This window comes from Sitophilus oryzae, unplaced genomic scaffold, assembly GCF_002938485.1.
Source record: "Sitophilus oryzae breed Bouriz unplaced genomic scaffold, Soryzae_2.0 scaffold_690_pilon_pilon, whole genome shotgun sequence".
NCBI classification, from domain to species: Eukaryota; Metazoa; Arthropoda; class Insecta; order Coleoptera; family Curculionidae; genus Sitophilus; species Sitophilus oryzae.
Window position 1 is genome coordinate 2681858 of NW_022147296.1, and position 106410 is coordinate 2788267.

At 31.1% G+C, this 106410-nt stretch overlaps 1 protein-coding gene across 14 annotated transcripts; it reads left to right on the top strand.

Moving 5' to 3' along the window:
• The first annotated feature begins 8623 nt into the window (after nucleotides 1–8623).
• On the top strand, nucleotides 8624–102329 carry LOC115888226 (proton channel OtopLc). 14 transcript variants are annotated; one of them, XM_030907866.1, is made up of 16 exons: nucleotides 8624–8830; nucleotides 22061–22188; nucleotides 43227–43403; nucleotides 43863–43993; nucleotides 56970–57192; nucleotides 59018–59188; nucleotides 59661–59732; nucleotides 69545–69860; nucleotides 72909–73069; nucleotides 73129–73300; nucleotides 76518–76766; nucleotides 83419–83718; nucleotides 88671–88941; nucleotides 90079–90360; nucleotides 101499–101718; nucleotides 101772–102329. In XM_030907866.1, the coding sequence occupies exons 2-16, from the start codon at nucleotides 22108–22110 to the stop codon at nucleotides 102078–102080; spliced, it is 3135 nt and encodes a 1044-aa protein (XP_030763726.1). In that variant the 5' UTR covers nucleotides 8624–8830; nucleotides 22061–22107; the 3' UTR covers nucleotides 102081–102329. The 14 variants fall into 14 exon arrangements, with proteins under 14 accessions (XP_030763726.1, XP_030763728.1, XP_030763732.1 ...); XM_030907868.1 differs by having other exon boundaries at nucleotides 101535–101718; XM_030907872.1 differs by having other exon boundaries at nucleotides 69662–69860.
• Nucleotides 102330–106410: the final 4081 nt, after the last annotated feature.

Consider the following 106410-nt stretch of genomic DNA (forward strand, 5'->3'; position numbering starts at 1 on the left):
ATCAATAAATCAATAAATCAATAAATCAATAAATCAATAAATCAATAAATCAATAAATCAATAAATCAATAAATCAAACCAAATCAATAAATCAATAAATCAATAAATCAATAAATCAATAAATCAATAAATCAATAAATCAATAAATCAATAAATCAATAAATCAATAAATCAATAAATCAATAAATCAATAAATCAATAAGTCAATAAATCAATAAATTAATAAATCAATAAATCAATAAATCAATAAATCAATAAATCAATAAATCAATAAATCAATAAATCAATAAATCAATAAATCAATAAATCAATAAATCAATAAATCAATAAATCAATAAATCAATAAATCAATAAATCAATAAATCAATAAATCAATAAATCAATAAATCAATAAATCAATAAATCAATAAATCAATAATAAATCAATAAATCAATCAATCGACAATCAATAAATCAATAAATCAATAAATCAATAAATCAATAAATCAATAAATCAATAAATCAATAAATCAATAAATCGATAAATCGATAAATCAATAAATCAATAAATCAATAAATCAATAAATCAATAAATCAATAAATCAATAAATCAATAAATCAATAAATCAATAAATCAATAAATCAATAAATCAATAAATCAATAAATCAATAAATCAATAAATCAATAAATCAATAAATCATTATTATTAATTCAATCGATAAATCGATAAATCGATAAATCGATAAATCGATAAATCGATAAATCGATAAATCGGTAAATCGGTAAATCGGTAAATCGGTAAATCGGTAAATCGGTAAATCGGTAAATCGGTAAATCGGTAAATCGGTAAATCAATAAATCTATAAATCAATAAATCAATAAATCAATAAATCAAACCAAATCAATAAATCAATAAATCAAACCAAATCAATAAATCAATAAATCAATAAATCAATAAATCAAACCAAATCAATAAATCAATAAATCAATAAATCAATAAATCAATAAATCAATAAATCAATAAATCAATAAATCAATAAATCAATAAATCAATAAATCAATAAATCAATAAATCAATAAATCAATAAATCAATAAATCAATAAATCAATAAATCAATAAATCAATAAATCAATAAATCAATAAATCAATAAATCAATAAATCAATAAATCAATAAATCAATAAATCAATAAATCAATAAATCAATAAATCAATAAATCAATAAATCAATAAATCAATAAATCAATAAATCAATAAATCAATAAATCAATAAATCAATAAATCAATAAATCAATAAATCAATAAATCAATAAATCAATAAATCAATAAATCAATAAATCAATAAATCAATAAATCAATAAATCAATAAATCAATAAATCAATAAATCAATAAATCAATAAATCAATAAATCAATAAATCAATAAATCAATAAATCAATAAATCAATAAATCAATAAATCAAATCAATAAATCAATAAATCAATAAATCAATAAATCAATAAATCAATAAATCAATAAATCAATAAATTAATAAATCATCCCAAAACTAAAAATAACCGCCAAAAGTTAATGATACGAACACAAAGCCACTTTCAAAAACATCAGAGCCTCTCTTGAAACAGAGAAAAAAAACCCTCATTGCTTATTTTATATGATAAATCTGCATCGAGCGCTTAAATTATAATTTGAAAACCGACTTAGAGACGCCTCATTTTTCATCGTCAATAAATCGATAAATCGATAAATCGATAAATCGATAAATCGATAAATCGATAAATCGATAAATCGATAAATCGATAAATCGATAAATCGATAAATCGATAAATCGATAAATCGATGCAAACGATAAATCGATAAATCGATAAATCGATAAATCGATAAACTCTGATAAAATCGATAAATCAATAACCATAACCATAACCATAAATCCATAAAATCCACAACTACAAACTATAAATCGATAAATCGATAAATCGATAAATCCATAAATCGATAACCATAAATCGATAAATCCATAAATCGATAACCATAAATCGATAAATCGATAAATCGATAAATCGATAAATCGATAAATCGATAAATCGATAAATCGATAAATCGATAAATCGATAATCGATAATCGATAATCGATAAATCGATAAATCAATAAATCAATAAATCAATAAATCAATAAATCAATAATCAATAAATCAATAAATCAATAAATCAATAAATCAATAAATCAATAAATCAATAAATCAATAAATCAATAAATCAATAAATCAATAAATCAATAAATCAATAAATCAATAAATCAATAAATCAATAAATCAATAAATTAATAAATCGATTTATGGATTTACTTACCGACTTATCGACTTATCGATTTATCGATTTTTCGACTTAAATTTAATTTGTTTTTCCTTAATTTTTAAAAAAGCAAAAAAACAAAATGCTCACAAAAGGTATAATCTGACTGACACACCACTGACAATGACAAATAATTTATTTCTGGAGGTATTGTGTGTAGGTGTTTTCAGGTATGTTTTAGTATTTAGTCGTTTTACACAAAGAAATAGACATTGAACAATATAAAAATACTTCATAACAAATCTAGACATATATACATTTCATTTAAAAAAAGAATCATCAAGTTTGGTGAAGCAGTTTCGGCGGGATGGATATAACAAAAAGACCCTTTAAGCTTTTATATATGTATGTATGGAATGGAATGGATAATAAACCAGTTACGTCAAAAAATAATATAATATTTACTTTTGAAACTGAAATTGCATTGTTATTAATACCTATTTTTGATTAATCATTATTTCCATTTAACTTTTCAATTATTATTATTTTATTTTTATTAAAGGGAAACAAATTGCCGATTTTCGATGCCCTTTCAAGTATCTTACTAACGATCATTATTCTCTCTTCTACGTCTATGTCTTATGCATTTCCGACTCTCTTTCCCCCTATTCGTTTCAATTTTATTTTTGTTCTGCAGGAATGGAATTGCTGTAGGTTCTTCTGTCCCTTGATAAATCGTAAGCTACTTAGTTCACGGGAACACTTAATAGGCAATAGGGGAATGAAGAAAGAACAGTGAAAGAAGAGGGGGAGAATATCTGATTCGCAGTCTAACTTTGGTCTAGCGGCCTAGCAGGATCTTATGTAGGGATGTTCGATTTCGATATATTAACAGATATATGTAGCAATATCGATATTTTCAACAGAACGCCGATTTTCAATTTAATAAGTTAAGTTTACTAGCTTTTTCCCGCGACTACGTTCGTGTTACACTTCGAATCGTTCATACATTGATTTAAATTATTGTTTACCTCTTTATGGATTGGTGAGCCTTTCAAAATATACCCTTTCTTTTTCTGGGTATTATACAGGGCGAGTCTCGAATAAGTGCAAATATTTCCAGGGCTGATAGGTTTCGATAAAAAGCATATTTTCCTTTTACCGTTTTTCAAATAACTCCAAAGTAACCGAGTTATTTTACTTTTAAATTTCCAAGAAAATATTTTTTGCTTAAATTTTAAGAACCACTGAATCTGTTTGGGTTTTTCTGTCGGATAAATTTTATCTACTACCTATGTTCTATGTTGCCGTATTATCAAGAAATTATGGTTTTTAACTAAAAACTAAAAAAAATCCAAAATTTTTTTCAGAAAATACCAATTTTTCAAAAAAAATTCGCGAAAAAAATCGTGTTACGGGGGATGATAATTGTGTTTCTGGGGTCAAAATATAACTACCGCTAAAAATATTTGCATTTATTTAAGACTCGCCATTATTTTCGACTTTTTGACACATTTTTTAGTTAAAATTTATAAAGAGCCATCAATAGGCCAATTTCAAGAGCATTTTTATTCTCTTTAAATATTATTATGTAGGATGGTTTGAAAAAGAAATATTTCTTTCATATTATTGATGTCACTAAATAAACCCTTGTATAAAATTTTATATTTCTAGATGTTATAGTAATGCATTTTCGTACAGCAAACTTTCATCCTATGCTACTCCCTAAGGGTATGAATTTCATAAATTCTCTGTGTCCAAATATTTAACTCATGTCTTTTAAATTATCCTTTGTGCAAATTTTTATGTGTATAATCCAGAGATCACGAAGGTTTATATAAATTTTTATTAACTTTACCCATTTGGTTGATGAATTTCAAAAATCTTTTTTAATTCTTTCTGTAGAATTTCATTCTTCTAGACCAGAAAGTAAGGAATTTTCTCAAGTAAGGAATGATTTATTGATTTATTGATTTATTGATTTATTGATTTATTGATTTATTGATTTATTGATTTATTGATTTATTGATTTATTGATTTATTGATTTATTGATTTATTGATTTATTGATTTATTGATTTATTGATTTATTGATTTATTGATTTATTGATTTATTGATTTTATTGATTTATTGATTTATTGATTTATTGATTTATTGATTTATTGATTTATTGATTTATTGATTTATTGATTTATTGATTTATTGATTTATTGATTTATTGATTTATTGATTTATTGATTTATTGATTTATTGATTTATTGATTTATTGATTTATTGATTTATTGATTTATTGATTTATTGATTTATTGATTTATTGATTTATTGATTTATTGATTTATTGATTTATTGATTTATTGATTTATTGATTTATTGATTTATTGATTTATTGATTTATTGATTTATTGATTTATTGATTTATTGATTTATTGATTTATTGATTTATTGATTTATTGATTTATTGATTTATTGATTTATTGATTTATTGATTTATTGATTTATTGATTTATTGATTTATTGATTTATTGATTTATTGATTTATTGATTTATTGATTTATTGATTTATTGATTTATTGATTTATTGATTTATTGATTTATTGATTTATTGATTTATTGATTTATTGATTTATTGATTTATTGATTTATTGATTTCTGTAGAATGTCATTCTTCTAGACCAGAAAATAAGGAATTTTCATACAACAAATTGTTCGACATAATTTTACACTCTAAGAGGATGAATTTCCAAAAATCGCTTTGAGTAGATAATCCAATAATCACTAATGTTTAAACGAACCTTTGTTTTGTCAAGACGATGCTATTAGTAAGACCATTGCGAGTAATTATTTAAACTATCTTTTTTGATATTCGTAGTTACTATTATTTTATGTAAAAGTAGAAAAATAGTTGAGTATTTAACTATTACTATTATTTAACAGTAGTAGGTATATAGTAGATATATTTATAATACATTTTTGATCTATTATATCAAAAAAAAGTAAACATATTTCTATCATTCTACGGGCTACCATTGAATGTTAAGTTTCAAACATTGTATCCCAATAAATATTTTCTAATATTTCTATATATTTAATAAAATGTATTTTTTCAAACCTATCTAGGTAAACGGTAAATATAATAATTGAGGCGTTTTTTGCAAAAACCCCATTTGTAAATTTTTTTCCAAAATGTACTTACGTCATCTATAAATTGATGGAGTATTTAACTACATCCCTTGCGTGAAATAATTCCGCAAAAATGATAGTAGTCCAAGATATAAGCGACAAAAATATCGCTGGTTCTGCATAAATCCCATATATCAAGGTACGTTTTCACGAAAAACCACAGATGTCATTGACTTACGTTGTTTTTACGGGAAACTATGAGCTCTTATTATCGAAATTATTGGAATTTTTTCTTAAGTCTGCTCATCCACCAGTTAACCTGTGGTTGTTTTGGTACGACAGACTTATACAGATAACTGGGAAAAATGCCTTATAAAAGATAAACGTGGTATACCCAAAGAATTTGAATTTAAATCCTTCAATAACAAACGTTTAGATATTCCACAGTGAAAAGATGAAAACCCATAAGATTTAACTGAATATTTTAATCAAACCGAGGTCAAAAACTATTATAACAGACTATTCACGGAATCATCTTGTCCGTCCAAGCGGATTACGGATTTAGATGAGCATGATATCAGTAGGTGTTATGAGCGATGAAGATTAATTATTAATTTTATTGTACCTACATACATGTTTTGAATAAAAATGATCTTTTGAAAAAATCATTTAACAAAAATGTTTAAGTTTCATATTTAAAAATATCTTTTTTCTATAAAACTATAAAAATTGTCTGCAAAAATCCCATATATCAAATTAAAAATGACCCCTATAATACAACCGATAGAAAAAAAAAATATTATTTATATTGCGAAATGGTGCCTAATTATCAAACTGATCAACTACGAATATTAAAATTGTTGTAATCAAACTTACATCCAATTAAAAAACTTATTTTTACTTTTCTCGAAAGTTGCAATTAATGACAAATGGGATTTTTGCAAAAAACGCCTCAATTGTTTAGAATTAAAAATGTCGTTAATCATTTTCATTAATACTAAAAATGTATAAATTATTCTGAAACTAAATAAATTAGTAGGTAATAAATGTAAAACCACCTACATTAAATATCCTGTTATACTTTATTCAATATTCTAGTACACATGACATTGACATAGGCGTATGTTTCGCAAAAGTAAGCGAAAAAGAATATTTCATAGCAAAGTATATACTTAGGCGTTTTACTTACATTATAGGCATTTTGTGTAAAAGTATAACACATAATTATTATTATTAATAGAGTTGATATTAAGGTCTCCAGAGAACTGGATCTGGATATTTAAAAATTATCGATGTTTTTTATAAGGAGACATACCTAACTTGTTGTGACGGGAGGTCACATGATGTAAACAGCGTGTTGCATTAGATATGCGATGATGCCAACTGAGGCAGATACTCTTTGTTTTAAAGAAGCGTATATGGCATTACATATTGGCAAAGTTTACAGAATAAATATATAGGTTTATGAAAATAACGTAACATTGCTTTCTCATTTAAGTGTATAATTTTTTTATATATTAATATTAATAATTTGCTATAACCGAATATTGCAATATTTTTTAATTTGTTTATTACAAAATTTAAAATCCAAGATGTACGTCGTTACAAAATGGCGTATTAGGTGAGGGCATGAGTAGTCGTGTCCAGAACAGTTGTGTCCAAGATTGTGCGACGTTAGAAGGACAGATAAAAAAAAGGTTATTAGATGTACCTACGTAGTTAGCGGTAGCTTTACAATTAAAAAATTAATTAACCCCATTAACTATTGCTGTAATACTTTCTTCTATACTAAGTGTGGATTGCATCGACTTACTATAATCGTAACTGGAGATTTTGACAATCAATAACCAGCCGTGGCGGCTTCACCAGCGAACGCCGAGCTCATGATCTACCAAAGTATAAAGATATGCTTTGCCATAGGTAGGATTTCAGAGGGGCCCCACGTTTTTATTTTAGTCTAATATGCCTAAAAGCTATTCTGCCTAGTACTAAAATATTTCTGAACTAGAAGTTCAAAATACCTAATTGTTATTATTATTTTCTAGTTTTCAGGGCACATAAGATAAAACCGTTTAACATAAAAGTTTTTTTACCGATTTTTTATTTACTTTATTCGATAGAAAATGACACTCTGAATAAAATGACATATCATATGTCAACTTTTGAGATATTCGCTGATAAACAAATTGTATTTTAAATTTCAATCTAGAGTGCCATGGCTATGTTAAAAACACTAATTTTTAATGAAAGAGCCTTGGAAAGATGTAATCTAATGTTTTTAGTGTCTTGTCCTGGCCATTTAATAGATGCCCAAATCGTATTTTTAATCATATCTCAATGGCTCATTGGCATATTTGAAAAAAACATTTTTTTGCGAATAATTTGATATCACACACTTGGTATTTCGAGTCAAATTGTCGTTATGAATCGCAGGTTACAATTTTAAATAAACCATATGCCATACAGTTTTTTTACAAAGCCGGTTTATTTAAAGTTTTTAGTATTTTATTTATACCTATAAAATATGAATTTTACAAGTTAAAGGTATTTCCAAATGTAACTTTTTATAACATTTTCCACTTTCCGTCACTTCCGGTTTTGGACCACCGGAATCAATTTGTTTATTTTAATAACACCCTCTGTATATTTTTAGTTTCATTATTATACAGGAAATTCTAAGTACATTTTGCTATACACTGATATATTGTATGCTTAAGCTCCGTCGTTTATAAAATAATTAAAAATTATATTTGCAGGATGAAAGATAATTAAATATATTATGTTACTTATACTTATTTTAGAATATGTTTTATTATGTTTAAATTTTACACAGGGTGCTAAAGTTGTTAAAAATATTAAGTTAATAAAACTATAAAAAGTCGGATTTTTTACATGGAAACACTCATTTTTAATGCTTCTAGTTTATTTGTCATGTCAAAAATAAAGGTATCGGACTTTGTATAAAAGTGTTTGTAGTTATACTCGTATACAATAATTTTTTCTATTAGTCAAATACTATAAATATTAATTATAATAATAGAACTAACTGTTTTTAATGAAATAATGAAAAATAGGTATGTAGAAAAAATAATCTTAAGAATAAGAATATGCCAATGTATTAAGAATTGAAATATGCATTTTTAGTATAGGAATTTATAAAAATGAATCTGGCAACGTAGCAAGAAACGCATAAACACACCAGTCTACAAGAAGTGATTCCTGCTAGATACCGCTATATACCGCGGAAACCAGCATTTTGGTATGTTGGAAAAAACTCTCTTCTAGCTTAGCTAGCGACTTTAACTTAATGTTGATTTAACGAATGTTCTGTATATATTTAGACTTTTTAAAGTCTCGGTTCTTTGTTTAACTGAAGTAAAGGATCAGTGACGAAAAATAAGTGCTTCGATTTGTGTAGATGCAATCCGATGAAAATGAAGAAGTAAGTAAACTTAAATTAATATTATGTTATATGAAATTTTAATACCAAATAGAGAAGAGTTTTTAATTATAAAATTTGATATCAAATATTTCACAAAACCATCAAAACCTGTTATTTAATTATAAACAATTAGACATAATGATATACTTGAATGGTAATAATTTTATTTTATCAAGGTTGTCTAGGATGTATTTTATACCAGTCATGAAAAAAGGAATTAGGTGGGTTTATTTGTTAATTGCATAATTTTCAATTTTTCTAAGAATTTATTTTCTTTGCATTTATTTCAAATATAAGTGAAAGAAAAATTAGTTTTAAAGTTTATAGGGATAGATTATATTTAAAGTTATTAGTATAGAATGAACGGTTGTTTTTAAGAAATTTTATTTGTTATTAAAGTTTAAATCATACGTAATTCTATCATTTATCCATTTTGATAACACAAAATATATTTTAACTATTAGTGATTGTAAATACTACTTTTTAATCATTTGCGAGCCCTGGTATATTCGCAAAATATTCGCATAAATTTAGCGAATTCGAATGCGACTGTGAACAAAAAATATGCTAATATTCGCGAATGCTAATAAGGATATTCGTTACATCGCTATTTATTATATTAGGTATTCGCATTTTTCTAATCACAATTAATATTTATATAATTTAATAACTTTTTGGTTTAATTTTTTTTAAACAAGTAGAAAATTATAAACAAATATGTATAATAAGCAATTACTATATTGCAGAGGAAACTTTGAAATTTTAATTTATAGTATTTTAAAACTTCAAAAGATTTTACTAGTAGGTACCTAGATAATGGTAAATTTTTGCATATTTTATTTTATATTAAACTAGCATGTACCAGCGACTTCGTTCGCCTCGAATTAATAATTTGTAATGGCGATGATAAGCAAAGCAATAAGAATTTCCATTAACATACAAACTGGATAAAATTTTCTCACATTTATGTCAGCATAAGAAAAAACAATATGGCGATATTATTATATAACTTGGTAATATTTGAGGGGTAGTTTCATCTCGTTGGAATTTGACTTTCGAAAAATCCGTTTGCGAAAAGTAAGCTTTTTACGTCAAGCAGTTTAAGCAGAATCGTTGTTAAGAAATTACCCAACTTTTTGGAACACCCTGTATGATTTTTTAAAAAATTTTGAAATATGTAAAAAAACCCGAAGCGTTTTCCCGAAAGACTAACCTTTTTTTAAATAACAAATATTGTAATATTTGAGGGGCGTTTTCACCCTCTTGGAATTTGAGATTCGAGAAACCCCTCCTAATCGAACTTCTATACCCCAAAGTCAATCCGTTTGCTAAAAATCAGTTTAAACGTCAAGCAGTTTAAGCAGAATCGTGATTACTCAATGGTCATATTTTATGAAACATCCTGTATAAATTTATAAAATATCTTAAAATATGTAGAACAACAAAATAAAATATACGTGTTTAAGAGTTTTTTCGAAAAACTCACAGGATTTTAAATAAGAAATATTTTAATATTTGAGGGATAGTTTCACCCCCTTCGAATTCGAGTTTCGAAAAATCTCCTTCTTATCGAACCTCTACACCCTAAAGTCAATCTGTTTTCCAAAAATCAGTTTTTTACGTCAAGCGCTTTAACCAGGATCGTGATTAATCCATGACCAGATTTTTCGAAACACCCTGTATACATTTTTAAAAAATCTTAAAATATGTAAATATTATTCCTAATCTTAATTTGAAAACCGCATTTCGCTAGCTACTGTAATTTTGGAGTTACGATTTTTTAAAATTTTTAACTCCCTCCCATACCCCCTTACCAACCCCCCATCCTCACCAAAAACTAATAGCCAGATTCTCGGGTGCCACAGTATTTTTGTGCCAAATTTGGTTAAAATCGGTTCAGCGGTTGGACAGACGGACGGACAGACAGACAGACAAACAGACACCATGAGAATATTTTGTATTTAGGTCATTTATGACCCAAGTACAGTTCGTCTGCTGGATCTGTGTCTATGAAAGGAATGCGGACAAAAAACATTTAAATAAACAGCAATATATTTTATACGTCGACTTAACGAGTACGTCACCGCAAATCGCTCCGCCCACTCATTTTATTGGCTACTTGCAAATTTGTCGAATTTTTATTGATGGGACGCGTCGTCTATTTTTTTACGAAAAACATCGAGAGAATATCGTTCCCCTCACACAGATACCCCGTAGCCACAGAACGGACAGACGTACTGTAACTCATTTTGAGTGAAATTAAAAAAACTTTTTTTTTGGTATGGTCGGCTAACTAGGTAGTTGGAAAAATAGCTAAAAATGATAAATCTGTAATTTTGAACAGATTTATTTAATTTAAGTGTGAACACCTATATTTACAATACTTATGAGATTAAACTAAAAATATGCATCAAAAAGCATTAAACAACTGGCGTAGGGCAAGTTCTTTTCCCAGTTTTACGGTAATCAAGTTCTAGCCAGATTTACGCAAAATATCAGTTTGGATGTTTTCAGCATCGCTAGTATCTCGCAAGCGATTCGATCGTCGCGACGCTCGGCGTCGGCATGCGTCCTGCGTCGCCCTTTGTTACAAAACAGGTGTTTGAAGGGGGAACTCCCTTCCCTTCATTTGTACCCCCTCACAGTTGCACTACTTGTTTTTGTCGTATAAATTATAGGTTTTAGTTGATATTCTCGATATAGACTTTTTTAAAACTCCGCTATAATACACATTGTATAGTACTACTTTAACCGACACGGAATATTGAACATGGAGTGTCAAGTTGATATTCACGGGCATAACAGGATATCGGTGGTTTTCATCTATATTTATTTTATAAATACTAGAGAAATAAATATGGTTGCAAAGTCTTCTATGTTATATAAATACAGGGTGGCCCATCGAAAACGTTTCGCAAGACATAACGGCCAGGATATTAGTTTTTTTTCAAAAAATCCAAGAACACGTCAATTTTGTTTGTGAGGGGGACAACTTTTGCCCCAAAAATGATTGCAAAATCTTCAACCCTCTAAGCGGGGGTGTCATCCCCCAATTTTTTTCAAATGGGAAGGGGTGTCAAGTGGCACCGCAATGAAAAGAGCTTTCTATTCTCTATATTTCCCCGCTTCGTTTTTGAAAATCGGTCAAGTCATTGAGAAAATATGAAGGATTGAAATTTGAAAAGTTTATTTAAACATTTATCAGAGTAAATGATAAGGATAAATTCCTTCGACCAATTTGCTGTTTTTTCTTATTATTTCTAGATGTTTAGGCATTTTTTCACTTGCCACAATGTTGAATGATCAGGTGCGGTCTCAATATCGTTAAACTGACCCACAACAGAATTTCCAAAAATACCAGCCCGCGACGATCAAAATCGTCTTCGTTGAGTTCTTGTACCAACTGAATTTTGTACGGGTGGAACTTGTGTTTTTTTAATATCGTTTGGACACTTGTACGATTCACACCGGTCGCCGTCTCATTGGCTAATTTTCTTGTACTCAGCGTACTATCCATGGCAACTTGGCCCAATACGAATACTTCCATAGCTTCATTTACTACAGGATTTTCCCTCTGCCTCTTTTTATTCATAACGGAACCAGTTTCGTGAAATTTTGCTACTAAATCACGAACAATTTTGCCATAAAGGTGTTTGTCTGGATGGCGTTCATTGAATATCTGCGCAAACCGATTGCCACATTCTTTATTTTTCACAATAAAGTTCGATTATATCCACTTTTTCTGCAAGTGAGTACACCATAATTGTTAAAAAGTTTAACGATATTGAGAAGAACTTCAACGCACAAGTCACAGAACAGCTATCTAGCAACTACCGCACCACATCGTTCAACCTTGTTGCAAGTGAAAAAATGCGTAAACATCTAGAAATAATAAGAAGAAACAGCAAATTGGTCGAAGGAATTTTTCCTTATCATTTACTATGATAAATGTTTAAATAAACTTTCAATCCTTCATATTTTCTCAATGACTCGACCAATTTTCAAAAACCAAGCGGGAAAATATAGAGAATAGAAAGCTCTTTTCATTGCGGTGCCACTTGACCCCCTTCCCATTTGAAAAAAGTTGGGGGATGACACCCTCGCTTAGAGGGTTGAAGATTTTGCAATCATTTTTGGGGCAAAAGTTACCCTCACAAACAAAATTGACGTGTTTTTGGATTGTCTGAAAAAAAAATTACCCTGGCCGTTATGCCTTGCGGAACGTTTTCGATGGGCCACCCTGTATAGATTTCAAGCGATGTTTTAATATGGACTTACTTTTGGAACTAAATACCCATTGTATACCTAATACTACCTAATTGAGAGAACGAGAATCTCGATCATTAAAATCGGTGCAAGTAAAGTTTTTATCTGGTGTGTAATAAAAAAGCTTAGGCCTTTAGTCCATGACGTCACACGTAAGCTATTGGTTCTTTTACTTTAGGCGGTGCTGATGTCTCGGAGACTATACCTAAGATAATTCTACTATAAGTATAATTTTCTTTGACTATACATTCTTAAAAAAGACAATTTGAATTTAAGTTAGTGTCAGGTTGATTATGATACCAATAAGAAGCAACTGCTCCATTTTATCTATTTTTATTTTTTATTTCATATATGTTGTATAAACATATTTTTTTTACGATCGTGCAAAAAGTAGCTATTTTTACACTATCTATGGTGTGCATGCATTGGTTAATTTTTAAGAGTAGTTAGGTTAGATTGTGAGGAATGGAAACCCACTTTTTTTATTTCACCAGTAAAATGGTTTTTTAATTCGTTACTTTTTGATTATACATGTTCCTATACCTAAAATAAATAGTTTTTAAGTTATTTAAGATTTAGTTTTAAAGGGTATATTTTTTTGTTCTTTAACCAGTAGCTTATGACTTTAAACGTCATGCCATGTAAAAACTATATCTGGCCATGCCATATTGCCTATTAACTATATTTAAAATATTTTTAATAGGAAAGATCTCGTTGTGAAACAGTGATGTGCTAAAAATCTCCGATCTAGATATTGTAGTACTCTAGAAACTTCTAATGCACGCTCAGCCTGGAACACCCTTTATAGCGTTGTATAGATATAGAAAAGCGTTGTTATTTTTTTGCATAGTGTATGTACTGATGGTAACTACTGATGCAGTTTAAAATAATTACTTTAACCTTCACGAGTTATGATTCTACAGTTTATGTTTATTAAATGTGCAAGAAAAATAATTATATTTTATAACATTTTTTAGTATTTTCATTTATGTAATTCCAGTCTTCCATTTATATAATTCCATTTTAAAACTAATAATACTAAAACCGATCTATAGATTTTATATTTAAGTTCTCAGTACCAGTGCTTGCATATATTATTATGCACTGTTTAGAGAAAATCAATTTATAGAATTACTAGCGTGTACCAGCGACTTCGTTCGCGACGAATTAATCATTTGTAATGGTGATGATAAAGCAAAGCAAGAATTTTCATTAACATACAAACTGGATAACATTTTCTCACATTTATGTCAGCATGAGAAAAAATAATATGGCGATATTATTATATAACTTGGTATTTGAGGGGTAGTTTCATCTCGTTGGAATTTGACTTTCGAAACATCCGTTTGCCAAAATACGTCAAGCAATTATTTAAGCAGAATCGTGGTTAAGAAATTATCCAACTTTTTGGAACACCCTGTATGATTTTTTAAAAAATATCAAAATATGTAAAAAAACCAAATAAATTATGCTTGTCCAAGCGTTTTCCCGAAAGACTAACCGTTTTTTAAATAACAAATATTGTAATATTTGAGGGGTGTTTTCACCCTCTTGGAATTTGAGATTCGAGAAACCCCTCCTTATCGAACCTCTACACCTCACAGTGAATCCGTTTGCCAAAAATCAGCTTTAAACGTCAAGCAGTTTAATCAGAATCGTGATTACTCAATGGTCATATTTTATGAAACACCCTGTATAAATTTATAAAAAATCTTAAAATATGTAAAACAACAATATAAAATATACTTGTTTAAGAGTTTTTCCGAAAAACTCACCGGTTTTTAAATAAGAAATATTTTAATATTTGAGGGATAGTTTCACCCCCTTAGAATTCGAATTTCGAAAAATCCCTTCTTATCGAACCTCTACACCCTAAAGTCAATCTGTTTTCCAAAAATCACCTTTTTACGTCAAGCACTTTAAGCAGGATCGTGATTAATCAATGACCAGATTTTTTGAAACACCCTGTATACATTTTTAAAAAATCTTAAAATATGTAAAAAAAAAAATATTCGCGTTTAAGCGTTTTTTCAGAAACTTGACCGTTTTTTAAATAAAAAATATTTTAATATTTGAGGGACAGTTTCATCCCCTTAGAATTCGAGTTTCGAAAAATCCCTTCTTATCGAACCTCTACACCCTAAAGTCAATCTGTTTTCCAAAAATCACCTTTTTACGTCAAGCACTTTAAGCAGGATCGTGATTAATCAATGACCAGATTTTTCGAAACACCCTGTATACATTTTTAAAAAATCTTAAAATATGTAAAAAACAAAATAAAATATACGTGTTTAAGCGTTTTTTCAGAAACTTGACCGTTTTTTAAATAAAAAAATATTTTAATATTTGAGGGACAGTTTCATCCCCTTAGAATTCGAGTTTCGAAAAATCCCTTCTTATCGAACCTCTACACCCTAAAGTCAATCTGTTTTCCAAAAATCACCTTTTTACGTCAAGCACTTTAAGCAGGATCGTGATTAATCAATGACCAGATTTTTCGAAACACCCTGTATACATTTTTAAAAAATCTTAAAATATGTAAAAAACAAAATAAAATATACGTGTTTAAGCGTTTTTTCAGAAACTTGACCGTTTTTTAAATAAAAAAATATTTTAATATTTGAGGGACAGTTTCATCCCCTTAGAATTCGAGTTTCGAAAAATCCCTTCTTATCGAACCTCTACACCCTAAAGTCAATCTGTTTTCCAAAAATCACCTTTTTACGTCAAGCACTTTAAGCAGGATCGTGATTAATCAATGACCAGATTTTTCGAAACACCCTGTATACATTTTTAAAAAATCTTAAAATATGTAAAAAACAAAATAAAATATACGTGTTTAAGCGTTTTTTCAGAAACTTGACCGTTTTTTAAATAAAAAAATATTTTAATATTTGAGGGACAGTTTCATCCCCTTAGAATTCGAGTTTCGAAAAATCCCTTCTTATCGAACCTCTACACCCTAAAGTCAATCTGTTTTCCAAAAATCACCTTTTTACGTCAAGCACTTTAAGCAGGATCGTGATTAACAATGACCAGATTTTTCAAAACACCCTGTATACATTTTAAAAATCTTAAAATATGTAAAAACAAAATAAAATATACGTGTTTAAGCGTTTTTCAGAAACTTGACTGTTTTTAAATAAAAAAATATTTTAATATTTGAGGGACAGTTTCATCCCCTTAGAATTCGAGTTTCGAAAAATCCCTTCTTATCGAACCTCTACACCCTAAAGTCAATCTGTTTTCCAAAAATCACCTTTTTACGTCAAGCACTTTAAGCAGGATCGTGATTAATCAATGACCAGATTTTTCTGAAACACCCTGTATACATTTTAAAAAATCTTAAAATATGTAAAGAACAAAATAAAATATACGTGTTTAAGCGTTTTTCAGAAACTTGACCGTTTTTTAAATAAAAAAATATTTTAATATTTGAGGGACAGTTTCATCCCTTAGAATTCGAGTTTCGAAAAATCCCTTCTTATCGAACCTCTACACCCTAAAGTCAATCTGTTTTCCAAAAATCACCTTTTACGTCAAAGCACTTTAAGCAGGATCGTGATTAATCAATGACCAGATTTTTCGAAACACCCTGTATACATTTTAAAAAATCTTAAAATATGTAAAAAACAAAATAAAATATACGTGTTTAAGCGTTTTTTCAGAAACTTGACCGTTTTTAAATAAAAAATATTTTAATATTTGAGGGACAGTTTCATCCCCTTAGAATTCGAGTTTCGAAAAATCCCTTCTTATCGAACCTCTCTACCCTAAAGTCAATCTGTTTTCCAAAATCACCTTTTTACGTCAAGCACTTTAAGCAGGATCGTGATTAATCAATGACCAGATTTTTCGAAACACCCTGTATACATTTTTAAAAATCTTAAAATATGTAAAAACAAAATAAAATATACGTGTTTAAGCGTTTTTCAGAAACTTGACTGTTTTTAAATAAAAAATATTTTTTTAATATTTGAGGGACAGTTTCATCCCCTTAGAATTCGAGTTTCGAAAAATCCCTTCTTATCGAACCTCTACACCCTAAAGTCAATCTGTTTTCCAAAAATCACCTTTTTACGTCAAGCACTTTAAGCAGGATCGTGATTAATCAATGACCAGATTTTTCGAAACACCCTGTATACATTTTTAAAAAATCTTAAAATATGTAAAAAAAAAATAAAATATTCGCGTTTAAGCGTTTTTCAGAAACTTGACCGTTTTTTAAATAAAAAATATTGTCAACCCGCTTGGAACTGGAATTTCGAAATATCCCTTCTTATCGAACCTCTACACCCTAGAATCAACCTGTATGCCAAAATTGAGCTTCTTACGTTGAGTGATTTGAGCAGGATCGTGATTAATCAGTATGTCAGTCACTTAAGGATTTTATATATTAGTATAGATTATTAAATTTTAGATATAAAAAAACTTGCTAAGTTGTTTGGATACACAATCAAAACTAGATAGATTGATGACTTTTTTCATTTTCTCCTTATTTCAGATCTCCACTATTTCAAACGGAACACCCTGTATTTTATATTAAAAATCAACACAGCTTTTACCTAACTTTGTGTTTTGTTAAACAATTCCTTCGCAATTTTATTGTATAATTTTTGGATTTTTGAAATAAAACTCATGATTTGCTTTGTTTCTTTGAGGCGTCTGTCATTTAGTATTACATTTCTATCTTTCTATTATATACTTTTCATTTAGCAAATTATAATTAATACGGTGATGAATAAAGGGTTAATAATATACTGACCTTTCGGCCAAATGTTTATAGATTTACTTAAAATATCATGAAAGGGGGATGGGGTATATGTCTCTTTATTTTCCAGTAATAACAACAGCTCTAATTCAAGTTTAGCGATGCGAAAAATTTACAGGTCACTGGACCCTTCAAATAATAACACAGTATATTTTACAGTCCAGTAACGACAATAGGAACTATATTTTTAAATATTGAAAAAGCATTACTTTTGAAGCACGAGTTGTTTGTTTAACTATTTTGTAGCTATATTAACAGTCTCGATTCGACAGTTATATCGACTGTATGATAAAAAAATATGGTTAGTATCGGTCTAGGGATGATATTTGCTTCCAGTGCAAAACAGTCTAAAAAGGTTTAGATTAAATCAATTGATCGTTGAATTCTCTCTTCTTTTATGCAACGCCACGAGGCTCTAAAATTTAGCTCCTGCCATATTTCGGTATTTGGGGACCCTTGTTTTACAGTCCAAAGGTTTTCATCCGCTCTTCAAAGTGAACGAATGAGTGTGAAGACCGATAGATACTACCTCAGATCTATTTTTAAGCATCCATTTTTATGGACACCAAAATGTAGCATTATACTCAAGGGGGAGGATTATTGACAGCTTACTAAAAATACTTGCGGTTTGTGAGGGTGTCTAGAGCTTTTAGAAGTTAGTTTGTTTTAGAAGTAATCTTTGTTATAAATATACCGAGTTTTATGAAAAAGATCGACAGTTTTGTATACAGGGTTGTTAACCACATACGACACGGAGTATTGTAGCTAAACGATGAGATTTTTACAAATTGTAAGTTTTGGGTTCGATGAAGGACTATTAGAGGTACAATTTAAAAATAATTTTACAAGATACAGAGTGTCCCAAATAAGTAACACCCTGTATATTATTACATTCTTAGTTTCTACGATTAAAATAAAGGTAAATTTGATTAAGATTTATTATACTTAAACCTTACCGTTTTTGAAATATTTTCAATTTTGTGAAATTGCAGTCAAAATTTTAAGGCTTCATTTCTCCAAGGGTATCAACGTTTTTAATACTAAATATTTACTGAAGTTTATTTACTGATCAGTTATTGTGTTGCAATAATAAAAATAATACTACCTTATACAGAGTGTCTAAAAATTTATTTTAAATAATTATTAGCTTCAAACGGCAATAACTTGTTTAATTTAAATGGAACACCCTGTATATTTTACGAGAATCAGATGCACAATTTAATTGTCTATCAAATTATATTATACCATTTTTTACCTATCTCTTTAAGTTTCCGTAGAAAATGCATTTTCTTGTAATTTAGAACTTATTTATCAATATACCCATGGACTATTGACATTTTAGATTATTTTTAAAGATGTACCAAATTTTTAAAGAGTACAGATACTAATATTGTCGATATAATTCGTTTATTTCATTAAAAAATAAAAAAAACTGTTTAAATATTTGTTAAAGAGGACCAATTAATATGATTCCAGTATTCAAACTACAGTAACTGACTGTTTGCGTTGATTAATAATAATTGCTCCAAATACTAAAAAACTGTATTTTGTATGGGCATTAGACAGTGTGATAAAAAGTAACACCTTAAAAATGATATTTCATTTTTTAATAAATGCTTATTTATAACAACAGAGACTTTAATTTGATAACTTATTATTATATTGATTTCTGACTCAAATCCACATTTATTTATAATAATTTATTAACGAACACAATTAAGTATGTAATTAATTAGTATATGGGCGGAAATAATGGTGTTATATTTAATTAATGGTATACTCTTTTATAAAAATTTAAATAGTTTTCTTTTTTGCATACAAATGGGCTAGTAATATTATCGTTTTGCTAAAACGATAATATTACTAGTCTGTACATTTTGTACATTTGTTGCTTTAAAAACAATCTAAAATGTCAATATTCCATGGATATATTGATAAATGAGGTCTAAATTATAAGAAAATGCATTTTCTACGAAAACTTGAGGGATAGGTAAAAAAATGGTATAATACAATTTGATAGACAATTTAATTGTGCATCTGATTCTCCTAAAATATACAGGGCATTCTATTTAAATTAAAGAATTGAAAATATTTGAAGCTAATAATTATTTAAAATAAATTTTAGAAACTCTGTATATTTACCTATTATTTTTATTATTGCAACATAATAACTGATCAATAAATAAACTTCATTAAATATTTAGTATTAAAAACATTGATACCCTTGGAGAAATGAAGCTTTAAAATTTTTACTGCAATTTCACAAAATTGAAAATATTTCAAAAACGGTAAGGTTTAAGTATAATAAACCTTAATCAAATTTACCTTTATTTTAATCGTAGAAACTAAAAATGTAATAATATACAGGGTGTTCCATTTAAAAAAATACAACTTTGATATTTTTTATTTATTTGGGACAATTTTTTAAAATTGAAAACTGGAAACGTCAGCCGGTGAAACAGGAAGTAACCGAAAATAATTAAATACGTCAATAAATCTCGATTTATGTCATAGACTCACCTAACAAATCTCGTTTTTCATATAAAAAAAAAAACAAAAAAGATTGAAGGTGAATTGAAAAACACCCGGTATGCAATGAATTTCTTGTGACCCAGTATAATGCCAATGAAATTTGAATGCGGTTTTCTCTGAGGTTTTCTGGGTGGAAGCCTTCAGTGTGAGTGGGATTTTGCCCTGGAATGCTCCATGGCCGATGCGCATTGTCGCTCTACAGCAACACGTCATGTCGTAAAGTGGCAGCGGAATCGTCGTCGATTTTGTGGTGGGTCAGTGAAATCCAGCAAAACTGGAAAAGTGGGCCCAGAGAATTTTAATTTGATTTAACCGTTTTCTTATGTGACAGTGTATCTAGGTAGTTAAAATGGGTTAGTTAATTGTATTAATTAATGAATCGGCAAGTATATTCAAGTGATAATTATGTTATTATAAATAGTGTTTTTATAATATTATGCGCAGGTAACATATCTGAAAAAATTATCTAATATTATCTGAGTGCGTCAATTTTTTGGAACTTAGAAAATGCTGTATTTCTGGCCTAAAAAATTGTTGACCTAGATCTAGAGTTGATAACGTTTGATACAATATTCAAATGAAATATTTTGATGTTTAAGTAAGTTTTGATGTAAAGTGTTCTGTGTAACTATATTTTTATATTCTCTTTTATATATAATTTCTAAATTGTATTTTCTGACACTTTTTGAATGTTCTTTAGACAAATTTTAATACTTTTTGATAATTTAATCTAAAAAAGTCTATTCAAGTTTACTAAACGGTTAAATATTACAGTTATACAGGGTGGTCCGAACTGCATTCCGGAAACTTGGGCAGCATATTCTGCAGTTAAAAATAAGTAAAAAGTTCGTATAAATGTATGTCCTAAAATACTTAGTTTCTGAGATACAGGGTGTAGAAGTTTCATTTTTATTTCGATTTTTTCCAAATAATTTCGGAAGTAACGTGAATATTTGGATGAAAATTGGTGTCTGGAAGTTTTTTGACATGAGAAATTTGATTTTGATGTCAATATGACTCCTACTAGTAAAGAAGTCTTCTGTTATTTTCTTTAGGGCCGCTTATATAGGGCATTATTCTTGCGAAGGTATTTAGGACCTTTGTTGCTCTTTCTACAGTCTTAGTAATATGAACTTTCATAGTCATATTTCATATTTTTATTTATATGTACTCCTAAGTATTTGACTGATTCTTGACCTATTATTTATATGTTTTAAACGGCGATTTATACATGCTTTGTTTTCCTTTCTGCTATCGGCAACACTGCTTCGGTCTTCTGTGGAGCTAAGGTAGTTTTTTTTTCTTTCCAACCAAAAAACTAGTTACGCCTCGATTTACGCCACTGAATTCTACGTCAAAATGTCTTTGGGACTCAGTCTTCACCTTTTCAATAAGTTAGAAGATCACCGCGATACGAGGGGTTGAGAAAAATGCTAGGGAAGGACAAATCTGTGTGTGGCATCTTTAGTTTTATAAAAAAAAGTAGCACAGGGATGTGAAAAGCGGATCTTTGTACTTCTAGTCATAAACGAGAAACCCTGTAAAATATACGAATATTGGACACCCTGTACTACTGCAATAAAATGTTACTTAATATTTTTTTATTATATTATCTTATGAATTAGTATATCTTGAAACAGAATGAGAAATTACGAAATTAGTTGCAGAAGCGGAAACGATGTCCTCGTTGAGATAACGATGTGGAAGAATGCTGAAGCATAAGGTTCAGGAGCGACAATGCGGCGAGACATTAAGAAACGCAGATTTGGTTAAATGTCGTGTTAGAATAGTAAGTTTGATGTTGACGATATCGTATCATTTTTCTTTCTAACTTAAACAGTGATTCAAGAAATAGTTGCTTAATAATAATAATAAACAGGACTTTAATTGTAAAAAGTGAAAATATTACATTATAATTATGCCGTACAATCGAAAAAAAAAATCAATAAATCAATAAATCAATAAATCAATAAATCAATAAATCAATAAATCAATAAATCAATAAATCAATAAATCAATAAATCAATAAATCAATAAATCAATAAATCAATAAATCAATAAATCAATAAATCAATAAATCAATAAATCAATAAATCAATAAATCAATAAATCAATAAATCAATAAATCAATAAATCAATAAATCAATAAATCAATAAATCAATAAATCAATAAATCAATAAATCAATAAATCAATAAATCAATAAATCAATAAATCAATAAATCAATAAATCAATAAATCAATAAATCAATAAATCAATAAATCAATAAATCAATAAATCAATAAATCAATAAATCAATAAATCAATAAATCAATAAATCAATAAATCAATAAATCAATAAATCAATAAATCAATAAATCAATAAATCAATAAATCAATAAATCAATAAATCAATAAATCAATAAATCAATAAATCAATAAATCAATAAATCAATAAATCAATAAATCAATAAATCAATAAATCAATAAATCAATAAATCAATAAATCAATAAATCAATAAATCAATAAATCAATAAATCAATAAATCAATAAATCAATAAATCAATAAATCGATAAATCGATAAATCAATAAATCGATAAATCGATAAATCGATAAATCAATAAATCGATAAATCGATAAATCGATAAATCAATAAATCGATAAATCGATAAATCGATAAATCAATAAATCAATAAATCAATAAATCAATAAATCAATAAATCAATAAATCAATAAATCAATAAATCAATAAATCAATAAATCAATAAATCAATAAATCAATAAATCAATAAATCAATAAATCAATAAATCAATAAATCAATAAATCAATAAATCAATAAATCAATAAATCAATAAATCAATAAATCAATAAATCAATAAATCAATAAATCAATAAATCAATAAATCAATAAATCAATAAATCAATAAATCAATAAATCAATAAATCAATAAATCAATAAATCAATAAATCAATAAATCAATAAATCAATAAATCAATAAATCAATAAATCAATAAATCAATAAATCAATAAATCAATAAATCAATAAATCAATAAATCAATAAATCAATAAATCAATAAATCAATAAATCAATAAATCAATAAATCAATAAATCAATAAATCAATAAATCAATAAATCAATAAATCAATAAATCAATAAATCAATAAATCAATAAATCAATAAATCAATAAATCAATAAATCAATAAATCAATAAATCAATAAATCAATAAATCAATAAATCAATAAATCAATAAATCGATAAATCAATAAAACTACTTAAATTATTACTACTTACTCGGTTATTTTGGAGTTATTTGAAAAATGGTAAAGAGAAAATATGTTTCTTTTATCGAGATCTACCAGCTGCTAACTTTCAAATGAAATACGAGTAGCTCTAAAACTCTTAAAAACATAGTTTAAATATTATATTGCATTTGGTAAGGCTCACTAGCTCTATCTATAAAGAAGTAAACAATCATTTAAATCAATGCATGAACGATTCGAGGTGTAACGCGAACGTAGTCGCGGGAAAAAGCTAGTATATGATAATTTTGGTGAGGTCAATTTTTAGACGTCATTTACTAAAAAATGACATAAATCTTGTCAAAAATTAACAATAATTATTTATGGAAAGAGTAAAAAAGGATAGAACATTTACAGTCACACAAATATATTTCTAAAATATTATTTTTACTCAAATTTTAAACTACACCATTTAAAATTATTTTAACATAATATAAAAATAAATCACGATCTTCTGAAGGCCAACTGGCAGTAAACGCCACTAAAAAATAAAGAAGAGTACATGCAAAATAAATGACATCTAGGTCTGACATCGCCAAAATTACAATCGGTTGTCATTCTCCAGCCTTCTTTGACACCATTATTTTTCGATCGTATGGTACTAATTGGATTATCGTTTCATTATAACTTTTGGAAAAATATTTTTTATAGCCAACATAATAAATATATTTCGGACATAAATTAATTATCTGTTTCTTGAATAACTAACATTTCCTGTTATTTTCCTTTATTAATGTTACTCTCTCCAGGTACTACTTTGATGAATCTATCAAAAAATATATATTCTTTCTATCTGAATTTTTAAGACTGTATTAATGTTGCTGGGGATAATTCGGCTAAAAACTTCGGCTTAAACTTATTCTCAGGGTCTCACATCTAGAATTATAAACACGGTACGCTTGAGGTACTCTCCAATAACTGGATTCTCACTTTGCTCAGTTAGCTTCAATTTCTCTTGGGTGAGAACATTTTTTCTGGATCTTTATTTTCTTTGAGTCAATATAGAGAGTGGCCAATTATTCTCCTACTGAAGACTAATGAACACAAAGCATCAACAAATCTTTAAATTTAAATTTATACTACGAGGTATAACCTATAAGATAATATCTTTTTAAATTTCTCTCAAAAAAAGCAGGAAATAAATGAAGCTTTTGTAATATTATAAGAGACTATTTTCTACCGCATAAACATAAATCATGTTTATTTATTCTCCCAAGTGAAAAATTTATTATGAAATTGATTAAAACATCCTGAAATATTTCTCGGAAAATAATTCAATAGTTAATAATAATAATAATAGTTCCCGTATATAGCGTTTAACGCCTTGGGAGTAGCAAGTTTTTACTAAATTACCGAAATTACTTAGCCGAATTGTTTCCAGCGATATATGTTTTCTCGTAAAAATCAGTTTTTGGTATTCAATTGCTCGTTCGATGTACTTCCTGGAGAGCCACTGTGTATAAGTAGTCAATCTATTTTCACTTTAATTCGCCTATTAGTAAATAAAAACGTATATCGATGCATGCTTAAAAAGAAATAGTAAATCATATTTATATACTAAGTGACATTGAAAATGCAACACCCATTTTTCACTGATTTTGATGTTATTACAAATTTTGTTGCAAATATTATTCCTAATCTTAAATTGAAAACCGCGTTTCGCTAGCTACTGTAATTCTGGAGTTACGATTTTTTAAAATGTTTAACTCTCTCCCATACCCCCTTACCAACCCCCCACCCCCACCAAAAACTAATGGCCAGATTATCGGGTGCCACAGTATTTTTGTACCAAATTTGGTTAAAATCAGACGGACAGACGGGCAGACAGACAGATAACATGAAAATTATTTAGGTCATTTATGATCCAAACAACTCACTTTGAGTGAAATTAAAAAAAACTTTTTTTTTGCCGATCTTAATAGCCTACCATACCCGTTGGTATGGTCGGGTAATAATCTGTATATATAATACCATCAATGGCATAGTATACAGGAAATTAAGTGATTTGTAATAAGTTTAACTTGTATAGTGAGTCCCAGGTTAAAAAAGCAAATGTTGGTATGTGTAATTTTGACCTAATCAATTACCGCAGTATACAGAGAAGACAAGGCTACTAGTAACATAGCAAGTTGCCGGACGAATTTACGTTTACCCGTTTTGCGTTCGTACTCGAGATTCACTGCCGGCTAGTCGGCTGGCCAGGCAGTACGCAGTTGCTGTTGTGCTTGGACGGGTCGGTCGTGACAGACTAGGAATACGACGCGTGGAGTGCCGAGTATTTATTATTTTCATTTTAAGTGTTTACCTTCACTTAAGGTAACATTTAAAATAAAAATACTTAAATATTTATTATTTGAGTGTGTTTACAAGGCAAAACTAAAAATAAATAAATTCTCTATACCCAAAAAAACTAAAATATTACTCTAAATAAAAAAAAGGTATAACAAGTGTTCAAAAAGACCATCTTCTTGTGCTAGACATAATAGTTTGGAAAGCCTCTCGTATTTTTACTTGAAGCTCATCCAGATTATTAGCCCTATTATGACCATACACTTTGAATTTTACATAACTCCACAAAAATAAATCATTGGGAGAAAGATCTGGTGATCTAGCGGGCCACAAAATAGTTCCATGTCCACTAATTAAACGGTTGGGAAAAGTATTGTTCAAATATTCTTGAACAATACGGGCATTGTGGGCAGGACAACCACCTCAGCAATTTGATTACTTGAAAACGTGGGATTTTGATCCGCGATAGCACAAATGAACACCTGCTTTAACTCCTGTTCTTCATTAATCAACACATCATCATTAATCACACATTTTGTGTTTTTGTGGGAACACGCACCCATGTCTTTCAAAATTATTAATAACTCTTGATACAGTAAGTAAAGATGGAATTGGCCTGTTTACAAAAGTTTGTGGAAAAATTGTTTGTATCCCGTTAAGACCTATTTTGGAAATACCATTTTACAATTTGAATGTTCTCACGAACTTCGTAAACATCCATTATTTTACTTAAAAAATAAATTTTACACGAGAACTGTCGCGAGAACCTATGTATTCGTTTTGGCTATTAAAACACGAATAAATACAAATTCTGAAACATTCTTATCACATATCTACCTATTTTTATTTTATCGCATTTTTTCGCCTGCTTTTTATCCGGCGGACGGGTATACGCTAATTCGTCCGGTTCTGCCTATGTTACTACTACGGTGCACAGTGCTTCGTCCCATGGACAAAAATCGAAAAAAATGTTAAAATTTACTAATATCTGAATATGTAATTTTATACTTATAGCAATGTTCAACCATCCTGTATATTAGTTTTCATAAACAGCGTTATTTTGTAAGCAAATATTTTCACTAAAAATAAATTTTGCGATCATTATCTTATATCAATGAAAAGAATAACATTCATAGTAGTTCTGTATATGGAGCTAAACGTAAACGAGTTAGTACGTACATAATTAAAAGCCACTATGGATATTGTTAAACAAGGTATGTACTTTAAATTTATTTCTAAACAAGTTCGTGATTCTTTAGTTTTTATTTATTTTTTAAGATGATTCTTAAATGGGTATAAAAATTTTACGTTTTCAAACTTCAAAAAGGTATTTAAAAAAAAACATATCAAAACATATCGTATTTATTGAATATTTATGTTGTCATATTCATACACTTTTAATTTTTGTATAGTTCACCTGCGTCTGCTTGCGACGAACTTTATTTTATAATACTTTTCAGATGGAGTAAAATTGATAAGCAATGCCGATCTAGTTTATACTTGGCTTGGTCATAAGGACAAGAACTCAAAATTATTTGTATTTCAAAAAATGTGTTCTTTATTAGATATTGATGAACCTTCCAGTCAAATGAGACCATTTGTGCCTGAAAAAGCCCACTATTTTGGAGCGAAACGTCGCATAAAAAAAGTTTCCATCTTTCAATTCATTATAAAACCTCATACCCAAGAAAACGAAAAAATAATATATTGATATGGTCTATTAAAGAGGTAACTATTAACATCCGAACCCCTCAGACCAACAAAAAGAACAGTAACAAGGCGAAAAAGTAACATATTAGAAAATGATGTACGGAAATATCTTATATGTGAGGATATTTCATCTACCTGTGATTTGGATACTATAAATTTGGAAGATTCTGTCAGCAATGATTCTTCTGAATCAGAGTAGTTACGATCTATGCATTTTGTTGTCCTAAAGTAAATTTATAGTATCTTAAGTTTTTTTTTAATTAAATATAGCATTAATGTTTCTTTTTCATTAAAGAAAAACATTTTTATCTTATATTGGCTTATATTGTAGGAATCATGTTCTAATGTTATTCCAATTCTTTTTCATCACAGGGATTTATTTAATACTTACACCGTTTTCATACTATAAATTATTATTTCCTTAGATGGAACACAGCTCCCACATTTTTATTATTTAAAAGATTTTTTTTCATAAACGTGGGACTAAGAACATCATCATTTAGTACAATGAGAGTACTCATCATTTGTGTCAAATAAACCTAGTTTGAATGAATTGCCTACAATAAAAGAGAAGTTTTGCATTTTTGTCCTCTAAAGCCATATGTTCGAAGCACTGTGCGGTGGTCAGGTCTGTATACTTCAATAACGTATATGGGATTAAAGAACATCTTTTACGTATAGTTCATTTTTAATTATTTTTTTATTGAGTAAAAATAGTTACTATGTTGATTAAGGAACGCTGCCATTATTTCTTAATTTTCAAAAAGATGGTTTGTTTCTTTTGAAATTTGTATGGCTTGGCTTTATTCTTTTCATCAGTGTAATTACTTCAGCTAAACATTTATTCTTGCCATATGAAGGAGCCTAATTGGTTTTATAAATAGATTTATTACTGTAAATGCTTTAGTTCCTGTCTATTACAGTTTTCTTTTGATATAAATTTTTCACGGTTACTTTTCTTTAAGTGAGTGATTATAGCAGATTAGGTTAACATTTGAGCAATGTTTTTATTTTTTAACTTAATTTCTTATACATATGTTCATATGTATATGGTGTAAGTACTTAATGGTGTGTAATTTGAGTAGCATGTTGATAATAAACATTAACGGACTTAAGTGTGAAATAACTTTTTAACATTAGTGGTATTGAATTTAATTGAATATGTTTATTTTTATGGATTTAATGGATTCAATAAATAATGATCAATTTCAATGATATTGTATTAAAAAAACACAATAATAGTCAAATATAAATTGTAAAATAATTTTAAAAATATACTTTTTGGACGCTTTTCTTAAAACTACATTACTTGTTTTAAATTTGACAGTAAAATAAACCATACACTCAGAAAGTCTTATACAGGGTGGGCCACTGAAAACTTACAATGGCTATAATTTTTAAACCAAAAAAGATATCAAAAAAATAAAAAATACCGTTTCTATAATATCGAAGGGGAATACATATGACGTATTTTTTAAACCACCCCGACCTACCCCTTAGGCGGCACCCCTACTGACTTGAAAATCTTAAATGGCAACACCCCACTTGTGGCGCCTTTTTGGAAAGCCCATGAAAATTTGGGACCCAGCTAAATGCGGCAAATGAGGTATTTTTCAAACCACCCCGACCCACCCCTAGGTGCCACCCCCTCACTTCTAATCTCATCAATGCCATTTTGAAACCATTGCCATTTTGAAGCTAAAAATAAAAAATGTAGATAATAAAAAAGGCAACACAAAGATGTTTTACTAATCGTTCAGCCTAATTTTGCGGTAACGCAAATTCTTCCTTGTCATCTATTTTTCACATCACAATCGTTTGCAAATTTGGTGGTATTTTAAACCTTTATTTGATTCGCTTATTTGAAAGAAAAATGGTTTATACTGTGGAAGAAAGAATTCAAATAGTTTTTCTTTATGGTGCTGAAGGTATGTGCTATTTGAGAACGGCCCGTGCTTTTAATTAGAGAAATACGGACAAAAACGTAAGTCACGTTTATGTTAGAGATTTGATTTTAAAGTTTCAAGAAACTGGGTCGGTCAAAAATAAAAAAAGGACATGGCCCAGGGTACTGAATGAAGAAATGCAGATGGAAGTCATTGGTCAGGTATCGGTCAATCCAGAAGCATCAACACGCCAGTTGGCATCAATCACAGGTATACCACGAACATCTGTCAGGAGAGTATTGAAAATGCACAAATTCCATCCCTACAAAATGAAGATTCTGCAGGAACTTGGCGACGACGATCCAGATAGAAGGATTCAGTTCTGTGAACTACTGACGGAGGAAATTCGAAGGGAAACTTCACTCACTAAAAATATTTGTTTTAGTGATGAGTGCTCATCTTTTTTAAACGGAATTGTGAATAAGCAGAACTGCAGATACTGCAGCGATGAGAATTCGCATATTGTTGTTGAAGGACACACCCAACATCCCCAAAAGCTTAATGTTTGGTGCGGAATACTAGGCGATAAAATTATAGGTCCATTTTTCATCGAGGGAAATTTGACTGGTGATGCTTATGTGGAAATGCTGAACAATTTGATAGAGCCAGCCATTGTAAATGAGGTTGAAAATCAAAGAGATTTGGAAGGAAATTTAACTCTTAATGAAGACCTCATACGCTTTCAGCAAGATGGAGCCCCTCCGAATTTTTCTATTGTCAAGGCGGTGGTTGGATAGATATTATCCAAGGCAATGGATTGGCAGAAGGGATCCAATCGAGTGGCCGCCAAGGTCACCTGATCTGGCTCCTTTAGACTTTTTCTTGTGGGTTTACACTAAATCCATAATCTACAAGACAAAATTAGTTTCGTTGCAAGAATTGCGGGAGAGGATAACTGAAGCATGTCGAAATATTCCGAGAGAGACTTTCCAAAAAGTGAGAGAAGAATTTGAAAATCGTTTGTTTTTTTGTATGGAACAAAACGGCTGTCATTTTGAGCAATTGTTAAAACAAATTATCATTTTAAATTTCTTTCAAATTGTCACACCTACATTTCTTATCACTACTTACCAGTAATTAAGATGAAGTCTGTATGACCATCGTTTAGCAATTTCAATTAGCAGCTTTCCAAAGAAATGTCACAAGTGGGGTATCGTTATCTTAAGCATAGAAGTGAGGGGGTGGCACTTAGGGGTGGGTCGGGGTGGTTTAAAAAACACCTCATTTGCCTCATTTAGCTGGGTCCCAATTTGTAACTTATGCTGAAGAAATCACTTTTTACCATTTTCCATTTCGTTTCGGGCATTTGTTTTCGGGCAAATTTTAAGGCTTCAATTCTCCAAGGGTATCAAAGTTTTTAATACTAAATATTTACTGAAGTTTATTTATTGATCAGTTATTGTGTTGCAATAATAAAAATTATACTACCTTATACAGAGTGTCTAAAATTTTATTTTAAATAATTACTAGCTTTAAACGGCAATAACTTGCTTAATTTAAATGGAACGCCCTATATATTTTAGAGGAATCAGATGCATAATTTAATTGTCTATCAAATTGTATTATACCACTTTTTACCTATCCCTTCAAGTTTTCGTAGAAAATGCATTTTCTTATAATTTAGACCTCATTTATCAATAAAGCCATGGAATATTGACATTTTAGATTGTTTTTAACGCAACAAATGTACAACAAAATGTACAGGCTAGTAATATTATCGTTTTTAGCAAAATGATAATATTACTAGCCCATTTGTATGCAAAAAGAAAACTATTTAAATCTTTATAAAAGAGTATACCATTAATTAAATATAACAACATTATTTCCGCCCAAATACTAATTAATTACATACTTAATTATATTCATGAATAAATTATTCTAAATAAATGTAGATTTGAATCAGAAATCAATATAATAATAAGTTATAAAAATGAATGTCTCTGTTGTTACAAATAAGCATTTGTCAAAAAATGAAATATCATTTTTAAGGTGTTACTTTTTACCACACTGTCTAATACACATAAAAAATTAAGGTTTTTAGATTTTGGAGCAATTATTATTAATCAACGCAAACAGTCAATTAATGTAGTTTGAATACTGGAATCATATTAATTGGTCCTCTATAACAAATATTTAAACAGTTTTTTTTTATTTTTTAATGTAATAAACAAACTATATCGACAATATTAATATCTGTACTCTTTAAAAATTTGGTACATCTTTAAAAATAATATAAAATGTCAGTATTCCATGGGTATATTGATAAATGAATTTAAAATTACATGAAAATGTATTTTCTACGGAAACTTGAAACTATAGGTAAAAAATGGAATAATACAATTTGATAGACAATTAAATTGTGCATCTGATTCTCATAAAATATACAGGGTGTTCCATTTAAATTTAACAAGTTATTGCCGTTTAAAGCTAGTAATTATGTAAAATGAAATTTTAGACTCTCTGTATAAGGTAGTATATTTTTATTATTGCAACACAATAACTGATCAATAAATAAACTTCAGTAAATATTTAGTATTAAAAACTTTGATACCCTTGGAGAAATGAAGCCTTAAAATTTTGACTGCAATTTCACAAAATTGAAAATATTTCAAAAACGGTAAGGTTTAAGTGTAATAAACCTTTATCAAATTTACCTTTATTTTAATCGTAGAAACTAAAAATGTAATAATATACAGGGTATTCCATTTAAAAAAATACAACTTTCATATTTTTTACTTATTTGGGACACTCTGTATCTTGTAAATTATTTTTAAATTGTACCTCTAATAGTCCTTCATCGAACCCAAAACTTGAAATTTGTAAAAATATAATCGTTTAGCTACAATACTCCGTGTCGTATGTGGTGAACAACTCTGTATACAAATATACTTTTATTAAAACTCGTAGAAAATGAAAAACGAATGAACTTTGAAGCCAAACGAACCCTTGCATAACCTTTGGGGTTTGCGTTGGCCTCCCACAAACCCAGTTACACATCTCTTCTATTTATTTTCTCGGATCTTGGGGTGTTTTCCGAATTTTGCAAAGCAGACTGCGCGTCTCTGCGCACCGGGGACGCAAAAGGAGCGTCCGAGTCCGTCGACCTATAAAAACAGTTGTTTCGACTGAAATATTTGTACTTGAAACAGTACAATTTATTTAAAATATTTATTACCTAATATCATTGAATGAAAAAACGACTGACCCCTTCAGAATTGTGGCAATGGGTCACAAACGTGACTCTAATAATCAATATGATGTAGAGTAAACCAAAAACGCCTCTTAATCCAGTAATATTAATATTATTAATCGAATTTTTCTTATGTAAACATATTGTAAAAGATCCTATCTTGAAAATAAAAAAAAAGTTTCAATATCTAAAGTGTTTCTTGTGTTCTGGCGTGTTGTTATAAAAAATTACACCTTAAAGATATCCTTATATTTCCATTTCAGATGCTCAGAAAAATTATAATGATTTTACCTAGTTATCTTTTCGAAAAAAAGTCTTTTAAAAATAAGCGGTTTGCAATCGAGATTTTACTTTACTTGATAGGGAAGGCGTACCGGCAACGCCGCAACAGCACTCCGTCGCATTTCTCTCACTCCGGCTTAATAAGATCCCTATGCGATTTACTTCCAGACATGTAAATACCGACCCAAGAGTAACAGTTGCCAGCACGGTATATGAATTATTCATTGAATATCGGGGATAATATACTGGGTAATAGTAACTTGCTTTAAAATGTGACCAATATTCAATATTATTTTTTTTCCCCATCCTGTATAACTCTTCGGGTGAAATTTTAATTTGGTTTAATATAGAATCACAGATATAATGGTTATTTTAAGTAAGCATCAGGCTGTAGAGGGTAAATGTAAAAATTGCAATTTAGGAAGAACCGAAACCCTGTATAATTTAGAAAATGTATTTGAATTGTAATATTATAATACCGTATGATCGAATAAAAACGGCGTCAGCGATGGCTATGAAATGAAGATCGCCGTAATTTTATATGTAAATTTATATGGGAAATGTCATCGATCGTCATTTCCAAGCCAACTGGACGCCTTTTTTATTCGATCATACGGTACATACAGTGTATAATAATACACACTATTTTATGCTGAAAGAGAAGCTCATATTTAGGATTCCTGCAATGGCTGGATTATTGATGTTGCCAATATTGTACAATTTGTCAGATAACTGTACAATATTCCACCGTTTTCGTACCTTTCAGAGCCAGTAAAGGGCTAACTCGTTTGTACAGCAGATATACTCTGTCGTCGCAACCGACCGAGATCCGTCACGCTTTTGACATCGTAGTATAGGCTTTATTCCGGCACTTCCGGCATTTTTAGGGAGCATGTCGCCGCTTCCCGTTCTTGTGGGACGAAACTTTTTTGCGGGATGGCTTCTGATTCGTCGATAACCTTATTGAACTGTACGGATTTAGAATTCATCTAGCTCTTGTTTAGTAATTTGGAGGTTAGTATGTTTTGCGAATATAGATATTTTTTTTTATATTTGAATATCAGGTGAACATTTTTGTATTGTTCCATTTATTATAATCCGTTGAAGAAAAATAGATATTATTTTTATATTTATGCGTTCGAGACAGAGACAACGTTATGAAAATATCTTTTGTCACTTTTTTGACATTTCACTTGGCACACTTGTATTTTATTTGATTTGTTGGGCTTTTTCGAGTCTATTTTGTGTCATTTATTAGTTTTATGCAAATCCACAAAGGTATTGTGTCAGAATTTTGAATTACCCTGAAATTATGGTAAATCTTGAAAACGACATTAAACATAGTTACTATTGCTGCGTGCGATCATTCCCAGACATGACAAAAAATACTGGTATACTACTACCTACAGGTCCAGGCAATAGTGCGTCGGGCATCTGCAGCTCCTAGAATAACAAACTTAAGAATTTTGTTTAAGTGCAATTCTAAAGTATGTTCTAGGATGTATTCCAGGAAAATATTTAGCTTCTATAACGTGGCTCAAAAAAGTGTGAATAGATCGGGATGATTTTTTTTAAATGAAACTCCCTGTATATTATTGCATTTTTGGCTTTCTTTCAGATCACTTTACATAATCCTAAGATATGAATAAATATATTTCGATGGTTTCAGAGATATTAATAAATAAATAAAAAATTTATATTTTTCAACCTTCATTAAATAAAAATATTACAAATACAAGAACTGTTCTGAAATCACAACTATATTAGGTATTTACTTTAGATGGTCTGTACTTAACTTTGCTATAAATATCGTAATCTTAATTCATACAGGATGTTCAATATTCAAGATCAAAGGTTCTTATATTCCATATTCCATTAATATATGACTAGTAAATTCTAGTTAAAATTAAAATATTTATATAGAATAAAATATTATATTTTATATAGAAAAATATTGTCTCTAACGATGGATTTTATAAAATGGCTAAATTATAATCAATAGGTGCATTCAAGGGTGTGACCTAGTTTCACTTAACAATGTCCTATATTTATTTTTCCGCCTTTTTGTAGTAGCGTTTCTTGCCTAACAACAAATAATTTGCATACTAATAACTTTTTTTGAAATAATTATGTATTTCAGGTTCTAAATTTAATTGTATAATTTTAGCAACATAAAACACTAATTTACCACAAAACACCAAAACACTAATTAAACATTAAACACTGTTAACATTGTTAGCATTAGCTCTCTAACCATGTTAGCATACGATTTAGTTTTAATCATCTGCTGATGAGCAGATGATTAAAAAAGTTCTCAGTAAAAAGTTCTCAGTAACTCGTGCAAGCATTTTTCTGGAAAGCAGACTGTGCTGCTTTTTTATTTTATTTTGTGTTGCGTGTTTTTCCATTCTATTATGTAAAAAAAATATTTTTTACATAATGGAAAGAAGTATGGAAACGGAGTGTTTTGTTCATTGCTGATAATAAAGTAATTGATCTATAGTTTTGTTTTTTTTTTGTACATAATGATTATTATAGATTGTTTTGTCTTGTCGGTGCATTTCTGAATTTGATATGTCATTTGTTAGTTTTAGGGGCACTAGTATTATTTTTTTTGTTATCTTTGCGTGAGTATTTTATTTGTTATTTTATCAAATCCCGCTGCTTCGTTTCGTTTTAGTTCACTAATAATTTGTTCCATTTCCTGATCTTTTATTTGTTTTATTTGTTTTTCCATTATGTTTCATATTATTATTCATATGTTTTTGAAGTAGTTGGATATTCTTTTACTTTTTAGTATTTGCTAAAGTTCTAGTTATTTAATGCATTACCTATAATTTCTGGATCCAAAATATTTACTCCATCTTCTTTGGTAATTTCCTTAATATTACTGTTACGTTTTTCGTCGGTTCCGTGTGGATAGAAAGTCACAATTTATTTAAACACTATTTATTTAACACTAATTAACAAAAACAATAACGATAAAAGACTTATAGAACTATTTACAAACGATTTATAACTAAGAATTTATTTTGAATTTTAGCGCGTCAACTGTATATTTATAACTGATTTTAGGATTTTGCCATTTTGGTGTTTTCGGTATATCCTGTATTGTTTTCCTTATTTCTTTTATAATATTTTGATTTATACTTGGATAATCATATTTTCCTTTTATTCTAATAATTTTCATAATTGTTTCTATATGGTTTCACAGTTTTTCGTAAGATTTAGTTTCGTCGATTATTAATTTAGAGATTTTTTTATTTTTTTATTATTTCGTTTTATTAATTATTTTCAACTGTATGTGTTTTAGCTTAAAAACAAAGAATTTTTTGCAAACAGGGTGAGTCTATAAAGTACAGGATGAGTCTTAAATAACTGCAAATATTTTTAGGGCTAGTATAGTTCGACCCCAAAAATTTTAAAATGTTTTGAAAAAATATTTGGAATTGTTTTAAATTTTTAGGTAAAAGCAAAATATTTTCATAATATGGCAATATAGGTAGTAAATTAAAATTACAAGAAAGAAACCCGAAAGGATCCAGTCGTTCTATTTTTTTAATTTTCAAAGTAAAATATCTCCGACTTATTTGAAAAACGGCAAAGTGAAAGTATGTTTATTTTATCGAGATCTACCAGCCCTGAAAATAAAATATTTGCACTTATTTAATACGCACCCTGTATATATAAGAAAACATCGTGTAAAGTAACCGTTAATTCACACGGCGCACGGTGGGGTATTAGCATGAAAAAGGTGATCGAAATTCGAAAAAGCAAATGTGTTTAAGATTTCCCAAAAAAAGATAAATGATAAGTTAAATCATCTCTGCCATGAACGGCGTTGCTATAGGTGTGTTTAGTTGCATTCATTTGTTTCAAAGAAACGTCAAAGTTGTTACTTCTCACAGATAAGAGGTAAATGGCTAAATTTTATGTTTAAAATTATAAATTGTTTTTGTTCTTGTGCTTTTTTTACGTTTATATTATTGTTTTGATTGAAAATGGCTCAGCAAGCTGCAGGTATGTATTCTACAAAAACGTATTATTTATTTTGATATTCTCTATACTAACGATTTTTTTGCAACTAAAAGTTAGGCGTTCAGAAAATTTGATTAAATTTGTGACATTTTTATTATACTTAGAGATTTAGTTGCGCATTTCGAAGAATTCAGCATATTGTCTATATACGTTTTACTTAGTAAACATTGGGCTTTCATACAGTAAAATAAAATACTGCGATTTTTTGCGATTTTGCTGATAAAATGAGAAAAACATTCTTGGTTTCCTCTAATTTGCCAATCAGTGATATACTAATGCGAGGTGTAAACCGCGATGGCCTTGTTGTGTACAAAGCGATCGCATTAGTGCCATTAGCAGTATAGCACAATTTGGCATTAGTAGCGACTTTAGTGGTATGGGCATTGCTCGCGGATCAGTCGTAGCATTAGTAGTAGTAGTTGCGATATTACTACTGGCACTGACCGTGGAAACACTGGAACAGTGATTTTTCTGTCTTTTTTTGAGAATCGACGAATTATCCTTTATTTTGTTCATATTATTTCCTCTTTAATTGAAAATAGCAATAATTTATATAAGGTCTACATAAAAAAATTTCGATCAACTATCAGTGTCAAATACCCCACTGTGCGGCGGCGGCGGCGTCGCATTCTAATAGGATAATTAAAAACCAGAAAGGCGTCTAGAAGTTTAGACCGGAAATTCTACAAAGAAATAATATCAGATTTTCGATATTAGATTCTCATTTGAATAATAAAAGTGGGCGTTTTTTATATTTCATACGTGACGGTCAGTGTTAAGTGATGCTTAACGCGAAAATACAGGTTTGTCGCTTTTAATTTTATATAACGATTTATATTATACATAAAGGCTTTTATTGAAAAATGAAATGTAATTAATCATTGTCATATACACAGACGGGTCGGGTGGATGTTGGTGACCATCGGTATTGAATCAGTTCGGTACTTAATGACCGCTTAACAATTATTTTTATATCCTTTTCCGGAGTACTTTAGTCACATTTCACAACAATAATTTTAGGAGAAACTGGAAAATCTTTGTGACATGCCATAATTTATATCATTTATCGTAGATTGTTATTCGATTATAATTAAAATATTCAGATGTTAGAGGAGTCCTAAATATTACAAAATCATAAAAACTAATAAAAAACATTTGAGTGAGAATCAGAATTAATAAAATCCTTCGTAAAACAATAGTTGCAATAACAATATAAAGAACAATAATACCAAAGATGAAGGTTCGTTGTTTATTGTGTTTTAATAATTATGGTGTTTTGTCGAATAACAGAATCTTGCGTTCAAAATAAATCACTTTATTTCCATCACTAGTAATGCAGTAAAACTTATACTGCAATAATAAAGATAATATTTCGTTATACAGAGTGTGTAAAAATTTAATTTATATAACTACTAACTTTAAAAATAATTTTAAATTGTAGCTATAGTAGTCTTTAACGATCCTATCACTCACAATTTGTAAAAATCTAATCATTTGGCAACCCTGCCAAATCTGCCACGAAGTTTGTGGTTAACTTCAACAATATTCTCATCAGTTAGTTATGCCCTGAATACCCCTCATCCATATTTCCAAATTAATAAATCGACCTCGTCACGTTATCAACCATCAAAAAGCAATTAGTACTTTCAAAGTTTCTGAAATTTTAGAGACTGCGGATCAAATATTCCACGTAATATCACAGATTAGGTATCCTATAAGTATACAGATGAAAATCTTGTCCCTAATTCGTGGTACGAAAATTGTTTTTTTATGACGATGTGCAAACGAGTAAAATTTCCTGTGCGCAAAAATAAACTCGCGTAAAATAACAATAAACAGCGTAATAGAGAGATATCGCTAAACCGAATAGCGTGCATGGACGTTAATAAGGCCAGGTGTTATTTCCTTTACGTGAGCTGGTATTAACTCTCTTCATTTATAGTTATCGGATCGGAAAGAATTCTGTTCGCGTCGCGTCCGCTATTTAACTTTAACCTAACTTTGAATTTAAAACTTTGAAATTGTTTTGTTTACCAGGTATTTTAAAATTAAAGGGCTAAAGTGCTTATTTCCAGTGCTTTATTGTTCAACGTCTGCCAGTGGGTTTAGGGCAACAAGCAACAAATTCTCTTAGAAGGGCTAAGTCGGCATCTGTTGTAAACCTAAGCCTCTTTATAGGTTCTTTAATATTGGAAGAGGTTAGAATGCATATTTTGGGCCATATTTATTTAATTAGAACTAATCTCAGCTACTTAAATATCAGATTACCTAATAAAACTAAAGTAATAATTCAAAACAATTCAAACATCACCTAAAATAAAATCTCGCCGGCCGGCCCAGGTTGTAAATACCCGTACATGCTGATTTAAGCAACTTTTAAACGTTATTTAGAAATAGCGCTTGGTGTAATTGATCCGCAAATTACGTCAGGCGGTAACGTTATTAGCGGGTGTTGCGTTAAAAATTGACTCGCGCATATCGTAACCATGATAAGGTACGCGTAAATACTGCATGACGCTATTAGGTTTTCCGATATCTCTCTAATAACTGTGCCGGTCAGGCGCTGTGCACAATTTTAGAGGCCATAAGTGGGCGTGCTATATGCGCAAACTAGTCACCTAACTAGTGCCCGATTCCGAAAATTGGAACCACGAAAAACAATAAAGAAAAAACAAAGTTTACAATCTGTGATACTATTAAACACATTTACTGGTTTTGCCGACGTGTTCTGCCATCTTCATATTGATATAGGAGAAATGAACTATTTCTGAATACCATCATAAAATCTAGAGCTTAAATTTTATATACTTTACAAATCTATAAATAATCCTATAATAACAGAAGGAGAATAACTCATTATTGGTATATAAATATTTCCACGTGGTCTAGTGAGCCGTACTTACAAAACCGAAAACAACAAACAAAGTTAGGAAATGAGTTTTACAATTAGGTCATCGAGTATACATCATATATACATCTCGAAAATATAAATACCGCGATCAGGAAGTCTGGGAAAGCGCCTGGGAGAGACTTCTCTCGATTTTGGCATGCAGAAAATACAACATTCGACGCGTGTACGTTTTCCATCGCCTTTCTTAATGCCAAAGGCCGATTTGGCCGGATTCTATTAGATATGCACTGAACAGACGCTATTCGAAGCCATATACGTCGCCGGGACCGGAAAATGGGAAATTTATTCATGTGTTTGGTCAAACTGCTGTTAAATGTCGACGAAACGGAAACGTATATACTTATGTGAATCGATCTTAAACTAAATATTTTAAATATACAGGGAGTTGCAAAAAATATGTGCCATCTCTCGTGGAGATATTCCCCGTGTAAAAATCAGATTTATTTTTTATATCAACCCAGGTCCGATTCTGTTTTGTTTTGTAGCTACAGGGGGTTAAAGTTTTCGTTTTTTTCGATTTATTGTCATTTTGTTCCAAGTGCTTCTAGTGACTTAAATGACATTTTGAGGGAAGAAGTTACCATAAGTGCTACATATTTTAATGCTAAAAGAGTGGTCTACAGATTTATCACAGACGTGCATATGGGTTATCACAGGCACCGTCGTGCATTCCAGTAGTATTTTAAAAATAAACATGTGCGCCACTGATTTTTTTTAAAATTTTTGTTAACTGGGGGGTTGTTTTTAAGTTAACTATAAAACACCCTGTGCAATAATTTTGTGTGTAAATTTTTCTAAAATATAATTTTACGGCCAGAACCATGACTCCTGAGCATTTTGTTTTTTGATTTATGTCAATATATGCTTTGGTTAATTTTTAAGAGCTAAATAAACTGATAACGATCAATTTGGAATTTTTCCAATTATCAATAATTGGAAAAATTCCAAAACAGTAAACAAAAACAGTAAAACAGTAATTTTTTTAATATAACGAGATGGTATTGGCACAGATCATACAGATTATAAACTTTGTTTTTTCTTTATAGTTCGTGGTTCCAATTTTCGGAATCGGGCACTAGTTAGGTGACTAGTTTGCGCACATAGCACGCCCACTTATGGCCTCTAAAATTGTGCACAGCGCCTGACCGGCACAGTTATTAGAGAGATATCGGAAAACCGAATAGCGTCATACAGGATTTACGCGTACCTTATCATGGTTACGATATGCGCGAGTCAATTTTTAACGCAACACCCGCTAATAACGATACCGCCTGACGTAATTTGCGGATCAATTACATCAAGCGCTATTTCTAAATAACGTTTTGTAAAACTTGGAAAATAAGTTCGTCATAATAATGCTTTTATTTATTCACTATTCTAATAAACAATATGCATTCCTTCGGAAACTCTCTATTTATTTATTTGGTAATGCTAAAACACTCTATATTTGAAAGTCGATTAGAGAAAACAGTATGATTCATTGGCAAGCGATGTAAATATTTGTGATCAGGTAAAATTGTGATGTAAGAGGAGGCTTAGCTCGGCAGGCGGCAGGTCAGTCAGTTGTTGATAGGCCGGCCGGCTGTGTAGTGTTGTGTTTTGTCACAGAGCTGACAAATGGAGGTTGCGAGTCTTTTGACTAATATAGTTGCAAGTCATTTGACTGTAAGCCAACGGGGTCGTTTGACCACGGTAAGAAAACCTCTGTGACGTCCTGCCTTCGAGTTGGTCTTGAGAGTTTGAGGTCTCCATAATGTCTTCTCGATTGACGATGCGGCGTTGGGATGGTGAGCCACCCAAATAGCTTATTCGATTGGGATGCGAATCTGTTTAGCGGCAGAATTGCGTCCGGGGGAAGCCCCTATACTATTTCAGGTGACACTAGCTAGTTGTTGAAGATTATTAACCAATAGATCCGAATAATATTTGAATTAGATGGAAGATATGGAATGGGATATATTGAATAGAATGTCAGTGATGTCAGTGGCTAGGGGGCGGAGTACCCCCGGGTGAGTCTTACTATTTAACTATTAATTTTATCCAGATCAGTAAATGTTTGTTTTGTTACTTTCATGTACAATGAGAGAGTGTTTGCCAATGACCAACTAAATGGATATTTGTGGTGAATTTGCATTGTGAGACCCGGTTGAGTAAGCCCCAAAAATAACGATTTTACAGTTTAAAAATTGCTTAAATGGGCATGTGCGGGTACATTTGACAACCGGGGCCGGCCGGCGAGCGGCGAGATCTTTTATTTTAGGTTATGTTTGAATTGTTTTGAATTATTACTTCAGTTTGATATTTAAGTAGCTGGGATTAGTTTTAATTAAATAAATACAGCCCAAAATATGCATTCTAACCTCTTCCAATATTAAAAAACCTATAAAGAGGCTTAGGTTTACAACAGATGCCGACTTAGCCCTTCTAAGAGAATTTGTTGCTTGTTGCCCAAAACCCACTGGCAGACATTGAACAATGAAGCACTGGAAATAAGCACTTTAGCCCTTTAGTTTTAAAATACTTAGTAAACAAAACAATTTCAAAGTTTTAAATTCAAAGTTAGGTTAAGTTTAAATAGCGGACGCGACACGAACAGAATTCTTTTCGATCCGATAACTATAAATGAAGAGAGTTAATATCACCTCACGTAAAGGAAATAACACTTGGCCTTATTAACGTCCATGCACGCTATTCGGTTTAGCGATATCTCTCTATTACGCTGTTTATTGTTATTTTACGCGAGTTTATATTTGCGCACAGGAAATTTTACTCGTTTGCACATCGTCATAAAAAACAATTTTCGTACCACGAATTAGGGATAAGATTTTTATCTGTATACATATAGTATACCTAATCTGTGGTATTGGTGACTATTGTCGTAACGTCATATTATGACATTGGATATTCTTTTTTGAGTTATTTTGATTCTTATTTATATTGATTACCAGTATCGTAGATATCACTAACTTAAACCTATGCATTGTTCATATTATCATCACCATAATAGGTGGTTGGTTAAGTTAGCAGAATTCTTTATGCACTAATGTATACCTTTTGCACTCGCACCATTGATGGAACCCAAACTCGTCTGATATTTATAATTTCTGTAGACTGCTACAGAAATTATAATGCAATAAAATTAGTTAAAAATATCACCATTCCATGTGTATTTCAGTATAAGCTCAATATGCAGAGGTGCCCGTACATCCACGAAATGAAGGAGCGGCTTCTGGGAGAACAAGTTCCGGTGGAGCAAATACAATCTGCCAAAAAACCTCTCACACCTCCTCCGACTAAAATGGAACAGCAAGCACTTCTCCCTCAACAACAACCTGTAGCTACTGTAGTTAAGGTAAGCAGTTTTAAAAAGAAGTGTCTAGTCCTAGCAGTAAACTTTTAAGCTTGACCAATCAGGTTGGTTAGCGTGGTTAATTCATTTGTGTTTGTCAAAAACTCTAACGTGATTGGTCGGGCCTAATCGTTGCCTGCTAGGGCTAGACACAAGTGTTTTAAAAAAGCATACCTAATTTAGAAAGAAATACTAAAAAGTCAAATATTTTAGCTACAAATTGCTTAAACAATCATTGAACTCGGCGCACTAAAACAAAATATATTAAATATTAAAATACATCAAAAATTTTAATGTGTGTATTATGATTGAATAAATTAAAATAATAACGTTGGCTTGGAAATGAACATTGCTGTCATTTTATATGGAAAATTACGTGGAAAATGCCATCGATTGTTATTTCCTAGTGAACTAGACGCCGTTTTTTTCGGACATACGGTATTATTGCCATATCGTTTTCAGTTAAATCCTGATGGATATGGATCTCATACGTCACCCACTCATGTTCGTGCTGACAAAACTCCCCTCATGCCAAAACAACCCGAAGATGATTTCCACGTCTACGAAACAAAGACATATCCAAAAAATGCCAAGTAAGTAGATAAAGAGATAATTACATTATTATAACGTAAAAAATGCATTATTTAGTTTTTAAATTTAATTCGATAATGTTAAATCTGCATCACTCTGCAGCATCTTACAATCTCACTCAAATAGATACCTTACAATATTTTTCTGTAGTTTCTGAGTATACCATTTTCAGGAACAATAATTGTTATAGCAATTGCAATTTAATATTCATTGAAAAATAAATATTAGAAAAACTACTAGTACCTATTAGGTAAAATAACAGGTCATCACAATACACCAAAACGCTTTTAACTCACAGAGAGTTTTGATCATCTGCTGATGACGCTTACATGGTCAGCGAAACACGCGTCCAGTTTTTGCTGTTGTAACCATATACGTATTACTTTTTACAAATATACTCAGGGTTCCCTATTTAACCCCGTGTGCAATTTCTGTGCCGTAAGAAAAAGACAACATAACCCAGCTCCATATTAAAACTGCATAAGTCTATTTCACCCGGATATGGATTGAACTGCGATTGCGCCAAACTCCGATTGATTGTTGTTTTAGTTCTGTTTGTATTACTTTTTATTTGTGCGCGTAAAAGAGTGATTTTGTTTAGTTTATTGTTTCCAACTATTTTTTTATATTTTTCCAACTCCATGATAATGTGTTATAAATAATAAAAATATAAATCAAATTGAAGGTTAGGGGAAATGTCAGTCAACCACTTCCCTTTAAAAACATCGACCAATGAAAACTTCTTCAGGTGAGGCATGCTCAGTTAAATGAATATCCGGGTGAAATAGACTTATGCAGAATTCCATATTGTTCTTTCACTGTTTGGGCTTCACTTTTTGGAGATTAGGCTGAGTATATTTGTAAAAAGTAATACGTATATGGTTGTAACACCTAGTGATGGGTTGTTATTTAACTATCTGTTATTTTATAACAATTATTTATAAATAACATAACGCAACCGTTACTACTTTTAAAAAATAACAGATATAAAATAACGACACATAGAGATCGGCCGCTCGTGAAAGGAAAAACGAAGTCGGCGCTCTGCATCACCACGAAATTCTATGCTGCTCGAAGCAATTCCAAAAAACAACTAGTATGGATGGAAAACATGTACGGCGAACGTAGCTGCTTCGGTCGATACCGTCAATGGTCGTATTTACAACAGCTTAAAAATAATAGGATATAAAAGAAGCAGGTTTTTGAAACAGTTGCGGGCATAACGCCTGGCGGTGGAGATAACAGGAGTGGGAAAGGAACGCTGCTGCATCGGTCGATTGTTGATGGAGGCTCGCAACGGGTTGGAGAAGCAGTCATTTTAGATATGTTGTTTTTCAACCTGTTACAAGCATAACAGGGCGGCGGACGAGATAATAGGTGTGGGAAAGGAACGCTGCTGCATCGGTCGATTGTCGATGGAGGTTCGAAACAGGTTGGGGAATAACGCCATCAGTTGTTTTAGATACATTCTGTTTCAACCTGTTACGAGCATAACAGACGGAGGTCGAGATATTATGGCGCTGTATGTTTCAGTACTTACTTATTAAGTTTCAATATTTAGGTATATATTTATTCTGAAAAATTTTCAGAATAATATTTTAAGATTTTTTAAAAATGTATACAGGGTGTTTTGAAAAATCTGGTCATTGATTAATCACGATCCTGCTTAAAGCCCTTGACGTAAAAAAGCTGATTTTTGGAAAACGGATTGACTTTAGTGTGTAGAGGTTCGATAAGAAGGGATTTTTCGAAACTCGAATTCTAAGGGGTGAAACTACTCTGAAATATTAGAATATTTTTTTATTTAAAAACCGGTGAGTTTTTCGGAAAAACTCATAAAACACGTATATTTTAATATGTTGTTTTACATATTTTAAGATTTTTAAAAATATATACAGGGTGTTTCATAAAATATGACCATTGAGTAATCACTATTCTGCTTAAACTGCTGGACGTTTAAAGCTGATTTTTTGCAAACGGATTGACTGTGGGGTTGAGGTTCAATAAGGAGGGGTTTCTCGAATCTCAAATTCCAACAGGGTGAAAACGTCCCTCAAATATTACAATATTTGTTATTTAAAAAACGGTTAGTCTTTCGGGAAAACGCCTGGACACGCATAATTTATTTTGTTTTTTTTTAAATATTTTGAAATTTTTTAAAAAATCATACAGGGTGTTCCAAAAAGTTGAGTAATTGATTAACCACGATTCTGCTTAAACTGCTCGACGTTAGAAAGCTTATTTTTGGCAAATGTGAGAAAATCTTATCCAGTTTGTATGTTAATGGAAATTCTTGTTTTGCTTTATCATCACCATTAGAAATTATTAATTCGACGCGAACGAAGTCGCGGGTACACGCTAGTTTAAGTGTAAAATTAATTCGAACTCTAGTGTGTAGTTGGTTTACTTATGAAGAATATACTACACATTTTCTTATATTGCTATTTTTTGACCGCAAATGGTAAAATTATAACTAAGAGCTTCTCGCTCGTCGAGTGAGATGCACCCTGTACACTGCTACGCAATTCAGGATCTACGCGGATCGAGGGGCAGGGCGTAGGTATATACTATAGACGAGTGGCCGAATTTTGGCTTTTTTATATCGCAATTTGTAAACAGCGCTTATTTGTAAATAACCACCGTTTTTAGAGAGGTATTTTAGATAACAATCGATATTTAGAAATGTTTTGACACCCTGGAAATACTACCACCGAGCACGTCATTGTTGCAACTTGCAACTGCGTTAATACGCCTGGCGATGACGGTCTCATACTCTTTCAGATATTTAGCAGTAAAATAAAGAAACCTGTTATTTTTAAGCTGTTATTTTAAGCTGTTTTTTATAAATAACTATAACAGTTTCAACTGTTATCTAAAAATAACAGTTTTGCCCATCACTAGTAACACCAAAGGTTCCAACCTCAAACTGTAATTTTCCAGGGGTGCAACTATGTTCAAGTTAGCAACCGATCGTTTAGAAGCGATGTTGAAGCATGATCGGTACTATGTTCATTGCAAAATTATTGTCGCTTTATCAAATCGGGTATTCTCGGCAAATGCTCCGAAATATGGTATCACTATCACACTCTTGCACAGGTGTGCGACACAGTGGCCTCGCCACAAAGCGAGAAATCAGAATATCGCTACGAATCGATGTTGCTACTGAACATAGCACCTCAACCTACAAATTACTTTGCTATCGCTTTGAAACATGAACAAAGTTGCACCCCAGGTCTGAAAAATCCCTTTATTGTACTGTATTGTACAATGTAAATGTTATATTTTTTCACTCAGTAGTTTTATACAGGTATGGACGAAAAGTTATTACTCTTCAAAACAGTTAAAATACATGTAGGTGGCGCCCTCTACAAATAGGAGTTATATTAACATCAAAATCAAATTTCTCATGTCAAAAAACTCCCATGCGCCGATTTTCATCCAAATATTGATGTTACTTCACAAATTATTTGCTACACCCTGTATCTCCGAAACTAAGCATTTTAGGACATATACGAACTTTTTTACATATTTTTATCTGCAGAATATGCTGCCGAAGTTTCCGGATTACAGTTCGGACCACCCTGTATATTAGGGCTTTTGTACTATAACGTAGTAGTGTAGATAGCACAACAAGTAACATTTGACAAAGATAATATCATAAATTGACAACTTAATGTATGATTTAACATATTGTAGTACATTTTTGTCTGGGTTTGCATCGTTAACTGATAAGTTTTAATTTAAAAATAAATGCCGTTTTTTTGAAATTAGTTAAAATCGGATTGTTGAAAATTGTTCTAAAAAAATTGTGTAACAAACCTATGTAAACCTATATAATAGATGCACCACGCGGTATATGTTTCTCTTAATTTAGAAACCCGTTTAAAATATATTACCTGCAGGAATAAATTAATTATTGTGTTTATGCGTATATATTCTCGCAAAAAAAATCAAAAATAATTTGTGTATGAAATTTAATCCTACATTTATATACTTGCTTATAAGCTTTATTAGCAAAAAAATAGTAATTTGCGTGCGAATCATAATATTGAGATCTGTGTTGTTTATTTATTCAAACTATGTATTAAAAAAAAAATCACCATTATCTAAATATTACGTAGGCTAATCATTAATTAAAATTTGTCGACCCTATACACAACAAAAGTCGCACAATTACAAATACACAACAAAAATTGTCGCCCCTATACACAACAAAAGATCGAGCTATATTCAGTTTGTTATTCCAGGAAATCATGAACTTGCGCACAATACTTCAATTATTAAAACACGCCCTCTTTTTGATTGAAAATTTCCAGCGACCTTTACGCGAAACTTTATATTAGGTATGTGAGCATTTTTCTTACGACTCGAATGAAAACATATAAGAAGCATTATGAAGTAGGCAAATTGGAAAAACAACAGAAAGGTAAATAGTAAAGACGGTAAAACGTTCCCTGAAAGGCGAGGTCACTGGGTCGAATCCCGGGACGCAGCCCCCTAGAGCCAATAGGCGTCTGGACGCACCCTCACGTGACTGCAGCATCCCTTCCTGCAACATCTCTCGACGTTCGGCAGAATCAGTCAGCCGCCATTCGAGCAGATCCGCCCGGCGTAGCGCCCTTATACTCCAGTAAAATCCTCTATTCAACCACTTAAAAATATAAAGTTATCCGAAAATTAACTTTATATAGTTCGTGTTCTATGGAGAAATAAACAAGAGATACAAAACCGTAATCGTTATTGTGATGCATTTGTCGGGCCGGTATTAGGATGTGAGATCCGAGAACAGGAACTGAATTAGTGAGCGATCACAGCCGGTGAAATGGTGGGTGGAGAGGTGAAAGTGGCTACCGTCGAGGTGGAGTCCGAAAACAACATGGCGACGCTTCCGGTGGCCCGGGCCCACCATCAAGGGGGCGGAAGTTCTGGAGAGCAATCTGCCAACAAAGACCTAGAACTACGATTCGTACAAGAAAAGCCAGATAAAAGGTTAGCCTATATAATATTTAACGACATTTTATTACAAATGGATTTTTTTCAATCAATTTTAATTATTATTAACGTTTATTGACTAAAAGTAAAATAAAATTTGCGAAATGTTCGAAAGAATCGAACGCCACTGATCAACAGGAATAGTTAGCCATATTGAAACTCAACTAATTTTGTTACACTTCCTGAGTTTTTATGGATCATACCGTATAGTAAATTAAAAAAAATGGAATACCAATGATACAGCATTGAAGGTTTATTAGGGTGTAAATAAATGAAACAAAAAAATAAACTCAATGTAATGTAATCGTTAGGTGTACAGGGTGTCCCAGTTTCGTGTGTTTTATGGGGTTTCTCGTTTATGAGTAGGAATACAAAGTTGCGGTTTTCACATCACTAGATGCTACACAGAAATTTGTCCTCGCCCTCTTTGTTAATCTATATTTAGGCAAGATATCGGAGGTGTCGGGAACATGCAACATTTTCAAATTCGCCTTGTATTTCAGGAACTAAGAGTGTTAGGACAAATCTGTTTGTAGTATCTTTAGTTTCAAAAAAAAGGAACACAGTGATGCGAAAACCGCATCTTTGTACCCCTTCTCATAAACGAGAAACCCTGTAATGGGACACCCTGTACAGGTGCTTGACCCACTGTATACAAATTTCCGAATTTTTGAATCTCGTACTGTCAAGGCCGAATATCCCGTACTATTTTGAAAATTGGTGGGAAAATATTTCGTTTAGTAGCACGATACATTTCGCGATATCCAGATATTAGACGATCGTTTGTGCCGGTTTCGCGCCTTTCAGCTATTTTTAGCCCACTTTCGAAGTTTTTAATTAATGAATTACATTTTTTTAGTGTTTCATATACAGTGCATTGTAAATAAGGAACAATGTTTCGCAACCATAAAATGTTGAAATACTTTTGTGTTTCAAACGATCCTCAGTATGTATTTACTTGTGTTTGATACAAAATAATCATCATTGATATATTATTTTATTCTTAGTTTAGAAAATTTATGAAAATGTCCTATTTCAATTAATAGATAGTTGTTAATGTATTATTTCATTTCGACTGACATTTTATAATCTTTTACAAGGCTTCCAGGTTTCAAACTTTATTTTAAGAAAAACATTGAATTTAAAAATAGACCAATAGTAATAACATAATATTTTATCACTACTAAAAATAAAAATATTATCAATACAAAATTATTCACCACATACGACACGGAGTATTGTAGCTAAACGATGAGATTTTTACAAATTGTAAGTTTGGGGTTCGTTGAAGGACTATTAGAGCTACAATTTAAAAATATTTTTACAAGATACAGAGTGTCCCAAATAAATAAAAAATATCAAAGTTGTATTTTTTTAAATGGAACACCCTGTATATTATTACATTTTTAGTTTCTACGATTAAAATAAAAGGTAAATTTGATTAAGGTTTATTATACTTAAACCTTACCGTTTTTGAAATATTTTCAATTTTGGGAAATTGCAGTAAAATTTTAAGGCTTCATTTCTCCAAAGGGTATCAAAGTTTTTTAATACTAAATATTTAATGAAGTTTATTTATTGATCAGTTATTGTGTTGCAATAATAAAAAAATAATACTACCTTATACAGAGTGTCTAAAAATTTATTTTAAATAATTATCTAGCTTTAAACGCCAATAACTTCTTTAATTTAAATGGAACACCCTGTATATTTTAGGAGAATCAAATGCACAATTTAATTGTCTATCAAATTGTATTATACCATTTTTACCTATCCCTTCAAGTTTTCGTAGAAAATGCATTTTCTTATAATTTAGACCTATTTATCAATATACCCATGGAATATTGACATTTTAGATTGTTTTTAAAGCAACAAATGTACAAAATGTACAAAATGTACAGACTAGTAATATTATCATTTTGCTAAAAACTAAAAATACTAAACTAGCCCATTTGTATGCAGAAAGAAAAAGATTTAAATCATTTATAAAAAGTATACCACCATTATTTCCGCCCATATACTAATTAATTACATACTTAATTGTGTTCGTTAATAAATTATTCTAAATAAATGTGGATTTTTTGAGTCAGAAATCTATATAATAATAAGTTATCAAAATTAAAGTCTCTGTTGTTATAAATAAGTATTTATTAAAAAATGAAATATCATTTTTAAGGTGTTTCTTTTATCACACTGTCTAATACCCATACAAAATTCAGTTTTTTAGTATTTGGAGCAATTATTATTAATCAACGCAAACAGTCAGTTAATGTAGTTTGAATACTGGAATCATATTAATTGGTCCCCTTTAACAAATATTTAAACAGTTTTTTTTTATTTTTTAATAAAATAAACAAATTGTATCGACAATATTAGTATCTGTACTCTTTAAAAATTTGGTACATCTTTAAAAATAATCTAAAATGTCAATATTCCATGGGTATATTGATAAATAAGTTCTAAATTACAAGAAAATGCATTTTCTATGGAAACTTAAAAAGATAGGTAAAAAATGGTATAATATAATTTGATAGACAATTAAATTGTGCATCTGATTCTCGTAAAATATACAAGGTGTTCCGTTTAAATGAAACAAGTTATTGCCATTTGAAGCTAATAATTATTTAAAATAAATTTTTAGGCACTCTGTATAAGGTAGTATAATTTTTATTATTGCAACAAAATAACTGATCAATAAATAAACTTCAGTAAATATTTAGTATTAAAAACTTTGATGCCCTTGGAGAAATGAAGCCTTAAAATTTTTACTGCAATTTCACAAAATTGAAAATATTTCAAAAACGGTAAGGTTTAAGTATAATAAACCTTAATCAAATTTACCTTTATTTTAATCGTAGAAACTAAGAATGTAATAATATACAGGGTGTTCCATTTAAAAAAATACAACTTTGATATTTTTTACTTATTTGGGACACTCTGTATCTTGTAAAATTATTTTTAAATTGTACCTCTATATTCCACTAAACTAATATTCAACCTTTCATCTACAAAAGACATTGTCTATTCCACTAGAATGTGCTCATTATTCTTTCATCTATATATTGACATCGTCTATAGTTTCTAGAATGTGCATTTCATGCCGGCTCTAATGCAACTGCATCTTTTACACAATCTTTTTTGAAGTTGCACGTTATTAATGACATAATTGAAGCAGGGGCGGGCGATTCTGTTGTATATAAAGGAGACAGTGTGTTGTTGATTTTCTTCCAGCCCTGCACTGGTCGGGTTTTATAAGTTGTTCTTGCCATATAATTTGTACTTGAAGATATGTTCTCCTGGAATGTTGCCTACCTGCAGCAGATGTGTATATATAATTGCTCACAGGCGTATATCTGTTTGATGATTGAAGTTTGTATAGTTCAGTATAAACGTCTCACAGGTATATCTTTGCTCACAGGCGTATGTATATCTTTGCTCAGATGATTGAAGTTTGTATAGCTTCAGTAAAAACGTGTCTCCAGCTTTTTTAATTTCTGCAGGTGTTGACTTTGCGTTGTTAAAAATATCGACGATACTATCAAGGTCTTTTTCTTTATTAAATATTTGTACGTGTTGTTGTTTTCCTTTTCCAAAAAATCCTGATGTTGTGTCACACCCGCTAATAGCGTGAATAAATAAAACTGATTTTTTTAAATTACGTATAATGGATGATTGCAAGTTTCTCGAACTATAAATTCGTTGTTTCACATTATCTATGGCTTCTTTCAGAAAAAGAATGTCTTTTTCATCGGGGGAAAGTGCTGCTAATAAAACAACAAGATCGACATCTTGTCCAACGACTAAAACTTGTTCATTTTTCTCAGATATTTTGATGGCAGTACGAATAATTTGAACATCAGCATCATCTATTGCAAATGATGTGCTAATCTTCTCGCTGTTCAGATGTATTGCAAGCTGCGAAATTAGTCGTTCTTTATTTTTAATATTGCCTAGAAATTTGCTTTTCTGTTCGACCAATAAGGTATTGCTATCAAAAACAATGTCACGACTAAAAAAAATATACTAATTTTGTTACCATTGCAACAATTGAAAATTATTTTAACATCTTAAAGTGTTTTGGTTTGGTTTGGTCAAAAATCATCTACGCTGAAAACTACCTTTAAATTCGATCGCTTTCTGCTCGATATTTATTCGAAAAAACAAAATAAGTATAAGGACCTTTTTTGTAGAAAATTTTATAAAGAATATTTTTGACAAGAATAACATTTTCTGTGCGACTAATGGATTTCGAGAAAAACGAGAAAACCCGCCGCAGTGCGTATTGGGGGTGGTTTTTGGAGGTGAAGCTCACACTTTACAGTTAGGAACTCTTTTAATTTTAAAAAGTCTCCTTTTATTACGTATAACCTCAACATATCAAAACTTTATAATTTTTTTCTTCTAAATATGCTAATATCACAGATTAGGTATCCTATAAGTATACAGATAAAAATGTTGTCCCTAATTCGTGGTACGAAAATTGTTTTTTATGACGATGTGCAAACGAGTAAAATTTCCTGTGCGCAAAAATAAACTCGCGTAAAATAACAATAAACAGCGTAATAGAGAGATATCGCTAAACCGAATAGCGTGCATGGACGTTAATAAGGCCAGGTGTTATTTCCTTTACGTGAGGTAGTGTATCTGTTCTGAGGTGGTATTAACTCTCTTCATTTATAGTTATCGGATCGGAAAGAATTCTGTTCGTGTCGCGTCCGCTATTTAACTTTAACCTAACTTTGAATTTAAAACTTTGAAATTGTTTTGTTTACCAGGTATTTTAAAACTAAAGGGCTAAAGTGCTTATTTCCAGTGCTTTATTGTTCAACGTCTGCCAGTGGGTTTAGGGCAACAAGCAACAAATTCTCTTAGAAGGGCTAAGTTGTCATCTGCTGTAAACCTAAGACTCTTTGTAGGTTCTTTAGTATTGGAAGAGGTGGAATCCATATTTTGGGCCATATTTATTTAATTAAAACTAATCCCAGCTACTTAAATATCAAATTACCTAATAAAACTAAAGCAATAATTCAAAACAATTCAAACATAACCTAAAATAAAAGATCTCGCCGGCCGGCTCCGGTTGTCAAATACCCGCACATGCCCATTTAAGCAATTTTTAAACGTTATCAGAGGTTATTTAGAAAGAGCACTTGGTGTAATTGATCCGCAAATTGCGTCAGGCGGTAACGTTATTAGTGGGTGTTGCGTTAAAAATTGATTCGCGCATATCGTAACCATGATAAGGTACGCGTAAATACTGGATGACGTTATTCGGTTCTCCGATATCTCTCTAATAACTGTGCCGGTCAGGCGCTGTGCACAATTTTAGAGGCCATAAGTGGGCTTGCTATGTGAGCAAACTAGTCACCTAACTAACTAGTGCCCGATTCCGAAAATTGGAACCACGAAAAACAATAAAGAAAAACAAAGATTATAATCTGTATAATCTGTGCTAATATCAACGTACTAACTAGATCTGTAAGCTCTCCGTGATTAACCTCTCAAACATTCTACATTGAATTCTTCTTCAGGAAATTATCTAATTTTAATTTTAAAGCCTGATAGATTTTTTTTCTATTCATTTTCGATTTTGTATCTAGCACATATTTACGGCTAACCTTAGACATGTTATATCTGAGGTTATTTTCATCGAGATTCGGAGGTACTTAATAAGCGGTTTAAAGACGAGTACACTTCTAATCAGCCCCTCTTCAATGCTTTATAAGGTGCTTTTGAAGGCACATGCCTTATCTGTTACAGACATTCTTGACAGTATTGCGTGATCATTAAGGGGATATTGAGTGTTGAAATAGGGGAACCTATATCATAAATTTAATTCTGTTGTCTTGCAGTTTTCTGTTTCTATAAACTGAAGAAATGTATTTCTGATGACGTAGATCGGGTGCGTCTCAAAAGTGGCTATAACTTTCAATTACTTTCAATTGAACCGTCCAGATATTGGCTCCCCTGTTAATTTTACAGTTATTGTAATATGTTTTTAAAAGTTCTGCGTATGCTGAATACACATGCCAAATTTGAACAATTTTGGACAAGCCGATTTTAAGTAATTTAAGAAAAATTGCATCTATTTTTAAATTAAAACTGAACAGGTAACAATACAAAACCAGCCATATGTCATCGTGCCTTAAGTTTTCATCCCATAGACAAACAAATAAAAAGAGGCTGACAAATCTCATGGTAAAGAGTGGGACCGCGTTCCCGTAGCGCAACTCAGAATAACAATTTTGAAACCAATTAGCAGGATCATGGCAGGACATACGTCTTTATTGCTATCTTTCTTTCTTTATATGAAAAAGAAAGAGATAGGTATAAAACGTATCGTAAGACATTATCGCACATTCTGGCTGGGGGGAAATTTAAATTAGCCATTATTAGTAGTATTCTTTCATTCTGAAACTGAAAATTTTCACTTAAACTGATTTATATATATTCCCTATACCACGTAAAGGGTACGTGGTGTAGGGAATAAATCAGTTTAAGTGAAAATTTCCAGTTTCTTTCAGAACGAAAGAATACTACTATTATAAGGGAAATTACAAAAAAAGCAAAAATTGTACTGTTTTATAAACATATTTATTTATACATAAAAATAAATAATCTTTTTATAATATAATAACAAAATATAACAGTGTATATTCCACCCACCTACCAATTTTAAATGCAGAAGAACTGACTGTTGCAGGAAACGATCGGCCAATTTTTTTTTTAAAGGGCATTAAAAATCTCATTTTCGAAAAACTGCCTAATTGCAATAACAAAGTGAATATCCAAGCAAAGAAGACTTTACGAGAATCATGATCCTGAACCATTTTCAAGTCCAGTTTTAATCCTAAAACAAAAGTAAAATAGGTATATTAATAAAGTTTCTGGTTACTATAAACCAGCTATAAACTACGTACCCAAAATATTAAAAAAATTAATTGTGTTAATTTGTTATGTTAAGAGAGGTTCGAAATATTTTTGACACTACTTTTACTTTTTTCTTAATAAGCTGATAAATATAACTACTTACTTTTATTTTACCGGGTGTCTTTAACATATCTATCAGAGAAAGGGGGCACCAATACATATAAAAAATAGATGATACTGGCTCCTGCAGCAAATAAAATAAGAAATAGTCTAACCTAAAATTATAAGTAACAAAATATAAATACCTATATGGAACAAAGGAATTTGTTCCCTATCCATATTCATAAGTCAATAAAATGAGAGTTTAGAAAAAAGGTAAATCACGAAAAGAAAAATTAACAAACATGACGAATTGTCATGATGTTGTCATCTTGGTTGTCATGATGACGAAAACGAAAGGCGATTGTTCTAATTTCTATTTAGAAATTACATTTTATATGGCTGCTTCTTTCTCTCTTGTTATATTAGAATGAGATAGTGGGCCCAATAGACGCAATGCGCAGATCAACATAAATAGAACGAAATTTTGCGTTCTGAGTTGCGCTACGGGAACGTTGTCCCTCTCTTTGCCATTTAATTTGTCAGTCTCTTTTTATTTGTTTGTCTATGGTAGTAGTGTAGACCTGTGGTGTAGACAGCACAACAAATCACATTTGACAATGATAAAATCATAGAGGTTGAATAATTAAGGTTTGTTTATATTTGACTGGTTTTGGGACATTGTTACCTGTTCAGTTTTAATAATTTAAAAATAGATACCGTTATTCTTAAATTATTTGAAATCGGCTTGTCCAAACTTGTTCAAATTTGGTATGTGTATTCAGCCATAGGCAGACCTTTAAAAAACCCATTAACGACTTAGCTGTAAAATTAATAGGGTAGCCAATATTTGCACAGTTCAAAATTTGTATGGGATTTCAATGCCGATGCACCAGCCGGTATATTCATTTATCATCTCTATGGCGATACACAAAATGTTTAAAAGATAAGTTCTTTTTTTTTTCATTGATGTTCTTTTTCAGTAATATTATTAATAAGATTTTTTTTTATTTTCAGAACGTCCCTGTTCATAATCATGAGTTTTGTATACGCGAAACTTTTAGTAGTAGTTTGTATAGCGTACGTCATATCCGATGTAGTCACCCATAACATCCCTTTGTTTTATTATGAGGGTTTCTTCACATACCTCTACGGCACGAGCATTCTATTTTTGTTGTACGTCTTCTGCTTCTTGTTGCAAGAGAGTAGTTGCTGTTCGGGAAATGAAAAGGAAATAAAGGTAATGTATTTATTCTTAATAATTGAATTAGTAATCATAAATGTGATTTCCATATTTTAAAATGACGTAATCGTTGGAAATATCATACATTCACTTATACAGACCGGACCACCGTAGTAGTAACATAGGCAGAACCGGACGAATTAGCGTATACCCGTCCGCCGGATAAAAAAGCAGGCGAAAAAATGCGATAAAATAAAAATAGGTAGATATGTGATAAGAATGTTTCAGAATTTGTATTTATTCGTGTTTTAATAGCCAAAACGAATACATAGGTTCTCGCGACAGTTCTCGTGTAAAATTTATTTTTTAAGTAAAATAATGGACGTTTACGAAGTTCGTGAGAAAATTCAAATTGTAAAATGGTATTTCCAAAATAGGTCTTATCGGAATATACAAACAATTTTTCCACAAACTTTTGTAAACAGGCCAATTCCATCTCTACCTACTATATCAAGAGTTATTAATAATTCTGAAACACATGGGTGCGTGTGCCCACAAAAACACAAAAAGCCTGATGTGTTCATTAATGAAGAACAGGAGTTAAAGCAAGTGTTCATTTGTGCTACCGCGGATCAAAATCCCACGTTTTCAAGTAATCAAATTGCTGAGGTGGTTGCCCTGCCCACAATGCCCGTATTGTTCAAGAATATTTGAACAATACTTTTCCCAACCGTTTAATTAGCGGATATGGAACTATTTTGTGGCCCGCTAGATCACCAGATCTTTCTCCCAATGATTTCTTTTTGTGGGGTTATGTCAAATCCAAAGTGTATGGTCATAATAGGGCTAATAATCTGGATGACCTTCAAGTAAAAATACGAGAGGCTTTCCAAACTATTAGCCCTAATATGTTAGCCAATATCAGACGGGGATTTTACGACCTTCTGTCTAGCAGAAGAAGGTGGTCTTTTTGAACACTTGTTATAACTTTTTTTTATTTAGAGTAGGTAATATTTTAGTTTTTTGTGGTTTAGAGAATTTATTTATTTTTAGTTTTGGCTTGTAAACACACTCAAATAATAAATATTTAAGTATTTTAATTTTACATGTTACCTTAAGTGAAGGTAAACAGTTAAAATGAAAATAATAAATACTCGGCACTCCTCGCGTTGTATTCCTAGTCTGTCACGACCGACCCGTCCAAGCACAACTGCAACTGCGTACTGCCCGACCAGCCGACTAGCCGGCAGTGAATCTCGAGTACGAACGCAAATCGGGTAAACGTAAATTCGTCCAGCAACTTGCTATGTTACTAGTAGCCTGGTCTTCTCTGTATATTATAGTTATTTACTCGCCTGCGGCTCGTGTCATAAACTTCATCGGCCTGAATAACAGCCACTATTATATGCGCGTTGAATAATATACTATTATCCACGACTCGTCTATAATTTGATTATTATACATGAGTTTATGAAATAATAATAATGTTCATTATTCACTAGTGAATAATGGTTTCATTATTCACCGCTTCCACGGATATCTCGATCCAAACTCCAAACAAGAGCTGTGCTCGATCCAAACCGGCTTGGAATGCCATTGTACGTACAAAATAAAGAAAATTTCAATGTTTTGTTTCCATGTTACTTACTCGTTATACTCGTTCAATATTTTTTTGACATTAAAAATAAAAACTTATATTAATATTATCTAATTTTTTTAGTACTTTAAGTATATTTTAAGTACTAGACTTACAAGTACCTATATTAGCCGCTGCCCTGCACCATTTCAAATGAAAATTAAGATATTTTTTGTTTTTTTTACCGTTGTTTACGTACATTTATTGTATTTGATTTAAATATATGTGAAACGTTTTTGAATGTAGGTTAAGCCACAGAATAAGCAGAATGCGAAGGACAAGGAACACAAAAAAGAGGAAGACAAGAAAAAAAAGGAGGAAAAGGAACAGAAAAAACGAGAGGAAAAAGAGAAAAAGAAAGAAAAAGAAAAGGAAAAGGAGAAGGAAAAAGAGAAGAAGAGTAAGAAACAGGACAAGGTGAGGTGATTTTTTATTCACGTTTTTTTTTTCGTGTTTTACTAATTCTACTTAAATTAGAGAACGTACAAAGGAAGATCGTATATTTTTTATTTGGAGAAAATTTCCGATTGTTAGTGCTTACAGTTAACAAGTATTTTACCAGGTTTAAAGCTAATTTGATTTAAGGTATACTCGTTTCATATTTAAATCTAGTTTTCAATTTTCTGGGGTATGTTGTTTTCATAAGAAGGTTGTTAATATACGAGGGTTCACATACTAAGTACGAAAAACATTGAAAAAAAAATAAAGACAAAATCTCGTATTTAAGAAATAGTAATCTATTAAATGTTTTCGCACTTGATTCATTTATATCCTCTATAGAAGTCAAAGTATTTTAGTAACTGTCATTTGCTTGTACCTTAAATTAGCAATCGGTTTTTTGTCCATACTTTTAATTTGCTAAAACCTCCTAATTTAAAGGATGTTTCAGCAAAAAGCCTCGAGCTCGGGAACCAAAGCAGACGCCGATTTCAACATCTCTTTTAGTTTCGAAGATATCAAGGTATGTAAAACATACTTCTTAAACTGGCATTGTGAGGCGATTAACACTGGCCGCATTTACCTTTTTCTGTAATATTTGCAGCAGGTTTCGTTAACGTTTCTGTTTTTTAAACACTGACATTAGTTTTATTAATCTTATACTAATATGCAAAAATATCTTTACGTAGTTGAAGCGAAATTTGGATTGTCATTATTATGAGCTATACACTATGTCTGTAGCTAAAATAAGTAAAATTATTATGAGCTATAAATAAATTAATATAAAGTTGTTAAGTATAAAAATTAAAAATTGAACAAACAGTTACTGTCACACAATACGGTCAGAATTAATCAAGTGCCCACAATGACAGATTGCACCAATTGCGCCATCACTTAAATGCTCCAAGTGTGCTTTTGAATTTCACTCTTTCTAAAAACAAATTATTTTGATCTTCCTTTGTCCGTGTCTTTCAACTACCACACATTCGTATTTTTATTCAAAAATATATTTATTTATGTTAATTAATAATATTAATATCTTTATTAGAATAGTGTTTTAGTGATTCTTTTACTAAATGTTCATTGGGTAGGAAATAATAAATTTTAATTTTAACAAAAATAACTTACCATCAATTATTTTGCTAAATATGTATCCTAATTTACTAATATTCTAAATCTAAATATTGATTGGTAACAAACTTCATTTTAATATAATATCTATTATACCTAATACAGCAAAATAATTTATTAAACAAGTAAAATTTACATATAACATGTTTAAATAGCAATCCATAATAACGATTGAAAAAAAACGGCGTCAAGGACGGCTGGGGGTGACAATCGATAATAATTTTGGCGAGGTCAAGCCCTTGGTTACTTGGTCTGTACTTGGTTTATTTTTTTATGGCCCTTCCTGCCAGTTGACCTTAAGAAGCTTATAACTACAGAATATACTAACGAAAAAGAAGCCCAAGTTCCTTGTAAGAAATCGGTTCCATTTTCGTAGCGCCATCTCTGGTTGTAGCTGACATTTACAGGGATAGCCAAAGGGGTGCGGGGTCGGGGGAACAGGCGGGAATTGTAAAATACACTTTTTTATTTTTAATTATTTTTATTCGCTATTTGCAATTTTATTTTTAAAACATATTATGTGAAACAATCAAATGAGTTTAGAATTTGAGAAAAAAAATATTTTTTTAGAAATAGATTTGTATGTCTGCAAAAGTTCTATTCTTTTTTAATCTTTCTAATTTTATGTTTTATGTCAATTTTAGTAACTGACGTCTAAAGAGTGACGTCACCAAAATTATTATCGATTGTCATTCCACAGCCATCTTTGACGCCGTTTTTTTTACGTTAGTAATCCGTAATATTTTGAAAACAGTATCACATTAATTAATGATATTCTATCGCAAACAAAAAATAGTTTTTATAGAAACAAATTATTAAACAACATTTATAAAAACAGTTCTGATAATATGATTTTAATAAATAATTAATTAAAATCATTTTAATCAAACGTAATATAGTTAATTAACATACTAACTTTGAGATACGGCACAGCACTACCACATGCAAGGCACCACTACTCCCTGTATAAATAGAAATGAAGTCTACTAGAACAAATATACAAATGCAAAATTACATTGATACAAGATTTCATAGGTTTCAGGGCCTATTTATTAAAAGCATATCTGAATTTAATGTAGACACAAATCTGAATATTTTAGGTTAAGGAGTGTATGTAACTCTTTGAATAAGAAGACTTAAGGAAGGAGCATATCAAAAATCTTAGGTACACCGCGATGGGTCTCAAATATGGTCGACTTAAATTCCGGTTTATCAGTGTCGTTCTAATTTTATTTAAAAAATGTAAAACTATGATGTAGGGTAGACGTGGGGTAGACTCAATAATTTGTTGTTTTATTTTACGTTGTCAATAAATGTTGGTAGTTATTAAAATTGTTATAAAAATATATAATTCTAATAAAAATAGATAAGTTATAATAAGTATTTATTAACACAAACATCCGATACGCTACTGAAGCAGGTAACTCAAATTAACGTATCTAAATTCTTTGACATCTAATCTTTGACAAGTAATAAATAAAAGATAAAATGCAGGACAAAAATATATAATTTAGTTAATTTAAGTGAATTTCATAAATGATCGGTTTACTACACGTATGTATATTATATTGTCACTTACTAGCGAAAAATTGTTCCATTATTTCACTCAATTTTTGCCGAGATCTACCGCATGCTACACAACCAACTATTTTAGAGTCTTTTTCGATAAATCGCGATAGTGTCACTGTTAATTTAAGTTCTGCCACAATTTCCATCTAGATTTACTACCTTTATACAACTATCAGTAGTAGAATAAATAATAAATAACATAAAATAAGCTTCATAAAGACTGACAAATCCACAAAATTTCAAATCAAATTCAAATGTGTCAAATGAATCGTCAATCAGAACTGTCAAGGATCCCCACCCTAGAGAGCTTTTATGGTGGCTTTTCCGCCCACCATGCATGAATACATGGATAGCATTATGCTCCTTCCTTAGTCTTCTTATTCAAAGATGTAACTTATCTTTATTTTCGAAATATTTTCTACTTTTAGACTTTTCCGATTTAACCAAAAATGCCTGAAAGCCATTTTGGATCCTACTTTAAATTCTAAACACATTTTGAATATTCGGTTATATTCCTAAGACATGTCAGGAAATAAATAAATAAATAAATGCGGCAACTTTATAACTAAAAAACTTTTTTTTAATTATGACATTTGTAAAATTCCATTCATTGATTTTTAAGAACAAAAAAAAAATTGACGAATCAATTGATATTCGTTACATCACTAGTAGCTATAGTCTGTGAAACGAATAACTTTGAATTTGACAGTTCCCGCGGGCTTTTCTAGTGTTAATTTTATTAGGTTAGCAACTTGCGGCCATGCTGACGCAATGCCGTCTCTAATAGAACAGCCTCGGAGCGAGATTTATGACGTCACGCTAACATAATTATTCCTTATATTTGACTATGGCTGAAATCGTACTCCATAGTCAATGTAGATAGTTTTAGTGTTAAGAATAATAATTTTAAAAAATATGTGATCATATTTTGACAAGTGTATATTAGTTTATTAATTGCAGTAAACATTATGTGGTGTGTGGTGTGAATATTTTATATGCAATTTTTTGGATTATATTCGACACTATTTTTTTTATATGACACAACATTGATTAAGGCTATAATGTTAGCCGAAACGTTTTTTTTAACCAAAAAAATAATGAAAAACCAAATGAAAACTTAATCAGCGTTTTTCCCGAACCTAAATCCCATGAAAATCAAAAATTTTAGAATAATTTTACATTATAAAATGACAGCGATCTTTATTTCATAGCTATCGCTGACGCATTTTTTTCTATGATATTGTATTATTTGCAAATATAATTTTTCGAACATTGATATTGCAAAATATATGTAAATATAAATTTTGTGAATGCAAATAATAATACATCACTATTAGTATATATTGAATGTTTTTTGTTAAATTAGATCGATTTTCAAACCCCAAAATTTAAAATATATTTTACGTTTTACCCATTATCTTATGTACCTATTCATTATTTGTATATTGTAAAACATTTGCTGCATTTGTATAGTTCATAGTTTATTTGCCAAAGTATTTATTACTATAAATAGGTATATATATATATTATATTTATTAACTGTATATTATGTATATTTCATGTAAACTATATCATTTTTAAAATACAAACCAAAAATTCGAGGAATAATTATGTTTTCCATGTATTTTACAACATATTTATTAATCGGTATCTAATTAGCGTGACGTCATAAATCTGGCTCCGAGGCTGTTCTATTAGAGACGGCATTGGTCTGATATTTAGAAATGTCAAAAGCTGACAACTTTTTTGACAATTATACCATTTCGAGAAGAGGGGGTGACTTGGTGACTTGAGAACTGTCACTTGTTTTATTATTTTCCTTTTCTATTTCACGAAAGTAAAAAGAGTTACCTATCTGATTCGTTCAGGCACTCAATTTAAAGAATACTTAAAGGATATCAGTAACTTTTTTGACAGAGGGATTTTATATTTGCCATGTTGGTAAAAAATAACGGTCAAAATTCAAAGTTATTCATTTTATAGACTATACTAGATAATATTTTAAGAAGGAAGTACACCTCTAAACATCCTTAATCTAAAAAAATCAGAATTGTATTTATATTAGATCCTAAAAAGCTCTAGTGAGCGGGCTGTGCGAAAACCCTGTATTTTAAATTTATGTTGCGTTGACATTTAGTTCTATACTATACCGGGTGCGTCTCAAAAATGGCTCACCCCTATAACTTTTTTATTTTTTTAGATAAAAAAACGAGATTTGGTATGTTAGCATATGACATAAATTAGGATTGATTGACGTATTCAATTGTTTTTGGTCACTTCCTGTTTCACCGGAAATGACTACAACTTTTGATTTTTAAATGATACCCTCGGTATTTTTTTACTTTATTCGATAGCAAATGACACTTTGAATAGAATGACATTACAGTTGAGGGTTGGAACCTTTGGTGTTACACAGCAAAATAAAAACACTAAATCACCACAATACACCAAAACACTTTTATTTTACACTGGACGCGCGTTTCACTAACCATGTTAGCATCATCAGCAGATGATTATAAACTAAAGTACAATCTACAAGTTGAGCGTTTATATACTCGCCCAGTGGGCACCGAGTGGGCGTGGCAAAATCTAGCCAACCGAGTCAGAGCCAACTGAGTGTAACAGTTAGATTTCCGCCCCTAGAGTAGTAAGAACAAAGAACTTGAATGAATTGGACCGTTGACTCTGTTCATACTATCTTTACATTTATTAATTCTGATGCTTTCATATGCATCTAATTGCCTGTAATTTGAGACTTGTTTAATTAATTTTAAATTATTAAGATCTATACAATGTTCATTATCAACAATATGTTCGGCAACGCAAGATTTATCCGGTCTACCATATCTTATCTGAGCTAAATGTTTAAAATAATAAAATAATTAAAATTAAATTATTCGTAAACAAATGCTTTTTCCAAATATGCTAATGAGCTACCCTGGTACCATTTGAAAAAATTGAGATATTATTAAAAATACGATTTGAGCATTTTCTAACCAGCCAGGACAAGACACTAAAAACATTAGACGATCAAATCTATTTTTCCAAGGATTAAGAATTAGTGTCTTTAACATAGCCAGGACACTCTAGATTGAATTTTAAAACATGATTTTTTATTAAGCGAGAATGTCAAAAGTTGACATATTATGATATGTCATTCTATTCAGAATGTCATTTTCTATCGAATAAAGTAAAAAATACCGAGGGTGCCATTTAAAAATCAAAAGTTGTAGTCATTTCCGGTGAAACAGGAAGTGACCCTAAACAATTTTAAACGTCAATCAATTCTAATTTATGTCATATACTAACATACCAAATCTCGTTTTTTTTTATCTGAAAAAATAAAAAAGTTATAGGGGTGAGCCACTTTTGAGATGCACCCGGTATATAAAAATAAATTATTATATTGTAGCTAACAAACATTATTAAAAATAATTTTTATTTTTAAATAAGTGTTTAAGACATGAGATATGTTTTCTTTGGCTAAGTACAGTGCTCAAATTACACTTTCTGGTTCGTGAATTATTTTCAAAAATGTTTAAACGGTTTCTGACAAACTGCTTTTTATCATTTCGGTTCGCAAAGTAAACTGTTGTTCGAAAATATTTTTAGGGTTAGCAAAATACTCTGTTGTACTAATTTATAGTAAAGATATTTTTGAAGTCACAATCTCGCCTCCACCGTTGCGGTATGGTTTATGTTCATGATTAAATCAATTTCGAGCACTGGTTACATCATATTATAGTGCATTAATGCAAAAGTCTTTTATCTTAAAATTTTCCATATTTCGACAATAAATAAACCAAGTCGATCTAAAATCTGCACAAATTCAGAAAGAAGATTTTAATGTTTTCGTAAAAGGAGGTAAATAAGTTATTAGCATAGAATTTTTAGCAGTGTTTTTTAGATTTTTTTTTGTATTTTTTAGAGTACATACTGTATTTAGTAATCTTATTATTTTTTTAGTAATATTTGGTCTCGTATCTTTTATTTCTATTAGTTTATATTTATAATGTAGATTTTTGTTTTCTGAGACCTCTAAACAAACATTATTTCATGCACTTTGTCAAGCAGATGAGTTAATCAACGAAGAGTATCAATAATTTATAGGATTTTAGTCTATAAATTATATCTTATTTTTCTTATTATTATTTAAAACAAACATAACATCTTATTTGACTGAGTTTTCCTGGTATGTTGAAAACTTAAATGATGACAGTTCTAATATATAGGGATATTTTGGCTTTAATAACATCAACCGTCATCCTTATATTAACCAATTTCCATTGCTAACCTTCCTTTTTCCATTTTTTTATGGTTTTATTAGTTATATTATATATTTATGTATTCTGTTTATCTTTAAATTATTTTTTATTATTATTTTGTGTTGAGCTTTGTGTTGTGCGTGTAGAGGGAGAGGTTTCCACGTAAGATGCGTGACATTGTACAAGGCAAGACGGATTTTTCTAACATCAATTTTCAGAGAAAGGTGAGAACAATATCCGTCTTTTTTACTTTAGGAATTTTTGGGAAATATTTCAATATTTTAAGAAATAATGGATATACGTATGTTTTTTAATTTGTAACTTTAAATTGCATGTCTTATTGCTTTGAAATATTGAAACTTAACGGTGATATGCGTATAGATTGCGTTACTACTTAACTTACCCAATAAAATTGCTCTGCCGCTTTTGCTTTATTTAACATATACTCTTTTACTCTGGTTTTATTTTCATTGTTCCCAGTTTTTCTCCTTTTTATATCCCTAAAATATGTACACGCACAACCACAACTTTTCTTGTTTATTGCACAAATGGGATTGCGTTTTGTTAACTAATAAGATAATTACTAATAATTATCTTTCTTATCAAAAAATATCAATCAAATAGGTACTTTATGAGAAAATTATAATTTTGGATAACTTTTATAAGAATGAGACAATGAAGAAATATTTTTAGACATAAATTTAAATATGCTTGCACACAAGTCATTTAAAAGTTATTTGCAGAAATCTGCCTGCAAAATACTAAAATTTTATAATACGGCCCAGAGAAAGCTACAGTCATGCTGCAATTAATATACCAGCAAAAATGTGATTGTCATTGTAAAATTGTGTCACTGTCAAATTCGATACATAGACAAACAAATAAAAAGAGACTGACAAATCTCATGGTAAAGAGTGGGACCGCGTTCCCGTAGCGCAACTCAGAATAACAATTTTGAAAACAATTAGCAGGACCATGGCAGGACATACGTCTTTATTGCTATCTTTCTTTATTATGTGTGCTTTATATGAAAAAGAAAGAGATAGGTATAAAACGTATCGTAAGACATTATCGCACATTCAGGCTGGGCGGAAATTTAAATTAGCCATTATTAGTAGTATTTATTCATTCTGAAACTGAAAATTTTCACTTAAACTGATTTATTCCCTATACCACGTAAAGGGAACGTGGTGTAGGGAATAAATCAGTTCAAGTAAAAATTTGCAGTTTCTTTCAGAACGAAAGAATACTACAATTATAAGGGAAATTATAAAAAAAGCAAAAATTGTACTGTTTTATAAACATATTTATTTATACATAAAAATAAATAAACTTTTTATAACATAATAACAAAAAATAACAGTTTTTATTCCACCCACCTACCAATTTTAAATGCAGAAGCACTGACTGTTACAGAAAACGATCGGCCAATTTTTTTAAAGGGCATTAAAAATCTCATTTTCGAAAAAACTGCCTAATTGCACTAATAAAGTGAATATCCCAGCAAAGAAGACTTTACGAGAATCATGATCCTGAACCATTTTCAAGTCCAGTTTTAATCCTAAAACAAAAGTAAAGTAGGTATATTAATAAAGTTTCTGGTTACTATAAACCAGCTATAAACTCCCTACCCAAAAAAATGAAAAAAAATAATTGTATTAATTTGTTATGTTAAGAGAGGTTCGAAATATTTTTGACACTACTACTTCTACTTTTTTCTTAATAAGATGATAAATATAACTACTTACTTTTATTTTACCGGGTGTCTTTAACATATCTATCAGAGAAAGGGGCTACATATAGAAAATAGATGATACTGGCTCCTGCAGCAAAAAAAATAACAAATAGTATAACCTAAAATTATAAGTAACAAAATATAAATACCTATATGGAACAAAGGAATTTGTTCCCTATCCATATTCATAAGTCAATAAAATGGAGAGTTTAGAAAAAAAGGTAAATCACGAAAAGAAAAATTAACAAACATGACGAATTGTCATGATGTTGTCATCTTGGTTGCCATGATGACGAAAACGAAAGGCGATTGTTCTAATTTCTATTTAGAAATTACATTTTATATGGCTGCTTCTTTCTCTCTTGTTATATTAGAATGAGATAGTGGGCCCAATAGACGCAATGCGCAGATCAACATAAATAGAACGAAATTCTGCGTTCTGAAGTCCCGTTCTCAGAACTGCGACTGTCGCCAGCGACACGACAAAACAACCAATCAGATTTCTACAAAATTCAAACAGCTGTCAATTTTAAATTTAGTACAGCTCCCATTGGTCGTTTGAAGTGTCAATCAGTGTCGCTGTCGACACGACGCAGTTCTGAGAACGTTAAGTCCCGTTCTCAGAACTGCGACTGTCGCCAGCGACACGACAAAACAACCAATCAGATTTCTACAAAATTCAAACAGCTGTCAATTTTAAATTTAGTACAGCTCCCATTGGTCGTTTGAAGTGTCAATCAGTGTCGCTGTCGACACGACGCAGTTCTGAGAACGGGGCTTGAGTTGCGCTACGGGAACGTTGTCCCTCTCTTTGCCATTTAATTTGCCAGTCTCTTTTTATTTGTTTGTCTATGATTCGATATCACATTTTTTTTTCTTCACAAGAATTTTATGTTTTTTTCTGAATTGGATGATTTTCTGATTCTTTTCTTCAACATGCAGAATATGCAACTCATTGTTGTTTTCTTTCTGTTCAATTATTTTTGTCTTCATACTTCCAAGTGCTTAATACTGTGACTTTAGTTTCAAATCTCTGGTTTATTCTTTAAACTCTTGACTTATTTGTTATTAGGCGTAAGTATATTCCTTGTGTAGACTTTCCGGAGACTGATCTACGAACATATCCAACACAGCGGGAATACTATTTCCTGCAAAATGCCATTTAACCATCGTAACTTTTTCAGAAGTTGCGAAAATCATAATTATTTTACACAAAATTACTCTATTTGATACCTTCAAATTTTTGTGACAAAATGTGACATCAAATTTGACAATGACACAAGCAAATTTTTGCTGGTATTTTGATTGTAGCTTTCTCTGGGCCGTGTTATAAATTTTACTAATTTGAAGGTAGATTTTTGTAAATAGCTTTTAAATGACTATTTCAAACGAAACGAAATTCTAGACAAATGAACAACTTTAACACCTCTTCAAAAAAGCCTTATACATTTTTTGCATAAAAACATCTGGAGAGATAATATTTAACCTTTTCAAAATTTGCATGGGATTTTAGTCGAGTTGTATTAAGTTACTTTAACTGAAGCAAAACGCAATCCTTCTTATAAAAACACTTTATTTTCGTCCCCCCTTTATTTTCTGCTTTTGGTTCACCTTGTCTCTCCTCCGTTCGCCCAGAGCACCACGTACCGACGCAATAGCGAGGGCGTGGTCGACGCCGAGGACGTGGTGCCGGTACCCGTGGCCGAACTCTCGGTCGCCTCGTCGCCCCCCGCTCACCGTCACTCTTCGCAGGGGCCGCCCGCCCAGAGCGACGCCCCGCCGCCCCCCGCGCCGCCGCCCGTCGCGCCCGCACATGTCAACAACGTCGACTTGGAGAGCGGCGCCATCGTGCCGGCGGCTCAAGCTGCGCAGCAGAGGACGAGGTGCAAGAGGAAGACCACGCAGAACGACCAGAGTCACGGCAGTTTCTTTTTGAGGATCGGCGCAATAGGTGCGTATTTTTTTTGATAAAATGAATTATTCTGCATAGTCGTTTAATTATTAATATTACCAATCCTATCTTCCTGCACTGTCAGTTTTTTTACGTTTTCTAGGGACCGAGTTGAAGTTCGCGCTAAAGATTTTAGACAGTGACAGTTATTTTTGCGTTTGACGGACGAGCGCACAGTGCGGTGGAAGATAAATTTAGCGGGACAAAACCGTATGGTTAGAAATAAGCCAAAAAATGTGTACTGATAAAAATAAATAGTAGACATTCCAATTGATATAAAAATGCATGAGTACTCTTTGTATTTCGATACATTTTTATCAACCAAATTTGATTGTTTTTTGCTCAGCAAGGTAGAGGTCATACGAAAACAAAATATTTAAAAGTGCTTATACATTTTATTCCAAAGCCAAATTATGTTGAAGATTGCCAAAGGTATGTACTTTTCTACTGTAGGTATATTATTTGTTAAAATCCTTCGTGCCTTTGTTCCGCAGATATCAAACTTTTACTTTTTCAAATATTGATAGATTGAATGATGTAGATCTTTTGAGTTACCAATAGTTACCAACACAGTAGTCACAGTGACAAGGAGTTCAAGCTTAACAGGTGAATGCCCAAAGACAATGAAACAAAGACTCGTTAAAGGGTTAATTGAAGAGCATTCAAAAGAAGAATTGGGTTTTGCAAGTACTATGAGCTTTAGAGCTAGTGGGAGTAATGATGCTGCTCTAATTGTTGAAACCTTAACTCCATCGAAAGGCACAGAGTTTAAAAAATTAATAGCTGCCCATACATGGAAAGGCCCAGCCTTCGGATTTGGCCTTGAGGCCGGGGCTTTCACCCAAATTACCATAGCGGAAATATATCCGCGGACTTTGCCTTTCACGCAAACCTATGGTATTTTGGGTTAAAGGCCCGGACCCAAGGCCAAGTCCGAAGGCCGGGCTTTTCCGTGTATGGGCAGCTGATGAATGACACAAATAATAGTCAGTTCAACAATTTTCCTCAAGACAAAAACATCCAAATGATGTCATTTTATTATTTATCTTCCGTCAAGAGAAATTGTCGTTAGAAATCAAAAGTTGATTGTTTTATAATCTATAATCTATAATAATATTAGGCTTTCTCTATGGATACAAATGACCGCAAGCTGTTGGTAGGATATTCTACTAATTTTAATTGTGAATTCATATTTACAAAATTAAGTACTTGTTAACAATTAAAAAACGTATAAAATTTGCACTACGTTCTTCACCTCACTGAAAAAAAGGATCTCTCAGTCGAAATGAATATGACTTTGACCCAAAAGATTGGCGCTTTTCAATAGGGCCAAGAACGACGTTTCTTTGCCCAAAGCATTAACTATCTTTTCATAAGTTTTAAAAAATTACTTTAGAGAATAGAAGGATCTATCTGTCCAAAGTATTTCACTCTTGACCCAAAATGAATATGCAAAGAAGTTCTTGCTGAAAGGGACCATTTCTTGATTAAAGAGACACTTTTCTTAAACCAATAGCGAATACTATTGACTCAACTAAAATTTATTTTGATCTAAGAGAAGTCTATACATCATATACAGGCATATTACGAGGTATATTATTTTCTGATAAATTTAGGTTTTCCTGGTCTGTAGTAAGTAAAGTGATATTATTTTCCTCGATAGTAGTTATTTCTGCTTCTTCACTCCATGGTATTTTTTGGGGTGGTTCTTCACTCTACAAATTACAAAAAAATGTTACATCACGATTAAGAAAGTAAAGCAAATAAATTATTAAAATTATAAGCTTTGGTCACATTTTGAATTTTTTAATACGACGACTTGAAATTCTAAAATTTTTGTAATTATTTGCTTATTTATTATTCTTATTCTATCTATAGTCACGCATGCATTATCTAAACAGGTGCATTAAGTAAATGTCTCTTACCTTCAAATATAGCAAATAAATGCTCTAATTTCCATTTTTTCAGGAACTGCTTTGAAGAATCCATATATCCTAAAATTTGTCCATAAAAAATGACAAATGCATGTTAATAACGATCACTAATTTGTTATACGATATGCGTTTAAAAAGCAAATTATGCAAAATTCCAAGCAACAAAACCCGTGCGTACTATGATGTGCGACCTATGAAATGCGACATACAACTGATCGGACTGCCGACTGATTGTATATACCGTCCTTCGTCATCGTCTTTGCGTGTCGTTATTATTTTTCATCAAAAGAGTATTTAGCTATTGGGAAAATGGCCATGTTTCTTGAATGAAGTACTTCCTAGCGTATTTTTCTTATTATCTTAAAACAAAGTAACTTCCACTTGGTTGAATGAAAATAGATTCAAGAGAAATTTTCGAATTTTTCAAGAGAACCAGTTTTCTTGAGTTAAGAGAGTTTTTCTTCAGGCAAAATATTTTCTTTTACACTAAAATAAATTCCCTTGCCACTAATTTTTTTTTCAAGAACGATGACGACTTTAGTTCAAGTCTATCTTTTTTATCAGTGCTCCGTCCAATAATTCTTGGTGTTCGGAATATTTAAATAACTTAAAATTATGCTTCTTCAAATTCGCGAAGCAGTGGTACGATGTTTTTCGACTATTTCTCCAAATATTCTGGTACTTACTTGGTTTTCATATTCCACTTGTAACAGAATAGAAAATTTTCATTCATTATTTATATCATAATCCTTTTTTTATATCTATCTACAATCTTTAATAACTGTTCATATAGGAATTTTTCTCTTACATTTATAGTCTTCAATAACTGGTCTGGCATATTTGGAAAATGTACAGAAAATAAATCTATCATAACTCAAGCACGAATTCGTCTAAATAATTCAAAATGAACAATTTTCTTCATTTTAACGAGTTCTTTAAAAAGTTACAAATATACTTTTCTGTAAAATAAAATGGGGAAAACTTATTTATCATTTTTAAAATTTCATGGGATTTCCTATGTCCAGGTCGGTCATGCAACAAATTGTATGTAACGCTTGTAATTGTATTAACGTCCATACACTTGACCGATGTTTTAATAAAAATTATTTTTCAGCCTTTGGTCTTGGAACGATGATATATAATGGATTGGAATTCGGTGCTTTCTTTGAAGTCCCTTTCAATTCGCCATGTTATATGATTCTTCGAGGAGTTAATCCGGTACTTCAAATGATCTTCACTTTCATGCAGATGTATTTCATTTTCATGAATTCACGGGTAAATATATCACTAATACTGTATAAGCAGATTTATATTTAAAATAATTTTCTGTTTAGCTCAATATCCATCGTTTTAAAGTGGTGGCCAGATTCGGACTGATGCATGTTGCAGCTACAAATATATGTGTTTGGATCAGAACGCTCGTCTTAGAATACATTAAAGAGATTACGCTCTACCATAGAGAACTTTTCAATATCGTTGGACCAACAAATAGCTCTCCTTTTGCAGGTGGGTTATGTTTTATTTATACTAGGGTACATTTTAATTATTGCATCTAATTTTTACCTAAACCACAAATATATGTGTTAGTAAAAACGATATGGACGATTCACATGCAAATATAAGCTAAAAGAGTATTGGCTTAAAATTGTAATTGTAACAGTTTTTACTATACTTATAAGAGGTGACAACGAGATCATTACACAAACCGCCATTTATTTTTTTTATTACACCACAGATATTTGAATCAAAAAGACAAGGGTGAAGAAACAATACAGGGTTGTTTACCACATACGACACGGAGTATTGTAGCTAAACGATGAGATTTTTACAAATTGTAAGTTTTGGTTTCGTTGAAGGACTATTAGAGCTACAATTTAAAAATAATTTTACAAGATACAGAGTGTCTCAAATAAGTAAAAAATATCAAAGTTGTATTTTTTTAAATGGAGCACCCTGTATATTACAGTTTTAATTTCTACGATTAAAATAAAGGTAAATTTGGTTAAGGTTTATTATACTTAAACCTTACCGTTTTTGAAATATTTTCAATTTTGTGAAATTGCAGTAAAAATTTTAAAGCTTCATTTCTCCATGGGTATCAATGTTTTTAATACTAAATATTTAATGAAGTTTATTTATTGATCAGTTATTATGTTGCAATAATAAAAATAATATTACCTTATACAGAGTGTCTAAAAATTTATTTTAAATTATTATTAGCTTCAAACGGCAATAACTTCTTTAATTTAAATAGAATGCCCTGTGTATTTTAGGAGAATCAGATGCACAATTAAATTGTCTATCAAGTTTTCGTAGAAAATGCATTTTCTTATAATTTAGACCTCATTTATCAATATATCCATGGAATATTGACATTTTACATTTTAAAATGTACAGACTAGTAATATTATCGTTTTTAGCAAAACGATAATATTACTAGCCCTTTTGTATGCAAAAAGAAAACTATTTAAATCTTTATAAAAGAGTATACCATTAATTAAATTTAACACCATTATTTCTGCCCATATACTAATTAATTACATACTTAATTGTGTTCGTTAATAAATTATTATAAATAAATGTGGATTTGAGTCAGAAATCAATATAATAATAAGTTATCAAATTAAAGTCTCTGTTGTTATAAATAAGCATTTATTAAAAAATGAAATATCATTTTTAAGGTGTTACTTTTTATCACACTGTCTAATGCCCATACAAAATTCAGTTTTTTAGTATTTGGAGCAATTATTATTAATCAACGCAAACAGTCATTTAATGTAATTTGAATACTGGAATCATATTAATTGGTCCTCTTTAACAAATATTTAAACAATTTTTTTTATTTTTTAATGAAATAAACGAATTATATCGGCAATATTAGTATCTGTACTCTTTAAAAATTTGGTACATCTTTAAAAATAATCTAAAATGTCAATAGTCCATGGGTATATTGATAAATAAGTTCTAAATTACAAGAAAATGCATTTTCTACGGAAACTTAAAGAGATAGGTAAAAAATGGTATAATATAATTTGATAGACAATTAAATTGTGCATCTGATTCTCGTAAAATATACAGGGTGTTCCATTTAAATTAAACAAGTTATTGTCGTTTGAAGCTAATAATTATTTAAAATAAATTTTTAGAAACTCTGTATAAGGTAGTATTATTTTTATTATTGCAACACAATAATTGATCAGTAAATAAACTTCAGTAAATATTTACTATTAAAAACTTTGATACCCTTGGAGAAATGAAGCCTTAAAAATTTTACTGCAATTTCACAAAATTGAAAATATTTCAAAAACGGTAAGGTTTAAGTATAATAAATCTTAATCAAATTTACCTTTATTTTAATCGTAGAAACTAAAAATGTAATAATATACAGGGTGTTCTATTTAAAAAAATCCAACTTTGATATTTTTTACTTATTTGGGACACTCTGTATCTTGTAAAATTATTTTTAAATTGTACCTCTAACAGTCCTTCATCGAACCCAAAACTTACAATTTGTAAAAATCTCATCGTTTAGCTACAATACTCCGTGTCGTATGTGGTGAACAACCCTGTATATTAGAAATGTGATTATTACAAAAAAAATAAGTGCCATGCACAAAACATCCCCCTTTAGATTTTCATCTGTCATGTTAAGAAATGAAAGTAAATAAAGAGCCTCTCCCTCGTGTTTGTTCGTATACCTACTAAATATTTCAACTAATACAATGCCGCAAACGGATCGTGGCTATCTTGATCGGTTTCGAAGCTACAGGGGGATTTTCAAATTTTGTACTTTTTGAAGATGTTCGATAGTTTGTTTATTTCAGCTACTACGCAAAAATGAATTATACAGTCTAAAGGCACTTTTCTGTGTAGAATGCAGTGGCGTAATCAGACTTTTTTCGAAAAAAATATTTTTTTAGATGTTAACTATACTTCTGTTTTTTTAAATATAACCCTCTGTATATTTTTAAATTTCCTGATTCTCCTTGGCATGGGCTTCTCGAAAATATATAACACTCTATATTTATTTTCACTATTAACCTCAACATTTCAAATTTTTCTTAAAATATCGTAGTAGGCCGCGCCGAGTAACAATGTAAACGGTTGTCATGGTGATCGGGACATACCTTTGATGGATGCGCGACATTTCATTTCAACAGATTGAAGTGTGTGTATTTTAAATAATAAAAAAATGAGTAATTTTGAAAATTTTGAGAAATATAATATGTTATATTAAGTCTAACAAACATAAGCAAATGGCAGCTGATTAAAATTTTTAGCGGTATTGTGAGCGCGAGCATTTAAACCCAGCCATTTTTCAGAAGGTCAGAAAATAGTTTAATTCTAGCTACCTTAATCACCTGATATCACTCCCTTGAACTTCTTTCTCTGGGACTTTCTGAAAAACGATCCGTTTGCGCCATTGTAATTTTTTCAAAAAAAGAACCCGAGACTGCAGTATCAAAATTTGAATATTTCTCACGGTTTCCTAGATACCCTATAGAAACAACCAAAATGGTCCACCCTGTACATACTTTAGGTTTACACTTAAACAAAATTCCCAAGTTTTTTATTCTAGCAGCTACAGATGCTCGACGCACTATTGCCGGACCCCGTATATTTTTTGAATAAAAGTATCAACTTTAGTCGGTCATTTCGTTGTCACCCGGTATAAGTATGGTTTGTGTAAGCTAACCCAGTGCAATACGCACGCCTTTTACAGACAGCATTCGACAGCACACCATGCGTAACGTCAATACTATCCTCGGCATTCACCGTGCAAAACCTGATGTTATACCAAACAGTACAACCACTGTCGCCACGTTATTGGCCAAAGCGGTGGCCGCTACGCCATCTAGCGTAAACAAAATTGTAAGAGCCACGACAAGCAGCGTGTACCCCTACTTGAACAACTTGGCCACTGCCCCTACTACTACTACCTTGCCTCCTATTACTACTACTGCCACCAGAAGTAAGTTTTAGCTGGAATGTGGTGTGTGGGCCAAAACTAACTATCTGCATGCATTAAATGTGGTAGCCCTTATTCGTTATTCATTGAAAATGTTTATTTTATTGATTCCATTTGGGTAGTAGTAGTTTATTAGTAGGTTAGGACTGTCTCAGTAATAAAAATTGGTCGACTAGATACCATTCGATCAAAAAAAACGGCGTCAAAGACGACTAAAGAATGACAATCGATAATAATTTGCAGTTGGTCTTAAATGGGTTGTAATTTATTTTTATATCGATTAAAAATTACTGTTAAATGGCGAAGTTTAATATTCGGGGAAAAATAATTTTTGGAAATAGGTTTATGTGTCTGGAAACGGGGGGGCTCTATCCTTTTTTTAATCTTTCTACAGGATTGTTCACCACATACGACACGGAGTATTGTAGCTAGACGATTATATTTTTACAAATTTCGGGTTTTGGGTTCGGTGAAGGACTATTAGAGGTACAATTTAAAAATAATTTTACAAGATACAGAGTGTTCCAAATAAGTAAAAAATATCAAAGTTGTATTTTTTTAAATAGAACACCCTGTATATTATTATATTTTTAGTTTCTACGATTAAAATAAAGGTAAATTTGATTAAGGTTTATTATACTTAAACCTTACCGTTTTTGAAATATTTTAAATTTTGTGAAATTGCAGTAAAAATTTTAAGGCTTCATTTCTCCAAGGGTATCAAAGTTTTTAATACTAAATATTTACTGAAGTTTATTTATTGATCAGTTATTGTGTTGCAATAATAAAAATAATACTACCTTATACAGAGTGTCTAAAAATTTATTTTAAATAATTTCTAGCTTTAAACGCCAATAACTTCTTTAATTTAAATGAAACGCCCTGTATATTTTAGAAGAATCAGATGCACAATTTAATTGTCTATCAAATTGTATTATACCATTTTTAACTATCCCTTCAAGTTTTCGTAGAAAATGCATTTTCTTATAATTTAGACCTCATTTATCAATATACCCATGGAACAATGACATTTTATTATTGAAACCTATGGAATATTGACATCATATATTGACATTCTAGTAATATTATCGTTTTGCTAAAAACGATAATGTTGTATGCAAAAAGAAAAGTATTTAAATCTTTATAAAAAAATATACCATTAATTAAATATAACACCATTATTTCCGCCCATATACTAATTAATTACATACTTAATTGTATTCGTTAATAAATTATTCTAAATAAATGTGGATTTGAATCAGAAATTAATATAATAATAAGTTATCAAAATTAAAGTCTCTGTTGTTATAAATAAGCATTTATTAAAAAATGAAATATCATTTTTAAGGTGTTAGTTTTTTTACCACACTGTCTAATACCCATACAAAATTCAGTTTTTTAGTATTTGGAGCAATTATTATTAATGAACGCAGTCAGTTAATGTAGTTTGAATACTGGAATCATATTAATTGGTCCTCTTTAACAAATATTTAAACAGTTTTTTTATTTTTTAATGAAATAAACGAATTATATCCACAATATTAATATCTGTACTCTTTAAAAATTTGGGACATCTTTAAAAATAAAAATGTCAATATTCCATGGATATATTGATAAATAAGTTCTAAATTACAAGAAAATACATTTTCTACGGAAACTTAAAGAGATAGGTAAAAAATGGTATAATATAATTTGATAGACAATTAAATTATGCATCTGATTCTCGTAAAATATACAGGGTATTCCATTTAAATTAAACAAGTTATTGCCGTTTGAAGCTAATAATTATTTAAAATAAATTTTTTGACACTCTGTATAAGGTAGTATTATTTTATTATTGTAACACAATAACTGATCAATAAATAAACTTCAGTAAATATTTAGTATTAAAAACTTTGGTACCCTTAGAGAAATGAAGCCTTAAAATTTTTACTGCAATTTCACAAAATTGAAAATATTTCAAAAACGGTAAGGTTTAAGTATAATAAACCTTAATCAAATTTACCTTTATTTTAATCGTAGAAACTAAAAATGCAATAATATACAGGGTGTTCCATTTAAAAAATACAACTTTGATATTTTTTATTTATTTGGGACATTCTGTATCTTGTAAAAATATTTTTAAATTGTGGCTCTAATAGTCCTTCAACGAACCCCAAACTTACAATTTGTAAAAATCTCATCGTTTAGCTACAATACTCCGTGTCGTATGTGGTGAACAACCCTGTATAATTACTATTAATTTTTGACTAGTTTTATGTTAATTTTTAATAAATGCCAGTTGGCCTTAAAAAGGTTGTTATTTTGATATGTGTATATATTGATTAAATATGACTTTTAAATGGTGTAGTTTAAAATTCGAGAAATTTGTTTTTTATTTTGGAAATATATTTGTTTCTGGAAACGTTCCGTCCTTTTTTTATCTTTCTATAATTAGTGTTAATTTTTGACAAGTTTTATGTCAATTTTTAGTAAATGACATCCAGAGGTTGACCTCTCCAAAATTATTATCGATTGTCATTCCCTAGTCATCTTTGACACCGTTTTTTTCTTCGATCATAGGGTACATTTATTGCAAAAAAAATCGGCAATAAATAAACGCTCCACAAGGTACCTATAGGACATTTAGTAAATTTTATATTCTCCTTAGGTGGTTACATTGGATGCGGATTCATACAAAAATTTGTTCATAGTTCATAGAACTCTTTACGAATAATCATGGGAAATTGTTAAAAGAAAACAAAAAAAAAGTATGTTATAGTCATTGCTTACCTGCTTACCTATTTCATATGAATTCCTACGAAATTAAAATACGGTCGAAATATTTTGTGTTTGTTCGCACGAAAAGGATCTATTTGTTAGTTTATGGACATGTATTGTGAAATATCGATAAGTTTAATTCACTAACCTTAGCACACCCGTCACCCGAAGACTAAGGGCTCGAACACACTGACGACCAGGTCGCACACAAATGATATAGCGCACACTAACGTCCTGGCCGTCCGTTGGTCGTTGCGACCAGTAGACTGCACTAAAATATTATTATTTTCTGCCGCTTGTTGCCGATTTTCTTCCAAATTAATAATTTTTCAGATGAAACCCCTCAAATTCAACGCACAATATTTTATTTTCTATAAGATATAGTGTTTTAGTGTAGTTTATGCACACGTGCAGAGCAGAAAGTCTAAAGAAATAGTATACAGACTGGATCAAAGGGAAACTTAAATCTAGTCCCTTTTTTATCAAGGGTTTTGACCGCTGAAGGAACAGGTGCTGGAGTATTTGATAAAAGACAAAATTGAGAGCAAGCTTATCATTTTCCTTGGATAAATACTCAACTGTATTCCAGACAGAAATCTACGCCATTCTGTAATGCGCGAGAGAAAACAACAGACGAGCTTACTCCAGGTAAGCAACCTGAACCCAAAGGTATCATCGAGATTTGTCTAAGAATGCCTGGGTGAATTGGGAGCTCTGGCGCGAAGGAATAGAATTAAATTATTCTGAGTGCCGGGTCACAGCCACATCCAAGGCAACGAAGAAGCCGATGAACTAGCTAGGCAAGGATCCTCGGAATCCTATCTTGGCCCAGAGCCAGTACTGGGAATACCCAAAGGTATTATGAACCCAAAATTTTTGATTTTTTTGAAAATTACATGCATGACCCTCGATTTTACGTATAAAGCATAAACATCACATTAACCAATCTCACCGCGACTTTTAAACAAGGGGTTCCCCTTTAATAAACGAATTTTAAACGGGGGTTCCCCCTTTGTCAAGATATCAAGAAATTTCAAGATTTCTTGAATCACGACAAGAAATCAACTCTCAAGAAATGCTCAAGACAAGATTTCTTTTTAATTCTTGAAAATATTTCGAGACAAGACAAGAAATTGCTTGTCACGACAAGATTTCTCGTCTTGCCGATCCCTAGGCCGGAGTAACTGTGCTCCCATCCTATCAAGGACCGGCAGGGTCCAGGGATAGGAGAATAGGTGCAGACACAGAAAGGGAACAAAAACAGATCACAGTGTTTTCAGGCTGTTTTACGTACCTTTATCACTCGACCCAAGCTAGCAGGTATGCATATACTCAATGCACTGATACTACGTACGTAATACTACAGGGTCCGGCAATAGTGCGTCGGGCATCTGTAGCTCCTAGAATAAAAAACTTGAGAATTTCGTTTAAGTGCAAACCTAAAGTATGTACCAGGATGTATTTCAGGAAAATATTTTAACTTTTATAGGGTGGCTCAAAAAAGTGTGAGTGGACCTGGATGATTTTTTTTAAATGGAACACCCTGTATATAATTGCATTTTTGGCTTCCTTTCAGATCACTTTACATAACCCTAAGATATGAATAAATATATTTCGATAGTTTCAGAGATATTAAAAAATGAATAAAAAATATGTATTTTTCAGCCCTTCTTAAAAAAATTATTAAAAATACAAGAACGGTTCTGAAGTCAAAACTATATTAGGTATTTACTTTAGATAGTCTGTTCTTACATTGTTATAAATATAGTAATCGTATATCATACAGGATGTTCAATACTCTACGCCAAACTTTCTAAAATATAAAATAATTTTTCTTTGTTATTTTAAATGGAACACCCTGTATATTATTTTTTTATTAGATGGAGAGTTAAAAAATGAACATTTTTTGTATTTAGAGTATTTCAAAATTTTGAGCGGTTTCGCAGATACGCGCAGTATTATTTCATATGGCGGCTTTCAATGGTAAAATACGAGAGAAAATCATTGGGTGGCTTTGATAAAAATTTACTGTGGAAAATGCCATATGAAATATAAAACCGCAAATACCTGCAGAAACCGTTAAAAATTTTGAAATACTTTAAATACAAAAATGTTCATTTTTTTAAGTCTCCGTCTATTGAAAAATAATATGCAGGGTGTTCCATTTAAAAACGAGGAAAAATTATTTTATATTTTAGAAAGTTTAGCAGAATTTTGAACATTCTGTATAATTTACGATTTTCATATTTATAGCAAAGTAAATACAGGCCATCTAAAGTAAATACCTAATATAGTTTTGATATCAGGACAGTTCTGGTATTTTTAAATTTTTTAAGAAGGGCTGAAAAATACATATTTTTATTTATTTTTAATATCTCTGAAACTATCAAAATATATTTATTCATATCTTAGGGTTATGTAAAGTGATCTGAAAGGAAGCCAAAATGCAATTATATACAGGGTATTCCATTTAAAAAATCATCAGATGTCCACTCACACTTTTTGAGCCAATACTATAGAAGATAAAATATTTTCTTGAAATACATCCCTGGCATTATACTAGGGTTTGCATAAACAAAATTCTCAAGTTTTTTATTCTAGGAGCTACAGATGCCCGACGCACTATTGCCGGACCCTGTATATTATCCAATGAATATTATTTGTGAGAAAATAAGTAAGACCTGGCGGCTCTGGGATCTTGTCGGGCTCAAGTTTCGTTTAGCCGAAATCAGTTATATAGAATATGGGTTTATAGGATGATTCTATACAAGAAAACTAGCACTACATAATTTGATTTTTGCCGCGGAAATTCTTTGCTTTTGAGTAAACTCGAATTTTTAATTTTTCTATTATTAACTAAAATTTAAAACTTTACGGTGTTTTTAATAGTTTTTCATTATAGAATGACGTAAAAACATTTAATATAACAATGTGATCTAATTTTTTTTCGAAAATATATTTTTATCACAATAATTTTCATTGATTTTTCCGGGTTTAGAAGTGCCGAAATGTGATAGGAAGATAAAAACTACATATTTTTGTTTGATTAATAATTTGCTATAACTTTTCTATATAACTATTTCCGCGGAAATCTATCATAAGGGCGGTGTAATGGAAAATCTTCAATATTAAGTTTTCCATAGTATTCTCAACTATTTTGCATACTTTCGGTTTGGTTTTAGTTGGTTTGGTTTAGTTGTCGTTTTTATGCTTTATTGACAATTGTTTTTAAATTTTCGCATTTGTTGACCATAGCGATATTAAGTTGATAAGAATAGATAATATTCATTGATCTGTGTCAAAGGTCGGGAAGAAGATCACTGCATAGTGGTGAAACAAGGCATTTCCGCGGATTTTCATTTTTGTATCGGTGCTTAAAAATAAGTCTACAATATAAAATAATATTAGTTTTTTATATATCTCATTTCGTTACTTGTGAACCATATTCAAAAAAATGGCAACAGCGCATTTCCGCGGAATTTCATTTTCGTATTAGTATTTACAAAGACGTCTAAAATATGAAATAACATTAATTTTTCATGTATGTCATTTCGTTACTTTTAAACCGCATTCAAAAATGGTGACGCGTTTCCGCGGCAAAATTCTTTCAGTAATATACTGCCTGACGTACCTAAATGACAAAATATTATCCAATGAATATTATTTGTGAGAAAATAAGTAAGACCTGGCGGCTCTGGGATCTTGTCGGGTTGGTGCTATTCGAATTCTGTATTTGGTAAACAATCGCCACCAGTTATGTACAAACATATTTTCAAACTAATTCGCATCCAATGTAACCTGTAATACATTTTTGAGACAACCCTACCTTTAGATATTAGTTGATAGTAGTACTAAAACAGTTACTAATATATCGCTCTCCTCGTCGCTCATTAAGGTGTGTTCACTACCGCTAAAAGTATCCCCCCTACCCTGTGGAGGATGTTAAAAAGCACTGTAGCGCCTTTCGTGTATCCTACCGCTACGTCGACCTTATCCACTACGACCGTTAACGCGATTCACGCCACCGTTCCAACCCCGAAGACGACGCCCCGAACTGACTGGAACGAATATTTCAAAACTCGCCCTAACTATCCCATGGCTGACACCACATACCCACCATCCACGTACGCGTCCATCAGAGATTTTTTCGATTTGAAAAGCTTCAACAGTCTTATGTCTCACGATATAGCTAACGGTATGTGCAGGTTTTTATACTAACATTACTAACATTATTTGTTTGCTTGCTAAACTTTAGATTTTTTTTTGTATATTAAGATAAAATAAATTAAAGATCGTTTCGAAATAGATAATAGATTCATAGAAGCGACATGTAGAGGTTTCTAATGATCTTTCAACTAGTAGTGGGAACTATCGAATGAATACTATATCGAAACATTCGATAGTTGCAATTCATTCGAATAATTCGATAGCTAGTAAAAAAACCATTCGTTGAAAACTATTCGAATAAAAATTATCGAATAGATACGTCATCTGCCTTGAAATATTGTATTCTAGTAATTCGGCAGCAAAAACCATTCATTTATAAAATTCATTCATTTATGAAATTCATTTGTTCGTCAGGATCGATTATAATATAATATTAACTGGACTTTAGTTGTCGCCCGGCGACGTAGGTTTCTTTCCGAGAAACCCGACAGCGGTCGGTGGCAATGCTATGAAAGAAGCCGGCATCTTTGATTTTTTGCGGAGTCATATAAAGATAAGGACACATTATTTTTTTTATTAAGGTGCTAGTATTTACACTGAAAATACATTATGAAGGGCGCTGTTGCCATATATTGGTATTAGTTGATATTAGCAAAGAATATTATTGTTTGGCTTTAGTTAGTTAGGGATAGTATGTCTATATATTTTGCATTTTTTTTTTATTAATATTCTGTTGTTACACTGCAATAATACTTGTTATTTTGGATGTAGGAAAATTATTTTTAATGTTTTTAAGCAAATACTGGTTTAATAAAAATAATAACAGTAATAATTTGTTATACCTATTAACAACAAAATTTAAAATCATTTAATATAAACATTTATTTTACGTAGTAGCAAAATATAAACACAAATTAGATGTCAAAATTATTTATATTAGATCCTATTTAAAAATAATATAGTCTTTAAATTTTTTGGCAACGTTGGTTTATTAAATAATAATAATTACAGAACTAATTTGTTATATTAACAACAAACTTTAAAATCATGAAATATAAACATTTATTAATTTTCTAAGCGTGCAGTGTAATGGAAGGAAAATATAAATAAAAAATTAGAAATCAAAATTATTTATATTAGGTACTTTATATTACTATTTAAAAATAATATTTACTTTTACTGGCATTTACTTTAAAAAATAAATGAAATATTTCTTCGCAAAAAACTACATGTAAGAGAATTAACATAAACAAAATACAAACATCGTTAACTTTTTTTTAAATTGGCACGTGTAAAACTTTCAATTTAATTTTCACACCCCATAGTTTGAGTTCGATAACCCCGCATTTACTTAACCACATTACTTAAATATGATTATTAAGTTCAACTAATTCATATTATTAAAACATCTAAAATACAAATATGTATTTTTAAAATTAATTCTAAGTTCATCTCATCTCTCTTAAAAATTGCTACTTCTCAAAATTTCCCATTAAAAAATAGGCCATATATACAATATAAAATAAAATAATTGAAAGATCGGGCTACGGAAAATCACACAAATTTTCGGAAAAATTTTGACACCTGCACACGCACACAATCGTCAATTAAAAAAAACTACTATTTTAGTATTTTAAATATTTTAATAAACTCAAAAATAGCACAGTATTTATAAGGTGAAGTTATACAAATTTGGAAGAACTAATAATGCACTGACGTACACAAAAATCAAACGAATACTAAATTTCATTTATCAAAAGCATTCGATAGTCGTAGCTCAACGATAACCATTTAGTTGCACGGCGAGGTTGTCACATATGCTTTAGTATACAAATGAATGAATGATTTTATTCGAATAAAACCATTCGATAGTTGAAATCATTCATTCAGTAACCATTCGATAGTCTAATTTATTCGATAGTTCCCATCGCTACTTTCAACGTTACGTCATTCTATTGTAGGATTTTCTCTTTCACATCACAAAAACACAGTGAACAATCTCTTATTGCACTAGATAAAAGAGATTGTTCAAGTAATGACGTCGGCAATTCGTAAATTACTGCATATTATGTCATGTATAGTCTGTCCAACGACTCAGGGAAGATTTCGACAGAAAACATCCAAAACATTACATAAATACTATAATTTTTTGGATGTCATCAGTCAGGTATACGTCGTACAAAATAAAAACCGTTGCGGGCTATCGATTAGGCTAATAAATGTGTGCAGTGCTACCACTACACAAATATGGCCCTTATGGGACGTTTTCAATGAGTTTTAAATCTCCCACTCGATATTGTGTTGGCAACGGCGAGGAAGCGGTTGCAGCGGTGCCACGTTTATTTGACATTTGCCAGAATTTTCTGAACGTTAGTTGAGAGTTGTGTCTCGTGTGTATTGAATCTTTTAAAACCTTTGACCAGTGAAGTGAGTTTTTTTTTATTTTGAGAAACAAAACCTACTAATCTTCTATGGAAAATACTTATTAATTCTTGGAATAGTTCAAAAAGTTGCCTATATATTTTATAATCATTTACCACTCTTTATAATAGATAATATTTTGAATTGCCCGAAATCCAGACTGTTATTAATTAAACAAAATGTTTAAAACAATGTTTTTAAGACACCATTACTTGTTTTAAATATTTGTTTAAAACAGAGTATAAAAGTGTTGTAAACATATTTTCGACTTTGTATTTACAATGTTCTTTAAAACCATAAAAATTTGTTTTAAACAATAAAAAAACATGTTTTGTTTAAAAATATTTTTTTTCAGCGCTGCTTGAAACTATTTAAAACTGTTAAGAATTTGAAGTTTATTTTAGAAATTTTAATAGATCTTAGATATAGTAAATTTTTCAAAAATATTTCTCTTTCGATTACAATCTGGCAACAATGCTGTCTACAATCAACGCACGTGCTCGATGACATGCAACAGTTTTTATTTTGTACGACGTATACCTGACCTTAGATAGACTATAATTGTTATTTGTTTGAGTTTATTTTTATTGATTACTATCGATCAATGTGAAAATTAAAAATCGACTGCAAACTCAAACATAAATCGAATTATTTTTCGAATGGTATTTCATAAAAAAAATCAGTTTTTCAACTTTAGAAATCAGCTATTCTCACTTACATGAAAACTACAACGTCTCTGTTTTTTATTTTAGAAATTTTTCTAAACATAGACACGTGTAGGTACCATTTTCATTTATTCACAAAATTTTGAAAAATATAGAAAGATTTCAAAATTACACGGCAATTGGGAATTTGTTAACGACACGTTTTAGCTTATGGCTACAGTAGATTAAATTATTGTAAATCTAAATAAATTAAAATTAATTTAAAAATAAACAGAAACGATCCAGTAGTTCTCAAAATTTAATCAAAAAATAATTTTTTGGAAATTCTCAAAGTAAAATAACTTGGTTATTTGTATTTTGAAGCGTCCACATATCAGACACACTCTAAAACACAAATTTAATAAATATTGATGACGTAACGTTGAACAATTTTGGACAAGTTGTACTTTTTGTAGATCAAAATTTCAATACGCATGCGTCAAATAACAGTTTATTTGTCATATACCATATAATTATTGATTCTATGTCACACACTTATATTTAAACTGTAACTTTAATGACGCCGATTTCAAATTGTAATTATTTGATTGGTGTAATTATTGTACATAGTCTCCCAATTTGGTTGCAAAAATATTACCTCACTTATTAGTAAAGATAGAACCCTGCCGTTTTCGGGAACATTAGTTACTTTTTTGTGAAACCAAAAGTGCCTCAAACACAATTTTAGAGACTCCTGAGATTCCGTGATAACAGAGTGATTTTAAAAACGTTTCCGATACCCCTCGTATCTCAGTTGTAAAACCGGAGTCTTATAGTACCTTTACAAGTAATTAATTGGCGATAGTTAACAATTAGTAGTTACCAGCAATTTGATAGTTAAAACATTAACTAAGCCAATTAATTCCGTGTAAGGACTCATATAAGATTCAGGTTTCAAATGTGTGAAAAGTTGTCTGGAAAGTACCTCAGTTGTCAGACAACTTATTACAAATCCTATCTTTAACTTTGAATAAGGAAGGAGCATATCAAAAATCTTAGGTACACCGCGATAGGCCTCAAATATGGCCGACTTAAATTCCGGTTTATCAGTGTCGTTCTAATTTTATTTAAAAAATGTAAAACTATGATGTAGGGTAGACGTGGGGTAGACTCAATAATTTGTTGTTTTATTTTACGTTGTGAATAAATGTTGGTTGTTATTAAAATTGTTATAAAAATATATAATTCTAATAAAAATAGATAAGTTATAATAAGTATTTATTAACACAAACATCCGATACGTTACTGAATCAGGTAAGTCAAATTAACGTATCTAAATTCTTTGACATCTAATCTTTGACAAGTAATAAATAAAAGCTAAAATGCAAGAAAAATATATAATTTAGTTAATTTAAGTGAATTTCATAAATGATCGGTTTACTACACGTATGTATATTATATAGTCACTTACTAGCGAAAAGTTGTTCCATTATTTCGCTCAATTTTTGCCGAGATCTACCTAGCGTGCGGTAGATCTCACAACCAACTATTTTAGAGTCTTTTTCGATAAATCGCGATAGTGTCACTGTTAATTTAAGTTCTGCCACAATTTCCATCTAGATTTACTACCTTTATACAACTATCAGTAGTAGAATAAATAATAAATAACATAAAATAAGCTCTGTAAAGACTGACAAATCCACAAAATTTCAAATCAAATTCAAATGTGTCAAATGAATGATCCCCACCCTAGAGTGCTTTTTCCGCCCACCATGCATGAATACATGGATAGCATTATGCTCCTTCCTTAGTCTTCTTATTCAAACTATCTTTACTAATAAGTCAAATAATATTCGTTTGCGACCAAAATGAAACACTGCCTGAAAGTGTATATGTGTATCTTTTAAATTTGCAGTGGCTGCTGAATCAGAACTAGCCGATGATTTCTCAAATGCAATCACGAATAGTAATAGTTCTGAAGTTTTTGAGGACATCCTACCTCAATCGTTGATTGGCTACTTTACTAGAAACCTAACTAGTTCAAACGATAGCTGTGGCAGGATAAATATCATGGGAAACATTGTTCAGGACTCAGCTCCGTACCTGTTTCCATTCATCATTGAATATTCGTTAATCGGTGCCGCTGTCATATATGTTATGTGGAAACATATCGGAAGGAATCCCAGGTAATGCTCAGCTATAGCAATTAACAAAGGGTGGCTTGAATTCGACGCTCATCATTGGGATTTCGGAAACCGTAAGAAATACAGGATCGGTTAAATGGAGGCAAAGTTACGGTTTCCGAAATCCCAATGATGAGCGTCGAATTCGAGCCACCCTGTACACAAATTAAAATAATTTTTGATTATACAGGCTGCTTCAAAAAGTTTGACGATAAAACTTTATTTTTTTAGATGTATATATTTTATTTGTAGTTTTCATCTCTATAAAGCGCTCCTACCAAATCTCTACAACTTCCGGAAAGATTTGGTAGTAGAGGAGTACTCCAACCTCCAACTACAATCAAAAACAATAGCGCCACCGTTAATTTTATACTATACTGATACCTACTATACAGAGAAGACCAGGCTACTAGTAACATAGCAAGTTGCCGGACGAATTTACGTTTACCCGATTTGCGTTCGTACTAGAGATTCACGAAGTGAGGCAGTACAGTACGTCTGTCCGTTCTGTAGCTACGGGGTATCCATGAGAGGGGAAACGATATTCTCTCGATGTTTTTCGTTAAAAATTAGACGACGCGTCCCATCAATAAAAATTCGACAAATTTGCAAGTAGCCAATAAAATGAGTGGGCGGAGCGATTTGCGGTGACGTACTCCTCAAGTCGACGTATAAAATATATTGCTGTTTATTTAAATGTTTTTTGTCCGCATTCCTTTCATAGACACAGATCCAGCAGACGTACTGTACCTATTTTTATTTTATCGCATTTTTTCGCCTGCTTTTTATCCGGCGGACGGGTAAACGCTAATTCGTCCGGTTCTGCCTATGTTACTACTACGGTGGTCCGGTCTGTATATGATATATGATATCAAAAACTACCGGTTCTAAGTTAAAAATGATCAATGATCTAACGAGAATCTAAAAATAAAAAAATAGGGTGATAAGTATCAAAAAATATAAAATATAAGGTTATATCTGCCAGGACTGCCAGACGTTTTTGAAGCACGACCCTGTATCTTCAAAAATAATTTTCATTTTCAAGTCACAAAATAAATAATTTATAACGTATATTATTATTGTTGGCTCGCCTTTTCCAGTATCGATCTGCCGTAAATACTAACTAAATTTTTACTTCAGATACGTAACCCAAGAAGATCTGGAACACCGACTGGAAATCATGCTAAGCCGTAGAGCGGTGGCAATGGCTCAGGCTCAGCAAGGAAGAGTAGATTGTGTGGGAGCATCCAAAGGCTTATTCTTTGGATTATTGATGTTGGTTGCATCGCTCATTTGTCTGATCCTATTCTTCGTATTAATTCACCACAAAGAACTTGGTCTGCTAGCTATTTGGCTCGCGGATGTTTCGCATTGCGTTCTTATGGTAATGAGCATCATAGCAATAATAATTGGCTTCATACGGTTAGTAATATAATTTTTTTAACTATATGAAATGCTAATATTTAAGAGTACCAATTTGAGCATGAAATAAATAGACTTCTTAGGCTTAATCTACCCAAAAAAAATAGTTTAAATTTATTTTTAAATAAGCATATAAAATATTACTCAATAACATAAAACCCAATAAAATTAATGGTGGGTTCATACAGCCAAATAAAATAAAATAAAATAAGAAAGTTGGTTATATGGGATACCGTACATGCGTTCATACAGCCAAATAAAATAAAAAGTCTTTATCTTTTAACTTCTTGTTTTATTTTATGTGAAAACGGCTTTGCGCACGCTTAATTCTAACCTACAAATATTTTCAGTTTGGATTTAATTTATTTTTTAATTTCACATAAGTAAAATGTATAATATAGTAGGCAACGAATAAATAAATATACTATAAATAGTAAAATTACTATAAACAATCGTAAAAGTTAACTTTTATCCAGCCTTATCGTACTGCGCATGAGCAAATATATATTTCTTATTTTATTTTATTTGCCTGTATGAACGCACACAAATAAGAATTCCTTATTTCTTATTTTATTTTATTCTTATTTTATTTTATTTGGCTGTATGAACCCACCTAAATTATTATTATCCAACTGTAGTTGGGAGGTTGGAGCCTTTGGTGTCGGTTTTTCTTGCAAACATTAAAGGATTTGCGAACACTGAAGGACGCGACTTTTTTCTTAACTAAAAAGCAACTGAGTAGCTCATTATACAGGGTGTCCCAGAAATAAGTGCAACTATTTTAAGGGGTGGTAGATCTCGATAAAAGAAACACATTTTCTCTTTATCGATTTTCAAATAAGTCCAAAATAACGGAGTTTTTTACTTTGAGAATTTCCAAAAAAAAAATATTTTTTGCTAAAATTTTGAGAACCACTGGATCTTTTTTGGATATTCTTTATTTTTTTATAATTATTAGATTTATAAATTATTTTTTTTTAAATAAAAACTAAAAAAAATTCAAAAAATTCCGATTTTTCAATTTTTTTTTCGCAAAAAAAAAACAAATAGGCGTGTTCCTGGGGTTGAACTATACTACAGAGTTAAAATACTTGCACTTATTTCTGGGTCACCCTGTATACTCGTTATAGCAGTATTTTAACTGGTAGTAATGTTCAACCCCAGAAACACGCTTATTAGGTTTTTTTCGCGAAAAAAAAATTTGAAAATTCGAAATTTTTTGGATTTTTTTTTAGTTTTTATTTAAAACGCATAATTTCTTGATACTGTGGCAACATAGGCAGTAGATTAAAATTACTAGAAAAAAAAATTCCAGAAAAGATCCAGTGGTTCTAAAATTTTAGCAAAAAATCATTTTTTTTGGAAATTTTCTCTAGTAAAATAACTCCGTTATTTTGGACTTATTTGAAAAACGATAAAGAGAAAATATGTTTCTTTTGTCGAGATCTACCACCCCTTAAAATACTTGCACTTATTTCTGGGACACCCTGTATAGTATTCATGACATATAATAGCTGAAATACTGGGTTGTCAGTATATGAAAAAAAATATACACTTCCTCAATAAATTAACGCACCACAAAAAAATAACCAAAAGTTTAAGTTAAGTTTTTGTCAAAACCACTTATCCGATTTGGACGATTTTTTTTTTGAATGATAGGTTATTCTTTCCACAATGTTACTATACTAACTGTATTTTGATAGGAACCCTTTTTATACTAATACCGGGTGTAGCAATTATAACGTGTTTTTTTTAATAAAATTTGTGACACCCTGTAGAGTTGATCAGTTACAGTATCAAGTTAAAATTGAAATCACATTTTAGCCTTATCTTTTTTTTACATTTTATTTTTTTATTTACTCCACTATCTTCCTTATTACACGAGAAACAACATTTTATAGGATGACATGATTTAATATTGGTTTTAATTAATATTTTTCCATTTTACTCACTAAAGTAAGTAGCAGGCTATGGAAAAACACGGATTACCAGTAAATGTCAAATAGAGATGCTAGTTTCTGTGCAAACTTGTAGACCATTAGTATCTCTGAGCTGAGTTTGAAGGGTCCGAGCTGTTACGAAACGTTGTCTTAATGTTGGGAGTTTTAAAAAACGTTCCTGAATCGGATTGGTTCTTCGATTCCTGCCTTGTCCCGGCCTGCGACAATTACTCCCAGTATCTCTATATCGTGAGTTACATTAAATCGTTCACCAATTCTTCGGTAGCTCCAACCTTCCCAGACAATATTAATGCTTGAGCACATTCTTCGCCAGTAAGATTTCTTGTTTCACGTGCACGTTGCATATTTTTGATATTGTTGCGAGCCGGTGTGGACTCGACCTAACCTCACAATATGGCCCGCCCTCGGATGACCTTAACATCGCATAGACACCGCAATGATTCATTCGTTCGAGAAGAATCGAGACCCACTAGAATGGACTCGTACATACGAGAACCTTCGAAAACCTTCTCTATGCGCCTAACGATCTTTGGACTATTCTAGATTTCTTTTACCTGTCGGTATAAAAGCCGGCGGCAGTGGCCTAGAGAGGGCAGTTATAAATATACAGTTGACGCGCTAAAATTCAAAAATAAATTCTTAGTTATAAATCGTTTGTAAATAGTTCTATAAGTCTTTTATCGTTATTATTTTTGTTCATTAGTGTTAAATAAATAGTGTTTAAATAAATTGTGACTTTCTATCCACACGGAACCGACGAAAAACGTAACAATTGGTGTCAAGTGTGGCGTGTGTGATAGACTAGAAGAATAAAAAGACTGACAATGGCTCCGAAAAAATTGTTGAAAGACTTGAAAGTGTCGGAATTAAAATGCGTACTGGAAGAGAGGGAATGCGAAACAGATGGAAAGAAAAGCATTTTACAAGCCAGACTGAGAGACGTTTTGATTGAGGAAGGTGAGGATCCTGACACATTTTGCTTTGAGCTGGAAGGTGACCTTGACTCGTCATTGAAAAATTTACAAGACAATTTAAACGACAACTTGAACAATTTGAATAGTAAAATGATTAACTTGGAAGTTAATTTAGAAGAGAAAATCAGTGATAAAATTAATATTTTGGAAGATAAGATCGCAGAAAATTCTAAAGACATACAGGCCAGCTTTAATAATAAAATACTTAATTTAGAAGAAAAGATAACAGAAAATTCCAGGGAATTAGAAGAAAAGATTATAGAGAATTCTACGGAGCTACAAAGACAAAATAACACAAATTGAGGACGATGTAAATAAAAAATCGAAATTTTAAAACAAGAAATAGAAAAGGCCAATTCACCAAAATGTCAAGAAACATCGGAGGCACCGAAACTAGTCGAAAATAAGTATATCTCAAAGTCAGTTATTAAGCCTCCACAGTTTGACGGAAAAACCGCTTGGGCCAATTATTTTTGCCAGTTTGAGGCCGCTGCGAGAGCGAACGGATGGACAATCGCTGAAAAGGCTACCGCTTTGACTGTCGCACTGCGAGGAGATGCGACTGATATCCTGCAGACATTGTCACCATCGGAACAGGGAGATGATCAGCAATTGGTACGACATTTAGAGATGAGGTACGGCCAAGCTCATTTGGAACATGTCTATCATTCCCAGCTAAAAAATCGCATTCAAAAGTCAAATGAGTCTCTGCAGGAGTTTGAAGCCGACGTAGCCCGCCTCGTTCGCCTTGCGTACCCTGCTATGCCCGAAAATGTTATGGAGCGCTTAACAGTACAGGCTTTTATTGATGGTTTACGTGACAACGAGACAAGGCAAACACTTCTTTTAGCTCATCCAACGCATTTGGGAGATGCCCTAGCACGTGCCCTGGAATTTGAGGCCGCGAAAGAATGCTCTAGGTCTCTAGGATTTGTACGGGCTGTTGAGGAGAGTTCCGACGATTCCAAAGTGGAAAGGATTGTGCGGAAAGTACTGGATCAGTATATGAGCAAGAAGGGGGGACCGATTCGCTGTTGGAATTGCGGACAGATGGGAAATCGTTGCAAAGAAGAGAAAGAAGTGAAAGTCTTAAGGACGACTGTGGTTGGTGATAGTTGGCAAACCGAAGATCTTGCAAATGACCAAATCAGTGATCCAGAGTTGGGTTTGGTGATTAACTGGAAAAACGCGGACCAGAGACCAACTTGGGAGGAAGTTTCCAGATATTCGCCGAACGTGAAGTCGTACTGGTCCCAGTGGAATTCATTGGTAATAGATAACGGATTACTTCGCCGTGTGATTGTGAGACTAGAGGGACAAGAAGAGAGAAGGCAGATCGTCATTCCAAAGAAGAGGGTCCCGGAAGTCTTGGCGGAAGTTCACAATGGAACCAGCGGTGGACATCTTGGTGTTACCAAGACACTTGGCAAGCTGCGTGAACGGTTCTACTGGGTGAACTGCAAAGAAGATGTGAGGGCCTGGTGTAAGAAATGTGACATTTGCGCAGCCATTAATGGGCCACAAAAGCGTGGTAAAGCCCCTATGCGCCAGTACAATGTTGGTAGTCCCTTCGAACGAATAGCGATCGACGTGGCTGGTCCTTTCCCGGAGACGAACGATGGCAACAAATACATTGTGGTAGTAATGGATTACTTCAGCAAATGGGTCGAGGCCTACGCGTTGCCAAATCAAGAAGCGTCCACGATTGCTGATGCCCTTGTTAAAGAATGGATCTGCAGGTTTGGTGTTCCCATGGAGCTTCATTCAGATCAGGGAAGAAACTTTGAGTCCAATCTGTTCCAAGGCGTCTGTGAAGTCCTGAACATCCGCAAGACCAGGACGACTGCTCTACATCCACAATCCGATGGGATGGTTGAACGCATGAACAGAACTATCAACCGTTATCTGGCCAAAGTAGTCTCTGACCACCAAAGAGACTGGGACAAATTTCTTCACCTGTTCCTGTTGGCCTACCGTTCATCCGTCCAAGAATCTACAGGGCAAACTCCAGCCAGCATCGTTATGGGACGGGAAGTGCGCCTACCCTGTGATCTGAAATTTGGTTGCCGACCGGGAGAAGAAGTCGCCGGAGAAGATTATGTCCACACACTACGTCAAAGGATGGACGACATTCATCAGAGAGTCCGCCTAAATATTCAAAGTGCTAGTGACCGAATGAAGGAACACTACGACATTCAAGCTGAGCATGGAGGATACCAACCAGGGAAGTTGGTGTGGCTATATAACCCGCAGAGACGTCGTGGGTTATCTCCGAAGCTACAATCCTCGTGGGAAGGGCCATACGAAGTCATGGATAGAATTAATGACGTCGTATACCGTATCAGAAAATTGCCAAAAGGAAAACCGAGGGTAGTCCATTTCAACCGTTTGAGCCCCTACCAAGGCGAAATAGAAGATCGTGCTGGGACCGTGAGAACCTGCAGCTTTGATCCCCCTGATTCGGAGATGTCCTTTGACGATTTCATGGCCCGATACAACAGCAGTGAGAAGGCTCGCTATGGTGTAACCAAAGAAGATCAACGAGACCTCTTTTCCGTGCCTCCTGATTATTCGCTCGCTCATTGTGTGGCTCGAGATTTGCGGATGTCCAGAGGAATCGCTGCGACGTTCAATGAGAAGTTTGGGCGTGTCGGAGAACTACGCCGACAGGATCCAGAGGTTGGAAGCGTCTTGAGGCTAACCGACAATGCACATGGTCAAGCAAGGCACATCTTCTACCTGGTCACCAAGGAATGGTCCCCGAGTAAGCCGACTTATCTCAATCTATGGAAGACCCTGATTGAACTGAGAGAAGCCCTGCTAAACAACAACATTGCACGATTAGCCATTCCGAAGCTGGCGTGTGGACTCGATGGTTTGAGTTGGCGTACAATCCGGAACATGATTGAAGTCTTGTTCAGATTTACGGGAATCGAGATCCTCGTTTGCTGCTACAACCCAAAGCTGAGATCGGGAGAGAAAACTGTAGACTGCTATTTCTACCAGACTTCGCAATGTACCAGGGGCCAGCTTTGCAAATACCTTCATTCACCGTATAATCTCGGGACGAGCATGTGCCTAAGAAGGGGGCAGTGTTGCGAGCCGGTGTGGACTCGACCTAACCTCACAATATGGCCCGCCCTCGGATGACCTTAACATCGCATAGACACCGCAATGATTCATTCGTTCGAGAAGAATCGAGACCCACTAGAATGGATTCGTACATACGAGAACCTTCGAAAACCTTCTCTATGCGCCTAACGATCTTTGGACTATTCTAGATTTCTTTTACCTGTCGGTATAAAAGCCGGCGGCAGTGGCCTAGAGAGGGCAGTTATAAATATACAGTTGACGCGCTAAAATTCAAAATAAATTCTTAGTTATAAATCGTTTGTAAATAGTTCTATAAGTCTTTTATCGTTATTATTTTTGTTCATTAGTGTTAAATAAATAGTGTTTAAATAAATTGTGACTTTCTATCCACACGGAACCGACGAAAAAAAAAAAAAAACGACTGACACTGACAACAAGCATCTCTATTTGATATTTACTGGTAATCCGTGTTTTTCCATAGCCTGCTACTTACTTTAGTGGGTAAAATGGAAAAATGTTAATTAAAACCAATATTAAATCATGTCACCCTATAAAATGTTGTTTCTCGTGTAATAAGGAAGATAGTGGAGTAAATAAAAAAACGAAATGTAAAAAAGGCTAAAATGTGATTTCAATTTTAACTTGATACTGTAACTGATCAACTCTACAGGGTGTCACAAATTTTATTAAAAAAACACGTTATAATTGCTACACCCGGTATTAGTATAAAAAGGGTTCCTATCAAAATACAGTTAGTATAGCAACATTGTGGAAAGAATAACCTATTATTCAAAAAAAAATCGTCCAAATCGGATACGTGGTTTTTGACAAAAACTTAACTTAAACTTTTGGTTATTTTTTTGTGGTGCGTTAATTTATTGGGGAAGTGTATTAAAAAAATATATTTTACACAATTGAAAGAAATAGAAGAAATGTTGAGAGTAAGTTTACATTACTCTTAAGTATTAGCTTTTGACGATCAACGTATATGTAGATGTAGCAGGCGCTAGGCGTATCGAATAACTCGACATTTTGCAGAAAGGCTAGGCATATTATAAAACGAGGGTGTTTTTTAGACAATAGAAGGGAATATTACAAAGAGCCTATTTGTTTTCAGTCGCTTTGCAAAATTCCTAATTAAAATCAGGCAAACTAAGCAATGATGATGATATTTGCTGTACATTTCTGCAAAAAAGCCGTTTGTTTGCAGTCAATCTTCAAAATGCCTAATGAAGACTAAGTCAGATTGCACAAAACATTTTATATACGCGGGATTGATATAACTAACCTAAATTTAACCAACGACATTTCTTGAACTTCTCTTTCAACAGTAGGAACTAATGGCACAAAATAGTGATAATTCTGTTATTGAGAGTATGGTTACGGACGATTATTATAAAGATCTAAATTCATTTTATTCTAAAAGACAGCAAAGTTCCACAAAGAAGCAGCCCTGGACACAGAATTACAGAGCATAATAATTAAAATGAAATGAGATATTAATATTAAGTTTTTAATATATTTTGTATTTAAAATTATGTTACTTATAAATCTAATTTATGAAATAGGGTTCAAGTTGTTTTCGTCTAAGCAAAATAAAATTATGTATACCGGGTGCGTCTCAAAAGTGCGTCTCAACATTTTTTTTAGTTAAAAAAACGAGGTTTGGTATTGTACGGATTCCGTGGGTCCACTATTTAAACTCACGATAAAATACTTAACGAATTAATTTGTTTCACTCTGTACACACAACTTATACTATTTACAACACAACTTATGCAACTAGTATTACTCTAACGGTATTTCGCGGTATTATTCAAACTTCAGACTATCTTCAGACTTGTCCAACTGTCGTAAGCGCTCCTTTTATATAGCTGTGGTGAGTGTTTCGCGAACAATCCAAAATTATCGGGACGGGTCCGCCATCTACTAGTATATTCTATTGTCTGCTTCGCTTACTTGTCGACTTGATTAAGAGATGGCGCTACAACAAAAAAATGTCTTCAGATTTCTTGACACGTTGCGGTTTTAGTTGCTCGCTTCTCCGACAGATGGCGCCACATACACCTTGACAGTATGTTAGTATATGACATAAATTAGGATTGATTGACGTATTCAATTGTTTTCGGTCACTTCCGGTTTCACCGGAAACGACTACAACTTTTGATTTTTAAATGGCACTCCCGATATTTTTTTACTTTATTCGATAGAGAATGTCACTCTGAATAGAATGACATATCATATGTCAACTTTTGACATTTTCGCATATTTATGGTTTATTTGAAATTATAACTTGCGGTTCGTAACGAAAATTTGACTTAAAATACCAAGTGTGTGGTATCAAATTATTCGTAAAAAAATGCTTTTTCCAAATATGCTAATGAGCCACCCTCGTTCCATTTGAAAAAATTGAGATATGATTAAAAATACGATTTAAGCATTTTCTAACTGGCCAGGACAAGACACTTAAAACATTAGACGATCAAATCTATTTTTCCAAGGCTCCTTGATGAAGAATTAGTGTTTTTAACATAGCCATGGCACTCTAGATTGAATTTTAAAATACAATTTTTTATTAAGCGAGAATGTCAAAAGTTGACATATGATATGTCATTCTATTCAGAATGTCATTTTCTATCAAATAAAGTAACAAAATACCGAGGGTGCCATTTAAAAACCAAAAGTTGTAGTCATTTCCGGTGAAACAGGAAGTGACCAAAAACAATTGAATATACCGATCAATCCTAATTTATGTCATATACTAGCATACCAAATCTCGTTTATTTATCTGCAAAAATAAAAAAAGTTATATAGGGGTGAGCCACTTTTGAGACGCACCCGGTATAGAATGCGGTATTTTTATTACAGCGCAAATTCTTCAATATGCTCATACCTGACTAAACTTAGGTCATTTTTTAATAATCTGACTGTTTTATAATATGCTTAGATTGCTTAGTCTGTTTGCAGAAAGCCGGATTATTCTATACCCCTGCGATATACATATTTTATATCACATTATCATCGAGACACTGCATGTAATTTTTTGCTTATTTGAATATTTCTTACATATCAATGAAATACCGTATTATCGAAAAAAAAAACGACGTCAGCGATGGCTATGAAATGAAGATCGCTGTCATTTTGTATGTAAAATTATATGTCATTTCCAAGCCAACCGGACGCCGTTTTTTTTCAATCATAGGGTATATACAATAAATACACCGATAGGTAATAGTATAGTTGCCGTCAGAAATAGTTCAGATTATGATTATTGTATTGTTCCCAGTCATTAGTATATAGAAAAACTCGTGAATATTGGGATGGCTCAAAAGGTGTTAAAAATTGTGCGGCGTGTTTCACGAATTTATTATCGCGTCTTCGAGTACTAAAACTTAGTTCCCAACACCGACGAATTTTTCTATACATATAGTTCAAATTGAGTTTAAATATCTATAGTTCAGATTATTTACCATTATAAAAAAACTGAAAACCCCCAAACCCGACCTTTTTAGGTTGGGTTAGTTCTGTTTTTGCATAAAATTCTAGTAGTGGGAACTATCGAATGAATACTATCGAAACATTCGATAGTTGCAATTCATTCGAATAATTCGATAGCTAGTAAAAAAACATTCGTTGAAAACAATTCGAATAAAAATTATCGAATAGATGCGTCATCTGCCTTGAAATATTGTATTCTAGTAATTCGGAGGCAAAAACCATTCATTTATAAAATTCATTCATTTATGGATTTATTCGTCAGGATCGATTATAATAAAATATTAACTGGATTTTAGTTGTCGCCCGGCGACGTAGGTTTCTTTCCGAGAAACCCGACAGCGGTCGGTGGCATTGCTACGAAAGAAGCCGGCATCTTTGATTTTTTGCGGAGTCATATAAAGATAAGGACACATTATTTTTTTTATTGAGGTGGTAGTATTTACACAGAAAATATATTATGAAGGGCGCTGTTGCCATATATTGGTATTAGTTGATATTAGCAAAGAATATTATTGTTTGGCTTTAGTTAGTTAGGGATAGTATGTCTATATATATTTTGCATTTTTTTTAGTAATATTCTGTTGTTACACTGCAATAATACTTGTTATTTTGGATGTAGGAAAATGATTTTTAATGTTTTTAAGCAAAGACTGGTTTAATAAAAATAATAATAACAGTAATAATTTGTTATACCTATTAACAACAAAATTTAAAATAATTTAATATAAACATTATTTTACGTAGTAGCAAAAATTTAAATTTCTCACCCCATAGTTTGAGTTCGATAACCATTTACTTAACCACATTACTTAAATATGATTATTAAGTTCAACTAATTCATATTATTAAAACATCTAAAATACAAATATGTATTTTTAAAATTAATTCTAAGTTCATCTCATCCCTCTTAAAAATTGCTACTTCTCAAAATTTCCCATTAAAAAATAGACCATATAGATATATACCATATAAAATATAATTGAAAGATCGGGCTACGGAAAAAAACTACTATTTTAGTATTTTAAATATTTTATAGGACAGTATTTATAAGGTGAAATTATAAAAATTTGGAAGAACTAAGAATGCACTGACGCACACAAAAATCAAACGAATACTAAATTTCATTTATCAAAAGCATTCGATAGTCGTGGCTCAACGATAACCATTTAGTCGCACGGCGAGGTTGTCACATATGCTTTAGTATACAAATGAATGAATGATTTTATTCGAATAAAACCATTCGATAGTTGAAATCATTCATTCAGTAACCATTCGATAGTTTAATTCATTCGATAGTTCCCATCGCTATAAAATTCATGTTTATAAATAAAACATTTTATTCTTTTACTTATCTAAATGCTTGAAATTACATTCATATGTACCCGCACTATACTGATCCGACTGGCGATATCTTTGGAACTTCTGTATATGGTTTACAAGGAAAATAAAGAATTGTTGGAATCTGTATTATTGCTGGCGACAGCTATTGCACATAATAGATATTCAGTATTGCACGTGAAAAACTCATCAGCCATCATTTTATTTTTGCATTGCTTCGCTTCTTCCACGCCCACATCATTATTCTCACATCCACCATTTGTCACGAATGAAGAATGCACGCGGTGAAATCCTCCAACATAAATTACAGGGTCCAGAATCTTAAGTTCAAAACGGAAGAACAAAGCGACTTGAACGACATCTTGTTGCGAGTGTCTGCATTCGGCCTGTTTACTTATGCAGTCTTCAGCGTGATCGCCGGTCATCTCAGCATCATCACCGGAGATATACCCAACCTTCTAGTAATGGTTACCGGGATCATCGCTGTTCTACAGGTACTGAGATTTAAGTGCTAATAAATAAGAATGTATTAAGGCGATTTTTTCAGGTTATTCTCCAATTCCTATTTATTGCCGATGTTTCAAGACGGAGAGTACACTTACCCGAGCACGATAGAACTAAACCGGGACGTCAAGTGGTTACTTTCCTGCTTATTTGCAACTTAACTATGTGGATCATCTACACTTTCGAAGCACAAAAAGTCGAAGCCAATCCTGTTCAAAAACAATTCTACGGTTTTCTCTCGTGGGCAATAATACAACGCATCACGCTACCTTTGTGCATTTTCCACCGATTTCACTCTGCCGTTACATTGGCCGAAATATGGAAAACCAGTTACAAAGCGAGACTTGAATAAACCACTTAAATCGAAAGTCAGATTAAATCTAATTTGACAAAAACAAGAGAAATTAAAACCAAAGTTGATTGAAAGCTTTACATTGTTATTTTCGTCGTCTTTAATTTAAAAGTTAATTTAAATTGTCTAATAGTTTTAAGTCGACTTACGAGGGCTTTCATAACTGTAGATATAGTCTATAAAATGAATAACCTTGAATTTTGAAAGTTATTTTTTACCACATGGCAAATATAAAATCCCTCTATCAAACAAGTTACTGATATTCTTTAAATTGAGTGCCTGAACGAATCAGATAGGTAACTCTTAACTTTACTTTCGTGAAATAGAAAAGGAAAATAATAAAACAAGTGACAGTTCCTCCCCTTCTTGCAAAAATCAACACGAAATGTCATAATTGACAAAAGTAAAATGTCATCAGCTTTTGACATTTCTAAATATTAGACGAATGCCGTCTCTAATGGAACAGCCACGGAGCGAGATTTATGACGTCACGCTAGTTAGATACTACGGATTAAAAAATATGTTGTAGAATACATGGAACACATAATTATTCCTCTTATTTTGGGTTTGTATTTTAAAAATGATATAGTTTACATGAATTATACGTAATATACAGTTAATAAATACAATATAATATATACCTATTTATAGTAATAAATACTTTGGCCAATAAACTATGAACCATACAAATGCAGCAAATGTTTTACAATATACAAATAATGAATAGGTGGTACATAAGATAATGGGTAAAATGTAAAATATATTTTAAATTATGGGGTTTGAAAATCGATCTAATTTAACAAAAAACATTCAATATCTACTAATAGTGATGTATTATTATTTGCATTCGCAAAATGTATTTATATATTATAATGTTTACTGCAATTAATAAACTAACATAAACTTGTCAAAAGATAACCACATATTTTTTTTAAATTATTATTCTTAACACAAAAACTATCTACATTGGCGATCGAGTACGATTTCAGCCATATTGTAAAACATTTGCTGCATTTGTATGGTTCATAGTTTACCTGCCAAAGTATTTATTACTATAAATAGGTATATATATTGTATTTATTTACTGCATATTATCTATATTTCATGTAAACTATATCATTTTTAAAATACAAACCAAAAATACGAGGAATAATTATGTTTTCCATGTATTCTACAACATATAACAGCCCGCGCGAATTGTCAAATTCAAAGTTATTCGTTTTACAGACTGTAGCAATGCTCAATTGTGATGCTTACTAATGAAACTAAAATAGAATTGCTCTTAACATAAACAAAATCGAATTGCAAATGAATCGATCCGTGCAAATTGGGCAGATTTAGAGTGTAAACACATATCAGAGGTCAATTTTGGATGAATGTCAGAAGTTACCGATAAATTCAACAAAAAAAAATCTAGAGTGATTACATTTTAAAATCATTAAATCGAAAATTGAAGCTCAAAATAATGCAATGATAAAAGTTCAAAGGACGAGTGGAAAAAGTTAATGGAATAATATGAATCAGCCCACCTTATTCCGTTTGTGATAAACTCATACTTTAATTTATATAGTTTATAAATACTGTTCTGTAATTGTGTAAATATTCTATTACTAACAAGTCTGATATTTTTGCTCACCTACATAGAGATAGCGGAGAGCCTTTTCCCGTTTAGGTTTTACGGTTAGATCAAATTAGGTCCACATATCTCCTCACAAATAATAAACGATGACGCGAGACCATTAAAAATTGTTAATTTGTCTAAAAATATACTCTGGAAAATCACCACAAAGCAAAATATATTTTTTCGAATGGAGATATTTAATGAAATAAGACTGAAACGACTAGTCACACCGCATTACTTAAGCAAATGTAAAAAAGAATCACAATTTAGTAATTTAAGTACACATTTTTAGAGAATTTAGAGATGAATTAACAATTTTACATAGACATACAGTAGATTTTTATAAACCGAAAATTGGTACTTTTACGCACATAATACGCACATAATTTCGCTGTAATAAAAACAATTAAACCCAATTTCATGTTTGTAACGTATGCCACGAAAAAATATATATACAGGGTCTTCCAAATGTAAATAATGCCCATTATAAAGGAAGTTCATCCCTACGAAGAATCGAAATTTGGGATAATTCCTAAACAAGGCGTTTTCGTAAAGAAGAAAATTATTAACCAAGTAAGTTTGAATATTTAATTAAGGTTTGTTTCAAAATATAAGAAAACTGAGTTTAGATTATAGTATTACATATGTACAAAACCATTTTGTCATTTTTCTTAAGTAGTAGGAGGCGATATATTTCCGTATGATCATTACCAGAGTTGTTTCTAGACAAAAATTTTCTAAACATGAAACGTCGAAATCCAACTAAACACAAGCCTTTACAGCATATACAGGGTGGCGCACCTCATTCGCCTCGGTTGATTATACGAAAACGGAAAGATGTAGAAACAAAATATTTTATGGGTATATGTGGGGAGCCAATGTGCATAATTTAAAATTATTTTGAAATGTACAGGGTGTCTCAGAACTAAGATCCATACCAAAGTTATATTTTTTCTTATGGAACACCCGGTATTTTATTTCATTTTTGAATCCTTAGTTGAATTGATTATCAGTACCCTGTACATTACTTTTCAGAATTAATTCTTGCGCTGAGTTTAAAGGCAAAGAAATAAACTTTACTGAAAAATGTTATTGCTTTCTTAAATTTATACAGCGGTACCAAAAATTAGTTATTTATTTTAAGGATTTATTTTACATAAAAACTTTGTTATTTCAAATGCAACACCCTGGATTTTTTTAAATAAATCGAAGCAGATTCAAATGTTCTTTCAAACTATATTAGGGTTTCCTATACCTATCTCAGATTTTGAATAAAAAGAGATTTTTAAATAAAATGGCAATCAAGATGGCTGGTATCGCCATGACATAGTGACAGTTAAATAAATGTGGTCTAAATTGTAAATAATGTCTAGTGATAGTGATAAATGTGGTCTAAATTAGAAGAAAATGCATTTTCTACGAAAACTTGAAGAGATGGGTAAAAAATGGTATAATACAATTTGATAGACAATTACATTGTGCATCTGATTCACGTAAAATATATAGGGTGTTCCATTTAAATTAAACAAGTTATTGCCGTTTATAGCTAGTAATTATTTAATATAAATTTTTGGACACTCTGTATAAGGTAGTAAAATTTTTATTAATACAACACAATATCTGATCAATAAATAATCTTCAGTAAATATTTAGTATTAATAACTTTGATACCCTTGGAGAAATGAAGCCTCAAAATTTTTACTGCAATTTCAAAAATTGAAAATATTTCGGAAACGGTAAGGTTTAAGCACAGTTTAAAGAATATAAATATAATAGTCCTTCAACGAACCCAAAACTTACAATTTGTAAAAATCTAATCGTTTAGCTACAATACTCCGTGTCGTATGTGGTGAACAACCCTGTATAATATTCATATTCGAGTTACTTGTTATTCACTGTACATTTTTAACATAACAAATCGAAAATAAGGCGTAATAAAGCGAAAACACTTTGTTGGGTTAAAAGATTACGCGATTTTTTATTTCAAAATCGTTCTACAAAATATGCAGAACGATAAATATTGCTGAACAACATAACGGGTGTTTTTTAACAATATACATTGCATGATATCATAAGCAAATGTACATAATTTAAAATTGGTGTCTATTACATAAATGCTTAACTTAATTCAAAAGTTAATTGAAATTAAAAATATAAGAATAAATATTTTTTTCTTTTTGAAAGTGCGAAATATAAATTAAGTAAGTTTTATTCTATGGACCATAACATAAGACTAAAATAGAAAACACTAAATTATTACGCAAATAGTTTTATTCATTTTTATTGATTATATATAAAATGGAGTGTAAAAGAGTACTAAAACAATTTACATATTTTTAAAATACGAGTATTTAAGTAAAGAAGCGTTAAGTAATTCATTCATATGTTTTTGTCTTTAATTTTAAATCCGATATACAATTTATATATTTTTTGAGGTTGTGGCAATATTGAAGTCTTACTAATGTTTTACTCAGACTAATGGACATATTAAATACCTAATAGTGTGTTGTGAAAGAATCTTTATATGTGTTAAATAAGTATCTATAATAAAAATAATATAATGTTATAGAGATAAGATTCACTAGTTTTTAAAGGCCATTTTTGTAAATATTCATTTCGACAACATTCTTAATTTATTTTATTACTACTTGGTAGAAGTTAATTTTACTAATCAAAAAATAAAAGTCGTTTACCAAAAAATTATACAGG

What these genes read in the sequence shown, in the direction of transcription:
- LOC115888226 (XM_030907866.1), top strand. Translation starts at nt 22,108, where the DNA reads ATGCTGAAGCATAAGGTTCAGGAGCGACAATGCGGCGAGACATTAAGA. An exon ending in AGAGTAAGAAACAGGACAAG is followed by an intron (nt 59,189 to 59,660) that starts GTGAGGTGATTT and finishes AGGATGTTTCAG; the next exon opens with CAAAAAGCCTCGAGCTCGGG. An exon ending in TACTACTACTGCCACCAGAA is followed by an intron (nt 76,767 to 83,418) that starts GTAAGTTTTAGC and finishes TCGCTCATTAAG; the next exon opens with GTGTGTTCACTACCGCTAAA.